This window comes from Cupressus sempervirens, chromosome 2 (assembly GCF_028749045.1).
Source record: "Cupressus sempervirens isolate cs-2001-9-10 chromosome 2, ASM2874904v1, whole genome shotgun sequence".
Taxonomy (NCBI): Eukaryota; Viridiplantae; Streptophyta; class Pinopsida; order Cupressales; family Cupressaceae; genus Cupressus; species Cupressus sempervirens.
The window spans coordinates 716,559,659-716,703,837 of record NC_143119.1 but is presented as its reverse complement, the minus strand read 5'-3'; the positions used below and the strand labels follow the sequence as shown (position 1 = coordinate 716,703,837).

The 144,179-nt window shown below is 35.8% G+C and overlaps 1 protein-coding gene across 3 annotated transcripts; it reads right to left on the bottom strand.

Moving 5' to 3' along the window:
• Positions 1–75,343: 75,343 nt before the first annotated feature.
• Positions 75,344–128,981, bottom strand: LOC149575380 (inactive poly [ADP-ribose] polymerase RCD1-like). Of its 3 annotated transcripts, none has more exons than XR_016360161.1 (9): positions 128,906–128,981; positions 126,512–127,945; positions 126,094–126,335; positions 125,853–125,947; positions 125,347–125,529; positions 125,166–125,261; positions 116,060–116,117; positions 75,809–75,892; positions 75,344–75,667 (listed from the first exon to the last, which is right to left on the bottom strand). XR_016360161.1 is itself a non-coding variant. In XM_089815138.1 (9 exons), exons 2-9 carry the CDS (start codon positions 127,837–127,839, stop codon positions 75,656–75,658), a joined length of 2,145 nt encoding a protein of 714 aa, XP_089671264.1. In that variant the 5' UTR covers positions 127,840–127,945; positions 128,906–128,981; the 3' UTR covers positions 75,344–75,655. The 3 variants fall into 3 exon arrangements, 2 of the variants coding, with proteins under 2 accessions (XP_089671264.1, XP_089671265.1); XM_089815138.1 differs by having other exon boundaries at positions 116,013–116,117; XM_089815139.1 differs by lacking the exons at positions 75,344–75,667; positions 75,809–75,892; positions 116,060–116,117; positions 125,166–125,261 and adding an exon at positions 125,621–125,694 and having other exon boundaries at positions 125,445–125,529.
• Positions 128,982–144,179: the final 15,198 nt, after the last annotated feature.

Here is a 144,179-nt window from a genome sequence, read left to right as displayed (position 1 = left end):
CTCTAATAATTGTGGACAGATAATTTGGAGAAATATGTAATACCAACAACTCATAATGATGATAAGACAAAGCCATGAGAGATGGCCCAGAGCATGTGCTGCCAGCTCCCATGTCATCTTTCGACTTGTCAAACATTTCAGTCCATCAATTCAAGAGAGGTAAAAAGGATATTTGCAGATACCCAATTGATGTCACCCACCATACTGCACACTGGATATGAAAATTGACAGCAATTGTTTTTGTTTTTTTGTGGGGTGTTAATCTGAATCTGTGATCCTTGTACACCCTGCATAAGCTAACTTGTCGGAGGAGCTTCCAAATCCTCTTTCTTGTGTGCCTCAATTATCTCAGTGTGAAAATAAATTTTCGTGCACATTGAGATGTTACATGGAATTGTAATTTTTATTTTTTATTGATTATTTTAAATTTTAGTTTGTGATTTTTTTTTTTTCAAAAATATTTGTGATCTAATCTCAAGTACTATATGTTTGATCTGGAGCATTGTGAATTTGATTTGTTTTACATATTGATTTACATCATATGGGGATAATTTAATAGAATTTGTGCTACTAAGTTTGTCAATACTTACTTTATTTTAAGGTTATCTTTAGGGATACCATTTAAAAATTTGTTAAATTTATATCAGTTTATATTTTTCTTGGTCAAATTCTTTAATGAGTCAAATTAAAAATCATGACAAGCATTAAAGACAACATTCACCAACATGTAACTGGCCTATTTGTAGCTATGATTCTCTTAGGCCTTTATAAATTCAATTGCATTCTAATAATTATCAGTTTTCATTGCATATGAACTAGTTACACATAGAATTTGTTTAAATATCATTAGAGATCAACATGTTGAATAAGCATGTGTTGAGTTGGCTCGTGACAACTAGGAGAAAGTTAGTGAAACACTTAGATTTGCCCTAAGATTTAGCTAGGTCAATCCAACGCCACTTGAAAATTAGCCTTTGCTTACAATAATAATTTAAAGGAATGAGTGCATGAAATTACATGCAAATGTGAGTGCAATTATGATGAGTAAATGGTGGATATATAGAAAAAAGCGGTATGAATAATGATGAAACAATTATAGATTTAGAAATGAAGGCTTGAACTAAACCATATACCACTTGTTGATATATTATGTGGTATTAAGACATTGTGGTAAGGAAAACATACAAATAAATAGGAAATGGCATGCACATAACTAACTCCACATTTAGGATTCACCCCCACAATGAGGTGTATGTTAACCAAATATTGATTGCATTTCAAAGTGTACGAACATTCTCATCCAATATGAAAAAAAAATACACATGTCCTCATAAAAGGATTTTGTCATTAATAAATGATACTTTAATTATTCTTTTGTTCTCCTTGATATAAGAACTCTAGGTAAGTGCACCAAGATGGTGTGCAAAAAAGTGGCCACCCACCCAAAACAATCCAATAAGCCGACCAAGTTTCTTTTAATTCAAATAACCCAATTAGGTTATGGTCTAGTAATTACCAAGCCTAGATTCACATAACCTAATCAGGTTTTTATTTTAACCAAAATACGATCAAGTTTTTCATATAACTGAAAGAGACACACATATTTAATATATAAAAGTATCTTTTATATTGTTAGAAATGCATGCATGTTTTAACATTATAATAGTCGTGTGGTTTATTTGTCCCTAAAACAAGTCCAAGAAAGAAACCAAGGGAAGGGAGGAGAGAGAAAGGAAAGAGGGGAGGGGAAAGAGTTGAGGTAGAGAGAGAAAATCGGTTGAGAAAGAAATACAATAATTAATGGGCGGAGGGTGGGAGAGTGAGAGAATTTTTTAAAATGTGAACTTTATTCAAGTTTTGCAAGATTGATCACATCACATGGGGGTAATTTAATAGAATATGTGCTAGTGAATTTGTTAGCAGTCACCTTATGTAAAGGTGATGTCTAGGGACATCATTTAAGAATTTTCTAACTCGATAGGAATGTTTTTTTCATTGGTCAAACTCTTTTGGTGATCCAAATTAAAAACATGATGGTAAACATCAAAGACAACATTTACCAACATATGTTCTAAGAAGGCAGAGACCAAGAGGTGCACTTGTGCAACATGAAGTGTTACACTCTATTAAGTAGCATATGTTATCATTTTGTGTAGTTAAGCTAGACATGGTGAAAGCATACGATAATGTTGATTGGGAATTCTTATAAAAGGGTTAAAGTAAGGCTATTTTTGCAACGAAGTAGTGTAAGTGGATCCTTGCATGTGTTAAATTTGCTAAGTTCTTTATCATTGTGAATGAATTCCAGGTAGGAAAATTCAAAATATACAAGGTGTACATCAAGGGAACCCTTTATCTCTAGTTTTCCTTATCATAATGGTCATTGTCAATGGAATCTAGGTAGGACAATTGAATAGTACACAAGTTGTACCTCAAGGAACCCTTTATCTCTAGTTTTTCTCATCATAATGGTCAAAGCTCTTGATGCAGGAGCATCCTAGGTGTAATATAAATCTTGCATCACCCAAAAATATTTCCTTTATGTTGTTTGAATAAGAGTTGTCTTAATGCAGAGTTGTTGTTTGTGGAGGCTTTTTACTAAGTAAGTCAGTCATACAAGCTTGCAATGTCCTAATTTCAGTGATAGAGGTTCATCTTAGATATATCAACCTTCCAATTGAGGCTTGGTGTCATATTATGAGTATTTGAGAAGTTGTTACAGATTTTGGTGTGTAATTTTGGTTAAAAAAATTCCAGGCTCAGTTTTGAAGGCATTAGAGGATCCAAATGGGCTTCAAGATGAGGTCAATTGGAGCTTGCACATGTTGGACCTTGCAAGTTAGAAGCTGAGGATTTTAGAATGGGGTTATAAAGGCCAATTAGGTCAACAGTTTGCAAGTTATGGTCTTCCCAAGTTGGGCCAACCGAGATTTCAAAAATAAATGTCATAATATTTTTGTGGACTCTATGGTTGTTCCCTAAGGAAAAGTCGTCTATTAGTGTCAAATACTTAGTCATTCACAAGGCAGGATTGTTCAGTCATCACTGTAACTAATTCATCTTATATAGACCTAGTAATATAATGAAGACTTGTATATATTTCAATTAGTGTCGAGTAGTTGTTACCGCTAAGAAAGTTAGAGGTTGTTGAGTACATTATAATTAGCCCTTCATTGGTTAGGAGATAGTATATTTTTGAGTATATACATATGTCGAGTATAATAGAGATCGAGTATTATAGTGTATGTTGAGTAGAGATGAAGCTGAGTGACATCATGTATAATAGGCATGGTCAACTATCACCAAGCCACTAATGTTGATTAAGACAATTTGACATGTTTTTCTAGAATGGCACACAATCTTAAGTAAACTATTTTTTGTCGAGTTGAAGTTGAATTTATATGATCAAGAATTTTTTTATGGAAACAATTATGCATTTAATTATGGATCATTAATCCCTATTTAAAGAGATTAGCCAATCAAAAAATTGCAAGGACTAAGCAACAAAACAGGTGAATCTAGATCATTGATCATGATCTAGAAGCTTCACCAAATAGCTATTTAAGGAGGGTTTTAGATCAAATTCATGTGTGTGACTGAGAGTTTGGATGCATGTGAAGTTGGAGATGAATTGGGTAGAACAATCGAGCAATGCAATAAACAGTTCACAGAAGAGTTATTATAGATCTATCACAAAGAAGTGATATCATATTGAATACAGGACAACTTATCATTAGCATTGTAGTGCAAACTAAAGATCAAGTACTGATACATTTTAATAGGTATTTAATGGTAAATCTCTTAACAAAGTGGTCCTAAGAGGCCTATGTAAATCTCCTAATAAAGTGGTCAACTTAATTATGTAGTTGAAATCCTTTAATCAAGATAGACTTAATAGTTTTGTAATCTCTTAACAGGGTAGACCCCTCACAGGGTAAATCATTAGAAGTGATCAAACATTGTAGCCCTAACAAGCACACTTTATTACTGTAGTAGTGAAGATCTGTGTGGGTGTCATTCCCATTACAGTTATACCTTCACCTTGTAGGGTTTCTATGTCATCATATCTGATCTCATGCATTGATCAATTGTTTATATGTCTTATTCATGTTATTAGATATTAGAGCTTATGTTATATTGCATTATATGATTATTTTGATATAAAATTAAAGTTTAATGAGGGTTTATGATGAATATGTCAAATTGGTTCATGTTTGAAGTGTTAAAGTTTTATAGATCTTGATTCATCCCCCCCCCTCAGAATCTCACTTTCCCATTAGATTTCCAACAATTGGTATTAGATCGGTGTTCTATTAGCAGAAGTCTAACTACTTGGGAGTTAAAGATCTTAGAGAATAGAAGTCTACAACTGGAAAAGAACATTGAAAATCATAAGCTTGATGTTTAGCTTGAATTTGAAAAAGTAAAGACTACAAAGGAGACTTTGAGGAAATCCTTCAAGAGAAGGAAACATATGGAAATTCAAAAAAATGACACACAATACAAAGAAGAAACTATTGAAGATTTTTTTGATGAAGACATATTTAGTGAATTTGATGTAGCCATAGTAGATCTATTGGAGAAGAACAACATTCTAAATAAAGTAGTAAGAGAATTGAAAAGGAGAACATGAAATACAATCAGTAAGGCTATGTGAAGTGACTGAACAAAAGAAGAAAGCTAAGGATGACCAAGCAATGGCTGAGGAAAATAAAAGGTAGATGGCTAAAAGTCTTGATGAAAGGATCAATGAAGTATAAAGGCTAACTCACAGTCAATTTGACATGGTTAATCAATTACTAAGTCATGCTAATCATGAAATTTCTAGAAAGGTGGAAGAGGTTGAAAATATGAGATCTCAAACAATCAATTGAAGAGAGAATTGAGAGCTAAGAAAGAGATAATGGAAAAGATGAACAAACCTAAAGAGGCTATCAGATTTCTTATTCAATAGATAAATGCATCAAGGAGACCTCATGACAGTTATGGATTAGGCTATGTTGAGTTCCTATCAGGTATCGAGCAAGAAGAGTCATTAAAGCAAGGAGAATAGGGGAATGTGACTACAAAACCAAAGGACAAGAAGCCTGCATGCTATCACTAGGGAAAAACATGCCATACAACTAATGCTTGTAGGAGAAAATTTGGTAAGTCAAATCCTAAACCTAAATTCAATGAAAATTATTTCAATTGCATTAAGTACATGGACACTAAGCACATGAATGTAGATCAAAGACCAGTAAGACACAAGCCACATCTAGAATTAAAGGATATTTTTATACATGTCAGAAGTATGGTCACATGGCACAAGATTGTAAATCTAATGCAAAACCTAAGTACAAACCTAAAGGTCAAGGCAAAAAACCTAGGCAAGGTAATACCATAAATTGGGATTACATTACTTGGTTTAGTTTTCAATTGTGTGGAAAGTATAGATACATTGCAGAAAATTGTGCAAGGATACATCTTAGAGGAAGATTAGGAAACTAGGGGAATTTTTGACCAGTGTATTTTCACTATCAAAAGGTCAGTCACCTAAGCAAGGACTATATGAACTAAGCATCAACACCTAATGTTGAAGACAACAATGGAAAGGAAAAGATCAATACTAAAGAGCTGAGAAGCCAAATGAATCATACATTGAGGAAGAAAACTGAAGAAAGTAATAGTTCAAATGATAAAGTTGTGATCACCCAATCCAATGGATTAGGTAATTCCTCCACCTCCAGCTAAAGCAAAAAGGTATGGGGTATGTGCAGGATCATGGTCAACCAAACTATGGCCTTAAGTGGTAGTGAAAAACAAGCAAATCAGGGTTATATCAACTTGACACATAATTTTAAAGTGGTTCTGGACTTTATATCAAAATGTTGTCAGAAAATAATCTGTAGAAAATTGAATGTAGTTTCTAAACTACTAGGCCTTATCTGGAGAAAAAATAATTGATTGGTCAAAAGTTTGGATTTTAATGCAGTACTATGAAAATTTTAAGGTGAAAATAAAAAGTAAGTGTATGTCTGACCACTTTAATCAAAATCAAATGATAATATTTTTTTAATATAATTATAGATATAAAAAGTAGACTCATGCCCAGATGTGGCGCATATTTTTGGGTATTTTTATTCCAAATAAATAATTAAATATGAATTTTCTACTTAAACTTTTTTGGGAAAAAAACTCCCATGTCTGACCAGCTTAAGTAATAGAAAAATTTACAAAATTTAATTTTTTTTTTAATATTTTTCTTATACTAGGCGAAGCATAGAATTTGACGCAACTTTTGGATTTAAAAAATGTTATACCGTTTGAAAGTTATAGCTATTTTTCAATTAGTATGTCAATCAGCACTTTAGAATCATCTTCATTGAAAATTAACTAATAAATACTTATCGAACTCAGAATTTGATAGTAATTATATCGATGGAATCTCCAGAGTGTTATAATAAAACCCTTTTCATTTCATTCATTTTTGATGAAAATAACATTATCAGATGGCTACCCGAAGTTTAAGTGTCGGTGAAACCCTTCTCAAACACGTTTTTTGGGTTGACCAAATAGGCTTGGTAAATACTGAGCCTAATTGGATACTCGAAATCAAATCGGGTATCCGATTTTAAATTGGATACCTGATTTGAAATCGAGTATCCTATTAGGTTCATAATTTTTCAATTGAAATTTTGGAGGGAAATTTGAGATAAATAAATTTGAGAGGAAAACTTTAGAGTGTTTTAGAGGGAAATTTATTTGGGGGAAGTGTGGACATTGATATTATTATTATTAACTATTATTATTATATTATAGTAATATGTATGATTATTATTATTAGATATAATATAGTCATAAATATAATTATTATTATTATAACTAAATATAATATAGTAATATATATGATAAATATAATTATTATTAAATATATATAGTAATATTATATGAATATTATTATATATAATAATATATATGGTTATTATTATTATTAAATCTATAATCTAGTAACATATATGATTATTATTGTTATATAATCTAATAATATATTATTATGATATTAAAATATACAATATTATATTACTATTAAATATAATATAGTCATAAAATACATCGAAAGGGGTCATAGCCTATGACCCCTTTTGACGCATTTCATGAAAACATATGTCCCTAGGGCCCCTAGTAACCCCTTTCAACACATTCCCAATGGGTCCCTAGGGGTCCTAGGGCTCTTAGGGACATACATTATCATGAAATGTGTTGAGAGGGGTCATAGGTTAACCTATGACCCCACTAGATGCATTGGAACCAACCAAATATGTCCCTAGGGGTCCTACGACCCCTAGGGACATAGGTTGTGATGAAATGCATGGAGAGGGGTCATAAGTCATCCTATGGCCCTTTTCGACCCATATAAATGATTATAATATGTCCATAGGGGTCCCAGGGCCCCTAGAAACATATGTTGTCATGGAATGTGTTGAAAGGGGTCATAGGTCATCCTATGACCCCTTTCAACCCATATAAACAATTATAATATCTCCTTAGGGATCCTAGGACCCCTAAAGACATATGTTGTAAAAAAATGTGTTGAAAGGGGTCATAGGTCATCCTATGGCCCCTTTCGACCCATTTAAATGATTATAATATGTCCCTTTGGATCCTAGGACTCTTAGAGACATATGTTGTCATGAAATGTATCGAAAGGGGTCATAGGTCATCCTATGGCCCCTTTTGACCAATATAAATGATTATAATATGTCCCTAGGGGTCCTAGGACCCCTAGAGACATATCTTGTCATGGAATGTCTCGAAAGGGGTCCTAGGTCATCCTATGGCCCCTTTTGACCCATATAAATGATTATAATATGTCCCTAAGGGTCTTAGGACCCCTAGAGACATATGTTGTCATGGAATGTGTCAAAAGCCATCATAGGTCATTCTATAGCCCCTTTCGACCCATATAAATGATTATAATATGTCTCTAGGGGTCCTAGGACCCCTAGAGATATATGTCATCATAGAATGTGTCAAAAGGGGTCATAGGTCATTCTTTACCCCCTTTTGACCCATATAAATGATTCTGATATGTCCCTAGGGGTCATAGGACCCTTAGAGACATATTTCGTCATGAAATATGTGGAAAGGGGTCATAGGTCATCATATGACCCCTTTTGACCCATATAAATGATTGTAATATGTCCCTAAGGGTACTAGGACCCCTAGCGACATATGTCGTCATGGAATGTGTTGAAAGGGGTCATCGATCATCCTATGGCCCCTTTCGACCCTTATAAACGATTATAATGTGTCTCTAGGGGTACCAGGGCCCCTAGAGACATATGTTGTAATAAAATGTGTTGAAAGGGGCCACAGGTCATCCTATGACCCCTTTCGACCCATATAAACAATTATAATATGTCCCTAGGGGTCCTAAGACCCCTAGAGACATATGTTGTAATAAAATATGTCAAAAGAGGTCATTGGTCATCCTATGGCCCCTTTTGACCCATATAAATGATTCTAATATGTCCCTAGGGATCCTAGGACCCCTAGAGACATGTCATCACGGAATGTGTCAAAAGGGATCATAGGTCATTCTATGGCCCCTTTCGACCCATATAAACTTGGGGTCCTAGGACCCTTAGAGACCTATGACATCATGGAATGTGTCGAAAGGGGTCATAGGTCATCATATGGTCCCTTTCAACCCATATAAATTATTATAATATGTGTAGGGATCCTAGGACCACTAGAGACATATGTCATTATGAAATGTGTTGAAAGGACCTATGACCCCTTTCGACCCATATAAACAATTATAATATGTCCCTAGGGGTGCTCGGACCCCTAGAGACATATGTTGTAATAAAATGTGTCGAAAGGGGTCATAGGTCATCCTATGGCCCCTTTCAACCCACATAAATGATTATAATATGTCCCTAAGGGTCCTAGGACCCCTAGCAACATATGTCGTCATGGAATATGTTCAAAGGGGTCCTACGTCATCCTATGGTCCCTTTCGGCCCATATAAATGATTATAATATGTCCCTAGGGGTCCTAGGACCCCTAGAGACATACGTCGTCATGGAATGTGTTGAAAAGGATCATAGGTCATCCTATGACCCTTTTCGATCCATATAAATGATTATAATATGTCCCCCCTAGAGACATATGTTGTAATAAAATGTGTTTAAAGGGGTCATAGGTCATCTTATGGCCCCTTTCGACCCATATAAATAGTTGTAATATGTCCCTAAGGGTTCTAGGACCTCTAGAAACATATGTCATCATGGAATGTGTCGAAAGGCATCATAGGTCATCCTATGATCCCTTTCAACCCATATAAACGATTATAATATATCTCTAGGGGTCCTAGCTAGGACCCCTAGAGACATATGTTGTAATAAAATGTGTTGAAAGGGGTCATAGGTCATCCTATGGCCACTTTTGACCCATATAAATAATTATAATATGTCCCTAGGGGTCCTACGACCCCTAGAAACATGTCATTATGGAATGTTTCGAAAGGGGTCATAGGTCATCCTATGGTCCCTTTTGACCCATATAAATGATTATAATATGTCCCTAGGGGTCCTAAGACCCCTAGAGATATATGTCATCATGAAATGTGTGGAAATGGGTCATAGGTCATCCTATGGCCCCTTTTGACCCATATAAATGATTCTAATATGTCCCTACGGGTTCTAGGAACCCTAGAGACATGTTGTAATAAAATGTGTTGAAAGAGGTCATAGGTCATCCTATGGCCCAATTCAACCCACATAAATAATTATAATGTCCCTAGGGGTCCTAGGACCCCTAAAGACATATGTCATCATGAAATGTGTCAAAAGGAGTCATAGGTCATCCTATGGCCCCTTTCAACCCATATAATGATTATAATATGTCCAGGACCCCTAGAGGCATATGTCATCATGGAATGTGTTGAAAGGGGTCATAGGTCATCCTATGGCCCCCTTCAACCCATACAAATGATTATAAAATGTCCCTAAGGTCCTAAGACACCTAGAGACATATGTTGTCATGAAATGTGTCGAAAGGGGTCATAAGACATCCTATGGCCCCTTTCAACACATATAAACGATTACAATATGTCCCTAGGGGTACTAGGACTCCTAAAAACATATGTCATCATAGAATGTGTTGAAAAGGGTCATAGGTCATCCTATGGTCCCTTTTGACCCATATAAATGATTATAATATGTCCCTAGGGGTCCTAGGACCCTTAGAGACATATGTCATCATGAAATACATATCGAAAGGGGTCATAGGTCACCCTATGGCCCCTTTTGACTTATGTAAAATATTATAATATGTCACTAGGGGTCCTATGACCCCTAGAGACATATGTCATCATGGAATGTGTCAAAAGGGCCCCTTTCGACCCATATAAATGATTATAATATGTTCCTTGGGGTCCTAGGACCCCTAGAGACATATGTTGTAATAAAATGTGTCGAAAGGGGTCATAGGTCATCCTATGGCCCCTTTTGACCCATGCAAACAATTATAATGTGTCCCTAGGGGTCCTAGGACCACTAGAGACATATGTCATCATGGAATTTGTCAAAAAGGGTCATAGGTCATCCTATGGCCCTTTCGACCCATATAAATGGTTATAATATATCCCTAAGGGTCTTAGAGACATATGTCATCATGGAATGTGTGAAAATGGGTCATAGGTCATCCCATGGCCCCTTTTGACCCATATAAACAATTCTAATATGTCCCTAAGGGTCCAAGGATCCCTAGAGACATATGTTGTAATAAAATGTGTCGAAAGGGGTCATAAGTCATCCTATGGCCCCTTTCGACCCATATAAATGATTATAATATGTCCTTAGGGGTCCTAGGACCTCCAACGACATATGTCATCATGGAATGTGTTGAAAAGAGTCATAGGTTATCCTATTGCCCCTTTCGACCTATATAAATGATTAAATATGTCCTTCGAGGTCCTAGGACCCCTAGAGACATATGTCATCATGGAATGTGTGGAAAGGGGTCATAGGTCATCTTATGGCCCCTTTGAACCCATATAAATGATTATAATATGTCTCTAGGGGTCCTAGGACCCCTAGATACATATGTCATCATGGAATGTGTTTAAAGGGCTCATAGGTCATCCCATGGCCCCTTTCGACCCATATAAATGATTATAATATGTCCCTAGGGGTTCTAGGACTCCTAGAGACATATGTTGTCATGTAATGTGTCCAAAAGGGCCATAGGTCATCTTATGGCCCTTTTCAACACATATAAACAATTATAATATGTCCCTAGGGGTCCTAAGACCCCTAAAGATATATGTTGTCATAGAATATGTCAAAAGGGGTCATAGGTCATCCTATAGCCCCTTTCAACCCATATAAATGATTATAATATGTCCTTAGGTGTCCTAAGACCCCTAGAGGCACATGTCATCATGGAATGTGTCGAAAGGGGTCATAGGTCATCTTATGGCCCCTTTCAACCCATATAAACGAATATAATATGTCCCTAGGGGTCCTAGGACCCCAAGAGGCATATGTAATGGGGACACAACAGAAAGGGAAAATTATATTAACTGAGAAAATAAGCTAGTACAACAGTACAGGAAAATAAACTTCAAAACATGCCCTAAGGGCTTACAATAGCATAAATCTGGAAATAATTTTTCCTTTCAGTACCTCCTCTTAAACTCCACTCCGAACTGCCTTTTACAATGCCAGAAATCTCCTTAAATAGACCCCGAAGGGTTAAGGACTAGGAGTACATTCTAGAAAGTGCTAGTAGGCATCCACCAACCAAATAGAAGGTTTCAAAAGCTGCAGTAGAAGTTGGCGCAAATCTAGAAGAATCTAGAAACGGTAACCGAACTTTCGGGAGGCATAACTTTTGAACCGTAGCTCCGATTGACAAACTGTTTACATTTCTGGAAAGCTCTCAAAGCGCTCTATAGCCTTATGGACCAGCATCGCTCATCTCCCATTTTTCAGCCCTTTTTAAGGTCATTTAATGCCCCTAACCTGACTTTGAAGCATTCTTAGGAGGTCTCCAAAACTTGAAAAACTGCAATAACTTTCAAACCATGGGGCCTTTTGACCTGATTCTTTTTTTGGAATGCTCTAAATCACAATTACATTCATCTGGCCAATTCACACCTTCTAGGTCACCAAAATGATGGCCAAATTGCATGCTCCTATTTTTTCAAAATTTTCTAGCACACTGATAGTTGAACTGTGAGAGTTGGAACCTTTATTTGACCCAAATGGGTATCCAAAAATGTAAAGAAATGAAACAGAAACTAAGTCTAAGTACATTTTTTTGGGTGACACAAGATTGCCCTTATACCTCTCGATGCTCCTGCATCAATATGTCATCATGGAATGTGTCGAAAGGGGTCATAGGTCATCCTATGGCCCCTTTTGACTCATATAAATGATTATAACATGTCCCTAGGGGTCCTAGGACCCCTAGAGACATATGTCATCATGGAATGTACTCAAAGGGGTCATAGGTCATCTTTTGGCCCCTTTCGACCCATATAAACAATTATAATATGTTCCTTGTAGTCTTAGGACCCCTAAAGACATACGTTGTAATAAAACATGTCAAAAGGGGTCATAGGTCATCTTATGGCCCCTTTCAACCCATATAAATAATTATAATATGTCCCTAGGGGTCTTAGGACCTGTAGAGACATATATTGTAATAAAATATTTCAAAAAGACCTATGATCCCTTTCGACGCATATAAATGATTATAATATGTATTTAGGGGCCCTAAGACCCCTAGAGCCATATATCATCATGGAATACATGTCGAAAGGGGTCATAGGTTGTCCTATGTCCCCTTTCGACCCATATAAATTATTATAATATGTTCCTAGGGGTCCTAGGACCCCTAGAGACATATGTCATCATGGAATATGTCAAAAAGGGTCATAGGTCATCCTATGACCCTTTTCAACCCATATAAAGAATTATAATATGTTCCTTGGGGTCCTAGGACCCCTAGAGACATATGTTGTAATAAAATGTGTTGAAAGGGGTCATAGGTCATCCTATGGCCCCTTTTGACCCATATAAACAATTATAATATGTCCCTAGGGGTCTTAGGACCACTAGAGACATATGTCATCATGGAATGTGTCAAAAAGGGTCATAGGTCATGCTATGGTCCCTTTCGACCCATATAAATGATTATAATATGTCCCTAGGGGTCCTAGAACCCCTAAAGATATATGTCATCATTGAATGTGTGTTAAGGGGTCATAGGTCATCCTATGGCCCCTTTCAACCCATATAAACAATTCTAATATTTTCCTAGTGGTATTAGGACCCCTAGAGACATATGTTGTAATAATATGGGTCGAAAGGGGCCATAGGACCCCTAGAGACATATGTTGTAATAAAATGTGTCGAAAGGGGTCATAGGTCATCCTATGGCCCCTTTCGACCCATATAAATGATTATAATATGTCCCTAGGGGTCCTAGGACCCCTAGAGACATATATCATCATGGAATGTCTCGAAAGGAGTCATAGGTCATCCTATTGCCCCTTTCGACCTATATAATCGATTATAATATGTCCCTTGGGGTCCTAGGACCCTTAGAGACATATGTTGTCATTGAATGTGTGGAAAGGGTTCATAGGTCATCTTATGGCCCCTTTCAACCCATATAAATGATTATAATATGTCTCTAAGGGTCCTAGGACCCCTAGAGACATATGCAGTAATAGAATGTGTCTAAATGGGTCATAGGTCATCCTATGGCCTCTTTCGACCTGTATAAACAATTATAATATGTCCCTAGGGGTCCTAGGACCCCTAGAGACATATGTCATCATGGAATGTGTCAAAAGGGGTCATAGGTCATCTTATGGCTCCTTTCGACCCATATAAATGATTATAAGATGTCCCTAAGGATCTTAGGACACCTAGAGACATATGTCATCATGGAATGTGTCGAAATGGGTCATAGGTCATCCTATGGCCTCTTTCAACCCATATAAATGATTCTAATATGTCCCTAGGGGTCTTAGGACCCCTAGAGACATTTGTCATCATGGAATGTGTCAAAAGGGGTCATAGGTCATCTTATGGCACCTTTTGACCCATATAAACGATTCTAATGTCCCTAGGGGTCCTAGGGCCCCTAGAGACATAAGTCCTCATGGAATGTGTCGAAAGGGGTCATAGGTCATCCTATTGCCCCTTTCGAACCATATAAATGATTATAATATGTCCCTAGGGGTCTTTGGACCCCTAGCGACATATGTCATCATGGAATGTGTCGAAAGGGTTTGTAGGTCGTCATATGGCCCCTTTCAACCCATATAAATGATTATAATATGACCCCTAGAGACATATGTCGTCATGGAATGTATCATCAACCCATATAAACAATAATAATATGTCCCTTGGGGTCCTATGACCCCTAGAGAATATGTTGTCATGGAATGTGTCGAAAGGGGTCATAGGTCATCCTGTGGCCCTTTTCAACCCATATAAATGATTCTAATATGTCCCTGGGTCATTAGTCATAATAATAATAATAATAACAACAATAGTATATGTTGTTATAGTATCAAATAAAAATAATATAGTAAAAATATAGTAATATAGTAATATATATATATTATAATATTAATAACATATAAATTGCATTATTATATTTAATAATAATAGTAAAAATAATATAATATACTAATTTCATATATATATATATATATATATTATAATAATAATAACATACATTATTATATTTAATAATAATATTATATAATAATAAATTATAATCTAATACATAACTCATAACTCATTATACATAATATATAATTTAATAATAATATAATATAATATACTCCTAACTCACTATAGATAACTCATTATACATTATAATATCGGATACCTGATATTATTGGATATCCAATATAATATTGGATATCTGATATCAAATCGAATACCCAATAAGGGTTGGGCCTTACTTTTTAGGTTTGGTATTTGGATGGGTGAAAGAAGGTCAAAGCCGATTTTGGAATGCTTTTAAACATTTTCAAACACTACTTTTTTCACATAGCCACTTTTTGGTACACCATGATCTTGCATATACGCTATGTATGGAACTATGTTTCAAATTGATAAATCTTCCATCAATTCCTAAGATTAGATGCATTCAAGTCCATATCAACATGTTAATGGATGCAGAAGGACAAGTTTGAAGTTTGAATTGAGTAATGTATGTTGGTGTTGAGTTGAGTTGTTAGCTTTGACCGAGTGTCAGTAATGAAGTTTTGAAAGTATTAAGCGACTGAGTTGAAATGATAGTTATGACTGAGTTGAGGTTTTGACTATGTTGATGGAATGAGGGAATATGATAACCGAGTTATCTCGTATTGGCCAGGATAGTTGCATCTCACCCACTATTTGTACGAAGCATTGATGACACCCTAAAATTGAATTTTTGAGGTATACATAAAGTTTATAAAGTTATTTTGAGCACATAGTGTTCAAGTTTTCAGAAAGCAGAGTGATTTCAAGCATTTGTAGATCTTTTAGCAGAGATTGCAAGAGATTCAAAGTGTGTCAATGGTTGTTGTGAAGAATTTGTGTGGTTGCCGAGTTCCGTATAAATTGTGTTCAACCCCCAAATTTAAAGAAGTGGCATGAATCTAATCTGCAACCAAGAAGAAGATGAATTTAAAGGTTAGTAGTGCTCAATTAGTGAAGAATGGTGTTAAATCTCCTGCAAAGCACAAAGCATATCTTGAGATAGCAATGAAGGGTGATTCCTTTGATGCCCTATCATCAATCCAAACTAGAGTTATAATGATTCATGATGTTAGGTCATGTTACATGTGCAAAGTAGGCTATTACAAATTAAGGCTTGCACACAAAAATTTGTGTGAAGAGGGATTGTTGAAGTGTTAGGATTAAACCATAGACAAAAATAATAATTACGTGCAAATATAACCAATAACAAAAAATAATAGATCACACAGAAAAGAACACAAGGCACCAAGATTTAATGTGGTTCACCCAATCCCTAGGCTACATCCACCAAATGGCAAGTCCAATATTTTTATGATCCAGTGATTACAACCTAATTACAATCAATAATCCCTTACAGCTCAAGACTGCCGCAAGAACCAATTTTGCATCACACCTTATGAAACAATCCCTAAGCCTAAGCCCTTTTATACAAGTATTTTAAGTGCTTTAGGGTTATAATTAATAATTACATGTTAGCCCAAAATCTTGATAAAATAGGGGCCAAAAAAAAAAATTCCAAAGAATTTATGAAGTATGTACAGTACTTTCTTGATCAGTCACCACAATCTAACAATCTCCCACTTGGGGACTGATCAGGCTCCACACTAAACAACAATCTCCCACTTGGAGGCTGATCATGTAGCAATATTGCTACCACATGGGGCTCCCACTAGATCAAACCAACTTGGACTCTACTGTTCTTTTATTCATATTCAGTCTAGAAGACCAATCGAAGCTGAAGAGGAGTTCAGCTTCTCCCTTGTTACTACCTTTGTCAACATATATGCTAAATTTTCATTGGTATGTATCTTCTCCAACTTTAACTGTCCATCCTCCAAAATTGATTGAATAAAATGGTACTGCAACTGTATGTGTTTGGTCTTTGAATGTAGAGTTGAATTCTTTGCAAGATGAATGGCACTCTGACTATCTGTGAACAAATAATTATCCTTCTGAGGATGTCCCACTTCTTACAAGAAAAACTGAAGCCATATCATCTCCTTAGTTGCCTTTGTAGTAGCTACATACTCTGCCTCTGTAGTGGATAAAGCATTAACCTTTTGTAACCTAGAAATCCAGCTCACAATTGCCCCACCAACAGTAAAGATGTAACCTATAGTACTCTGCCTGGTATCAATATCTCCTGCCAAATTTGAGTCAAAATTTGAGTCAACATAGCCTTGTAAATCAATAGTAGAGCACCCAAAGTGTAAACACTTATTGGATGTTCCTCTCAAATATCTAAGAATCCATTTGATTTCATTCCAATGCTCAATGCCTGGATGACTCATATACCTGCCAACAACTCCCACTACATGTGCAATATCTAGCCTAGTACATACCATAGCATACATCAAGCTTCCTACAGCTAAAGCATAGGGTACCTTAGACATCTTATCCTCCTCTTCTTGGGTCTTGGGACACATCTCCTTAGTCAATTTCAAATGACCAGGTAAAGGTGTGCTGACATCTTCAACATTCTCCATAGAGAAACGTTGCAACACCTTCTCAATCAACATAATCAGCCTGAGATAGCATCAATGTTCTATTTTTCCTATCTCTACAAATTTTCATACCGAAGATTTGTTTTGTTTCCCCCAAATCTTTCATAGAAAATGCATGTGCTAATTGGCTTTTTAGCCCCTTAATATGATCCATGTTAGACCCAACTACAAGCATATCATCAACATATAAATATAAAATAATGTAGCTATCATCATCCAACCTCATAAAGTAGACACAATGATCTAAATGACACCTACTGTAACCATGCTCATGCATAAAATTTTCAAATTTCAGATACCATTGCCGATGTGCTTGCTTCAAGCCATATAGACTTTTCTTCAATTTGCACACTAAGTTCTCCTTACCTTTGACCAAAAATCCCTGTGGCTAAGCCATATATATATCTCTTCATCCAAATCACCACGAAAGAAGGTTTTTTTAATATCTAGCTACTCTAAATGCAAATCTTTAGTAACCACTAGACTTAAAATAGTATGGATAGAAGTCATTTTAACAACAGGAAAAAATATCTCATCAAAATCAATTCCCTTTTTCTATGCAAATCTTTTTACAACTAACCTGGCTTTAAATCTTTTCTTACCTCCTTCCTCTTCTTTTAACCTGTAAACCCACTTATTCTGTAATGCCTTTTTACCTACAGGAAACTTGCACAAATCCCATGTCTTATTCTTCAGCAAAGAGTCCATTTCATCTTTCATTGCAGACTCCCATTGAATCTTAGTATCCACCTACATAGCTTCATCATAACTTTCAAGTTCACCAGCATCAGTAAGTAAAATAGAATACAAAGAGGGAGAAAATCTTTGTGGACATCTAATTTGCCTGTTGATCATCTAACATTCACTAGTGTGTGTGGTATTTGTTGTTGTGGTTGTTGCACATCATGAGGAATGGTTGGAATAGCAGCTTTTGCAGTATCATCTAGCACTACATAATCATCTTCTTTCTTCTCATGTTTTTGCAATAGATCTTTGTACAACACTTTATCATTGAATATGACATCCTTGCTTCTTACAATTTTATGAATTTCAAAATCTCAAAACCTATAACCAAAATCATTAATTCCATATCCAACAAATACACATATCTTTGACTTAGCTTCTATCTTGGTTCTATTTTCAAAATCTGTGTGAGCAAATGCTTCACAACCGAAGGTTTTGAGAAAAGAATAACTCACCCTCTTACCAGTCCATGCCTCTTCTAGAATACCACAGTCCAAAGGAGTAGAAGGATCTCTATTAATCAAATATATAGCAATATTGATAGCCTCCGCCCACATGTGTAAGGGAAACCTAGCATGCAATCTCATGCTCCTTGCACGTTCCATTATAGTCCTGTTCATGCGTTCAGCCACTCCATTTTCCTGTGGAGTCCTTGGAACAATTTTTTGTCTATGAATACCATTAGTGGAGCAATAATCTTCAAATTCATGATTGCAATATCACCACCATTATCAGATCTAAGACATTTTTATTTTTTTACCAGCCTCATTTTCAACCAAGCATTTCCATTTCTTAAAAGTTTGAAATACATCATATTTTTGTCTAAGGAAATAAACCCATACTTTTCTAGTTGCATCATCAATAAATGTAAAATAGTAATGAGAGCCACCAAGGGAAGATACCTAAGCTGATCCCCATACATCGGTATGCACAAGCTCTAATTTCTCCCTTTTATTTTCCTTCCTAGTCTTTACAAAACTCACTCTCTTTTGTTTTCCATACACACAACTTTCACAAAAATCCATATTAACACATTTTAGACCTAGTAAAACTTTCTTTGAATGAATTACTTTCATACTTTTCTCACTCATGTGCCCAAGTCTATTCTGCCACAGAACTGTATCAAAATCTATAGTAGTTATTTGTTCTCCTTGCTCAACTACAGTAATTGTTCCTGAACATTCATTTTTCTCTGAAACAATTAAAGTAGAAGGAACAATATGACCTGTACAAAGATGTAAGGTGCCTACTTTCACACCTTTTTCTACTACAAGGGAACCTTTTGAAACCTTCCAATTTCTATCATTAAAAGTAACTACACAACCCTCATCACCGAGTTGCCCTGCTGAAATTAAATTCCTACTTAGCCTTGGAACATGTCTTACCTTATGTAGTAGCCAATGATTTCCATTCTGCAACTTAATCTTAATTTTTCCCTTTCCAACAATCTGACAGGGTTCATTATCCCCCAAATAAACAAGCCCAAAATCCCCTTGGGCATAATCAATAAAATAACCTCTGTGAGGTGTAGCATGAAATGAAGCACTAGAATCTCAAACCCATGAATCATCAACACTTTCTAAAGATAGAAGCAAAGAATCCTCTTCAGATTCGTTACTTACCACATTTGCCTCCTTGTCTCCATCTGATTTATCTCCTTCATTTTTCTTTCGATTCCAGCAATCTTTCTTTTTGTGCCCTAGTTTCCCACAATACCAGCAGTCATTCGGTCCTCTTGATTGAGACCTCCTCCCCTTTGACTTTCCTCTTGATTTCCCATGATTTCCAAAATTACTTCCACTCTCAGTCGTTCTACCCCTGCTTTTTGCATTCAAAGCACTTCCTGATGTAGATCCACTAAGGTTTTCCTACGAGTTTCTTCACTCAAAATAACATCGATCACATCATCATATTTTAGAAAACTAGATTCAGGAATAGAATTACTCACAGCCATTACCAAGCCATTCCAACTTTCAGGCAAAGAACACAAAATCAAGAGAGCCCTAATTTCTTCTTAAAAATTGATACCCACAGAAGATAATTGACTAGTAATAATATTAAACTCATTTAAATGATCTTTAATAGATACACCTTCTACCATTTTCATATTAAATAAATGCTTCATGAGAAATAACTTGTTTGAAGCGGAGGGCCCAATGTCACTAGGGTTTTCATCAATTCTTTTGTCATCTTTTCTTTTGTAATATTAAATGCCACTGATGGTGCCAGGCATAATTGAATGCTTCCAAGTGTCTTTCTATCCAAAAGATCCCATTCATCATTTGACATAGATCCCTGATTTTTGGCTTTGCCTTCCAACAGCTTCCATAAATCCTTCTGATACAGATAGTCTTTCATTTGCATCTTCCATAACTGGAAGTTATGCCCATTAAACCTATCAACCCTCAACTTACCCTCATCTACGATTGCTCCCACTCAACCATGAAGCTTTCTTGCAGAGGATAACTGAAAAAAAACTAGGCTCTGATACCACTTGTTAGGATTAAACCATGGACAGAAATAACAATTATATGCAAATATAACCAATAACAGAAAATAATAGATCACATAGAAAAGAACACAAGGCACCAAGATTTAACATGGTTCACCCAATCCTTGGACTACATCCACCAAATAGCAAGTCCAATTTTTTTATGATCTAGTGATTACAACCTGATTACAATCTGTAATTCCTTACAGCTCAATACCACTGCAAGAACCAATTTTACATCACACCTTATGAAACAATCCCTAGCCCTAAGCCCTTTTATACAAGTATTTTAACCACTTTAGGGTTATAATTAATAATTACATGTCAGCCCAAAATCTTGATAAAATAGGGCATGTACAGTATGTACAATCACCACAATCTAACATGAAGGAACATCATAATCACATTATCGAGAAAGGGTTGAGTTGTGCCCTCAATTTCCCAAGAAAATTTAAAGTGGAATAGATTAAGATCGTGATGAGAAGGATTCATGATATGCAACTATGTTTGGAGAGTGGACCGGTGAAGATCATGAAGCAAACTATCCACCATGTAATTGGCTACCCTATTACAAATAGGAAGAAAATAATGTGATGTCAAAGACAAGACATCATTGAAGCAAATACCCTAGCAATATGGAATGAGAAGGATGATGACCTCTACCATCATTGATGTTGAGATTGAGTTTGGAGTAAAGGTTATAGTGCACAAGTTTTATTAGTCAAGCTGACTTGATAGTGTTCCATGTGTAGCAGTGGACTGGGCATGGAAGATAGTAAAGAAAGATCATGCTTATGATTTTTCTAAGCTACAATGGACTCAATTAGCCAAGAGTCAGACGACCAAATTATACACCATGTAATTGGTTACCCTATTACAAATAGGAAGAAAATAATGTGATGTCAAAGAAAAGACGCCATTGAAGAAAATACCCTAGCAATATGGAATGAGAGGCATGATGATCTCTACCATAATTGATGTTGAGATTGAGTTTTGAGTAAGGGTTATAGTGCATGAGTTTTATCGGTCAAGCTGACTTGATAGTATCCCATGTGTAGCAGTGGACCAGGCATGGAAGATAGTAAAGAAAGATCATGCTTATGATTTTTCCAAGCTGCAATGAACTCTATTAGCCAAGAGTCTGACAACCAAATTATTCACCATGTAATTGGTTACCCTATTACAAATAGGAAGAAATAATGTGATTTCAAAGAAAATACGTCATTGAAGCAAATACCCTAGCAATATGGAATGAGAGGCATGATGATCTCTACCATCATTGATGTTGAGATTGAGTTTGGAGTAAGGGTTATAGTGCACAAGTTTTATTAGTCAAGCTAACTTGATAGTGTTCCATGTGTAGTAGTGGACTGGGCATGGAAGATAGTAAAGAAAGATCATGCTTATGATTTTTCCAAGCTACAATGGACTCAATTAGCCAAGAGTCTGAAAACCATCTGAAAAGCCAAGAACATAATGTGTAAGTTTGGGTCATTGATTGTTTGTATATTTTTCTATGTTAAAAATTATTTTCCTACATTTGAAATTTTATTTGGGATCAAAGGAGACATATCACTCTACAAATTAATGAGTATATTCATCAATTAAATGACGATTTTGACAATATTATTGATGAATATTTTAAGGAATTCCAGCAGAAAATGAAAAAGAGGATGTAAGGATACCAAAATCCTTGGTAGATAAGTATTACAATGAAGTATGTTTTCTAGTTGAAATAGATTATACCTATGTATAGGTAGTGATTCCCAAGGTTGTATGGTTAAGACCGTTTTCAAATGAAATCAATATTGATGAAGTTTCTACAACATTTTCTTCATTGTTGGCTAAAGAAGTTGACAAAAATGCATAACCTTTTGGTAGGTATGAGGCTGCTAAGTTCAAGATTACAATAGACTTGAAGATTGACAAAATAAAAAAGAAAAGAAAAAGTATGATCAAGGATTTGGAGAAGACATTTAGGTGAAGGTGTAGAGAAGGAGATGCCTTTGCAAATCACAAAAGGAAAAGGTGAAGATAATACTAGTAGTGATAGTAGTAAAGAGGATAATGAAGAAGAGAAAGAAGAAAATATTGAAGGAAAGGGCAAAGAAATAGTGGCTTTTAAGCCACAAGATAAAAGGAAGAAGAAATTTATAATTGTCGAGTCCTCAGTCAAGAAAATTTTGAAACAGATAGTAACAAAGCATACTCTTATACCATCAGGGGTTACTTGGAAAAGAACTAGGATGACTACCATTGTAGCTAAGGTTGAGTCCAAGAAAGGAGGGGCTAGGATCATCAAGCCTACTCAAGGAAAAAATATTATAAAGAGGAAGATTACTACTAAAGAAGAGGTTGAGCCAAGAAAGCCTACAAAGAATCCCAAAAGAAAATTAGTAATAGATGATGATGAAGAAGAAGAGGATACAAACATGATAGAATCTAATGACATTAGTTAGTTTAGAGTTATTGTACACAAGCCACCAAAGATTATTGATGAGGTATGTGAAAATATCAAAGGTACTATTGGTTTATCAGGTTTTATATTTGTCAAGTATGAAAAGTTAAGTAAGATAGATTTGGCCAAGATTGAAAAAGCATTAGTTGACATGATGGAAAATTTTAAGAATACACCATTAGAGATTGGGAATAATGCTCCAACTGAGTTGTATAATATCATTGATGAGAAATGGAAATATGCACTAATGATCTCTTGAGATAGATTAGAGAGGCCACATTAGCTCAAACAATGCCTGAATTGACTAAGAAGCAAATTACTAAAGCAATGAAGAATGATAGGGATATATTTTTGCCTAAGGAAAGAGCATTCTTGATGCTGAAGAATAAAATAGAAGATATCATGCGGCAAAGGAAAATGATGTGGAAGAAGATCTATGGCTTAATACCTAAGGATGATAAGAAGTGTGATGTTGAATAGAAGGAGCCAGAACAAGTTGAGTTGGATAACCAAGAAGATTGTTATGATGACATTGAAAATTTGGAGGAAGTAATATGGAGAAAGGTTTAGGAAAGTGAAAAACAAGAAATAATCACTATTGAAGATGAACCTGTGGTTAATCTAAAAGATGTGAGTGAATTGGTCAAGCAATAATTGAAGGAGGAAATTCCTATTCAAGTACTTGCTCATGTTGAGATGAAAGACCCCAATCCAGTAATTGTACAAGTCAAAACATATCTGAAGACTGGAGAGGAAGATACTACACAATAGGTAAAAAATATTGTATCAAATACATCTACTATTTCTATTATTACACATGTGCAACAACAAGAAGAAATAATGGAGGATGTTAGTGTTTCTAAGAAACAAGATTTGTCGGCCACTGAAGGTCAAACTACATGAGAACCAGAATGACAAATAAATGACAGTTAGGGAAATGACAATGCTACAACTAGAGAAGTCAAGACATACAAGAGCCAAAATGTATAGGTAGATAAACCTTCCATTGGTGAAGTAAGACTAAGTGCCTCTAGACCTCACATTGATAGAGAAAAAGAGGTTGGATAATTGAGTTCAACCAGTGAACTCGCCCCTACTGTTGCACAAGATAGCGATAATACACCTAGACAAAAGGTGATTGTTATTTCAAAACTAGAAAACTAATGAAAAGAAAAGGACACAAGATGTGGAGCTTAAAGGATTCAAAGAGCTATAGAGACCAAGTGTAGAGATTCCTACACAAGGTCTACAATTATCTATGTTGAGCTCTAGTACCCCAAATTCAAAAGGGAAAAGAATGAAGAAAAGAGAGACTAAATCTCTTGGAGGTATACAAGGTAAACCTGTTATGCTTAATGAAGTGATTGTGATTCCAAAATGGGACACAAAAAATTTAACATATGTTTTTTATTAAGAAAAGTATAAATTAATGGGTAATATCATGAGAATTTCTGGAGTTTGATTGTGTCGTAATTTTGATGCTTAAAAATTACGACACAATCAAACTCCAGAAATTCTCATGATATTACTAATGGATTGTGGAAATCAAATGACATTAAATTAATGGGTGCTGACCTGGAGTACAAATAGAACACTAGACACCAAGAGCAGAACATTACTAGAGCCTAGTAAAGAAAGATCCAGATAATCCATATCTCCCTCTATCAAAGATAGAGATCCACAAGTGACTGACCCACCAATCATGGTCAATGTTGAAAATGAAAGACTTGGGATGAGCCCCCATAATAACTATAGAATTAAACCAAAAAAAACAACAAAGGACTAGAGTGTGCCCTTTAAAACTTTCGACTATCACTTAATTACAAGGAAAAGAAAAACTAACCATAAGATCAAGTGAACACGCTTAGGCCATCTACACCTATCAAAATAATAAGTAAAGAAATAGGATAAAATAAGACTATACCTCTAGGCTTGGAAAACACAATGTGTATCATCCAACCATAGGTCCAAGCAAGGCTCCAACCTTGGAAAATGTAGTCAAAAGACTTCCTTCCCCCCACAAACTCCCAAAGCACCATACTGCGAGGAGCAAGGAGGAGGAAGCCCAAGTCCCAAAAGTAAGAGAAACTCCCCCTTCTTCTACTAACAAAACTACTAAAAGTAGCCCAAGTATTTAATATATGTTCATATGGTTACACTTCAAAGATTTATTGGATAGAAAGACAAAGTAGGAAGTCATAAGAAGGGAGCATCAGCAGAAGCAAGTTCTACATTAAATCAGGGATATATTTCTTAAGACTATTGATGTTGAGAACTTGAATGATCAAGCCCCTATAATTGACCAATTAGTTCAGATAGTTGAGAAACTTAATGACCTAGATATTGATGCTAAAGAAAAGTTACTGCAATGGTCAGAATAGAAATTTGAAAATAAATTCATGGAGAAAGTGGCAGTAGAGATTCTTGTGAGGCAGATAGAACTTTCTCATCTTGTAAATAATTTGGAAGTTGTAGTCAAGAATGTACATACATTGTTCAAGAAATTGTGTGGTGTTTTATATTTCACAAAGGGAGTATAGGAAAATCTAGATAAACTTGAAGCAGATTTGAAGTAGAGTGCACATCCATTGAGCACAAACACAAGTTCAAGTTCTTTTCATTTTCCCAAATTGGGATTGATGTAAGGAAGGCAAGCAAAATTGATGGCTAGAGATAGAAGAATAATAGCTAATATCATTTCTATTTAGGTCATGTTAACACCTCATTTGGAGGTTATCTACATGCGTTTAAAAAATTCTAAGGAGTTAGTGTAGAGAGATCCAAATCTTTCTATTGCAGATAATTTGGCAGATCTTTTAGCTAAGTTAGAAATTAAAATTCAAACACTTGAATCCTTAAGTACAAGTTGGCATAATGCATTAGTGTTGATTTTGAAAATTCACAAACTATTTTTGGACAAGTATGGTTTGACCCCTACTCCCCAGTAGAAATAATGACAAAAACTAGGAGGAAATTATGTTGATCAAGAAAAGGGGAATAAAATAAAGATGATGCTCATGTATATACTACGGAATAGGTGAGAAGATGTTGATTGAAGGCATGGAGCACGTCCATGGGGAGATTTTTTGAATTTTGGTGTTTTTGAATTTCAAAGTTTTGAAGTTTTGAAGTTTTGAATTTTTGTTATGACGAAAATGTTGATCATGCTAAGTATTTTTGTCACTAATGTCAAAGGGGGATATTGTTGTTCCCTAAGGAAATTTTTCTATTAGTATCAAACATTTAGTCATTCACAAGGCAAGATTTTTTGGTCATCATTGTGATCGAGTCAACCTATATAGGTTACGTAATGTAATGAAGACTTGTACATATTTTTAGTTAGTGTCGAGCAGTAGTTACTATCAAGAAAGTCAAAGGTCATCGAGTACTCCAATATTAGCTAAGTTGGTCAAGAGATAGTATATCTATCAAGTGTATACATATGCCGAGTATAATAGAGACTAAGTATCATAGTGTATGTCAAGTAGAGTGAAGCTGAGTGACAACATGCAGAATAGGCATGGTCAAGTATCAGCAAGCTACTATTGTCGAGTAAGACAGTTAAAAGACATATTTGTTAGAGTAATTAGATATTTCCTAATTAACTTTAGTTTTCTTAAGCTAAACTTTAGGCATCTAATAAATAATTATTTTATTAATTATTATGATGCAACCTAAGTTAGACCTATTTAGGGTTTTGATTTCCTTTGTAAGGATAATCTATCTTTGCAATTAAAAAATCACTTTGATATAGCAATTTCTTCTTTTTCTCATCAAGAATGTCTCATCTATGGATTTGGAAATTCCAGCCTCCATAGCTTTTGCTTCCCTCTTTCTATGACAGGTGTTTGCATGCAGGTGATTCTTGGGAGCTATGGGGTTGATCTTTCATCAACTTCAACATGGTATTAGAGCTCCGGACCTTCATGCCCCTATTTTTTTTGTGAGGGATTCGGCATCAATTTTTAGATCTGAGCTTTTAGCATTTTTTATTGGATCTGGGGGGTCACTAATTTTGAAGGCACTTTGAGCAAAAATAGACATCATCATTGAGCTCAGAGCACTCAAAAACCCCCATTTCCATATATATACATCTAGTTTGGATGTTGTTGAAATTTGAGGCAATTTTTTTTGCATCCAGACCATATTGACCTAGGCACACAAAATGAGGTAGTATTTTTTTTGTTTATTTTTAGAACCAAAAAATATTGTCCTCTAGAAACTATGGCCCACCTTTGGAGTGTCATTGTTCCATCACCATTGGGCTTTGGCAACCCCTCTTTCAGTGTCTTTTTTGGTGAAGGTGTTATTTTTCAAAGGATGTGCTACCCCTCGATCTACATTTTTTATGAAGGTTTATGATCGCATTGTTTTGGCAATTTGTCAGAGGACTTGGACAATTTTAATGGTGGTCATATTTCCACCATACTCAATTTGTGCTTGGAGATAGCACAATTATTTTGGTGTCGTACCCGATGATCCTCTTTTTTGGGTCAGTTGCCTGCAATTTTAAGGAAAATAGGAGAAGTGGTTTTAATGGGGCTGAAAATCTTCATGTCAGTGCTACCTCTAACAAGTCTACACCACCCATATTTTTTATGACTCTCAACCTCTTTTAGGGCCTTAGTGTATGGGCGACCCTATATAATACCCTCTCTCAGTGGTGGTTTGGTCTCCTCGGTTGGTGCTCTACCTTCCTCCATGCACCCCATGTGCCCTTCTTTCTTTGGCATGAAATTTTTATGTGCACCAAATCTACTCTTTAAATCCCTAATTGGATTCCTTTGATCCCTTCTCTTGAATTATTGGTCATTTCTAAGACGTTTTATGGGCAGATTTTGCCTCCATCAGCAGTTTGAGGTCTTTTCCAACTTCATTGGATATTTGTGGGCATTTTTAGGGGAGAAAAATTTTTAGTCCACACTAGTTCATGCATTTTTTGGAAAAGTACACCAACCTTGTGTTCAAGCTCTTCCTTGTACTAGTGACACCAATAGTGGGAAGTCGTGCATGGTCATGGGAAGTCATGTAGGGGAATCTGAGTGTACCTCCTCCCAAGACTTTGTGCCTTAATTTAGGACCATGCCTTTGATTTGCACCAGATTTCACTTGATTTCATGTCATGATTTTCAGCTTGGATCATCATTTTTTTTCATAGTTATTAATGGTGACTCCTGCTCACTTTCATTTGCCCACTTTTGTCTGTGTATGCATCTTGGGAGTTGTGGGGAGGAAGCACCCTTTTTTATTAGGTGTACTTTCTATTGGCCCCACTCCAAGCCTTCCTACCATCATGGACTACCCCACTACCTTTTTTGCCCTCCATCGGTGGTAGTGGGCATTGGTAGATGAATTGTAATAGTGGGCATGATTCAAGGGCGTCATTGGTGGGAGGACTCAACTCCAACCTTCTCCTTCTATGCTCACCATCAGCTCACCACATCAACAGAGGACCTCCTAGCCATTGTCAATTTTGATGATTGTTGTTGGAGTTTGGATGGCATTTTTTTGGCCTACGTGGACTTGGACTCTTCCTTGGCCTTGGATTTTGCATGCCTTTAAATTGGCACTTAATTTTTGGCCTTTATTTTTGGCTCTGTAATTAATGTTGCTAAAACCTTTTGGTCTTAGAGCTTGTGTCAACCTTTCAATGGTGGTCTTTTTTTCTAGCGAATGTACATGGTTTCTTGATTTTTTCATACTAATGCACAAAGGAGTATTGATGTGCATTGGCAATTTTTGGAGCGGTCATTTGGAGCTAGAAATTTGTGGAGTTCCACTATGGAAGTTGTGCAGACTGTTAGTTTGTTTGTTGATTGTATGAGCATCGAGGACCATGTGTCTACACACTCAAGCCCATTGGACTATGTGTTGTGTACTCTAGTCATACAAGTAGATTCAAAGGATGTGCATGGAATTCAAAGCCGGTGAATTTTTGGGCAAACCTTTGCTACTATTTTTTGGTTGGAGTTTTTTTCCCACATGATGTGATTTTTTGGCCACCAATTTTTTAATCCACCATCAGCCCTTGGTTTTTTAGTTTGTTTCTAGAAGTTGGAAATTTTTCTAGTAGGGGTGATTTTTCAAGCATTTTTTTTCTCAATAGCCATTTGACCATCAAATTTGGGCTTATCACTTGCTAACATCAGTGCCATGTCAACACTGTGTCATCAACTTGTTTGCCCTTCAAGCTTTTTTTAGACCTACCTTCATATTTTTGCTCATATCTCGAGCATATGGACTCAATTTTTGCCAAACAAGATATTGCTAAAAAAAAAATTTTGAGCCCATTACAATGGTACAAGTGATTTTCAATTTTGATGGTTTTTTCTTCTATCAAATTCATGAGTTCCTTTTTGCACTCTAGGGGACATATCTTGAGCATCCAATCTTTGATTTGGAAATTCTTTATATCATTAGAAAGGTATTTCCAAGCTCTTTCTAGTGATGACAGCTATTTTTCCAAATTCTACTTCAGGCACATTCTATTTAATCTTTTTTCATTTTTTCATTTTGGTGGATATCTTGGTTGTTTCAGGTTTGGGGATCAATTTTTTTGCTTCAAATGATTCAACATGACTTGTACTATCTATTGTATTAGTCTTATATCTCTTTTGGTCTATTTAGACATCATTATATGCATTCTTGCAAATGCCCTGAGATAATGTGCCTTATTGCATCTATATTTTCATTTCAATAGTTTTTCCTTGTTTTACCTTCTGATTCGAGTAGTGTCATCTGAGAACACTCATGTAGATTATTGTATTCTTGGGATTCCCCATATCTTATGCCTTATTGTACATGCACTACTCATAATAAAAGTGTCATGGTGGGTTGATGTTTTTCCTTTGTTTGTCATCTTCCTTTATCAAGTGAGCTTCCCTTCTATGATATTAGCCTCATGACATGTCTAAGATTGATCACCTCAGTACACACATTCATATTCTTTTATGCATCTTGATTGTGGTTCCTTGACATGCAGTTCTTTTGGCCCACTTTTCTAGTTGCATGTCACCTCACCCTTGTCTGTATTAGGGTGGGTTTTTGTTTCTCATGCTTTCTTGGTTCGATGGAGTGAGCTATGTATTTAATTTTTGTTCCTATGCACTAGGTGGATGCAGTCACTAAGTACCTATGCATTTCAGTGAGATGGATCATTTACCATATAGCCACTCTTCTTTTTCACTTCTGCCTTGGTTGCAACCTTCCATGTTCAATTTATCATCTCTTCAAGCTTTGGTGTTTCATGTCATCTATATCTTTGACTTTAGTTTTTTTCCTTTGTGTGCCTCCTAATTCAATGTAGATTATAGTCTTCTCTACCTGGTCAGGTTCTATTTCAGTGTAGGTTCTTCAGATTAGTGGTTACTTTTGACATAACTTTATATCTTCTACATGCTTTAGTGGTGTTCTACATGATCATCTTTTGTTCCTATCTTCTGAGACATTCCCTAGTTTGGAAGCATCTTCAATCTTTCACTAGTTCTTTCAGCATTATTTTCATTTCTTTTTGGAGTAGGTCTTTTCCCATGTGGTTTTCTCTATTTCTCCTCTTTTTAAAGATTTGGTTGTGCTTGGGTACCTCATTAGGCTTAATTTGTCGGGACCCAAATCTACTTTTTTTAGTAGTTTCTAGGTTTTTAGCTACTCCCTAAGTTTATCTTAAGGGGGTTGTTAGAGTAATTATATATTTCTTAATTAAATCTATTTTTCTTAAGCTAAACTTTAGGCATCTAAAAATTAATTATCTTATTAATTATTATGAAGCAACCTAGGTTAGACTTTTTTAGAGTTTTGATCTCCTTTATAAGGATGATCTCTCTTTGCAATTAAAAATTCACTTTAGATATAGCAATTTCTCTTTTTTCTTATCAAGAATGTCTCATCTATGGATCTAGGAATTCCAACCTCCATAGCTTTTGCTTCTCTCTTTCTTTGACAGGTGTTTGCATTTAGTTGATTCTTGGGAGTTGTGGGGTTGACCTTTCATCAACTTCAACAATATTTGTTTGGAATGGCACATAATATTAAGTAAATTATTTGTTGTTGAGATGGAGTTGTATTCATATGATCAATAATTTTTCTATGGGGATAATTATGTATTTAATTGTGGATCATTAATCCCTATGCAAAGAGATTATCCAATCAAAAAAATTCAAGGACTAAGAAGAAAAAGGGATGAATCTAGATCATTGATCATGATCTAGAAGCTTCAACAAATAACTATTTAAGGAGGGTTTTAAACCTAATTTATGTGTGTGATTAAGAGTTTGGATGCATGCAAAGTTGAAGGGGAATCAGGCAAAGTGACCGAGTAGTGAAATAAATGATTCAGAGCAAAGTAATTATAGATCTATAACAAAGAGATAATATCATATTGGGTAGAGGAGATATGTCATCAACATTTTAATGTAAACCAAAGAATCAAATACTGATACATTTTAATATGTGTTTCAAGGTAAATCTCTTAACAAAGTGATCCTAACAAGCCTATGTAAATATTCTAACAGAGTTCTCACCTAATTGTGTATTTGAAACCCTTTAATCAAGGTAGACTTAATAGTATTGTAAGCTTTTAATCGGGAAAACCCCTCATATGTTAGATCATCAGAAGTGATCTAACATTGTAGCCCCAACAGGCACACTTTATAACTATAGTAGTGAAGATCTTTGTGGGTCTCATTCCCACCACATTTTTACCTTCACCTTGGACGGTTTTGATGCTACCATATATGGTGTTACGTGTTGATAAAATTTATATATGTGTTACTCATGTTATTAGATGTTATATTTGATATTGTGTTGTAATATATGATTGTTTTGATATAAGGTTAAGGTTTAATGAGGGTTTATGATGAAGATGTCAAATATGTTTCATGTTTGAAGTGTTAAACTTTTATAGATTTTGATTCCCTACCCCCTCCCCTGTCTCAAAATCTTGCTTTCCCATTAGATTTCAAACATCATAATTTTAGGGTTGGTCGGCCTCAAGGGTTAGGGTTTGATCTCTAGAAAATTCTTAAGTAGTGGAAACTTGCCTATATATGGAATGTTTGTAAATCATCTAGGATAGCTCTACATGATAATTCACAGCTCTGTCCTACAAATCCTTATAAGGAAGGTGCCCATGTGGGTTTGCATACTATATTTAAAAATTATGTGGTTCCACATTTGTGGAAATAATAAGAAGCCCATATTTTGATTCTCACAAATTTTTTGTTTTCTTTTTTTCTATGTTATTTGTTTATGGTATTAAGGGGAGAACTCTTGATCAAGTAATATCAGAGAAGAAGTTCTTGAGTGTTTAAACAGATCACCGATTGCAAGACAGTTTGCACCAAGACCATTGTTTGGGTTGAGCATGTAGACAAATGGTCGCTTGTGAGGAAATTTACACTAGGGATTTTGTGAAAGCGTGTAGACATATGGTTGATTGTGAGATAATTTACACCATGTATTATGTGAAAGCATGAAAATGTCTCCACAAAGAGAGAGTGGTGGAAGAGCCACAGGTGTTATACCTTAGGGTTTTAGAGCCCACTAGAGACAAATGAAAGTAGTATAAGAAAAAGTGTGTAGAGGAATGAATCTTGGTGTAATACATCAAAGTGAGGATGAAGGAGAAGAAAAAAAATGTTGAAGAAGAGGCAATTATGAACCTAGAAGAAGAGACAATTTTTAGGGCCATTTCCAAGATTGGGAAAAGACCTAAGTTTGAGGTTCCTGCATTTTCAAGAAATATTAACCTGGAGGAATTGATTGATTTGATCAAAAAATTAAAAGAATCATTCTAGTATGAAGATATATAGGATCTTGATAGGGCCAAGTTTTTGAAGGCAAAACTGAAGGGTCATGCAAAGATGTGGTGATAGGAGATTCAATTGGGGAAAAATAGAAAAGGATAAAATTACAAGATGAGATCATATGATAGCTAAGTTGAAGTTATAGTTCATTCTTGTTGATTATGAGCTTCATTCGGTGAATAAAAAGTAAGGGTTGAAGAAAGTGAGAAGATATGCTTAAGAGTATATCGAAGAGTTCTACGAAGTTCTCATCAAAACAAGCCATGCAGAAGCTGGCAAGGAGAAAGTTGACTATTGTCTTAATGGATTAAGTCTAGGCATTCAGGAGGAATTGGACCTGGTTTGAATGAACAATATTGAAGAAGAATACTAGTTTTCCCTATGAGTTGAGGAAAAGATGAACAAGAAGCTTGATAACAAGAATAGTGGAAGATATCACAGTGGAAGATTTGGTGGATAGTCTTATGGAGGCCAAAATAAATATTATAAGACGAAGGATGAGGCAAAAAGTAATAGTTAGAATTGGATGGGAAATAAATCCAATCATTTTCATTATTAGAATAACAAAGATCATAGAGGAAGAGGAAGAGGGAAAGGATGTGGTAGAGGAGGTTTCATAGAATGTGTTTTTACTGTGGAGAAGAAGGGCATAGAGAATTTGAGTGTTCTCAACACCACGGGAGGATAGATAGGAGAACCAAAGTTCAAGCTAGAGTTGAAAATGTTGATGAAGATACCAAATCATCACATTCTAAAGATGTGAAAGAGGAGAAGTACTAGTTAATAGAAAAGTCCTCTAGAGTTGTGAGAATGAACCTAATCAAAGGACGAGCTTGTTTTGTACAAGGTAAAAATGTGAAGATAAATATTGTGATGTGTTTATTGATGGTGGAAGAACTAATAATCTGGTGTCAAAAAAGATGGTCACAAAGCTAAATCACAAGAGATAGAAACACATGTATCCATACCATATTTCTTGGGTGCAAGATGACCACAAGGTCATGGTCAATGACAAGTTCCTATGAAGTTCAAGATTTGAAGCTACTAGGATGAGGTACTTTTTGATATCATACCAATGGACATATGTCACAAGTTTCTAGGTAGACCATGGTAATTTGACATACATATTATACATGATGGTTGTGTAAATACCTACACTCTAACAAATGATGGAGTGAAACATAAGCTAAAGCCATTAAAGGAGAAAGAAGAAAAGGTATGTAGTGTTGCTAGAGCATATTTTGTCGATGAAAAGTAGTTCTTAGAGGACATGAAGCATGAAGCATGAGGAAGTAGAAGAGGTACCTATACAAGTTGAAGATTTGTTGGAAGAGTTTTCAAATATTGTATATGATAATGTGCCTGATAGATTTCCACCAGTGAGGAAAATTAGTCACCTGATCGAATTGATTCCAAGAGCTAGTTTTCCAAACAAGGAAGCACATAGAATGACACCAGCAAAAAGTGAATAGTTGAATAGACAAGTGCATGAGTTATTGTAGAAGGGGTTGATTCGTGATAGTCTAACTCCATGTGTTGACCAGAAATATTAGCACCAAAGGAGAATGGAGAATTGAAGATGTGTACATATTCTCAAGATATCAACAAGATCATAATCAAGTACATATTTCCATTGCCAAGGACGGATGACATAATTGAATATTTGAGTGGCATTGTGTATTTCACAAAGATATCTATTTGAAAAGTGGGTACCATCAAATTCATATTAGAGAAGGAGATGAATGGAAGACTTACTTCAAGACAAGGGAAGGATCATTTGAGTGGTTAGTCATTCCTTTTGGTCTAACCAATGCATCGAACACTTTTATGCAACTCATGGATGAGGTAGTGAAGGAATTTTTGGGTAATTTTGTCATTGTTTACCTATATGATATTTTGGTCTTTGGTAAGACATTGGAGGAGAATATAATGCATATTCATAAGGTGTTTGATAAGTTAATGAAAGAAAGGTTCCTAATTAATATGAAGAAGTGTATTTTGTGAAGGAGTAGGTGTACCTCAATTTTTTAGTTTCAGAAAAAGGTCTAAAAATGGACCCTAATAAATTGAAGGCTACCCTTCAATGGCCTACTCCAAGGAGTGCTATAAAGGTAAGATATTTTTATGGAATGCATATTTTTAATAGAAATTTTATGAAGAGTTTTAGTATTATTTGTGGACCCTTGACTGAAACAATGAAAGGGGATAGGAAAGAATTTATATGGATTTCAAGACATATAAGCTTTTCAAATTGCTAAAATAGAAAGCTATTAAACAACCTATTTTAGCACTTCCAAATTTTAATAAAGGTGTTTCAAGTAGACTGTGATGCTAAGGGTACTACAATAGGGTGTGTTTTGAGCCAAGAAGGTAGACATGTTGCTTATTTCGATGAAAAATTGGACAATGCCAAAAGAAAGTATTCTATTTATGATCAAAAAATTTATACTTTAGTTCAAACATTGAAGAAGTGGAAACACTATCTTCTTTCTAAGGATCTTTTTTTGTATATTGATCATCAAGCTTTGCAATATTTGAATAGTTAAGGAAAGTTGAACCAAGGGCATTTTAAATGGGTTGAGCTTTTGTAGAGTTATACATTTGTTTTGAAACACATGAGTAGGAATTCTAAAAAAGTTGTACATGCTCTTATCAGAAGACAACTTTTTCTAATATAGATGCAGATTGAGGTGGTTGGATTCAAGGAATTCAAGAATATGTATTCAAAGGATCTTGATTTTGGTAAAGCCTGGAAAACTTGTACAAAACCTATTATGCTTAACATGATGAAGTGGTTGGATTTCAATAATCCAGGATGGTATGTTGTTCAAAGGAAGCCAATTGTGCATTCCAATAAGTTGTATGAGAGAGAATATCATCAAGGAGAACCATAGTGAAGAATTGGCTAGATATTTTGGTAGAGATAAAACCATTTCTTTGGTTGTTGAGAATTATTATTGGCCATAGTTGCAGCAAGATGACAAGAAATTTTTACAAATTTTCACAAAATGTTAAACAAAAAAGGAGTGAAGTAGTATACAGGGTTGTATCAACCATTGCATGTACCAGAGAAGTCATGGGAGCATGTTAGCATGGATTTTTTTCTTGGTTTACCAAGGACTTAACAAGGGAATGGTTTAATATTTTGGTGGTTGATAGGTTTTCAAAGATGGAAAATTTCCTTCCCTACAAGAAAACTAGTGATGTTGTTCATGTGGTGGAGTTTATTTTTCAAAGAAGTGATGAAACTACATAGTTTGTCGAAGAGCATAGTTTCAGATCGAGATATCAAGTTTTTTGGGTATTTTTAGCGTAAATTGTGGAAGAATTTGAAGATATATTTGAACTTCATCTTATCACATCATCCACAAACTGATGGAAAAATAGAGGTTGTTAATCAAATTTTAGAGAACCTACTAAGATGTTTGGTTGGAGATAAGCCAAAAGGATGGGATCTAATTTTACTAAAGGTAGAATTTACATATAATAATTTTGTCAATAGGAATGTTGGTAAATCAACATTCCAAATTGTATAGCAGAGTAGTCCTAGAAATGCTTTTGAATTGAGGTCATTGGATAAAGGAGAGGTATGTAGTATTCAAGTAGAAGATTTTGTTAAACATTTGAGGAACATCCATGAGGAGGTGGGGAAGCACATTACAAAGGTGAATACACAATACAAGGCTTAGGTAGATGAGAAAAGTAAGTATAAGGGATTTTAGGTTTGGGATGAATTCATGGTTCATTTGAGGAAGGAGCATTTTCCAATGGTTACATATAATAAGATGAAAATAAAATAAAAAGTTTGGATTGTGCAAGATACAAAAAAGCATGATTCTAGAAATACCTATGAAGTAGAGTTTCATGTTGAATTGAATATTCCACTAGTATTTAACATTTTAGATCTAACAGAGTATCATGAAAGAGGTGATGGAGATGGATTTATAGAAGCACAGTAGAGTATGCAGCCACTTCAGCTATGAAGGAGATTGAGGAGATACTGGAAATTTGTATTGGAAGGAGCACAAGGATCAAAACATCTAAAGAGTATCTAGTCAAATGAAAAGTGAGATAAGTAGAAGATAAATCATGGATAGCAAGGGAAGAGTTTGACCATCTTGGTTTTCCTCTTACTGCCAGAGATGTGACAAGGTCACTTCTCAAATTGCCCTGGGTGTCTAATCCAGGAGAATCCTAAGTGTAAGAATAATCTTGCATCACCCAAATATATTTCCCTTATGTTTGTTAAATAAGGGTTGTCTTGGTGAAAAGTTGTTGTTTGTGGAAGATTTTTGCTTAGTAAGTCAGTCATACAAGCTTGGAATGTCCTAATTTTATATGTGGAGGTTCATCTTGGATATATCAAACTCCCAATTGAGGCTCAGTGTCATATCATGAGTATTCGAGAAGTTATTGCAGATTTTGCATGTAATTTTGGTAGAAAAACTCTAGGCTGATTTGTAAAGGCTTTAGAGGCTTCATATGGGCTTTTAAATGAGGCCACGCCCTATAGATCAAAAGTTGAGGATTCCAAAATTGAGTTATAATAGCCAATCAGGTCAACTATTTGCAAGCTATGGTCTTCCAAATTTGGGAAAATCAAAATTTTCAAGATAAATATCAGAGTTTTTTTGAGCTGACTCTATATGTCATTTTAGGGTTGGTTGGCCTCAAGGTTTAGGGTTTGATGTCTAGAAACTTCTTGGGTGGTGGAAATTTTCCTAAATAAGAAATGGCTATAAATTGTTTATGATAGCTTTAGGTGATAGTTCACAGCTCTTTCTTGCAAATTATTATAAGGAAGGTGTCCATATGAGTTTGCATATTGTATTTCAAAATTCTATAATTCCACATTTACAAAAATAAGAAGAAGAACATATTTTGGTTCTCGCAAATTGTTGTTATTTCTTTTTTTATGTTATGTGTTTATGGTGTTAAGTGGAGCACATTTCATCATCTCTTATCCAAAAAATCTCATCCAAACATTGCCTTGGCTTATGGAAGTGCATTCAAATCCCATATACAAATATTTCATTTGTACATTCCTTGTTTTGAGATAACACACTGCTATTTCGAATAATTACTATTTCTAAAGTTAAATAAATCAATAAGTTCTTGATCTATATGAATTGACTTCTAGGGAGGAAATTAATCCCCAAAAGTCCTCAATTTAAGTTTTTTATACCAAACCTAGAATTAAAATACTTGTATTATTTAATACCTTAGATTCAATAAAGTATACATTTCTAGCATCTATTTGGGTATCTCCTTTTGTATGGATGCTAATTGAGAAAAGTAATAGACCAGTACTATACATAGGTTAAAATTAAGGATAAACTCCTAGAAATAAAGATGGTTTTCCTTGTCTAGCTAGATACTTCTTGTCAAAATATTCTTAGTGTCTATCATGAACTATTACATTTTAGTATTGAAAGAACCTTTAAGGGTCATAAATAAAATTTAAAAAATCATAAGAAACTTCATATGGAAAGAGAATATGATAGACATAAATAAAATTCCTCTGGTCTCTCTAAAAGGTATATCTTCTAAGAAGATGGTTGATGGTGTTGGCTTGCTTGATATTTAAAATATAAATATAGCTTTTAGAGCCAAATTGGTATGGAAAATATACTCCCACTCGAGCTCTAATTGGGTTGGGCTAATGCAAGCCAAATACCTTGATTCTCTAAATAAATTGAGGATATTTGATGTGGCTAATCCTCTTGATAAATCTACAATGTGGAATTTCATTGTGCAATCAAGAGATATTGTCACCTCTTAGATTATATGGGAAGTAAATAGTGGGGATGAAGTAAATTTCTAGTTAGATTCATACAATGTGTTCCCTCCTTTTATTTCCAATGATAATCTTAGGATAGTTTCACCAATTGTAATTCAACTTTGGGGGACCATACTATTGAGCTATGTTGATACAATTAAAATATCCTCAAAAAGAGTAATTTGGAGAGATTTCTCTCTTCTCCCCATTCCTTTACTACAACAACAAAATCTCAAAAAAAAAAGATGGTAGAATGGATTTTCTTAATGGTACCAAAGATAGTTATATGGGTTCTTTCAAACTCTAGATATTAAGAGAATGGATAAATAATTTACTCATAGGTGACCTTATCTATTCTATTGGGGTTTTATGGTTCCTCTTAAAGCTAGATATTTTACTTGGTTGGTTTGAAAAATATATGTTTTCACAAGTGACATAGTGGCCAAATTACATATTGTAATTAGTTCAATGGCATGTATTACGATATAACATGTTGGAAGATGTTGATTGCTTATTACTTCAATGTCATTTTTCTAAAGAATATTGGCAACTTATTTTAGGAAAACTCAATCTGCACAATCAACTTCCTTTTAAGGTTTAGGATCTACTATAATCTTGGCCTTTGTTGTAGACTGGTTCATTTTTTTCTTCACTTTGGGTGATTGTTCCAACTATGGCCATTTGGTCCATATGGTGGGAAAGGAACAAATGGAATTTTAAATAGGGAACTTCTTCACTCTTAGATGTCATCAAAAAAATTAAGCACTCATTAGAGAAAGTAGTATTAGCACATGTGAAATTGTGTATAAAACATTTGCATTAACTTTTCCTCATGGGATAGTGGTGTCCTCAAAGTTTGGCTAAGGATCAAATTACCTTCCCTAGGTCCTCTTATAGAATGCCCAAATTTAAGTTGGATAGAAAATAAATTAGGTGGCAAGCTCTCAACCAATTATATGCAAAAATTAATATAATGGATCCTAGATAGGAAATTTGGGTACTTTGTGAATTGGAGTTTTTCTTATAAATCACTATGGGAGCCTATTGATGACCAAATCAAGAATAATTCCTTATGTTACTAATAATAAAGTAGAGAAATCAATGTTATTATTTAGATTCCAACTTGCTTAATGAATGGATATCTCTAAACTTCATATCGACAGTGACTCTCTTCTAATCATTGAAGCTATAAAAACTTGCATGTACCAAAACTACAGAATTCAATACATTAGTAAAAAGTGTGGTTTTTCGTGGGCACATTTCAAGATTTTCTCCTATCACATACATATCATAAAGGAAATAAGCTTGCAGATCTATTAGAAAACATGGCATATGATGGATTTCAATTTGTGTGTAATGAACACTTTGATAACCTCCATGATTTTCATCTATCATTGATATTTTGTGAAAATGTTGAATGTGATACTTTTTTATTGGGACATCAATGGAGCATTTAATTTATCTTCTCTAAGGGTGGATTTTTTGAAATCGCTTCATACACAAAATCAACTCATATGCCAACTCAATGCCACATGATTTATTAATTTGAATATGCCACCTCAATGCCAACATATTTCCTTATTAGGAATGTTGAGGTGATAGGACTAAGACTTGTAATTATTTGTTCTACCTCTACTACACTCACATTTATTTCCTTATCACTCCAATTTTTATGTAAGGTCTTTTCAAATTTGATCTTACTTTCTTTGCATCTATGTTAACCTAATCTTTTATATGTGTTGAGATCCTCACCCATTCCTAAACTCTATCACTTTGTACTTTATTTAATGTACCCTAGCCACATTGTTGAGTTTGATTTGTGTACTTATTTTAATACAAATATTTCCCCCTCCAAATATTTATTGTATATCTTATACATGAAAGTCCATTGTTTCAGTTCACATATGTCTTCAAATTCACACAATTTTAGGGTGTTTCCATTTATCTTGAAGTGTGAATTATGTGGAATTAGTGCATGATAACAATAAGAAGTTCCATGTATGTGTGTTTTTTCTTCATCACCAAATGGGTTTTTCTCCACTCAACTTTTGTGTTCTTGTCTGACCTCCTCATAAGAAAAGGGATCTTACTAGGTTTAATTCTTATATAGATTTGAACCTTCTCTTTTACATGGACTACTCATAATATCATATAAATGTACATGTGGTGAGTGGTGAAGCTATTCTATACCCAGTGGCTCGTCACCTTATTTATCCAAATCAACTTATCTTTATTTTCTTGTCCAATGTCATTGATTTGTCATAGTCAAAAGATGAAATAGTTACTTTGGCTCGCAAGGTTGTTAGGAATGGTATCATCTCAATAACTCCTTTGTACATCTCTATACAAAATTATGAACTTTAGAGTGGGAATGCATTAGTGGAAATTTATTGTTTAAATATCTAATTTCTTAAAGTGTTCCTTATGATATAATTTATGGTTCTATTAATAGATTGTTGGAGTCATTGGACAATTTTTTATAATGCTCTTTGAAGGCATAAAGTTCTCTTGGGTTCTTCCTTGCTTGAACAAATTTGTGCTAAATGCAGTTCTTAGTTCCTTTAATACCAACTGCTTTAATCTCACATGTGAATAAGAATGACATATGGATATTTGATAGTGGTTGCTCACATCATATGACTAATGATACAAGTAAGTTTAAAAAGCTAGAACATTATAATGGGAGTAGTGTTAAGTTTGGAAATGATGCACCATGCTATGTGAAAGGTAAAGGATCAATTATATTGAATGATAAGATTAGATGTGGCAATGCATATTGGACTTATGGATTAAAATATAACTTGTTGGGTGTGGCACAATTGAACAGTCTAGGCTATCAAGTTGAATTCCAAAATAAGAAGGAAGATATCGATGATATTATTGGTGAACTAATTAGAAGTAGAGATCAAACAAGAGGTAACTTGGTCTATCTAGACTTATCTGAAGATACTTGTCTATTTCCATTATTTGAAGATATTAAATTATGACATAAGAGGCTATGTCGTGTGAACTTTGATAATTTGGTAAACATTAGTAATATGAAAATAGTAAGAGGATTGTCAAGACTAAGAAAACCTAATAAGGTGATGTGCAAACAATGTCAAATAAGAAAAATGAAAAAGTCTAGTTTCAAGAGCAAGACCTATTGCTCTGGTGATATTTTGGATTTGGTTCATACTAATTTATGTGGTCCTATTGGAGTGAAAAGTTATTATCATGAAAAGTACTTCATTCTATTTGTTGATGATTTCTCTAGAATGGTCATTATAATGTTTCTTAAAGAGAAATTTGATGTTTTTGAAATGTTTAAGTGGAATTTGGCTAGAGTTGAAAAGGAATAGGTAAGAGTTTGAAGTGCTTGAGATCAAATAGAGGAGATGAATTCATATCAAATGAGTTCAATAGCTTTTGTGATAACAAAGGAATCAAGAGACAAATGAGTGCACCAAGGAATCCATCCTAGGATGGGATAGTTGAAAGAAGAAATAGATCAATCATGGATTGTGTAAGAACATTGATGATGGAAAATAATGTTTCACAAAATTATTGGAGAGAAGTTGTAAGTACTACAGTTTATACACTGAACTGAGTTCAAGTCAAGAAAGTTACAAATAAAACCCCTTTTGAACTTTGGTATGGCTATGTACATAATGTCAATTTTTTCAAAGTATTTGGAAGCAAGTGTTACATATTGATGCTGGAAACTACAATTGGAGGAATTATTTTTTATTAAGTAAAATAGGTCTTTTATGGGGGTTCCTAAAACCCATCACTAATCAACATAAATAAAATGAAAGTTCAGGTCTAGCAACCAAGCAACATAAAAAATAATATGCCTAAACTAGACAATAGACAAAAGAAAAAACCAAAAGGCTAAAAGCCAGGGAATAAGAAAAAACTAGGAGAAATGATCAGGGAACAAGTTCTTTAGCCAGCTCCAATTTCTTGATCTCCATCTCTTCCTTGGCCTTAACCTTGTCAGTCTTTGATTGACTATCATCTTTAGAAGCCTCCTCTTCCCTCTTCTTCTTTTCCACTCTCCTTTTTCTACTCAGGTTCTCCCCCTGCAAAGATGCATCCTCATCAGTCACCCTAGTTTCCTCTTTGTCATTATCCTCCTCCCCCTTTTTTATTTTCCTCCATCATCCCGTGCAACTGAATGATGTTATCATTTAGACCTTTAATTATGTTAAGGCTCTGATTAGCCAAGCTATGGAGCATGGTCTCTATCCTCTCCACCCTTTTTTCAATCTCTGAAACCCTAGCCTCCAATTTTCCAATTTTTTCATTCTCATCCACCCCATCTGGGCTTTCCTGTCCCTACAACCTAAACTTAATTTCTTCAATTTCATGGAAGATCCATATTATGGACTAAAAATTGTCCACCAAGCTATTGCAAGCATACTTAAGGAGGTTCATACACATTTCCTAAGCATTTTTGCTAAGAATCACCAGAGTTGGGTCAATAAGCTCTTCAACTAAATTTTTCCATCCCTTCCCTTGAGCACCTCCAGGTTGATATGTTCTTTGATAAGCCCCATTTTCATTGTATTGGTGTGAAAGTTCCTCCATGCAGATTTCCTTCCCTTTGTGTCTAGAGAAATCGTAGTTTTTATCGTAGTATGGAGGAATTATTATGTTTCTATACTATTCTATGTCAGTGCCTCTCCTACTGGATGGGTTGGGTGTAGGACTCTATATAGTTTCCAAAGTTGGTTTCTTGATTCCCTATAGAATGTGGGTTCCCCATACCCATAAAATTATAGGGTAGGGGCCCATAAAATTATAAGGTAGGGCTCACCCCAAACAAGAATAGACCTCTACATTAGGGGGGGCTAGAGGAACGAGAGATAAAAGATGAATAGTTGATGCTCGAGTATGATTCTTTCTTTTTGATATAGTAGGCATTGAACCAACTGAACCACCCAATGCTGATTTAGTTAGAATCTACCTAGCTAGTAGAATTAGAATATATACACCCCTATGAATGTTCTAGTGCACTTTCTATCTATCTATACGTAACATGCCCAGTTGCACCATACATATAGTTATGATATCTCCTCCCGCACCAACTACCATAGCATGCTTTCATTCCCATACAACTATAAAAGATCCAAATCCAGTCATCTATAGATAAGTAGGGGCCAAAACTAGTGGTGAATGTGTGGGGTTCTTCTTTTTACCTTGTTCAAGTAGTAGTTGAACCAGCAGAGTGTGTAACATGCCCCCAATATTCCCTACTATTCTAATGAGGAACAATGAATGAAGAATAATTATTATCGGCCCTACTAATCTAAGGGGGATGAGTGGACCCTATTATTCTCAAGGGATTAATATGGCCCTTTCCTATAGTTGGGGATCAGTGGCCCCCCTCAAATTATGTTCAAAGCCCTCAAATTCTATGGGTGACTAATTGAATTATGCGAAGCCCCTACAATTCTATGGGCCTACCTATAGAAAGTAATGAAGTTTTCCATACTATTATAAAGTAGGGGTTCCACTATAATGACTATTTTCTAGGGACCTACTATTCTAAAGGGTGCATATTATATATATATATATGGCTAATGAACAATAATAGGCCAATAATCAACTAAACTATAGTCTGAGGCCCCTTGCCTTACCTTACCTTACCTTAACTTATAATAGTAGGGCTAGGAGGAGGGGTATGGGTAGGGGTAGGGATAGGGGGTCCCTTTCATATTATTGTAGGGGCCCCTAAAATACATTATTGTAGGAGTCCCCTTTCATATTATTGTAGGGGTCATTAATGTCAAACCTATTGGTAAGATGGGGTGTCAAATCTACTATAAAGACATTTACTAACAATTTAGAGTGTCATATCATTTGATTGATGAAGAGGATGTGAAAAGAAGAGATATTTTGGAAACTACAATTGGAACAATTGTTATGTTGTCATTGATGTCTACCTGAGTAGAGTTTCATATCAAGATTATTTATGAAGAGGATTTCAGAAGATGAGATAACAAGAGGACCTAGTGGAAAGGTTGAGCTATGTGAACTACAATGGGCACTTGATCAGTTGAACTTTGACAAGATAATGCATTGTTTAATCATAAGACTAAGTGGAGAAGATAGTTGTATTGAATCCTAGAGGATATGATCAATGAAGGACTAAATACATAGCCTAAACTAAGCTTCAAAGCAGAAGACTAAAGAACTTATAGTTAAAGTTGAGTTGTGCTAGTGTTGATCAAGTGAACAATAGAAGCTGAGAAAATATATTGTCAATCGAGCACCAGTAGAGACTAAAGCTAAGAAAATATAGTGTCAACCGAGCACTAGTAGAGACTAAGTATCAAAAAATTTGGACCAAGAATATTTAGTGTAAGACAAGTAAGATAGTTATTGAAGACTGAGTTATCTAGTGATGACTGAGGCTGATGAACAAAATTTTTGTCGAGTGTCAGTATTTTTTATTTTGTGAAGGAATTGAGATTCACAACTAACATAGTTGAATTTTTGGATTGGTCAAAGTATGTGAAGGATAAGTATTGATGACTTGGAGCATTTAATATTTGAGAAACTATGTTTAAGCATTTATAGACATGGATTTAAAGAGAAGTTTCTAGAAAGGAAGAAGATGAACAAGAAGGTAAACAAATTCATTGTATGTGTTCAATTTGATTGTAACCCTAAGATCAACAATGGTGTTTAAGTTGAAAAGATCAATCTTACCTATCTAAGGAGGTATAAGGATTAACCTAGACGGGTTAGCAGTTGCTAATTTTGTTGACTAATGAATTGGAGAAGAAGGCTAAGATGAAGGATCAGAGTAGAGGTGAAGAGTGATCTCTTGAAGGATTTTCCAAGTAGATCAGAGATATTGATGGAGACATGAATGGAGTTCAGTCAATGACTTAGCTACATTGTGATCTATATTTTCAAGGTGAGTTGTATTTATCAGATCAACCTGATGTTACTTTCTAGCCATTCTATGAGTTAAAATCCTTTAATCAAGGTTGACCTAACTGTCATTTATAAATCCTCTAATCAAGATGACATTCTAATGGAATGTTCTAAAGTCCTCTGACAAGGACACTCCTAATAGGGTGACTAAATCCTTTAACATGGTCACACCTAACAGTGTTTATTTGTAACCTTTAACCCGATTGGCTCCTAAAAAAGCTCAATTTAGAAGAGTGAAAAATTGGTGACATGTTACTAGTGGTTTTTCCCAAATTAGGTTTTCACATTAAATCTTGGTGTCTTACTTGTATACATGTTATTTGAGATGTTTTATTGTTTAATGTTTTACATTCTACAAGTTAAGTGATTATTGGGATAGTGGACTACAATTTTATGCTACTGATAAGTTACTATAGAGACCGAGCTACTTAATGATTAGATCTAAGTTGTTTAAAGAGCACAAAAATTTAATTGGTACATCTAGACCTGAGGATAATTGATTCACAATCTCAATTATTCTAAATCATTCTAACAATTGGTATCAGAGCTTTTGGTGCTTGTGAAGAAAATTTTTAAGGAACTTAATGCTAAAGATCAAGATGTACAAACATGAGGTACCCAAGTTAAACAAGGAAAAATTCCCTACATGAAAAATTTTGATGAAGCTTCACATTTTTGGAATTTGAGATTCTACACTATACCAATTGGACAATGAATACATAATAGTACCTACACCTATGACATCTCATCAGATAAGGAGAAACAAGAGCACAATCGTGCAATGTTACAAATTGCATCTATCCTAAGCTATTCAAAATTCGATGGCATAAAGGATTGCAACATTGCAAAGAAGATGTGGGAAAAGTTGGCAAAGATCCATGGTAGAGCTAAGAATGTACTAAGAGCCAAATCAGAAGCCTTGAGAGGAAATTTGGATGATATGAAGATGGTAGAAGGTGAGAACATTATTGAATATGTTGGAAGAGTCAAAGAAGTTGTAATGTTGTTAGAGGAGCTGAAAGAAAGATTAGTGATGAGATTGTGATAAGAAAGGTAGTGATAACTTTACTTCCTATTTATGCTATTAAATTTTTTGCAATACAAGAACTAAGATGCACTCTCGATAATGATATAACCTTGGATATTCTACTTGGTAGACTTACTACTTTTGAATTGTCAAATTTGATAATTTTACTACCCCTGCTATTGAATTTTCTTTCAAGTCATGATTGGTTTTACATAAGTCTAAGAACAAGAAAGGAAGTGAGAGTGAATCTTTTGATGATGATCTTGATGATCTTGAAACATTAATGGCTAGGAGACTACAAAGAGGCAAAGGAAAATTCAAAGGTAAACTTCCTATAATATATTTTTCATACAATAAAGTTGGTCATATTATTGCAAGATATCCTAATAGGGATGATAAGGATGAAAGGAGAGACAACAAGTTCAAAGGAAAAAGAGATGGAAAAGACAAAAAAGTGTTGGAAATGAAGAGAGTAATTGAGAGGAGAGGGGTGAATCAGTTACCACAAAAACAATTTCCTATCCCTAGATGACAAATCAAACTTTTCACTAATAATGCAATATTTTCCATCTCAGTTAAAGATAATTTGTTACTATCACTTGGTTAAAAAAGCATTCTTATGAATATTAATTTATTTTAACCTTTAGTAACTTAGTTACATAAATATAAAGCATAAAGAAAATAACATGAACACAGATGACACAAAGACTTAACATGGAAACCCAATTTGGGAAAACCACCATGCAACTAGTTACAATATTTTTCACTCTTTTGAAGTGATAATTCCTATTGGGTTGAAGGACTTAACTACAATTTTTTGAGTGTGGCACAATTGAATATTTTAGGCTACAAAGTTGAATTTTAGTACAAGAAGGCTAAGATCTACAAGGTTCTAGTAAATTGGTTGGTAGTGCAGACCAAACTAGCAATAACTTGTTCTATCTAAACCTATTTGATGATACATACTTGTTCACACAATGTGATCATATATGGTTATGGCATAAGAGGCTATGTCATGTAAATTTTGATAATTTGGTAAGCATTAGTAAGATGAAGAAAGTAAGAGGGTTACCAGGATTGAACAAACCTCATAATGTGATGTGTAAACAATGTCAATTTAGAAAAAAGAAAAAAATCTAGTTTCATGAGCAAGACCTATACTTTTAACATTATTTTAGAGTAGGTTCATACTGATTGTTGTGAGCCTATTGGAGTGAAAAGAAATTGTGGTGGCAAATACTTTATTCTATTTGTTGATGACTACTCTAGAATGATGAGTATAATGTTTCTTAAAGAAAATTTTGATGCATTTCAAATATTTAAGTTGTATTTTGCTAGAGTTGAAAAAGAAATAGGTAAAATTTTGAAGTGTCAGAGATCTGATAGAGGAGGTGAATTCATATCTAAGGAATTCAACACATTTTGTAATGATAGATGAATCAAGAGATAGATGTCTGCACTGAGGACCCCTCCACATAATGGTATAGCTGAAAGGAGGAATAGATTAGTCATAGACTAAGATAGGACATTGATGATGGAGAAAAATTTTGCACCTAAGTATTGGAGAGAAGTTTTAAGTAATGCAGTGTATACCTTGAATAGTGTACAAGTCAAGAAAGGTAAAAATATCACACCTTTTGAGCTATGGTATGGCTATGAACCTAATGTGAAATATTTTAATTTTTTTAGAAGTAATTTCTATATACTAAAAGATAATAGACATGAAAATTTGATGCCAAGAGTAATGAAGGTATATTATTAGGTTATTCCACTAAGAGAAATGCATATAAGTGTTTAAGTTCTAACACTAACAAAGTTGTAGAAATTGCAAATGTGAAAGTTGATGAATATGCAAAAAAAATGAAGTTGAATGTAAGAAGGACATTGAAGATTATAGAATTTTCATATACATTTATGAAGGCTTTCCCAACACTTTACCTAAACCTAAGAAGAAAGTTGCCGAGAACTCCTGATATTAGGAAGGTGAGGATTGCAGTCACTAAATGAAAGGTTATACCTCACTATGGTGGGAGAATTTGTAAACTGATAAATAGGAAGAGGAAAAGAAAATATTAGGACCTAATTTAAAATGGTAAACAAGTTGAAGAAGAAGTTCCTTCTCACTACCAAGTTAGTTTGTTGAGGAAAATGCAAAATTTGAGAAAAAGGGACATGACTGTGAAGGAGTATGCTAAGGAATTCTATAGATCGGACATCATATCTAGACATGTGGATGATGCGGTTCAAAAAATTTCAAGGTACTTAAATGGACTGAGATATGGAATTCAAGATTAAATAAGTTTTGTGAAATTGGATAGTATGGAAGAAGCATATCAATATGTCATAAAAGTTGAGGAGATCTTGATAAAGAAACATGAACAAAGAAAGAGAGGTAGAGGTGGTAAATTCAAGAGAGGTAGAGATAGATCTTATGGTGAAGGTGGCATATTTGACAATTCTACACAAGATAAAGGAAAATTTGAGTGAAAAGATGATGAGAAAGGAAAGATCGGGTGGAAAGGTGGTAATTATTATCGAGGAGGTACTAGCTCTTATTAAGAAAGGGGTAATTCTTACCCTAGAGGTGGTTTTTCGTGGTGATTGTTTCAGATGCAGTCAAGAAGTGCATAGATCCTTTGATTATAAATACTCTGGTGTGAGTGGAAATAGTAATAGAAATGTTGTAATTCAAAGAGATCTTGAGGGTTCACCAAGTGGACTTGAGGTTGGAGAAAACCTGATGGTAAGAAGAACTTTATATAGTGAAGAATTTGATGAAGAACTTGTCCTCAGAAGAAGTCTTTTTAAAACTTGATCTAGATGGCTGGAAATTATTGCAAAGTGGTCATTGATAGTGGTAGTTCAGCAAATTTGTGTTGATATGAGATTGTTTTTGAAGTGAAGAACATGTAATAGAAAAATCTTTATTTTGTCAATCATGTCAAAACTGCTACCTGTTGGTGATACAATTGCTTTTTGGTATGAAACCTATCATTTAGTTGATTGATGAAGAGGATTTGAAAGAGAGGATAACAATAGCACCTAGAGAAAGGTTGAGTTATTTGGTATATAAAAGAAGCACTAGGACCAAGTAAGACATTGATACTATAGTGTATTATTTATCTACTTAAAGTCTAAAATGAAAGATTACTCAAGTTAAGACTTGAAGAAAATCAAGTATGAAAAGTGTATGTCGATCCTTACTGAGCAATCAGTGCAAGCCAAACAAAAATTAGTGGATGTTGAGTGAAAACAAGTGGTGTTGAGAAAAGATGAAAATTAGTGCAAGCTGAGTGATTTTTAGTATATGTCGAGTAAAGTTTAGTTCATGTTGAGCATCAGTAAAGTTTAGTGTTCTCTAAGTAAACTAGTGTTGGCTGAGTGGAAGAATAGTATAGAAGCCGAGTGATATCATATTGAAGTTGACTGCCAATATTTATGTTAAATCAAAGATTTGATGAATCTAAGCTAACTATTTTATTTCCTTGAAATTTTTGAAGCATGTGGAAGATAACTATGATAAGTTGCTGGCACAAAATTCAAGGTAAATCATTTTGAGGTGTTTTCAAGGAAGATCAAGGAAGAAGTTTATAGAGGAACCAAATCGAAAAGTGGGTAGATTTATTGTATCCTACCTAATCCTAAAATGGATGACTATGGTTAAGCGGAAAAATATCTTAATTCTCTATTTTTAGAGAGAGTTGGTCAAAAGCAAAGGTTGTCATGTGTGAGAACCTAAGGAAGACAAGGAGTCCAGAGTATTGCTTCATTTAGTGGTTGAACATAAGAGACTACAATTAGCATGCAAAGTAAGAAGGATTAAGAGTATGAATGCTTGAAGGGTGAACAAGCTATCAGAGCTGAAGTGTGCAAAAGCCAAGCAAAATGGGGGGCTGAAATAGAGATCTATAATATGTAAGTGAGTTGTAATTTGTTATCAGATCAAGCCTTACTATTACTTTATAATCATTGTATCAGTCTAAGGTAAATCCTTTGGATTAAGGTTGACCTAACAATCATTTGTAAATCTTTTAGCTGGGTGACATTCTAATAGAATGTTCTGAAGTCCTCCAACAAGGCTCACTCCTAACAAGGTGATTGAAATCCTTTAACTGGGTCACATTTAATAGTGTGTATGATAACCTTTAATAGGGTTTGCCTTTCATGGGGCATCACTTCAAAAGAGTGAGAATTTGTAGCATGTTACTGGTGGTTTTTTCCAAATTGGGTTTGCACATAAAATCCTTGAGTCAAATGTATTATTGAATCTATTATGTTTCGTGTTTACATTTTTGCAAAGTTATTTTGACCTAGGACAATAACCTACAAAGTTTAAGTATTGTATAATCTAATGGATGCATACATAGTAAGGTTTTATGGATATGGGTCTACTAAGAATTGAAAAGTTTTATTTATACATCTAGACCTTGGATAAATGATTCATCCCCCTCTCAGTTATTCTAAAGAATTCCAACAATTGGTATCAGAGTGTCATAGTGCTTAAGAAGACTAGTTTGAAGGTACTAGAAGAAAAAGATCAAGATGTCTAAAAGAGAGGTACCCAAGCTTAATAAGGAGAAATTCCCTACATTGAAAAGTTTGATGAAGCTACACTTAGGAAATCTTGGAGACCATGCATAATCTACCATCACCACTGAGCATGTCAACCCTTTTGGAGCCCTAACTACTAATGATTTGAAAAAGAAGAAAGAACATAATTAGGCAATGTTGGAGATTGCCTCTACCCTAAGTTATTCTAATTTTGATGACATTTTTCATACTACAAAGAAGATGTGGGATGCTCTTCACACCATTTATACAGGAGACACAAATGTTTTGAGCCAAATTTGAAAGTCTTAGAGGTAAGTTCAATGACATGAGGATGCAAGAAGGTGAGAATGTTGCTCAATATTACCCTACAATAAAAGATGTTGTCAATGTTATAAGAGGAGCTATTGGTAAAATTGATGATGAGATTATATTAAGCAAAGTATTGAGAACATTGTTGCACATCTATGTTATTAGAGTTCCTGCCATACAAGAATTAAGATGTATATCAGGTTCTAATATGACTCTTGAATCTGCTTTCAAAGATAAACTTTCATTAAAGGAACCTAAAGAGAAGAAAAAAAAAGGTAAAATATGTTTCTAGTGATAGTGATACATATGAAGAGGATGTAGAATAGCTTCAAGCACTTCTAGCATGGAGATTTCATAGAGGAAAAGGAAAATTCAAAGGCAAGTTACCTATCATGTGTTTTAATTGCAATGAGGTTGGTCATATTGCTGGTAGATGTCCAAAGAAGAAGAACAATAGAAGTGGAGACAAATACTAAAGTAAAAGAGATGAGGACAAAAAAGATTACAAAGACAAAGGAAAGAAGTCTTGCTACATTGTAAAAGAGGAAATCAGGGATGGATCTAATGACCATGATGATGAAGTGGTGTACATTGCAATGAAGGATGATCCTGATGAGGATGAGTCAACTACACTAGTGTCTTATGTGAACAAGAGTGATAGATGGATCAATGATAGTGGGTGTTCGCATTACATGACTGGAGATAAAAGTAAGTTCATTACCCTAAATTATTATGATGAAAATAGTGTAAGGTTTGGTAATGATGCACCCTATTTGATAAAAGGTAAAGGATCTATCAAACTCATAGAAAAGATCATGTGTGACAATGCTTATTATATTGAAGGACTTAACTATAATTTATTGATTATGTCACAACTGAATAGTTCAAGTAGAAAAGTTGAGTTAATCTGTGACACTAATGGGAATCTAATTGGGAAAGGTGTCAAACTAGAGGTAATCTATTTTATCTTGATATGAATGATGCTACTTGTCTTGTTATAGAATTTGATGATGTGTGGTTATGGCATTAGAGGTTATGTCATGTTAACTTTGATAACTTAATGAGTTTCAGTAACATGAAAAGAGTCAGAGGTTTTCCTAAATTGAAGAAACCTAACAATATAATTTGCAAACAATGTAAATTAGGCAAGATGACCAAATCTAGTTTTAAAAGTAAGACTCATACCTCTAAATAAATTCTTGAGATTGTTCATACTGACTTGTGTGGACCAATTAATGTGCAAAGCTAGAAGGGTGACAAGTACCTTATTCTATTTGTTGATGATTATTATAGGGCAATAACAATTATGTTTCTAAAACAAAAATATGATGCTTTCCAAATGTTTAAGTGGTACTTAGCTAAATTTGAAAAGGAGACAAGAAAAATCTTAAAATGTATGAGATCTTATAGAGGTGGAGAATCTTCATCAAATGAGTTTAAGATGATTTGTAATGACATAGGAATCAAAAGATAGACATATGCACCTAGGACTCCTCCACAAAATGGGATTGTTCAAAGGAGGAATAGATTTGTAATGGATTGGGCTAGGACACTCATGATGGAGAAGAATGTTGCTTTGAAATACTAGAGAGAGGTTGTAAGTACAGCTTTCTATACCTTGAACCATGTGTAAGTCAAAAAAAGGTACTCATTCAACACCTTTTGAATTATGATATAGATACTCACCTAATGTAAAATATTTTAAGGTATTTGGAAGAAAGTGCTACATTCTTAAGGATTTCAAGAATGGTAAATTAGATGCTAAAAGTGAAGAAGGTATATTCCTTGGCTATTACACAAGAAGTAAAGCTTATAAGTGTTTAAATACTAACACTAACAAAGTTGTGGAAAATGCAAATGTGAAGTTTGACGAATATACAGAGGTACATGAAGATGAACCTATGAAGGAACCAGAGGAGTACAAATATTTTGTATACTTTATGAAGGTATGTTTGTTGATGAAGATGATGTAAATCAAGCTACAAATCAACAACAAGTTTTAGTGATTATTGAGTCACATGCAATGAATTTCGAGTTGTATTCAAGAACTAAATTACAATCAAGAGCCAAGTTTCAGACAAAAATTGAGGCACATTTTGATTCTGAGATAAGTGTACATAAAAGAGATGTTAAATTACCTAATAGAGAAGTACATAGTGATTCTGAAGTTGACAAACCTAATGAGGAAAGTAGAGCAGAACCAAGATTGTCAAAGTATGTCAAAAGACATCACCTTGTTGAACAAATCATTGGAGATAAAGATGCTAGACCAATGACAAGAAACAGGTTGAGAAGTGATACATGTTTGCTAAGCGTACATGAGACTAAGATAGTGAAATATGCCTTAGAAAATAAGGACCGGAGTAAAGCCATGAAAGAAGAGTTTGAGGAAATCGAGAAGAACAAGACATGGACTCTAATTCCCAGACCAGAGGACAAGAATGTGATTGGAACCAAGTGGGCTTATAGAAACAGGCTAGATGAAAATGGTGAAGTCATAAGGAATAAGGAAAGATTAATTTGCTTACTTTGTATACAAAGGTTTTAAATTTTATCAAATGGATGTGAAGTCAGCATTTTTGAATAGCATATTGGAAGAAGAGGTTTATATAGAATAGCCAGAAGGATTTTTTGATGCTAACAACAAGAACATGGTATGTAGACTACAAAAAGTTTTACCAAAGGATTCTCATGAGTATCTAAGAGGTAAACTAGGGGTGATACCCTATTCAAAGCTACTTAAGAAGCATATGTAGTGCCCTGCATCAAAGGAGTTGAATATTGTAGCTTACAACTTGATGCAATGGATATTACTTTAGGAAAGTAATGAAGGAGATGAATTAGAAGATTTATAGTCACAATGAAAGGTGATAGAGGGAGAATCTAAAATTGATTATATCTACATACAAAGATGACAATTTTTTGGCATTTTTGTCAAAAAGGGAGACATAAAATTGAAGAAATACATCTATCTAGTAAGAAGGAGAAAGTACTAAGGGAGATCTAAGTTTAGAGTAGACAAAGATAGATACCTGAAAATTATAAAGAGGGAGATATAAGTCAAAGGGAGAAGATACAATAAAAAGTAAAGGAACTTGACAAAGCTCACATTACCCTACATAGAGGAAGGACATATACTACACTGATAGAGGGAGAAATTTCAAAGATTTATTTTATTTTTGGTATTGTTGTTGGTATTGCTTTGTCATCAATGCCAAAGAGGGAGATTGTTGATATGAGATTGATTTTGAAGTGAAGAACCTATTATGGAACAATCATTATTTTTTCAATAATGTCAAACCTACTACCTATTGGCTTTTTGGTCTGAAAGCTATCATTTAGTTGATTGATGAAGAGGATTTGAAAAGAGGAGATAACAATAGCACCTAGAGAAATTTTGAGTTGGTATGTAAAAGAAGCACTAAGACCAAGTAAGATATTGATACTATAGTGTATTGTTTATCTACTTAAAGTCTAAAATGAAAGATTACTCAAATTAAGACTAGAAGAAGATCAAGTATGAAAAGTGTTTGTTGAGCCTTATCAAGCAATCAATGCAAGACGAGCAAAAATCAGTGGATGTCGAGCAAAAAACAAGTGGTGTCGAGCAAAGATGAAAATTAGTGCAAGTCAAGTCATTATTAGTATATACCAAGTAAAGTTTAGTTGATGTCAAGCATCAGTAAACTTTAGTGTTCATAGATTAAACTAGTGTTGGTCAAGTGGAAGAACAATATAGAATCCGAGTGATAGCATATTGATGTCGAGTGCCAGTGTTTATGTTAAATTGAGGATTTGATGGATCTGAGCTAACTATTTTGTTTTCTTGAATTTTGTGAAGCATGTGGAAGATAACTATGATGAGCCAATGGCACAGAATTCAAGGTAACCCATTTTGAGGCATATTCAAGGAAGATTGAGGAAGAAGTTTCTAGAGGAACCAAATGGAAAAGTGGGTAGATTCATCGTATCCTACCTAACCTTAAAATGGATGATTGTGGTTAAGTGACAAAAGATATTAATTATATATTTATAGAGAGAGAGTTGGTCAGAAATAAAGGTTTTCATGTGTGAGAACCTAAGGAAGACAATGAGTCTATGGCATTGCTTCATTCAATGGTTGAACAGAAGAGACTACAATTGGCATGCAAAGCAAGAAGGATTAAGAGTATGAATGATTGAAGGGTGAACAAGCTATCAAAGTTGAAGTGTGTAAAAGCCAAGCATAATGGAGGGTTGAAACAGTTATCCATAATCTGTAAGTGAGTTGTAATTTGTTATCAAATCAAGCCTTACTATTACTTTCTAATAATTGTATTGGTCTAGGGTAAATCCTTTGGATTAAGGTTGACCTAACAATCATTTGTAAATCCTTTAACTAAGTGACATTTTAATGGAATGGTCTAAATTCCTCTAACAAGGCTCACTCCTAACAAGGTGATTGAAATCCTTTAACTGGGTCACATTTAACACTGTGTATTGTAACCTTTAAAAGGGTTGGCTTTTCACAAGGCATCACTTCAGAAGAGTGGGAATTCGTAGCATATTACTGATGGTTTTTCCCAAATTGGGTTTCCACATAAAATCCTTGTGTTAAATGTTTTATTGAATCTATTAGGTTTCATGTTTACATTTCTGCAAAGTTATTTTGACCTAGGACAATAACCTACAAATTTTAAGTATTATATGATCTAATGGATGCATGTATAATAAGGTTTTATGGATATGGGTCTGCTAAGCATTGAAAATTTTTGTTTTTACATCTGGACCTTAGATAACTGACTCATTCTCCCCCCCCCCCCCAACCCCCTCTTAGTTATTCTAAAGAATTCCAACAATTTAGCATTAGAGGAGTTGGTTACAAAGTTACAGTTGCAAAGTTTGAGTCATCTTAGACCCTATCATGTTTCATGGATCAAGGATGAGCATAAGTTGTTGGTAAGTGAGAAATGTGTTGTGAAATTCAAGATTGGAAACTATTTTGATGAAGCTTTGTGTAATATTATTCCTATGTATTGTTGTCATGTTTTTTTGGATAGACCTTGGTAGTATGATAGACATATTGTGAATGTAATAGATTGAATTAATATACTCTTTGGGTGGATGGAGTGAATAAAACATCATTACCTTTGATTAAAATTTTAAATGAAGTATATTGTAATATTGTTAGAGTTTGTATGGTCAATGGTAAACAATTTGAGAAGGAGATGAAGAAGAACCAAGTTTATTTTATTGTAATACCTAGAAGGCCAAGTTGTAATAGTAATGGTTGAGTGACAGAAAATAGTAATGGTCAAGTGATAGAAGATAGTAGAGGCCAAGTAACAATAGAAGTTGATGGTGTTGGTTTAGTGCTAGCAAAAATTGAAAACTTGTTGAATGAGTAAAAGGAGATTGTTGCATAAGATATCTCTAATGGTTTACCGTGAGTAATAAGTATAATTCATTGTATGGATTTGATTCTTGGAGCTATTTCTTTGAAGAAAGAACCATATAGATTGACACCTATCGAGAATCAAGAACTTAACAAAGAAGTGTAGGATTTGTTGCCAGAAAGGTGTGATCATGAAAGTTTGAGTCCATGTGTTGTACCTATTGTATTAGCACCAAAGAACAATGGAGAATGGAGAATGTGTGCTGATTTCAAGGCTATTAATAAGAGAAAATTGAAATAAAGGTTTCCTATGTTGATGATGGATGACATAATGGATTGTTTGAGTGGAGAAAAATACTTTACCAAGATTGATTTAAAGAGTGTTTATCATCACAATAGAATCAGAGAAGATAATGAGTGCAAGACTACTTTCAAGACAAAAGATGATTTGTATGAATGGTTGGTAATACCTTTTGGTATGACTAATGCACCAAGTACTTTCATGAGGTTGATGAATGAGGTTCTAAAAATATTTTTGGGTAAGTTTGTGATTATTTATTTGGATGATATTATGATATTCAGTAAGATTAAGGCAGAACACCTTGAGCATGTTAGGCAAGTGTTTTAGAGATTGAAAGAGGAGAAGTTGGTAATTAATTTGAAGAAGTGTTCATTTATGCAAGAGGAATTGTGTATTTGGGATTTTTGATTTCAGATGATGGTTTGAGAATGAATCATGAGAAGGTTAAAGTATTTTTGGAGTAGGCTACACCTAAGAATGTGGGTGAGGTAAGATCATTGCATGGTTTGGCTAGTTTCTACAAAATGTTTATAAGGAATTTTTAGTTTTATTTGTAATGTTATGACTGAGACTATGAGAGGAGATAAAAATGATTTCAAATGGACACATGGAAATAATAAGAGTTTTGTGACTTTGAAACAAAATTTTTTTGAGTTTCTTATATTGGTTTTACCTGATTTCAATAAGGTATTTCAAGTCAAGTGTGATGCGAGTGGTACTACAATAGGAGTTCTGTTGATTCAAGAAGGTAAACCTGTTGCTTTCTTTAGTGAGAAATCGAATGATGCTAAAAATAGATATTTTGTGCATGATCAAGATTTATATGCTATTACTCAAGCCTTGAAGAAGTGGAGACATTATTTGATTCCTAAAGAGTTTGTGTTGTATACTGATCACAAAGCTTTACAGTATTTGAGAAGTCAACATAAGTGAATCAGAGATGTATAAAGTGATTTGAGTACTTGCAGAGTTTCATATTTGTGATAAAACATAAAAATGGAGTTACTAACTAATTTGTAGATGCCTTGAGCAGAAGACATTCTCTATTGATCGAGATGGAGGTTGTAGTTATTGGCTCTGATGAGATGGAGTTATTTGATACTGACCCTAATTTATTTTAGGCATAGAGAGAGTGCATAATGTTGAATCTATTAGATCAACCAAGTAAGTATGATGATTATTTCATTAAAGAAGGTATCTTGTTCAAAGGAATTTAGTTGTGTATACAAAGAATTTTTATGAGGGTTAATTTGATGAAGGAAAAGCATTGTGGTGGATTGGCTAGACATTTTGGTATTGATAAGATATAAAGTTTTCTTAAGGATAAGTATTATTGGCTACATATGTATAATGATGTTCAAAATTTTTTAAGGAGTTGTGGAATTTTTCAAGTAACAAAAGTAGTAAGTCAAAATACTGGATCGTATACACCTATTTTGGTTCCTGAGAAACCCTGGAGTGGCATCACTACGGATTTTGTTCTTGAACTACCTAAGATTGCAAGAGGCTATGATTCCATATTTTTTGTTGTGGATAGATTTTCTAAGATGACACATTTCATACCATCTAAGAAGACATATGATGCAGTGCATGTTGCAGAGATTTTCTTCAAAGAGATTGTTAGATTGCATGGATTACCAAGACGTATTATCTCTAACAGAGATAGCAAGTTTGTTGGTTATTTCTAGAGGAATTTGTGGAATAAGATGGATAATAAGTTAAATTTTAGCTCTACATTCCATCCTTAGACAAATGGACAGACAGAGGTTGTGAATAGAATCTTGAGTAATTTGTTGAGATGTTTAGTTGGTGATATACTAGGTAATTAGGATATGGTATTGGCACAAGATAAGTTTGCATGTAATAATTTTGTGAGTAGGATTACAAGGACAAAAAAAAAATTGAGATTATTAATGGAATGTAACCTAGAGTTATATCAGATTTGAGGGTTGTTGCTAGTGAAGAGAAGAGAAGTGTTCAAGGGGAAGTATTTTCTAGTTTTATGAATTCTTTGCATGAGGAAGTAAAGTTGAGGTTGGAACAAAGTAGTCATAAGTATAAGGAGAATGCAGACCAGTCCAGAAGACATCATGTTTTTTAAGTTGGTGATGAGGTGATGGTTTATTTGAAGAAAGGTAGATTTCCTATTGGGACATATGAAGTTGAGTTACCTAATGACATGGATATATCTCCTATATTTAATGTTGCTGATTTGTATAAGTATTATGAATTAGATGATGAATTTTTTGTACCAGAGATTATCCTAAGATTCATATTGAGGAGGTTGAGCACATAGTGGATCATAGAGTTGGTAAGAGCACAAGAGGAAAAGATTATTAATAGAATGCAGCCTAGGGTTATATCAGATTTGAGAGTTGTTGCTGGTGAAGAGAAGAGAAGTGTTCAAGGGGAAGTATTTTCTGATTTTATGAAGCCTTTGCATGAGGAAGTAAAGTTGAGGTTGGAAGAAAGTAATCACAAGTATAAGGAGAATGCAGACAAGTCCAGAAGCCATCATGTTTCTGAAGTTGGTGAAGAGGTGATGGTTTATTTGAAGAAAGGTATATTTCCTATTGGAACATATGAAGTTGAGTTACCTGATGACATGGATATATCTCCTATATTCAATAGTTTCTATTTGTGTAATTATTATGAATTAGATGATGAATTTTTTGTACCAAAGATTATCCTAAGATTCATATTGAGGAGGTTGAACACATATTGGATCAGAGAGTTGGTAAGAGCACAAGAGGAAAAGATTACTATGAATATTTGGAAAAGTGGAAGAAGAAACTAATAGAAGATGTTGCATAGATTTATCAATCTGAGTTGGATTTAGCTTGGGTTGTGACATCTCAATGATTCAGGAGAGTCATTTCTTTCAACCCTGGTTGTTTGATGCAGGATCATCTTGAGTTGCCTCACTATCCTGCCCCTCTTTGTGCATTATATCATTTATTGTCGAGTTCCTATTTTGGTTGAGTTCCTACAGTATTGGTTGAGTTTCTGTTTTGGCCAGATCCATACAGCATTGGCTGAGTTTCTTCTTTGGCCGAGTCCTATGGTTATCGAGTCCCTTCATGTGTTGAGTGAGCTCACTAGTTTTTTGATGCTTAGTCCCTTGTTTGGTTAAGTTTATCTTTGATTGGTTCCTATTATGAAATGACTTGTTTATTTAATTTTAATCATGAATTTAATTTAAGGATCAAAAATTTGGATACATGCAGACCATTATAAGGTTTGCCTTCTCTTATGTAAAGAACTAGAATATTATGTAAGTCATTTTGGAAAGTATAAGTAGAGGTTGTTGGGCTTAGGTTTAGTAGTTCTTAGAGAGATTTGGAGGAAGAAATGTGAATGATCATAGAGGAGAAAGTATAGAGTTAGAATTTGCAAAGATCATGGATCTTGAAGTTGTCATCATCTTGTATTGGACGCAACTCAGAAGGCCTCACAATTGGGCATATTTGCAGATAATTTTGATGAATCAATAAAGATATTGCTGTTTCTTCTCTCCTTGGTATTGTTCTCTATTATTTTCTTCCATTGTTTTAACTATGCAGGGTGTTTAGATAGTTAAGCGTACATTTGGCCCTAATTTTCTACCTATCTCTATGTCAATTATAAATTAGTCAAAGAGTGGAAGATAATGATTGATGAGTTGGCATGTTTAATGCACAAAGAGAGTTTCTTATGTGATCAAAGGCAAGAATTTGATTAAAAGTTTCTAGAAATAGAAGAGGAAAAAAGGTAAAGGATTCAATGAATCTAACCTAACCCTAAGATCGACAATGATGTTTAAGCGACAAAAGATCAAAACTACCTATTTAAGGAGGCATAAAGAATTAATTTTAACGTTGATTCATTGGTGATTGGTGATTTTAAGGAGAAGAGGAGAATAAGAGAACAATAGAGGTGAAGTGTGAAGAGGTTGTGAAGATTGATTGCTTGACGAGATGACAAGTATATCAATAATGGAGATGTCAGTGAAGGCTAGTCAATGAACTAGCAAATGAGGGAATGGAGATCTAAATTTACAAAGTGAGTTGTACTTTATAGATCAAACCTACTATTACATTTTAACCATTGTATCAGTCCAAAATCTTTACATCAAGGTTGACGTAATAGTCATTTTGTAAATCCTTTAATCAAGGTGACATTCTAATGGAATATTCTAAATTCATCTAACAAGGCCACTCCTAACATGGTGATTAAATCTTTTAATAGTCACATTTAACAGTGTGTTGTATAACCTTTAATAGGGTTAGCTCTTAACCGAGCTCACTTCAGAAGAGTTTTTTTTCCCCAAATTGGATTTCCACATTAAATCCTAGTGTCAAAGTGTTATTTTCATGTGTGGATGTTATTGTTTTGCATGCTATATTTTACTTTTATTGGCATTCAACACTTATAGAGACAGAGAGTTAGGATATTATATGAAATGTTAAATTGTTGATGATATGTTTTAGAGATCGAGTGGGTATATGAGATTGATTAATTTGTTTGAAGTGTTTAAAATTTAAATTGGTACATCTAAACCTGAGGATAATTGATTCACACCCCCCCCCCCCCCCAGTTATTCTAAATCATTATAACAATTGAAAGATGCAAGGAAAGGAAAACTTGATGCAAAGAGTGATGAAGGTATATTCCTTGGATATTCCACTAAAAAGCAAGGCATATAAGTCTTTGAATTCTAATACTAACAAACTTGTGGAAAGTGCAAATGTTAGAGTTGATGAATTTGCAAAAAACAATGAGGAATGCAAGAAAGAACCTAAACACTTCAGAAAATTTGTTTACATCTATGAAGGAGAACCCAGTACATTAGTTGAACTAGAGAAAGAGGTTTTTGAGTATCAACATCTAGGCATTGTCAAGGTTCAGCAAAAAAACCTATGTCGAGCATCAACATGCTACCAAGCATCACACTATAGGAGTCGAGTCACAGAGAGAGGAATTTGAATGTCAAAGAATGGTACATGTTTTTTATGTGAATTTGAACCTAAATCAGCTAAAGATACTTTGGAGAATGAAGATTGGATAAAGGCAATGAATGAGTAAATTGATCAAATAAAGAAGAATAAGGCATGGACATTGGTACCAAGGCCAAAGGACAAAAATGTGATTGGAACAAAGTGGGTATTCAAAAACAAGTTGAATGAGAAAGGTGAAGTCACGAGGAACGAAGCAAGACTAGTTTGTAAGGGATATGCTCAAGAGCAAGAAATTGACTATGGATAGACATTTGCCCCAGTTGCAAGGTTGGAAGGAGTAAGAAAGTTTCTTACAAAGGTTTCAAGGTATATCAAGTGGATGTGAAATTTACATTTTTGAATATAATCTTGGAAGAAGGAATCTATGTTGAACAACCTGAAGGATTTTTTTGATCCTAGCAAGAAGAGCATGGTATGTAAGTTGCACAAAGCATTATATGGTTTAAAACAAGTCCCTATAGCATGGTATGAAAGGTTACATACTTATTTGATGAAAATTGGTTTTGCAAGAACTAATGACAATAGCATATGTACTTGAAAAGTGAGTCTGAAAGTAAGATATTTCTAGCTTGAAATATTTTTTGACGATATAATATTTGGAGGACATGATGTGTTGTGAAAATAATTTGATAATGGGATGATGAAAGAATTTGAGATGTCAATGTTTGGAGACATTAAGTTCTTTTTTGGTTACAAGTTTATTAGATGAAGAAAGGTATATACATTACACAATCAAAGTATGTCAAGGAGACATTGAAGACTTTTGGAATGGAAGATTCAAGATGAGTTGGAACACCTATGGTCATTGGTCACAAACTTTCAAAGAATGATAATTTTTCTAAAGTAAATCAAACATTTTAGAGGTCAATGATTGGAAAATTACAATATGTTGTTCATAGAAGACCTGACATTGCATTAGTTGTTCGTATTGTTGCAAAAAAAATTGTTGATCCCAAGGAGAATCACATGATGGCTATGAAAAGGATATTGAGATATCCTAAAGCAACAAAAGAATATGGTGTATGGTACAAGAAGAATGACAAGTTTGAGCTAAAGTTTACACAAATGTTGATTGGACTGGAAACATTGATGACAAAAAGAGTAAAAGTGGAGGCGCTTTTTTCTAAGTAAGAGATTGATTTAATGGACAAGCAAGAAGCAAAATTGTATTTCTCAATCCACAAAAGAGGTTAAGTATGTCATTGCAATATTTAATTGTTCAAATATTATGTGGATCAAAAAATTTTGAAAGGTATGAAGAAAGATATTATTGACCTTGATGTGATATATTGTGATAACACAAGTGCTATAAACATATCTAAGAATCTTGTGATGCACACTAAGATAAAACACATTGAAATCAAGTATCATTACTTGAGAGAATTAGCACAAGACAAAGAAGTGAAACTCAAGTATAAGAACAAAAAGGAGAAAATAGATGTTATATTCACTAGGAATTACCTAAGGATGCATTTGAGCATCTAAGAGGTAATTTAGGGTTCACTCCCCTATCTAAAGAAAACTAAGAAGAGATGCAGCATTGTATCAATTCTTATGATTAGAATATCTTACAAATTGATGTAGGAGGTCACACTTTAGGAGCTGCCTAAAGCTATGAAAAGGTAGGCAAAAGCATGAGTAGATGAGGTTACAAGAAATCATGGACAAAGATGATAGAGGGAGTGATGTGTCAAGATCAGTCAGAATAGTGACAAGAAGATGATGTGTATAGAGTTGATGATGTATTTGGAATTATTGTCAAAGAAGGAGAATGTGTTCAAGTTACCATTTTATATCTAAAGAGGGAGATGTATGTAGTTACAAAACAAGTTACAAACAAAGAGGGAGATAATGAGTTACAAGAAGAGATGTCAAAGAGGGAGTCATTACAAGTGTTAATACAGTTGGTATTACAATTAGTATCAGACTGAAGAATATATATATATATATATATATATATATATATGTGGAGGTTGCATGGATGAGAATTAGAATGAAGAAAAGGATATTAATGAAGATCTATATCAAATCATAGAGGGAGCTGATAGTGAAGAGCCTAAGCAATTATTTTGCATTTGCATGGTAACTAAAGGCATTGTCATGAATGCCAAGGAGGGAGATTTTTGGAAACTATGATTGGAATAATTTTTATGTTATCATTGATATCAAACCTTATTGGTAAGAGATTTTCTAAAAGTGTAGAGTTCCATATCAATTTATTGATAAAGAGGATTTGAAAAGACAGATAACTAGATGAACTAGTGAAGTTGTTGAGTAAAGAGGAATAAGTATGATGGAATTACAATGGGAACTTGATCAATTAGTCTTTGATAAGATATTGTGGTGTTTAATCATTATATGAAGTGAAGCAGACAATTGAGTTGAAGTGAAGAGATGTTGAGTAAAATACTAAGCTTGACCGAGTACCAGTTTAACAAGGTCAATGAAGCAAAAGATTAAGGAACTTAAGAGATAGTCGAAAAATAATATTAGCCAAGTGATAGTTATGGTCGAGCAAGATAAAGGAGAAAATGTAGTAGCAACGGAGCATAGTAAAGATCGAGCGAGCCAATGAAAGCCAAGTGAGGAAGTATAGTAGAGATCGAGCTTACCGGTGTTGACCAAGTTGAAGAACACAATGATGATTGAGTGTCAAAAAATAATTGTTTGTGAAAGAATCAAGTTTTGATGCCAACTTAATTGAATTTTTAGATTGGTCAAAATGTGTGGATGATAAGGATTATTGAGCTGGCATATTAAATGCATGAATTTATTTTATTAAGCAATCAAAGGCAAGGATTTAAAGAGAAGCTTATAGAAGTTTTAAGAAAGGAGTAGAAGGAAAAAATGGATAGATTCAATGAATATGATCAAACCCTGAGATCTATGGTGATGTTTAAGAGAAAAAAATCAAACCTACCTATTTAAGGAGGCACAAAAGATATTTTAAGTTGGTTGTTTCATTGTTGATTTACAAACTTGTGAAGGACGGTAAAGAACAAAGTAGCAGAGGAAAAGTGAGAAGTTTGGTGAAGTGCGATTGCTTGAAAGGTTGCAAAGTGTATCAGATTTGGAGAATATAACACAGCCAACTCAATGAACCAAAAAATGAGATGAATGAATATATAAATTTTGCAAAGTGATTTATATCTTAATAGATCAACCTAGTTGTTACTTTCTAACCATTGTGGTAGTAAAATCCTTTAATCATGGTTGACATAATAGTCATTCGTAAAATCATTTAATCAATGTGACATTCTAATGGAATTATCTAAATACCTCTAACCAAGCCACTCCTAACAGGGTGATTAAAACATTTAACAGGGTCTTTTTTAACCTTTAACAACATTGGCTCTTACCCAAGCTCACTTCAGAAGAGTGAAAGAGGTAGCATGTTACTTGTTGGTTTTTTTCTAGATTGGGTTTCCACATTAAATCCTAGTGTCATATATGTGTGAATTTTATTTTCATGATGCATACTATTTACTATTATTTATTTCTATTAGTCAGCACATACTAAATAGAAAACTAAGCGATGAATGAATGTGTTAAGTTGTTGATGAGTTTCTATATTGACTGAGTGGATTTAAGAGTTCGAATAAGTTCTTTGAAGTTGTTAAAAGATGAATTGGTACATCTAGACTTGAGGGTAATTGGTTCACACCCCCCCCTCTCATATATTTGACCCATTCTAATAGTTTAGATATAGCGCAACAAGTATTAAAAAGAACTTTTAAGGTCATGCAACACATGAACAAGATGGATGAGGCCATGGGGTTGATTTCTTTATAATTTTTAGATAGTTTGTAGTTTTATCATGATGGGTGCAATACCCCTTGAGAGATGTGGTCTAAATTTTAGAACTTATTTGGTACCATCAATGAGTTCATAGCACTTCAGATTGAGGCAGAGCTTATCTCTCTTTTACTTGATTATTTTTCATCTATTGAGGACGTCCTGGTGAATTTTAAATAATAGAGATCTTTGTTACAAGGTTGTGGGAAGAATGAGACTAAAACAGAGTGCATTTACCTTATTCTTTCTAAGTTCATGAGAACATTCAAATTTTTTCTTCTACCTTTTATTCCACCAAAGATACTTTGGGTCCTCAATTTACCATGCCATCCTTTGAGGTTTTTTTTTATCATTTGACTCAATAGCAACCTATGCTCTCTCAATAGAATTCTCTCACAGGATCAAAGAATCAAGCATTGGTAGCTCACACATCTTTAGGAAAGAAGGAGAAGAAATAAAAGTCACAACCTACAGAGTCTTAGAAATATTTTAGTACTCAGGACTCCTCAGGCCCTCCTCATAATGGAGAAAAATCAAAGATAGAAAGACTGAAATGTGCTCATTGTCAAAATCCCAATCATGATGTGCCATGTTGCTATGAGAAGAAGATAGATGGATTTTCAAAGTAGGTTTGAGATTTGACTGCTCTTATTTAGAATAGAAACATTGATATTCCTTCTTCTACTTCTCACATTGATTCATCATCATCATTTCAAACAGATGGACAAGCTACAAGGAAGGGTTATGAGTTATGTGTAACGACTACTCCGCATTCTTCTAGATGGCTATTAGATTTAGGTGCTTTAAACCATATGGTGTCTTCTTAAGATTTGTTCTCTTCTTTTGAGGCTTTTCCTACTCCACATATTTTGATCGAAAACAACATGTTATGAATATATGTGGGAAAGGTTATGTTAACATTTATGATGGTACATTTCATGATTTACTATGTGTTCCACATTTTTTGTCTAACGTGCTCTCTATTTATTAGAATACTCATAGTAGAATAGTTGATTTCACACACAATTCAGTGCACATCATGGTCTATTAACATCAAACTGGTAGAATGACTAGAAACCCACATCAAGAGTGGGGGTACACAACTTACCCACAATACATAGAGGAGAATAATAGATTGAAGCACCAATTTTCATGCATTGGTAGACAACTATCTATAATATAATATTGTTAGGGTCCTCATCACAAGTGGAAGTAAATGGTGGAACCCTCTTTGTGAGATTGCCAACATAAGAGGTAGAGCGATGGCAAGGTTGCACATTGTCATCCAAAGGTTGGAGTAGACAAGCAATGGTCAAAGAGGGTCCATGTGGCCAAAGGGGATTATACTAGTAACAAGAGTTGAAATTGGAACTACCGAGGTTGAGGAGACAAAATCAATAGTAGGAGCATCATCCTAAGTCATATATAGAGTTATCTAAAAATCAAAGATAGTTAAATGATCACAATTAGTGTCCTTCCACCAAGTTTCAATACTTTACAATATGAAAGAGAAAACAATCTATTGCTAGATAACCAGTAGACAAGAACCACAAACATCAAAAGGGGAGACCCTCGTATTCCACAATATTATATTTGTCGATTCTCATGAAGTCTCGCTACTTTTAAAAATTACATCAAAAGGGGAGACCCTCGTATTCCACAATATTATTTTTGTTAATTCTCATGAAGTCTTGCTACTTTTAAAAATTGTATAGCTATCCTACTATCTTAAAATCATATTGGTTCTATCTTTGCACATGCATTCAATTGAGTCTTATGTCCAAAGCCTTATTCATATTATATCATGACTTTTTTTCCAAATATATTGACAAATAATGTTTTGCAAATGGTCCTTGTTTCAATCCACCTCCTTAATACAACATGCGATTGACATATGCATCCTTTCTTTATCTCCATTCTCTCAACAAATGTACTTAAATAATGATGAATTTCATCGTCTTGTTGAATATTGTGACCTAAAATTGTCCCTTTCATCTGAGTTTCTTGTACAACATACTCATGTCATGATATCCCTTATTTTCACTTTTTTGTGTTATTGAAAATAATTATCTTGCCATTATCCATTGTTTTCACAAGAAAATGGAATGTGGAAAAGACTTCATATTTCTCTACTTGGTACAAAACAATCTGTTGCCTAATCATTTTATGTTCTTCCATGCATTGAGTTATACACTTAATAAATATTTAAAATTGAGGTCCATTGAGTTGAATCTCATAATTTATGGGCCACGTAGTTTCAAATTAAACCGAAATGGGTAGCAAATCAACATCTAGCTAGATGAGAAAATAGTGGCTAGCTACTTATGCCTAGCACTAACTAATAGAATCAAAGACACTAAATGAGTATGTTAGCTACTCATCTCAATGAACAAGTTTCATTGTATTCATGCATTATCAATGCATAAAATAACACTTATTAGATGTGAACATCCTAAAGAGATGAGAATTTGATTTTATAGTTTCCTACCCTACTTATACATTATTTATTTTGCCTCTTTGTTAGATACCAATTTTGATCCTTCTTAGTCTTATTATTGAAGGCCAATCCTTTATCATGTATCTCATCACCTCTATAAACCAACTTCATCATAATTGTTATGAAGCTTTGTACTTTCACATGCATTTCTATTATTTACATTTCCTTCACCTCCATTAGCATCTAAAGAGTACTTTAATGGATAATTTGTATGATTTGGACCTTCTCATAGCATAAAGCTATTGTGGCCTTTACTAGAGGATCTATAATATCTATGCACTCTAGGTTAATGGCTCAAGATCCCATCCCACTATATGTAATTAGGTGCACAATATTTAATCTTCTCAAAGTAGTTTTTTTCTTTTAATGTTATATATCTCTAGATAAAAAAAATCATTATTCACAAAATATACAAATTTTCTTATAAGTCTAACAATCATTCATGGCATCATTTAGAATATTGATTTTGACAATTCCTCACTTGATTCGAACAATCATTATTTTGTTCACTTCATCTTATAACATGCAATCATTAGAATATTCGCTCCAATCATGTACACCTTTGAAATCATCAATTTAAGTGTATACACCATGATCATTAAAGAACCTACATGCAATAATTTAACTCTCCATTACAATCATCTATAGAGTACTCTCAAACACTCTTCAATTACCAAACAATTTTATTCTCATAAGTCTTCTTTATTGATCTTCTCACCAAAATCATAAGAGTAATTTTATGGAAATTTAATCCTCTATAATTTTTTTACTATCAATATATCCAATGCACATCTTCCAAACTTCTTAACAAATCTATCCTACTTAAAGCACTTCAATCTTCATTATTAATTTCTTGATCCGTTTAGTGTTTTCTTCTCCCTACATTAGTAGCAAGACATTATAGCTCTCCATTTTGTGTTGAAAGAATATTAACTTTCTTCAATCAAATTAGATCTCATCTTACTCATAGGAACTAACTCTAATTCACAACTCTTTTAGGAGATGAGTTCACATTGTCATGTGTAAGAACATGATAGCATGTCAAATTGTAATCTCCGCCTCTTTAGTAGGCTCTCCATAACCCTTTCTTAGTTCCAAGTAACAAAAAAAACAATGAATGTTCTCAAAGTGTCAAACCCACAATCATGTTAGTTTCAAATTTTACTTAATAACCATATTAAGTTACCAAGTCTAAAATTTATTAATAAAGACCATAATGCCTAAATTACACTCTTATCTTATGCCATTTTTCTCACAGATGCTCTATATGCCATAGATATTCTCTGCTTTCTTCACACAATCGCTTGTGGATAGACCTCTTATGTTATAAGTCAAACACATAAAATATAATTTTATATTCATTTAACATTAAAGGATTAAGTCAATGAAAAAATAATGTTTCTCACTCAACAGTAACGTAGAACATATCCTTTAAGGCACATAAACACTTATCTGACTCACTCGTTTGTCTTTTGCTCATCACTCCTTTCATCTAGCGCTTTTTGTTGTGGTTTGGGTGGTGTCTTGGTTGATATTGGGAATTATAGAAATTTTGTTTCAAGGTAGGGATGTTGGATAACCACTTTAGGGTGCTACAAGGGTTCTAGATATTGCAAAACCACCTCAACTTGGGTTGGCAATAAACATTATTGTTCCTAGCATTAGTGGTGGGGTTTTCTACCTCTAGTAAGGATGGGAGTTATGCATGTGTTGCCAAATCTTTTGCTATTATTCCATCAATTGGGAAAGCTCAAGCTATTGTTTGTGTCAAGGCCTCCCTTGTGGTGGTGTGGCTTAAATGTGGTGGATAATGTATATTTCTAGCAACATCATGGGCTAGTCTATAAGCTTGTTTTTCTTTGGCCCTCTCTTCCAAATTTGCATTTTTGTGTAACCATTTCTTGGCTATCCATTGTAACTAGCAATGTTGAGCTTTTCCCTTGTGCTAAGGTATTTTATTGCTACATTTCCTTCTTTCGAAGATTGTCATTTGGTGTTGAGAAAGTTGAGTCTGGGGCAATTACTCTTTGCAAAACCCTAGAAAGTCTCCTTCAACCCACTTACTAAACCACTCAATATGCACTCAATGTGTGTTCTTACCAATTCTCCTCTCCATTTTTTAGAGATGTCTTGCTTTGAGGCCAATGGAAACTCTATTGATTATTTCGTGAAGGTGGATAAAGCTACAATTACGATGGGATGCTCTAATTTCACTTGCATATTGCCTAAAACAGATATCTCTACACACCTTCCAAGGAATGTGGTGTTCACAGTTGGAGAAAAGGCTTTGGACTCGAGCACTAGATTATGGAAGCCTTTTCCTTTCGTTGTCAACAGTGTTTCTCTATTAGGCATATGGCTACAAACGATTCACTTTTGCATCATACAGGTACTTCTACTTGGTGCAATGGTACAATAGGTTCATTTAACTATCCAAGCTTTTGATTCTCTCTCTGAGTCAACTTGCAATGACTCCTCACAGGATCATGTTGAGAAGAAAGCTTTTGCTACAAATCTAGGTAATGTTATTGTTATAGATTTAGGTCAATCTTATGTTGTTGATTTGGGTACTCCTACAAATCTAGTTTATCCCCCTACTACCATTGGTGCGACCCCCTTTGGCTCAACTCCAAGCTTCTAATACCAATGTATAGTTTTCTCAATACTCTAATCATTTTGCCAACAACTACCCAAACAAAGTTTCTTTCACGAGGGAGGAACCTAAGGACAACATCCCATAGGCAATTGTGTGATAACATAGGAAGAATTACTTTTCAAAATCGTGCTCTTTTCTTCTTTCGGTGTGTGTGATCTTCTCACCCTTGTGGAAGGCTTTTAGCCTTTATTCTTACTATATTGGTCAATTTGTCTTTGACAACATTTTTTGTTGTTCAATAATTGATGGTTTTTTCCCTATACGCCTTTCTATGTGTTGGTTTTTTTTTTTTTTTATGCCTCTGGTCCATGGTTGCATAAGGGTCATCCCTTAATTAGATTGCTTCAATTTTCAAAACCATAATGCTCAAAGCTAATTTACTCACATAAATCAATATCATTTATTATCACTATACAAATAAAATTGTCTTTAATTTGAAGGGGAGAGAGCTATTGTTACCCATAACAAATTTTCATAACCATAAAAATAACCATTACGCAATACATCTTCAAAGTGAATGCTCTTCACGTTTAGCTTGTTTGTCTCGCAACATAAAATTGAAATAGTATATTCTAAGCACAATGGTTTATTACACGAGCCTTCTACTAAATAAAAATAATAATAATAGAATAGCCAACCTCCTAAATAGTCTAATTCTAACCTTCCATATATAATTGATGAGGTCAAATAGATTTTGTGCATCACTATGCACCTGCTTCCACACACAAAAATTGAAGATACGGCCATTTTTAAATAATATATTAAATAAAGCCTCGTCAAAGAAAAGGTTTAGTAGACATTCCAAGGTACTAAGCTTTCCATAACCAAAACTATAGCGTTAGTGCTATACAACTACATAAAAACCTTCAAAATCCATAGAATTTCGTACGTTATATCTTTAGAAAAATTATCATTATCAAATGAGATTCAACGATAATTTTACTAATTTTACCATAGGCTCGACTTCGTTAAATATATTGTAAGTGTATTGCATCTAAAAAGACACCTACACTTATGGGTAGTTTCCAAGTGTCCAAAAAATAATATTTGTCTCAAGGTCAAGGGACCTTCACCTTCACTTCACACAGTCTTGCTCCCTCTAAGCTATTCAGCTTCACTGATGCATTATTAATAATCATAAACATCCTATAAACTATGAACAAATGGATTGCAAATTTTAAATTCCATATAAATGCATATTCTAATTGATCACAATATAAATGAAAAAGTATATACAATCATCACTCCAAAGAAAATCTTATATTGTAAGGAGCGTGACACGTGTGCACAATGCTTAATCATAACACATCCTTTATTTTAAGGTGCAAAAGCCCCACGTAACAAATTAAATTCTACCAAAACAAAAAACCATTGTATTCTAAATTGTACTTCAACCACAATACTAGTAAATTGTATTTTGAGATACGTAATACACAATTAGACTAGTATTTGAGATATATAATACCAGATTGAAAATATAGCTTCAACAAAACAAATCAGAACAGAAAATTTCCATTTAAAGTGATGCTTCTTTTCATCATGACCACTAGAAAATTTCCCACGTAATAGTTCGATACAAGAATACCTAAACTAAGAATATAAGTGAAGACGCTGCATACTGTAGACTATGCAATCGACAAAAAAAATTAAGTGGATTATGAAAGAAACCGACCCTCAACTGATTTTACAGTTTCATAATCCAAACATTCATATCTTTAACTTTTTGTTAACATATCTCAAGAGTACTTCTTAGAATCCGTGCCATGTGAACATTAATAGTCGCATACATACACAGAATGCCTGGTAAACATGATATTTTGTTCTACAACCAGTAACATACGTTACACTGTGAATGCTAAGTAACACTCGTGACTAGCATTTTGTAAACAATTATTACAACTATCTACTTATATTACAGATAAAATAATAATTCCTAACGTAGACAAAACACATGGAAAACAATAATAATCCAAATACATGCCATCCATTATTGCCAGGCGAATACAAAGTTACGAATTAACCATCTTTCAGAGGCCCTCCACAAAAATAATGGCATTTTATCAAAAAATCGAATACATAATAGTGAAACCTTTATCAATACATTTTATGTGTTGTAGTTCACACTAAACTATTTGTAGATCATCCTACAGCAGGTACATCTCATATTTATTGCACAGTTAGGTACCTCTTGCCTACTGCGAGCCATCTGTAGATCCGAAAAAAAGGCGCCTAATATCATGAATTATAAAACATAACTCGTTAATTTTTGTCTCATGAATGTAGAGAGTTGATTGGATTCTAGGTGATGCTAACAAATACACCTCAAGTATCCCTCACCATATATTTTCTCCATAAATTAAGTCCACTTAATTTGGCACTCCATTTGCCACTAAAATCAAATGATAAACTATAAGCCCGTATAACTTGTTAACCCAGCCCATCTAACTGCCCCATTTGACATTGAAATCGAAAAAAAAACAAAAATTGTTCGTAACCACAAAAAGCAAAAGCAGCCTAAGTGTCTTAACTCTTGATATACCATTAATATCTTCTTAGTAAGGAAAGCAAACTATATTCCCAATTATTTGCCCTTCAAACACCAAATTTCAAAGAATTATTTGACAGTGGTGAGCAGATATTTTTTATCTAAAATTTGTAATTCAAGATGGTTGTCAACATCCATCAAAGAGTTGTCTGGAGAACAGTAATAAACAAGTGCACGACCAAAAACTTAAAAAACTTCGAACACATTCAGATAAAGCTGAAAAATTTTAGAGGCTCAGTATTAGTTCCATGCCTGACAACCCTCCTCTCAAAAGCTTCCTTCTAGAACACCTTATTTGTGTTCAAAACTTACACCTAGATTTCAATTAAAACAAATTATGCCTATTACTGGGTCCAATTACTAGTATTTCAGTTCCTTGTATGTAGCTCTGGTTTTCATTCCACTGGTCATAGTTGATCTTTGTTCAGCTTTACATTGCTTTTGGATGTTATATGTTGTAATTAATCCAAGATTTATTAAATGTAATTAACCCAAAAAACTGACGAACCATGTCATACCTTACTCGGTTGTTTGCACTCCCATCATGTTGGAGAGTCTACCTCAAAATTCTTTGCATTAAGTTTGCCCCATAAAATATTAAGTCCTAGACTCTTTCACAGTCACTTGCCTTGCTCAGGATTAACTTGAAATGCCGATTTTATCAGCTTATTCACCTTATACTGTTGTGAATTGTAGGTAAACAGCAAAAATTGTGTAGCCTAGGTTTGCTACATATATTTTGCCAAAAACAACTAACAGTAACCAAATAAAAGAATACAAATGACATTCCACCTTCACAATCCTCATAGAGCCGTCCACTTAATGTGAATTCTTACAATAGACAAAAAAGCATAACTCTGCACCTAAGACAACTGCAACTATTCATTTAGACAATAAGTTTTGAACTCGTCCACTTACCAAATTTATCCTACAATTATGGTACAAAATGCCTACCCTTTTTAGGTACTTCCACACCAACTATTGTGTTACTAATAATGGCAAATGTAATAAAAGATTCACAGTTCCACATTTGTTTGATATTTTAATTTTCCATGTGCCATCATAATTAGAAATAACCAAGCTCTTGGCACACAAATACTCAGCTGTCAAAATAAAATTAAAAATTACCCACACAACAAAAACACTTGCAACCAATTGAGTTTCAAATTATGACCTGTCCAGTTAATGTTCCACAATATGGCAACACCAAATAGATATGACCATTGCCAATTCACCACTAATGCCTCAAAAAACTGCATATGCACATTTTCTCCAACTAATTTATATCAGAATGTTAAAAATTCTTGTTTGGCACGGCTGTCTTCTCAAAAGAAAACTGCCATCGATTCTAATCTCTAACTACACACATAGTTGGAACAGTGATATGAACAATAAGCACCCATAGTAAAATATCAGCTCTCCTAGCCTGCAACTCAAAAGTTGCTTGTGATCAAATAGAACATTGAAAATACCATTGTCATATAGACTATATGTTGTGTATGTACAGCCACAACATATTCTTATATGAACCACACTCAAATTCATCTCTTAGACATGCAGTTGACAACAATTCAATCTTAAACAAATTGAAAGGGAGAAGAGACATTAAGTATCATCTAATAGATTAATGTTCAGCGCCAAAGTATTGGCAAATTAAAAAGGATGAAAGTACGGCATGCAAAGCTTCAAGGCTTAAAAGTAACCATTCACAAAAATGCCTGTGAATTCTTCTACTTTCATATTACCCCATGGACCTTAAAAAGCTAACTTTTGCTAGCACCTGGTGTATTGGAAAGAAAAAAGTACGCACACAATATACAAAAATGGAGATTGTATTCTTAACCCACCAAAAGGAAATACACAGGTTTGTTTCAAGTCGACAAATTTGCTTCTCAGATGTTTCGTGTGAAGTTTGCACAAAGGCTACAAGCTGCAAACCTACTTGCTTTGCATGAGGCAACCAAAATGTAACAATCATACATTACGATTCAAAAACAGCATGCCTACATATAAACCAAATTAATCTACTGTGCAGAGTGGCTCAATGTCAACTCAAAAGCTTGCTATCCAATGGAGTTTCAAATCCACAGGAACCAAAAAAATCCTCGTGCAAACTTGATTACGATGCCTATTTTTCTGCCTGCACATATAGTCAATTTATCAGAAGTGACACCACTATCACCAATTATGATAATGAAATTGTTTGAATAGAGCTACAAAAAACAAAGATATAAGCCTGCAACATGCAAATTAAAAATTCTTGCTTATACCTATTGCTTACCTGAACATTGTCAGAAGCAAACTCATCTTTACAAGAAAACTGCTGAGCATCAATTGATGTCTTGAGCTTAATTGGGCCTGGACTCTGCATTTCACATTGCATTTCTGATTGTCCAATTACAAAAGTCTAAAAAACTATGGGAAAAAATTGAGTCATATATTTGGCCATGAAGTGTCCAACTGGAAACTATATGTTGCATTCAAATTTCTAATACTAAAAAATGATATCTCTTGGTGTTACATTAATGCAATCAAACTGTCTAAATATTTGCAATGTTTTTATAAGAACTTAAAAATATTCTATCTTGGCACAAAGAAAAACGTTTGCATAGATAAATTCTACAAAAAAAACACCTGGTAGAGAAACCCCATTGTCCATGATGTAACTCATGACCCAAATACAAATAGTTATATAAAACATTATAGGAACCCTGATAAATTAGGTCCTCAAGATCCAAAACGCCTGAAATAGAATGGAAAGCCCTGCTCCTGACTGGTCCAACATATCCAAAATATTATAGAATGTCTGATAACATCCAACCCAGTAAATCATAAGGTAAGAATCAAATGACCTACCAAGGAATATGCTTGAGGCTCAATGAGACAATACGATTTATATTTAAAAAGAAATCAAGTTATTAATTGCTTTTCTACGATTGGCACCTGTCCCAAATGTTATAGATTTGCGGTTTTTGTATTTAACCTAATACTGAAAAATGATCTGAAATTTTTATTTTGGCCAGGCTCATCAAAATTCTGTGCGCATAATCTTGGTCTTGATTCCACATCAAACCATGTGGGTGTTTATATCCTTGACGTGTGCCTCATTGGGCTTCAAAAGTTAACAGTCATGCATGTTTCCTGTATTTGGCCTAAGTTCCTTCATTGTCCCCATCTGTGATTTATGTCTAATTTGTCCATGAATTGTGGAGCCAACCATAGGGAAGTGAAGCAGCATTATCTATATGACTGATGTCTGGTTACCAGTCAGTGAGTGTTTGCTGACAGCTTATGCAGTTATCTTGTTACAGTCATCATTGCAGAGGTGTCCACGTCAGCTGGGCAATTCTGCATGGATATGAAGTAGCAGTCCCATGGCAGACAAATGATGTGGTGCAAGGTTCTCATTTGGTCAAAGGTGCATCATGTCATACTTTGCACTGCATGCACATTGCAACTGTCACTTTACTAGAAAGCTTGTGTGCTGTGGCTGTGTGGCCATGTGCAATTGGACAACAGGTAACCTTGCCCCAGCAGATGATTATCTTTGAACAGTTCTATTTTCAAGTGCACTACTTATATGCTAGTGGTGTGTGCAAGCTGGTCATTTCCATTATGCTGCAATGCCCATTCCGTATTCCAGTTGTCTTACTGATAGTGATATGGCCTGTATATGAGACTGTTTGTGGGCCAAATAGTGATGCACCATGTGGCGTCTAGGTGTTGTGAGGCCATCATGGCATCAGTTAGTTTGAGTGACTTCTTTAAGGCACCAAACATAATGATTGTGCAGGCAAGCAACTATGGCATGAGGAGTTGAGATGGCCTGCTGATATTGTTTCAAAATATGGCAAGCCTCTCCCACCCACAGCAAAGGGAATACAAGACAAACAATCATGGACAAATAATATAAACCTGATGATTTCCTGTTGTGGACCAATGAGCCACTGAGTTAATGCAATCTCCCATGTAAATCAAATATATAAGTGCCAATAATGATTGTGCAGGCAAGCAACTATGGCATGAGAAGTTGAGATGGCCTGCTGATATTGTTTCAAAATATGGCAAGCCTCTCCCACACACAGCAAAGGGAATACAAGACAAGCAAACATGGACAAATAATATACACATGATAATTTCCTGTTGTGGACCAATGAGCCACTGAGTTAATGCAATTTCCCATGTACATCAAAAATATAAGTGCCACAGGTTTTCATTGTTCAACCAATGGCCAATAGAAGAGACAAGATCTTTCCATATTCTATCAAGAGCATCCCCTCTAGATTGCTACTGCCTTCAAGCCATATGGAACCACAATTTTATAAACTGGATTTGAGTAAGACACTGGACTTTTCAACACAGTCAAGGTTGCAGGAAGCACACTGCACATACTGCATGATACATTCCTAATGCATTGGAGCAGGGAGCCATATTAGCCAATTCCTATATGCAGGAAAGCAACTGCATCATCAGTTCAGATGGCCAGCTGATACTGTTTCAAAATATGGCAGGCGTCTCCCACACACAGCAAAGGGAATACAAGACAGACAATCGTGGACAAATAATATACACATGGTCATTTCCTATCGTGGACCAATGAGTCGCTGAGTCAATGTGGTCACCCATGTACATCAACTAAATAACTGCCACATGTTTCCAACAGGTGATCAATAGAAGAGAAGATCTTTCCATATTCTATCAAGAGATTCCCCTCTAGATTGTTGCTGCCTTCATGCCCAATGAAACCACAATTTTATACACTGGAGTTGAGTGAGACACTGGACTTCTCAATGCACTCAAGGTTGATGAAAGCACACTGCACGTACCACATCAAACATTCCTATTGCATTGGAGCAGGGAGACCTATTAGCCAATTTCTATACACGTTCTTTTTTGCCAACATTTGATATGTATCAATCTTGGGGTTCAGCCATTGATAGTCATTGATCTGTGGCATTTTTAAAAATTAAAATGTTAACTAGAATTCTGCTCTAAAGGATTCTTCATATGGCAAGGCACTACATGCTAGGATATTTAGTGCTGCAAGAAAGCAATGACAAAGGAAAAGGTAGAAGTGCACAACTGGAGACATCCAACACATTAATAGCCAAATGGACAACCATACACCACTGACAATACTCTCTATGACTTAACATGCTCTTGTAAGAGCTTTTCAACTATTATACAGCTGTGCAGAAAATATTGCACAGAGATTCTGACAATTGCAGGAGGATTCAAAGTACAGGTGGCATAAGGTGGTGCAATTGTTGGGCTCTTCAACTAGCCCTTTCAGCTAAGTCAGAGAGTCAAAGTTTGCAAGAAGTATATTCATATCCATACATGGAGCTTTTGATTTGAGGGGAATAAATAGTTTACAGCAATTTGATTGGCCCATCACTGCTTACTACAACTGTTCAACAGAGAGTTGAGCAACATCCTATGACCAATAATACTCTATATGCTAATTATGTGATAATTTGCTCATCCAGAATGAATTCCAATAACAAAAGCAACAGTCCGTTCCAAAAAGTGCCTTGTGACCATTTCATAAAAAACCTGCAAAGTCGGTTTCTTTCCCGTCCAAATTATAGTTTTTACTTCACTTGCAATGCAGAAATTGATATACAATAATGATTGTTACAGAGAATTTGTCGACTGCAGTTTCTTTCCCATACAAATTATAGTTTTTACTTCACTTGCAATGCAGAAATCAATATACAAAAATGATTGTTACAGAGAATTTGTGGACTGCAGTTATATGATATATGAGAACCAACATTCTGGAGTCAGTAAGGACTTATATGAATTAGTGAAATGAACAGCTAACTTACAAAGATAATGAAATTTCATCCCATTATTTCTAGTGCAAATCACTATTCCAAAGAAAATCTTTCTTGCTTGTGGGAGTACAATTCTAACAATGAATTGCAACATGCTGAATTGACTCTTGCCTAAAAAGGAAGCTTTTCTCAATGCCAGGGTGCTACTAGTGTCATGAACAAACGGTTTATTGCGTCTACATGATTGTTATAAATATATGCTCTTATCTGAGTTGGTGACCCTTTTTGTTGTTCCTCGTACAAGGGTAACACAGAAAACTCATATGTTATATGTCTGTTTTTAAGTTTTTGTATTCATTTGTTTGTAAACCTGGACAAGATGAAGTATTACAGTTCCCTCCTGATCCTTTTTTATTGTACCTTGTCCAAGGGTAACAGAAATTCATATGTTATATGTCTGGATTTAGCTTTTGTGTTCACTTGTTTGTAAACCTGGACAATATGAAGTATTACAGTTTCCTATCCAGGAATCATGTGAGAGTGCCATATAATTTCTCAAGTCAAATTTTTTAGCCTGCTTTACTTGAAATTAGTTGGTGTCACAGCACTGTAAAATCATTGCAAGACTTTTGTTGTTGACTTTTCCTCAGAGTTGCTGGAAACTCCTCTGTCCCTCCTTGGGCACTCGTATCCCCGTATCCAATTTGGAAATGAATCCAATACTGCCCGGATACACGTCAAATATTGTACCATGTCTGCCTAAAAAAACTTAATTTTCCAACCATGCCAAATACTATGGGATTTGATTTTTAAAAAGATTTGGCATAAATCTTCCCAAACTTGATTTCATAAAAACTATACTAAAGCAATGTTTAAAAAAAATGGTTTAAACAAAACCTGCACCAAATGAGAACGACAAATAAAACGTTTATTTCTATTTCAGCAACCCATTTTTTGGGTTATCTTCTAATGCAACTCTACTATGTTTACATATTGCGAAGTGTTAAATTAACTTATAAATATTTATGTATCAATATTGCTTTTGAAGTAATGAAATTCTCCTATAATAACTTTAAAACTATGTTAAATATATGTGTGTGTTATTTATTAATTTTGTGTCTAGCCATATCCATATTGGTGGTCTTAAAAAATGGCCATATCCGTACCCAATACCGTATCTGTATTTGCATCTGTATCCATATCCATGCAACTTTGCTTTTCCTTGATGTGCATGGGGTATCTTACAGCACTTGTGAATCTTCAAGAAGCCCTAAATACTCCTTGTGTGATGATTCCTGAATTCATACGTTACAATGAGATTGAACAATGTAATGTGATTCTCAGCTATGTTTGCATTCTCTCGTGCCTTACCTTTTTTACAGTGAATAGGCACCAAACTAGAATGGCAAATTGATTGTTCTTTATACATAAAGATATCCATTTGGTAGTATAGAATTAGTATAGTAGTTGCCTTCATGCATAACTTCTGTTGAACTCCTTGTAAATCCACTTATAGTATACATTTAGAGAGTTGCACATTTATGGATTTCTATAATGTTGTATAATCCAACGCAACAAATTTTGCAATCTTATGACTAAAATTTGAAGTCCAAAATTTTGATCCTTATCAATCCAAAGGTCATACCTACCTTTTCAACATCTATCAATCCTTGTCGAGGAGCCCACGCAGCTCCAACACAACTGGAAAGGTACACGACCTAAGTGCCTTCCAAGCCAAATATGCATCCTGGAAGTTTAACTTCTCTATTAATCCCTTGTAGCCCATCCTTGGAAGTATTAGAAATTAAACTGCAAGGAGCAATCATTATCTTAAAAACAACTCCAAAGATATATTAGTTTAATATATAACACCACTCAACCCAAAGGGTGGATTGTCAAACATGTCACATGTCACATTTAGGTCCTTTCTCCAAAACTACATGAGTAACATGCTTGTAACCTCCTTTACTAGTTGCTAGGAGAATTCCAGCAAGCTCAAAAACATACATTGCAAACTTCTAAAAATCTGAAATGTTAAAAGAGTCTCCATGAATCAATACATCCGTTCAGGAAATTACATCAACAGCTATAATTGCAGGGCATGAAATACTATTCGTCAACATAAATAATGTACGAAATTTCCCACTTACTAGCCACCTATAAAATTTAATATCAATTCTCATGCAAGGATGATGAAACTCAAAGTAAGTACCAACAAAGAAATAACACTCAGCTGAATTCAACAAACTGAATGCCCAAGTCTCCTTTCCAAACCACATATTGTTAGGAATGGTGGTGCATCCTACTGTCATATCACTCCAAATGCAATCTATATTGATCTTTGTAGACCAAGCTGGAAATCAAAACTCCAATACAAGTCCAATATTTCATACCTTACTAATTCCACCAAGTACAATGCTACAACCAACAGTACTTCTCTCATCCATCTCAATTTCCAAACATTGGATTGTCATATGTCTTCTCATCACACATCTCAAACATAGAGTTATCAGTGAACATTCAATTAAAAGGAACTGCTCCTACAATGAATGGCAAAATCTGTAATGTCCCTAATTTTAATAAAGTAATTTAGTAAATTATTTTTTTTTTTTTTTTTATCTGTAAACGGCCGAAGCCTAGATTAATTATTGTTATTTATTGTAATTTATTATTTTTATGTGTTAAGCGAATTCGAACCCAAGACCTCCCACCTGAGAGGCTCACCAGTTACCATTGTGTTGTAGGCTCTTGCCTATAATTTAGTAAATTAATTGATTAAGTGGTCACAAATTTTATAATATTCTTAGCCCTTTAATTAATTAATTTTATTATAAAATAAAAAGTTAAAAGTTAAAATGTCGACTTGCTCATAAACCTTTGGGAGACTACTTGGAGCCCTTTATAAAGCTGTGTTTGGCATTGTAGATTGCCATCATGAAGATATCTTTTCTTGTGTGTTTGTGATTCCAGTTGAAATTGGGTCTTTGTTTACAGTTTCAGAAGTGAAAGACCCACCCTACTTTGTATTTGCAGTTTCAGTGGTTAGTAACTATCCTAGACTGCCGTTGGAGATATCACTTCAGATAATTCACTATGTACTTTATCACCAAATTTGTGAAGTATTCTTGCGAAAACAATTTTGCGTATTTGGATATAATCAGAGAATATAAATCTCCAATTGATAGCAATTCATTTATATGGTTTGCATATGTTCTACAATCTACTGTGTTACCTTGGATTATTATAATAGTCATTCATACTTTTGAGTAGATTGAATATAATATTCAAGTACTAAAGGGTGTTGGAGGTTGAGTGTTGAAGGGAACCAAGTACCAAATGTAAAAGGGTGCTGAAGGATACAAAGTGTTGTAGGGTAGCAAGTGTCTGAAGGCAGACCATGTGGTGTGTAGAGTGTGATGTGCAGTATGTGGTGTGCAAAGTGCAGCCGTGTTGTGCATGGAATACAGTTGTGCAGAGTGAAGTTGCGCAAAGTGCAAAGTAGAGCATGTAGAGAGAGGTGTGTGGCCATGTGAAGTGTGGAGTGTGGTGTGCAGGTGCACAACATGCAGAGTGTGCCATATATGGAGTGTAGTGTAGAATACAGTCGTGTGGAGTGTCAAGTGCAGTGTGCAAAGTGTAGTGTACAGTGTGAAAGCGACCAACGTGCAGAGTGTGGCATGCAGTGTGCAAACGTGCAACTTGTGGAGTGGTGTGCAATGTGTGGGTGTACGAAGTACAAATTATAGTCCTGTGGTGGGTGTGTAGAGTGTGGCTGCAGCATGCAGTGTACAAGTGTACACAGTACAGTGGAAGTGTGCACGGTACGGGGTAAGTGCTGACTGGTACAGTGGAAGTAGGTCATCACGTATGGTGTTTTGTTCAGTACATTACAAAATCAGAACTACCATTCCTGTCATAACTCATCAATGACTACATAGCTGTTCCCAATCTCTTGTGCATCCTCATCATAGTTTTCAGCCGTAAACTGTAGATCTAAATCATCAAACTCACTAAACATTTTCTCGAGTTCAGCTCCATGCAAATATAAATCAGATTCTGTTTCAAGATCATCATCAAATGGAAAGTCATCCCATCCAGTACCTCCTCATACTTATATGCAAACTCACCCAAATCCCAAGTATCAGAGTGCCGATAATTCTGCTCGCAAAGAATGCACTCACTGACCTCCTCATGAGTTTGAGACTCAGCAGATAAGTCACTCATCAACTCACTAGTAAAAACATCCAACATGCATCCATCTTAACCAATTTCGCTGAAAATGCCTTAACTCAAACCCAAATCTGTTGTGTTGATATTTCCTCCATGCACAAATTTACTGATGACAATTGCGTGTATGTTCAATGACTCATACTGAGTTCTTGAATGTGGAATCTTTTACTCATCTTCACTCATACCTGACTTCACATGATTGTTCCTTGTCATTGACTTGCGATAATGTAGGGTCTTTTACTCATCTTCAATCATACTTAACTTCACATGATTGTGTCCTGTCATTGACTTGCAATACCCTTTAATGTTTGGGTCCTTCATTAGATTGGAGAGTTCTTACATCAACTCAAATATAGATTTATCAGTTGTAAATATCTTGTCAACTCTGTTATGCCACTCACAACTCCACAGGCTGATAGATTCGCAAGCTCTGATACCACTGAAATTTTCACCCCTGATTTCTTTTGAAAGCATTTACAACAATGAAATGCCAATTAGTCTGTTTGCAGATTGGCCAATAATGTATCTTTGCAGATTGTTTTGTTTCGCAACTTCATTTATTATTGAAGGACATTCAAAGGAAACATTGCAATTCAAGTCAATACAAACCAAATGGCATAGCAGAGCAAATTCACTTTACTTTCATTAGTATGCATAAGCATACAATCTAAAAATCAGAACACAATTTTTATTGCCGAACTATTAGTTAAGCCATTGAAGTAGTATTTCAGACCCACTTGATTCTCCTTACCCTTCCTTAAAGAGCTAGTGCTGGTTACTATTAGAATTCTAAACACTGATAAATTTTCATCACACCAAAATTTTGATTTTAAATTGTCTTTAAAAAAAATTTGCACCTCCAATCCTTACAAGCTCTCAAACCCATCTATGTTACCACTATGTACCACCAACCAATGAACTCTTTTTTTTTTTTGCAGCTTGAGACGCAATATATGAACATCTTACTTTCCCATGTACACATTATCATTAAATGCATTGTACGACCCTATAGGGGTAGTTTCAAAAATAAAATAACAAAGAATGCACCTCATATTATATATCAATCTCCATCCAACAACAGAGGGATCACTGCAAGGATACCCAGAATAGTAGACACATCATCAAATGAGAAAGCCAAAATATGACTCAAATCTCTGAATATAAAGATTAACTCACTGAAAATTCATCCAATCACCACAAAACTCGAACAGAAAATCCCTAGGGTAGATCACACCACACCAAACTTTCAATAACCACATCACAATACTTATTAAGTCTTCCCCAACTACAAAACCTTGATTCCAAATTTCAAACCAAAATCATCAAAAAACCTAAACTATAGAAAAAATCCAGTTAAGGTGAGTATTTCACAACCAAAACCAGGCTAATTGATGAGGGATTTTGTCCTTATCAATCTTCAAAAGAACTCCAAGCTCACTCCAAAAGCATATTTGTATCTTCACAACATTCAACGTAAAAAGAATGAGAGCCAAAGCTTTATCATATAGAGTTTCAATAAAAAGATGAGGCAACACCAGATACGGGTGACTCGAATAATAAAATAATAACCTTTAGTCCTATTTAATATTTCATTTCTCCTCCTCAAACTTGGTGTCCCCATTTTTATGATTCAAATAAGTCTTTTATTTTTTACTTAATCCTCCTTCGTGCTTAATCTCCTTCTGATAATAACTTTTATTTAATTAAAAGATATTATAATATTCTTCACCAACCTTAGCCTTGTCGTCCACTTTTAGGACAAAAACAACTTCAAGTTGTTCACTTCCTTAGGCATGGCCCAAGGGAATCATTTTGAAAACTTATATTCACTTAAGTTCCCAAGTAAAGTTGCATTGTAAAATATCCAAGTGAAAAGTAAAGCCCTTGAGGTCTGTACGATCAAAATCTCTTCTTTTCTTATACTATAAAATTTTAACTCAACTACTCATACAATATAGATTGAAGAAAAGAAACATACACTTAAACTGAACTCCACATTTGTTATAGATCATTAAAATTTAAAACATTCAATAGTGCTTATACAGTTTCACCAGAAGCTACAAATTCTGGGACTAATTTATTCATAGAAAACTGAGATAAATCTCTTAACAGCAGTAGTTAGGCTTAAAGAACATAGTCTCTACCAGCAGCAGCTTGAGCCTGCAGATTTTTTCACAAAACTCAATATAGAGTTCAAACAACAACAGCAGAGGTGATTTGTGGGGGCTCCATCCCCTCAACCAAACATGTTCAACGGAAACAATAATATTCAGCAAAACAAAAGAAACATAGCCTATTTTTCTATACATATCTACTTGAGGTGGTTACTTGAGGTGGTTAATTGATTTGCCGTGCAAGGCAAATAAACAATCTGATTTGGCCCCTTTCTAAAAGTCCTTAGAAGATGCAAAACAAAATTTGAAAAAACAAAAAACTATAATCTGCAAGAAGACAAAATTGCACTTTTGACAACAATCTGATTTTTGTCTAATCTTTCTACAAGAAGACAAAATTGCATAGTTGGCAGCAATTAAATTTCTCTGGTCTTTCTGCAAGAAAACAAAACTTTGCACAATTGACAGCCAGCACTGTCATTCAAGTGGCCTCAAATTCATGGGTTCTTCACAGTCCTCCTGTTCCCTGATTGCTGGACCTCAAGCAATTTTAGGTTCAGGTCTTCAAAGATCTCAATTCCTTCCCAACTTACATCTTCTGTCAGTAGTTTCTTCAACTCAATAACATAATCTTTTCTCCTTTACATCCAGGGCAGATTCATGTTCAAGGATCAATTTTCCTTCATAGTTCCACGGAGGAAACTTATGGACAGGCTGATCTTCCGTCTGATGGCTTTCTTAAAGCATGAAACATGTAATTTATTGTGAATCTTGTTGTTGGGTGGTATTTCCAACTACTAAGTAACCTGTCCCAGCTTCTTAATTACCTGGTAATGACCATAAAAGCATAATTTTGGATTCTCTTTTCTGCTTCCCTTCACAGACCAAATCTCCTACACCAAAGCACCCTATTCAAATGCTATTTTTGTTCAATGTCTATCTACATACAGCTTCACCTGACTTTGGGTTTGTTGCAAGTTGTCTTTGACAGCTCTCAGAATATTCATGCTCTGCTGAATCAAATCCGTAGTACTGTCTATTATTAGTGAGACTAAGATCCACAAAGGAAGTTGCATCATAGTCGTACAATGCTTTAAAGAGAGGCATCCCAATCGACTTATGATAAGTTGTATTCTAGCAGTATTCCCCAAGATGTAGCTATCTAACCCATGATGTTTGTTGACCTGTTGTGTAGTTCCATAAATAACCTTCAATCCACTTGTTCACTATCTATGTTCATCCATTCATTTGCTAATGATAACTGGTACTAGATGTCAACTCAATTCAAGAAAAATAGCTCTTGAAAAAGAAGGCTGAGAAATATATTGTCCCTGACACTCTCAATTGTTCTTGGCAACCCATGTAACCTAAAGAGCTCCCTAAACAAAAGATCAAGCACTTGAGGCACCTTTAAGTCTGATGATATAGCATAGAAGCGTGCACACTTGGTAAGCCTATCCACCAACGCATACAAACACTCTTCTCTTGGGCCTTGGCAAATCAATAAGAAAATCCATAGATATTTCATATACTTTCCCATTTTTGGTTGGGATAGGTAGAGGCTGCAGTAACCCAGCTGGAAAACCATGCTTTGCTTTGTTCTGTTGACATTCATTGCATTCCCTTGCATGCTGCATCATATCTTCCTTTAATCCTTTCCATGAAAAATGCTCTCGTATCTATTTATATAATTTGTAGAATCCTGGGTGTACAGCTAATGGAGTGTCATGGCTTGCTTTCCAGAATTTTTCCAGAATTTTTCATTCAAGCATTAAGACATTTGTTAAACCAAAGAGCATTACCAAGAATTCATATTACATGTAGTGACACCGGAATGTTGTCTTGTGTATGTCTTCATCCCAAAAACCTCGATCTGATTGTATCCTGCATGCAAATCAATTTTGGAGAAGAAGCTAACTCTCTGTAATTCATCAATTCATGTCAATGAGCAATGATTATTTATAGTCTTCTTATTGAGAGCTGAATAGTGAATTCAGCTTCTCAAAGTTCCATCTTTCTTCTAGACCAGCATGGAAGTTGAAAAGGTGCTGGAACTAGACCTTATACACCCCATGTCAAGTAACTCTTTGAAAGCCTTTTACATTTCTTCCTCGTAAACCTTCAGATGGCAATACGAAGTCATCATCATTGGTTTTCCCCCTCTTCAAGGTCAATGATGTGTTGGAACCCCTACTTGGTGGTAACCCAGGGGTATGTCTCTGGAGACTATTACATTAATCCAAAATAATTTGAATTTACATGTTATTAACACCTTTGCATCATTAGTAATAACTAATTTTGCAGACCATCTTACCTGTTTCTTATGGAATACCCACTCCATCTTTTTGGCTGATGTTTCCACTGTTTTGTTGGAAATTCGCTACAGAACTATTTTATATAGGATAATCATTTCCAACTTCTGATGGCTAATCTCATATTTATCAATTAAATACAGACATTGACAGCTTAGAACCACTTCCATATCCATGCCATTTAGGGCCCATTTGGTTGATGAAATAGGAATAGAAAAATTGGAATACGACTTTTATTTTCTGTTTGGTTCATCACTTGGAATAGGGAATAAGAATAAGTATTCCCATTTTGCCTCTAAAATGAGCTTATACCCATTCCAAAAAATAGCTGTTATTGGAATAGTCATTCCTATTCCCAATATTACATGCCTATTCTTCATTCCTATGCCCGCGGCAAAACGGGCCCTTAGATAAAATCATTTATATTTCCCCATAGACAATTCCACTTGAGGAATGTTCTGAGGACAAGAATGAGTAGTTGCAGTGGCTACCTTTACTCCAAAGCCTTCAATCGAAGTTGTGTTCACATAAGCCTCGTCACTACATCCTCCTTTACATAATTATAAATGGTTCTACTGTCAATAGGATGATAACCCCTTGTTCTTTCAAAATGACTATTACGCAGAATGCATTATAACAAGGTTCTCCCGTAAGAGCTGCAAATGCACTGCCTTCAGGCTACTTGATTGTACTTACCCTTTACCTAAGCATCCATGCCCTGGTTGTTCTTTGCATATAAAGAACAACTTCTTCTGTCTCAGCTCATTAATACCGACTTTTGTTTGGTTGCACCTTATTAGAGACATCCTAAGAGATATTGGATTTTTCTAAAAAGTTTACTAGAACTGTATAGGTGGGAATATTTTGTACTGATGAAAGCATCTTTGAGCACTGAAACCTCTAGGTTGAAGGCTATTTTGATAGCATTTGGAAATGTTGTCAGATTTAAGGCTTTAAGTTAACCCTTTTAGTAGCTCAGCTAATCCTTCTGCAAAGGGTACTATTACCCTCCTGTCCAGCACATTGGGCACCATTACTAAATGTTTCTCAAATTCTGATACATAATCTTCTGCTCACCATTTTGCTTTAATAGGGCTAAGTTACGGAAATAAACTTCAGGGTCAATTCTAGCAAATCTTCTATGGTGGAGATTAGGTACCACCACTAGTGGCTACTCCTTCCAAGCATAAGGTGACAGACTTGAGGCCTTCTTCTTCCATCATTGGGTTAATGAGTATCCAACTTTTGTAACCATGATAACATTGTGGTGCTAGTTGTTTCAACAAAATTAGGTAAAGCATTCTTTACCCAGGTAATGATGTACGTCTTTTCTTTCATTATCCTCCTTCCCCCTCTGTCTACTTTTGGATTTCAGGTGATAGTACTCAGGGTAATACATGTTATTCTTTACTGCCTTGCTCAACAAATTATATTCCACTAAAAGGCAGTCCATTTCTTCACTCTGGTTCGGTTGTTCCATCTTGGGTAGAAGGCTATTAGACATCTAGAACGAGCTAATGTTCAGCAATGGGGGTAATTCATAATCAACATAGAGTTAGACGTAGGAAAATTAGAAGTAGTCATCACAACTCTTAAAAATGGAATGAGCTTTAATTGGAGAATGAGTTGCAAGTTCCTGGCAGCCACTGTTGGTCATTCTTTTATGTGGTCTGATATTGGTGTGTCCATGGCCTTCTTGCTTCCAGTGACCCACTTAGGCATGTGTGTCTCTAACTTTAGGCTGCAGAATATTTTTTATTTACTAAAGCTCTTTAGGCCAGACAATTGATTTAGCGAAAACCATTTTAGGACCCGATGGTGATGATGACACTAGTCTTTGGCGGTTATGAGCTAATTAATATTTTTGTTTGTTTTTATTTCGACTTTTTGTATATTTTGGTTTGTTTGTTTTTCAAGTTTGTTTTTATATAATAAAATTTAAATTTTATATCTTCCTATTTTATGTATTGAGCCATATCCATTAGTTATTTAATTTTGTCTTTTACTGCTAAAATACAAACTAATATTTTAAAAATCTATATTAGATTTTTTATCATAGTGTGTTTATAATTTAACATACCAAAGTTGAATTATATTTAACATAAAAACATATATTTATATAAAATTATGATGTATTTGAAGATTTATTATAACATATTAACATTAATATTATATTTTTATTTTATAAAAAGATAAAAATCAGCCTATGAATGGGCTCAATATGGTTAAACTTACTTCTTCTGCTGGTTCAAATGAGGACATAGTTTGGTAAAACCACTTAGAGGATGGTGGAAATGTAACTTTGATGGGGCCTTGAAAGGTAACCCAGGACCCTCAGGAGCAGATTTTATCATCAAATATGCAATGGGAGACTTAATTTATCTAGGAGGTAAAAGATTATGGGATGGAACAAATAATGTGGCTGAAGCAGAAGCAGCCCTATTAGCCATTAGAGCTTCCAAGAAACTGGGGGTGTCCAAGCTTCATGTGGAAGGGGATTCCCTCATTATCATCAATGCAGCATTTAAAGGTTCAGCGGATGTTTGGCATCTCCAAAACTACATTGTAAACATCACACAGGAACTTTCCACTCTGAAGGATTTCAAAATTCACACATTAGAAGACTGGGAAACCAAGAAGCTAACCGGATGTCCAACTTGGCTTTGACTCTAAACATTAATGAAGTGGTGGTGGAAGAATTTACAGGGCTAGTTTTACCTGCAAGGGATGGTTTAATATTTTGATTCTAAGAGATTATTTGCTGCATTACAAAAGCCTTTAAGCATGAGGCTGGTTGTCAGAGAAGCTTTTGAAGGCTGAAGTTCATACATACCACAAACATTAAAAAATCAAAGTTAGTTAGAATGAGAGCTAAAAAGTTTCTTGTGGAGGACAATCAGTATGTTTGGTAATGTGTGCCTCATTAAATGAGGAGAGAAGGGTACATCATTACACCACTAAAGAGTGTCTTCTAGCTTTCAACTGCAGTTCATAATCACTTAAGCAGTTCGTTTCTCAAGGAAGAGGTTGGCGTCACACTGGAGGCTTCCTTCTCTTTGACTGGCATAAATCAGCAAAATCCCTTCTATGGCAGAGCTAAAAAGCAGCGCCTAGACGACGTGTTTGCCTTCAAATATGAATCCCTCACAGAGGTAGTGTTTTGGCTGGTTGGTAAGATGCTTTTTGAATTAAATAATATAGACATCAAACAAACACAGACATTTCTCCATGATCATGGTGTAGGCTCTCCAGTTGGGCGAGCAAATACTAAGGATCAGATACATCATGACAAAACTGGTGCCAGCCCATTACAGATTTGGGATGGAAGAAACTCTTCATTTCTCAACTCCAAAGGTGGCATGTGGATAGATGATCAAAAATTAGGGCTTGAGAACAGATTGAAGGAACAAACTTTGTTCTATTTGTGTGGATATTCACTGAAGGTCAAAGACATGCGAGGTTCAAACTTCAGAGGATTGAAGGAACAAACTTTGTTCTATTTGTGTGGATATTCACTGAAGGTCAAAGACATGCAAGCTTCAAACAAGTGTGGGAAGGCAGGTACATGCTGAAATTATTAATCATGATTCATGTGTTGGATGAGGATGTTAAAGCCATGCAACTCAGGGCTCATTGGACCCAAGCCAATGAAGCGGACATGATCGATGCCTACAAATCCGGGCGCAAAACCCTCACATGGAAAGGGATGAGGAAGAGTGGCCTGAATGGAAGATAAATGCTTTGATAGATGAGAGGATTCAGGGCTTCACTAAAGGTGAGAGACCATGAGAAACCTCCACCACAAAGTCTGTGAATGACATGGGTAATGCAGGATGCTTTCACTATTCCTCTAATGTTTTTTCTGGGAAAGTTTAAAAACAAAATGAAAATGAGATTTTGTTTATAGGTGGTGAGGGAGGACTTACTCAAGCCTGCCGAAGTAGCCTCAAGTTTTTTTGTGGGTGTTCATGGGAGGTATGTTTTGTAATCGTGAAATTGCTGGTTTAGAGCAAAATCTCCTAGTTGTTGTACTGTTCTGGGGTTCATGTGGCTGGTTGTTGTTTGCGGGCTGCATGGTGAAGAAGATTAGTATGCCACAGGCCCGGCAATGCTGGAAGAATTTTTTGTTGATCTGGGGCAAGGAGAATTTTTGGACTGATAAGTTTTGGGTCCCTGTCTTACATTACGTCCGCTGACCTGTTGGTTTAGATGTGGCTTTGATTTCTTGCATTGGCAGCTGCAGGTTGTGCTGACTAGTTTTTTCATTGTGCTTCCTCTTACAAACATTCCTAACATGTTGTAATTCTTCCACATCATACTTTGGAAGTTTTGGTTTGTTTGTACTTTTCTGGATGGAGAGTCCTCGATGTCTTATCCAAGGCTATTTTATCTTAATAAAACAAAACCTTATTTCCAAGAAAAAAATAATTAAAAATCAAATTTATAGAGGGAAATTCAATCAAGAATTTGTTTTTGAAAATTTTTAACCCTTACCAACCTTCATCTAAATTTTATTGTTTCTGGATGCAAACTCAAACTCGAACCTTGTCACATTGATTGCAGGTGAGGGTGCCACAAATAGGGCTAGTTAGCAATAGAGTCAGTGGCTTGTGGTGCTTCAATATCCCTTTACGCTATATGTGAATTCTGCTATGTCTCTATAAGTCTTTTATATTATTCTGATCTGTGTTATTGGTGTTTTAGTTTATCTAGTTGTTACTGATTATCGTAGATATGTCAGCCATTTTAGGTCACACGAGATTTTGACCTCTTATAGTTATATATTTTTGAATGTGGAGAGGACCCTCATAGGTCATCACTCACACTGAAAATTAACAAGATGACTCTGATGGCTTCTTCAAATTGCAGCATATTTGTACATTTGTACCCCTATCTCTGAGATCACAATATTTACCTAAAAGAATTTGTAAGGATGCCCTTAACTGTTTTACATATATCAATGCTAACTAGTTTATCTAGTTGTTCCTGCCTATCGTAGATAGGTCAGCCATTTTAGGTCACACAAGATTTTAATCTCTTATATATTTTTGAATGTGGAAAGGAACCTCATAGATCATCACTCGCACTGAAAAATGACAAGATGACTCTGATGGCTTCTTCAAATTGCAGCATATTTGTACATTTGTACCCCTACCTCTGAGATCACAATATTTACCTAAAAGAATTTGTTAAGGATGCCCTTAACTGTTTTACATATATCAATGCTAACTAACATAGTGTCCGAACATTAGACATTTTAGCTGTCTATACATTAGTTATTTTGCTCCAAACTTCCTTATCTAATAACCAGAAAACATTATTTTTCTCATTCACTAAAAAGATTTGGAATAAAAACTATTTTTCACACAACCCATCTTCAAAAATGTGATACTAAAACAAAAGCCAAGAAATCTGTATTTTCCACGCTGCTTTAGGTATTGATATTCTAATTGTAAAGTAGATCGACAAAGTGAAGTACTGGATTAATGCGCTTGAAAAATTGCTCAACCCAACTCTCATTGCACACTCATGGCACTTTAAACCAGCATAAATAATTATTTGCATTAGATGCATAAATGTCAAACAATTGCACCATATAGACAGCAAATATGCCACTACTAATTAAATAAAACTTTTGTTAGTTTAACTTATAAAAATAATAAAACCTTGTTCCAGAATCCAGAAGGGTGTCAATTGTTGACAGTTGGAAGACTTACCAGCCATTGAGCCTATTTGCATTCCAGCCAAATCAAGTCAGACTAGTGTTAATGGTACAAAGATACTTTGCTATGAAGAGATCTATCTTGCTGCCATATATGTTGCACTGTGTTATTTCTGTGTTCTTTATGGTGTGGTACTTGTGAGTTTAATTTATTCGTGTCCATTTGAACGATCCTGTTTGCACTGCACAAAACAACAAACTCATAGGCAGTGAACATTTTGGCATCGTTGCCTGTTTGAACCTAGAGATCAAAGAATTTAAAGGCTTGATTGATGGCAGAGTAATGGATCACCATTCAAACAGCAAGTACTTATAACTGACAGTGACCATGAAGAGGAGGAAGTAACAAGGGAAGACCAATTGACGCAAGACCTAGTGCGTGCGTGGGAAGTATCAGTTGACCAGTAAGAGGAGAGGGAAGCCCATACGGGAGCGGTCCCTAAAGGCACAGTACATGACGAACTCTCTGTCTGACCAGTGGTCTACGATCTCCATGGTAGCATCACAAGGTTGTTGGCTCAGGAATTGGTTGAAATAGAAAAACAACATGCGACAAGGCAAATGGAACGTCGTCGCCAATAGATACTACAAATGTACGAAGAGAGAAACATAAGGGATGAGGAACTGCACAAAATAATTAGACATTGTACCTCCAGCAACTCCAATAATTATTACCCAACCTGCCAGACAAGGACAGAAGGCAGCATACAAGTGTAGAGACAAAAGCCAAAAAGCAAGTAGAAAGTATCGTAAAGGAAGTCTCAGCAAAGTCAAGAACAAAGTGAGAGTCAACAAATGTTGCAAAGACTGGTGGAAAAATATAATAGTCCCCCATGACGCAACAAAGGTGGCACTCAGTGGAGTACTAGCATTGAAGGCATAGTGGAATCCAGGAGACAAGTGGGAGGAGATTGTAAGAAAACCACCACTCCGTGACAAAGCAGAGGAGGACCTTGCTGACCAGAAAAGCATCTCCCCAGTACAAAAGGAAACAACAAGGACAGTTTGAAAGGTGCCTCCAGACCAACTGAACCATCTATGCACTCTGAGGACAACAAAAACAAAGAACAAAACCTTAAAGGGGAGGTAGCAGAATTGTTTGCAAGTACCCTGTGAGGCATTGGTAATTATATCAGACAAATCCAGATTAAGGTGACCAAAACCAAAAACCTCAGGGAGAAGGAAATACCAGTATTACTCAGAAGGCAACCAAGGCATGAACAACAGAGGTGGAATGGAAGAGGACTCACACATAGCCGAAGGGGCAAGTTAAGCACAGAGATGGAGAGGGCGAACTGACCCATTTGAGTTTAATAACACACACAGTGTTGGCCACAGAAAAAAAAAATGTACACTGCAGAGAAGCAGAACTCCATAAATTTAGTGGATATAGATCAGAGGATCCAACCCAACATTGTAAAACATGTATAACAATATGGGAAGTCAATGGCCAAGGAAACCATTTATTGGTTGAAGGCCTTCCCTATCACCTTGTGAGGAATCGTCATTGACTAGTACACCAACCTCTCAGGACTACACAAAACAAATCAGGATGGTATGATAAGGGATTTTGAAACAGAGTTCAGGTTGCTTCATGACAACGATGAAGTGGTAGCTGAGATCTACGATACAAGAAAAGGGAAGAACAAGATGGTACGGGCCTACCATTGTAAGCTGAAAAAACTTATTGGTAGATTGGAGAACCATCCAGCAGATGGACTGAAGAAAAGGTGGTTCGTCAAGGGATTAAATCCATCATCATGGAAAAAGATGAAAGTGGTTGTCGTTGTCATACTCAAATGCCTATAACCGTGCCATGGATATTGATACTAAAAATAAGATAGTGTGGAGAAAAGACAAAAATTGAGTGATAAACATGACACGTATGGTGAAAGTGATGGGAAATTCAAGACTATACAAGCTCTCTGGAAGGATATGATGAGGATGATGAGAGCGGAGAAAGAAGTTACAAAGGACAGAAGAGAAGTATGGTGTACGGACTGTAAAACGGAGGGGCATACAAAGGCCAACTACCTAAAGACAGAATTTTGTGATATTTGCCAAGTACTGAACCACTCCATTAAAGAGTACCCATACAACATAAAGGCAAGGAGCAAGCAAGGACTCTTTACCTAGGAAGAATGGGCAACTTCGTCAAACAGAACAGAAAAACCTACAAACTCTAATGCATCGTCCAGAGGGTACAATAACAACAACCGACAAAGAAGCAACAATAATAGCAATAATAACAGACCAAGAAGTCACATCTAGTATGACGTTGTTGCCAAGTTTTAGTCTTCTCCCTTTAAAGCTTGAGGGCATTGGTAGTTGTAATTGAGTGAGGTTAGAGAGAGTGGTGTCTAAGTCTGTTTTAGGTCACTTACTTCTAATCTTTCCCGAGTGCTACCTTTTCTACATTTCTCGGGTCTCCCTTTGCAATACATTTACGTAATCTTTATATGCAGGTTTCCTGTTTTTCCAGTGAGCATGGGGATTAGATAATTTAGGTATGGCTGGGGTGTGATTTTGGGTTCCCCCGATGAGAAGTGTTCTGAATTTCATTCTCTGCTATCTTGCCCTAACATTTCATATCTCACGGATTCCAAGCTGTCAAGTTGATTTCCCCATCAAGCAAACTACTCCATGTGCGAATCTGAGGGTTGAAGCCATGGAAAGTGATTAAAAGGGTTGTGAATGTGCCTTTGCCAATGACCGGGTACTTACAAAGCTGTGGATTGAGGCCAGGGTGATTCTCATACTGATCTGTGGAGATAAGCTCAAATATTGGTTAGAAATACAGGTTTATGGTTTGCTGCTGCATATTCATGGAAATTCAGCAATTTTGTTCTGTTTCCTAAGCCTCATGAACCTGAGCCAGATCTCAGTTCAAATAATCAATTAGTGTGAGCATAATGATTTAATGGCTCATAACTAGTAAGGTGTGCTCAAGATCTTCCTTCAAGCCCATTAGATCGAAATTAAAAGTTGTATACTTATTGTTGTGCCTTAGTCCGGAAAATGTTGATGAGAAAGGAGTTTTCTGCCCAAAGGTAACAGAATGGGCTACTTTTCCGAAGGCTTCAAGAATACAAAAACAAGTTACCCAAAAATTCAAATATCCTTCAGAGATGCCCAAAAGATACTTCCAGAGAAGTAAGTATTGACTAGGCGAACCCGTTATGAAGGAAAAGTCGTGTTAAAGCCTTTGGCAAAAAGTGGAAGAACGGAAAGTCCAAGCTAACAAAAGGATTACTCCCTGTGCTACGATTCCGAATAAAAGGAAAATGGGTTTGCGGAGAAGCTAAGTGTGTCTTTCTCTCCTGTATATGTTAATATTGCTAAAGTATATCTGCAGTTCGGATTTTGAAGCAAAGTAAGGCACTTCCTGCAAAGTTAAGTATTTATGTTGATTCAATGACTTTAGTCATATCACTTTAAGTAAGAGTGGTTTTGGGAACTTAATATTTTAAGTGCAGATAAACAGAAAGTTTAAATAGTCGCTGCTTAAGGAATTAAATGAAAATCCAGCCGTTATAATCGTTGGCTGAACTTAATTTCGTTCGTGTGGCACCAACGTTTTAATTCCTTAGAGCTATTTCATCAAATTTGCAAGCAATTGATTTCTACAAGTTTATTTAACGGCTATTTATCAAGAACTGCATCATTTGCAATCATAGTGAATGGCAATCAGAGCTGCTTGTTAGGAAAGATTAATTGACTTGGAATGTGAGTTAAAAGATTATACAGATACATCCTTCAAGTTCTACGACTTGAGTGATCTACATGGGAGGCTAAATTCCCAACCCATTCACCCAATCACCCTGAAACTCAAAGAGAGTGGATTGGTGGAGGCAGCCTGCTTTCCAATGGCAGTTCATGCACCTAAGTTAGTAAAGGAATGCATTGAGAGATACAATCCAGAAACTAAGCAGATTTTGCAAATCAGTCCATTCTCTTGTCAATTAACAAGGCGTTGATACAGTAAGCATTTAGCATCCCTGCACAAGAGCAGTATTGTGACATTGATTTTGGGTCCTCTGCGTCCATGTTTAATAAGAAAAAGACCCTCAGACAAGAAGCCATGCAGAGGACCTAGTTCTAGACTGCCCGCTCGAAGAAGAGCAAAATGTCGAAAACTCTGTTTGGCACCAATCTAAGGCAAGAGATCATGGATATCCTCGCACTCCTCGAACTGAAGGGAAAAGAGGTGATTATGGAGTTCATCGAGCACCATTTCTTCCTAGTACAAGCAATCTGTGCTGAAAATGTGAAGATCGATTGGGCACAGATCATTTGTCATGAGCTCGCTTCCTGGTTGAATTCTGCCAGAGGATTCAAGCAGTTCTATATGTCCTCCTATTTGATTTATGCTTTGGCAATGCACCATTTGTGGCCTAGGCTCCCTAGCATCCCAAATTATGATGAGCGCACCAAGGTATATGAATTCTACCCGCATCTGCAATTGCAAAGGAGCTATGAGGAGTATGTAGCTGTCAATGATGCTTTTATGATGAGATTGTGTCAAAAATTGCAAGGTTGCCCTAAAAGGAGACTTTCAACAGAGACAATTTCAGCCATAGCCCAGTTTAGTTGCTCACTCATTCAGTTCCCGAGCTTCTCCTATTGCGAATAGGAGCCTATGATGGATTTCCCAAGAGATTGCCCAAATATCCAAAGGACAAGGTAGTTCTAGTCGAGCTGTGTCGACAAATTTTGGAGATGAACATTTTGCGTTCAAATGTTAAGAAGATTATCAAGATTCCATTCCCTATAGTGGCAGGCCCATATACATGTGCCTCCAGATCAGATGCTAGGAACTTAGTGACAAGCTTTTAAAACAAGATCGAGTTGTTAGACTATGATGTGCTCAGGCCTCAATATGATCCAATTAATTTTGTTAAGGATCATCTGAAGTTGGGATATGCTTACAGGCATGTCCCGGATATTGAAGATTTTTGGTTTGGGTGTCTTGATGAGTACCAAACTTGGGAGAGATTTTGGTCACAGCTAACTGTTCAGGAAATAAAGCTATATAATGATTCTGTGGATGTTTCGGATCTTGCAGTTAATGGAGCCCACATGCACCCCACATCTTATGAGAAGATCAAGGGCACACTGACTCTGTCTACCCCACTTGTTGAGTCAGTCAGTGATACAATGGAGGTTTTCGTGCGAGGGACAATTAAAAGAACAGACAAATAGGTGGAGTAGACCCGAGCGAGGAAGAAAAGGACTAGGGCTACCAATGCAACAAATGGAGTATCAATCGAAGTTGCCCAGTCAGTTGCAGCTACAACCACAAAGGCCACTACAACAACATCTGCTGGGCCATCACAATCCATTGGCCAAGGAGGAGACCAGCCTCTAGAAAAGAAAGTGCCACTTACTCCCACCAGGAGAGTTGGCCCTCTTTTGAACTTTGGGAAGACGGGAGAGAAGGAAGATGACAAGGATAAGGGGAAGGAACAAGAGAAATCAATGGTTAAGCCATCCTCCCCTGCTCAAGTCATCAATTTGGATGGCCACACGAATCCTATGGATGGTCAGGAACAGAAAGCATCTCAACAAGGGGATACATTATCCCTTTCGGTAACCAAGGTAGTTGCCTTCCCTGTTGCTTCCCAAAGCAAGCCAACTCCGTTGATTCGAAGGAAGTTGTTTGATCCATCTGCACTACAATCTGCTATCAATGTGCTCTCTACAGAGTCTTGGCTCAAAGAGACCATTGATAGGAAGAAGAGGAGATACGAGGAAGCAGCCCCATCAAAGGACTTGATCACACAAGTCACCTCCTCTCAGCAATCAAAGAAGACTAAGAAGCAAAAGACAATTTCTGCCCTATCTATGGATTCAGCAATTGGCCATATGCTAGTTGAAATTGCAGAGCCTCAAAAGGAAGGAAGATTTCGCGAGCTCTCAAAAGATGACTTCCAAATCAGAACACTGGATCTTGGCATTCCAGTTCATGACTCCATGGTGAATATGTGGAAGTCAACCAATGAGAAGATTGACGACAAGTTGGAGTAGTTAATAGCAAAGAAGGATATATCGAGGACCTCCAACAAAGAACTGGTAGAGTAAATAAAGTCAGAACTTGGGAGTACTTCTTCCAGCCAATTCGACCCAAACGCAGAAGAGAATAAGAACTTACTACTCAAGCTGCAGCAAGAAAGACAATTCGAGCAAGTAGGCCGAACATGGGTAAGTCAAATAAAGGCCCAAGGTCCCCCACTGGTTGAGAATGTGAGAAGCTTGGTACTAGATGCTCATAAGCTCAGAGAGGCTGCCTCAGATCATCAAGTAACCATACAGAAGGCAGCAGACAAGCTGACAAAGCAATTGGCCCTTCTACAAGAAGTGATAGATATGAAGACCAATGTGGCCATTGCTTATGGGATTCTAAAGACTGGCCAAGAGTCACTGTTTCACTAGAAGCGATCCTTGGAGTTTGTCATAGAAAACACTGTGAGATCTGCAAATGAACTCAAGGATGTGCACGACCTAGTGCAAAAGATCATTAACAAGTTGTTTCAATACTTGAAGATCTTGCACTCAGAGTCCTTTGTGTCTACTAATGGCAAGTTGGTGGACATCGAAAGAATTAAGTCCAAGTTCTTGGCATTTGTGGACGAAGTCGTTGACCTGCTCAACTTCCAAGTGGCCAAGATCCAAGCACTGTCAACAACAAATGCGGTCATCAAAAGAGAAATGGAGATTCTGATGAACTTACAAAGATGCATGATTATTGAATGATCCTAGCCGACAATATCCTTATTCCAGGTGTTGAAGAGTTGGATAAAGTAACCGAAGCTATGAAAGCATATAGGGCTAAATCAGTTACTTCCAAGAAGGCATGATGATTTTGATGCTTTTTCAAGCATTTGTCGTTCTTTCCTTCTCTTTCTTTTTGTGGTCATTCTTGGCATTTTGCTAAATCTCTGTAATGGACAATGATTCGAGCTTGTCCTATTTTTTGGTTATTTTGTTCAGAGATGCTCTCCTGAGCAATCATCCAATGTAACCGGGCATTTTTTAGAAGGCCTATAAATGTAACCTTTTATGATGTAAATAAGATCGACAAAATTTACTTTGGGCAAACCCCTGTACCTGCGACTATTGTGTGAGACTCTGAGTTCATTTTAAGTTTTGTTGTTCATTTAGTTTAAGTAAAGTTTTTGACAGGAGTGTGAATGCTAGAAGTTGGATGAATATGAATGAACTTGGCTTTATTTCCTTCGTTCAATAGATTGTATGCTTTACTCTCTTCAACATAAGCATGTCTTTTGTTCGCCATAGTCTGTGTGTTTAGTTTAGTTCTTTGTATAAGGAAGCTGGAAATTGGTGTGGAAGCAGCTAAGTAATAGACAATCTAGGTATTGTTTGTTTACCGTACAAGTAAAGTAAATGAACGCATACAGAAAGTAACAGCAGAACAGTAGCATAATATTCGCAATAGTAAGTGAATGATGATTTACAATGATCCCAGACGGGATATAAATACTACTGCCGAACCTTCCCGAAGGGGTCTGTCGGCCACAATTGTTCTATCCGTTACAAACTATTTACTGCCGGACCATCAGCTACAGAAACACCGCCGGACCGTCGGCTACAGGAACATCGCCGGACCATCGGCTACAGAAACACCGCCGGACCGTCGGCTACAGAAACACCGCCGGACCGTCGGCTACAGGAACACCGCCGGACCGTCGACTACAGAATGCAAAATACTGTTGGAACCATACAGTCGGCTAACACCATCCCCCCCAAAAAGAAAAGTCGTCTCCTGACGACTGACAAAATATCTGAGACAAATTAACAAACAAAATACATTAACAGAGTGACTACAACAAGAGAAATCTGCTTTTGTCACATCACTTCCACATTCATCCCGTTACATCTGTAGCCTTTGCTAACACAATACTGTCTCCTCAAGCTGACCTTGATAGCCACCTGTGCTGCTTTCTCTGTTTTCAATTCCTCGGTACCCTGAGCTAAGTGTCGCTACACTACCTCCAACTGGATGATCAGCTCCTCCCGAGCTCTCTACGCATCCACCAAGATAGCCTCACAACCAACACCTACTCCTACTACCTTCGGTACACAGAAAGTCCATGCCTGCAGCAACTTCAACTCTTCTTGACTGGTCAGACTCCCACGACTGATATCCGCCACAACTGGGGGTCCAGGGGGCAACGCCCCCGGCGGGGTTGAGGGGCAGCGCCCCTCGCCACCAAGACCAAATTAGCACTTCGAAACCTACACAAAAATGCACGGAACACACCATTTCTGTCATTATCTGCCGATTCTGCACTCTTTCTAGTAACCACTGCTGCTTCCCCTTTCCTTTGGCATCATCTGTAACTCATTCTGAACAACTTGAATCTGTTGTCGTTTTTTTTTTTTTTTTTTTTTTTAAGTAACTGCTTCCTCGACAATCCACCAGAAATCCCTCTGCACACAGAAATTTTTCTCCATGCTAGCTGCCAACAGATTCTTCCACGGCTTCCGCTTGCCCGCTGACTCCATGCAAAAAAAAAATGGTTTATTCAGCAATTCTACCACACACAGCTTCCTCATGTGTCTCCAGTAAGTCCCGTAGGCTGCAAATATCAGATACTTGTTGTTATATCCAACGTATTTTCCAACAGCAAAACAGGCCTGCTTGCAAGAACCAAATCGTGCGTTTTCAAGAACTTCGCCATGGCAGAATCGGGAACAAAAACGGAGCCCAATATCATGAAGATCACCCGCAGCTAATCTCTTTTCCGCCCGCGGCCTTTCTTTCTTTACCCGCGGCTAATCTCCTTCCCGCCCGCGGCCTTTCCTTCCTTACCTGCGGCCAGTGTCGGAGACAAAATTGTTTTAGAGCCCGTGGGGCGTTACCTTCTTCTCCCGCGGGGCTTATCTTCTTCTCCCGCGGACCGTTAATTGCCCGCGGGGTTTTTGGCAAAGGCTTCTGTTTTCTATAGAACCCGCGGACAGGCTGCCCGCGGGGCTTTATTAACCCGCGGACAGACTGTCCGCGGGCATTTTTCGCTGGCCGCGGACAGCTGATGCCTGCGGGGCCTTTCTGTCGACGGTTTTTTTTTTTTTTTTTTTTTTTTTTTAATTCAATTTTTCTTTTTTTTTTTTAACAGCAGGGGTACCTGGGGCACCTTTGGACGACGCCGCCGCCAAAGAGTGTTGCTCTGACGACAAGGGAGGATGCAATGATGGCGAGAACTTCCTTGCACGATATGGTTTTAACTTGGATTCGTTAACTGACTGAGCCATCTCCTATCCGTCCAAGGTCGCCAGTTTGATTGCTCCATTGTCGCCGACCTTCCAAATCTGATATGGTCCACCCCATCTGCCCTTAAACTTTTCCACTTTGATTTCATTCTGACCGTCGTACGGCTTACATTTGTTCTGTGTCACCCCCGTCGCCCACGGTGCCTGCGGTCGTCGCGCAACTAGATTATTTCTTTGCTGTCGGTGCCCTTCCACTAATTTTATGCTGCGGTGTAACCTTTTCTTTCCGCGCGGTCCCTTCACCATGTACCGGACAGTGGGATCTTTCGTTTTTCTGTGTTCAGACTGTATGTTCTTCCCCTCAGCTTCAGCCATGGCAACTTTTCCTTCTTCCACTTCCCTGCATTCCTCCGGACATTCATTTTCCTCCTTTTTCTCATCTTCGTCGACCCTTAGCATATTGCAACTCGGAAAGAGTTCGTAGTCTTCTATCTGCCAGTGGTAAAGGCCATTAAGTCTCAATACTCCTTCATCCGGTTCCATTCTCCTCTGTCCTTCGTCATCACTTTCGCCTTCACTGTCAGAATCTGACAATGCTGCCTCCTCGCCAACCATTTGCGTATGCAGGTCAATTATGAATCTTTTGCCTCCGCGCTCCATTGATAGGGTATTGCGTTTCCAATCATGTTGTACTTTTGCTTGCACCAACCAATCCCGTCCCAAAATAGCATCATAGCCTTTTCTTTTTAATGGAATGACCACAAAATCCAATAAAAATGGTTGCGTACCAATTGTTACCGGTTGCGCTTTCAGAATTCCCAACGGTTTGATTCCATGTTGGTCTGTTGTGAGCAACTGAAATGCAGGTGGCCACAGCATCGGCTTTCCCAACTTCTTCCAAGTATCCTCCGGCAAGACATTCACGCCGGACCCTCCGTCAACAATTGTCTCTGTCAAAACATTTCCCAAAATCCCCATCTCGACGACCGCTGGATGCCGTCCGGAGGTGAGTGCCAACAGCATTGGGTCTGTTGTCATTACTTCCCTACTATTCCTTCCTGTGTCCTCCGGTGCTTTCGAAAACGGTGTATGATTCAGAATAGCCGTCCGTAACTAGGGCATTGTGAGAAGGAGGTCACTTATCTTGACCGGTATCTCCGTTTGTAAGATCTGTCGTACAATGCTTTGTTCTGCGAAGTTCTTTGCCAAGGTGCCGGTGATGTCCTTCAACTAAGATGTTCCCGCCGACGATGCCTTTGCAATGTCCGCCTGCACTTCCCCCACTTTTCTCTTTTCCTCCGCTTGCCTCCGTGTAATTGCCAGAACCTCCTCTACATCCGTGCCAACAGTGATCAAGTTTACTCCAGCCTTTGGACACTTGGAATCTTCGTGATCGCCAGGTCCGCACCATCTGCATAATAATTTCGATGTGTTTGCCGCTGTACAATCTCGCGCAAAATGACCCCACAAATTACATGCTCGGCATTGAACGATCGGCTGTCCGTTTGCATCATACTGAGTTCGACTTTGGCTCCCATTATTATTGTTATTATTGTTATTATTTTGCCCTCTGTTATTATTCCTGTATCCTCCAGATGTAGCACCGGCAGTATTCGTGTTTCCGCTACTACCCAACGGGGAAGCCTCCTGTGTGAGAAACACCTGTGGAGATCCTCTTGTCTTCATGTTAAAGGGGCAGTCCTTTGTCGAGTGTCCCATGATCTGACAGATGTCGCAGAATTGGTTCTTCGGACACGATCCTTTAGTATGACCGTCGGTCTTACATTCCGTGCACCATAATTCACTACCTTTTGGCTCTTTCTGCATATTTTTAAACTCCTTCATCATTCGAACCATATCTTTCTGTAAGGCACGAACCTTTTTGTTACTACCTTCGTCGTTGCTGCTATCATCCTGAGCGGATTCATCATCATCAGAGTCAGAGGAGCTGGTTTTCTTCTTCTTTGTCTTCTGCGCACTTTCAAGGTCGAGTGCTCTGTTGTAAGCATCGACATATGATGACGGTGGCACAATTTTCATTTTCCTCCGCAATTTCGAGCGTAGGCTGTCCACAAACCACCTTTTCTGCAATCCGTCCGCTGGCTTGCTTTCCATTTTGTTTATTAAGTCTTTCAATCTCCTGGCGTAGACACAAACAGTTTCGTGCTTCCCTTGCTTGGTATTGAAAATTTCCGCTACGATTTCATTATCATCCCGTAAGAGTTTAAATTCCGCCAAGAACTCCTTTTTAATGTTATCCCATGTATCTAGCTTCTGCAGATCCATATCCGAAAACCAATCAATCGCGACACCCCGTAGGGTTGCCGGGAATTGACTGGCCCATTCGTCGGCATCTGTGATTCCATTTGCCCGCCAGATCGTCTCACATGTCTTACAATGTCGGAGGGGGTCGACAGTACCATCGCCTTCAAATTTCGGTAATTTTTCTTTGGGTCCCACCATAACTCTGGAGGTCTGCACTCCTACAGTGGTCAGCACTCCCACACCGACAGTCGGTACTCCCACACCGGAGGTGTCGACAGCTGCGAACCTTGGTGAAGACGGAGGATCCTCCGAAATTGTTTCCCACGGAAATCTATCCTGGATGAAGAGGTCACTCCACGCTCGTGCTCCGTCGGCACCGCGAGCCGTGCGAGTTGATGCTCTCTCGTCTGAATTTTCTTCCCTCGGTGAACACAAATTCAAGAACTCCTCCCGTGCTTCTTCCACCAATTCCACCCGCTGCCGAGTCTCCTCCAACAATCCCTCCGCACTTCGGTTTCCGTCGGCAATCCTTTGAAATCTTCGTCGGCGTTCGGCTTGTTGTGCTAGAATTAAAGTCTCTTGCGCAATACGGATTCCATCTTTTCCCTTCACCTTATTCCGATCCTTGTTAAGCTGATTTGGCATTAATCTTCATTCCTCCCACCTTCCAAATTCATAAGGCAACGGCGCCAAATGTTTACCGTACAGGTAAAGTAAATGAACGCATACAGAAAGTAACAGCAGAACAGTAGCATAATATTTGCAATAGTAAGTGAATGATGATTTACAATGATCCCAGACGGGATATAAATACTACTGCCGAACCTTCCCGAAGGGGTCTGTCGGCCACAATTGTTCTATCCGTTACAAACTATTTACCGCCAGACCGTCGGCTACAGAAACACCACCAAACCGTCGGCTACAGAAACATCGTAGTCAGTCTTGCATGTTTCCATTTCTCTGCATTGTTAGTTTGAATAGATTGCATTTTGTGAGATAGTCCCCCTTCTTTGCCTAGGTTGTTTAAAGTGTTAAGCAAATTGGTTTTTACCTCTTCTGCTCTCAAGTTAAGAGCATAGCCCCAAAACCCGAGAGACAAATTCATTGCATATCTTGCACTTATAGGAGAGTTGTACCTTTTCAATTCAAGGGTCTTTGATAGATTACTACACTGACCCATTCTATTGTTAACTTTGTGTTTTCCATAAGCCTTTGGGCAAGTAAAGAGTCAAGGTATTAACCAATATATCAAGGAAGACGAACTATTAACCAACTGACGCAAAAGGGTGGCCCACAATATAATGTCACAGATGCAATGCAAGACTGTCAGAGTGAGCAAGGTGATAGAAGCATGTTGTACAAGTGGTGTGGTCCACACAACCATTAGGAGGTTAATTGTCCTAAACAAAAGGGAGTAAATATGATAGACATCACAAGCCCTAAGGAGGACGTCTTGCCAATTACAAGGTTGCAAGCAAAGAAAGCCACGTACTGGGATCCTTATATGGAGAAAGAGAGGTTGTAGGAAGCGAGAAGCGATATTTAACAGGGGATGGAAGAGAAACAAAAAACTATCACACGGCACTATCAGTGCTCCCTTGTAGTCAACATCTGAAGCAAACATCATCAAGCAGTCAACATCTGAATCAAACATCATCAATCAAATGTTGCAAGTGACTATCTATACCAATGCAAGTAGCAAACCTACAGGAGACATTACTACAAGTAAAGGTGGCAATCACCAATGTGAGTGATAACAACGAAGGCAATCAAAATAAGGGAAAGACTATCAATAATCCTCGAATGGTTGAGGCACAAAAAGACAAATTCCACCAATACCACCACGAATCCAACAATGTTGGCAGCTGACATCAGAAGGACCCCAGTGGTGATTGAGATGGAAATTATGGGGCACAAACTAACCAACACTGTAGTCGATGGATGTAGCGTAAATGTATTGTCAGAGAAAAAATAGAAGGCCCTGGGTAAGCCAACACTATGACCGCCAACCTTCCATTTGATAGATGTCGACCAGAATGACATTAAATCAATTGGAACACTTATGGCCCAGAAGGTAGTCATTGGGACCCAACAGTTCTCCCTCGACTTTGTAGTCATCTTACTAGAAAACAAGGGGTACGGTGCCCTCCTTGGTAGGGGTTGGCTCATTATAGGAAGGGCCAATCAAAATTGGAAAAAGAACATGCACTCGATTGAGAGTGACGGGAAAAAAATGTCATTGATCTACAAAACTAGGGGGTAAGCCAAGAGTTATCATCAGACTTCGAGTTTGAAGGAGGATTTGACATGAAAGGAGGGATGGAATGCGATGACTAAGGGGTACTAAGGCTGGGGAACTATTCAAAGGACACCAGTTCCCTCAATGGATTGTTCCATTAGGAGATGGAGGATTATGAAATTTTACACCCACACTAGAACCAGTTGGAGGATCTAGAGATTGAAGCGAAAAAAGGACACCTACCCTTAAGAGTACGGTGAATACATGGAAGGCATGGCAAGGGTGGACGATATCTCGGTCCACTTATTTGAGAGGGGCAAGGCAATAAAATACAAGCAACCGAGCATAGAGGAAGTGAACTTAGGGAAGGAGGATGACCTGATGGTAATCCTAGTTGAGAACGAATAGGATGTTGTACTATAAACAACAACATTCACAATATTCCTAGAATATAAGGACATGTTTGCTTGGACAAACAAGGACATTAAAGGGTGTGTCGCCAGAGTTGTGCATACAAAGAATTCCCTTGGTACCAAGTGCATGCCCTATACAAAAGAGATTGTACCGCATTAACAAAAACTATGCAACTAATACCGAAAGAAATTGAGAAGTTGTTGGACGCCAAAAACATTTTCAAGGTATAAACAAGTGAATAAGTGTCGTCTGTATGTCATCTACCTAAAGAAAGAAGCCAACCAGATACAAATGTGGGTAGATTTCAGATGCCTTAAAGTCATCACCATTATGGATCCCTTGCCCATTCCATTGACTAACAACATACTAGATGAGGTGGTGTGGAGCGAGATATACTCGTTCATGGACAAGTTCTCGAGCTACAACTAGACAAGTATCACCAAGGAGGATAAATTGAAGACCACATTCGTTGGGGAAGATGGAGGTGTATGCATACAACAGGATACCCTTTGTCTTTGCAAGACCCCTACCACTTTCCACAAAATCATACTTCGTATCTTTGAAAAGATGTGGATGGGCAATTTTAAGCCTTTCCTTTATGATTTACCCATATAAAGTGGGATGGAAAACCACCTCAAGGCATTGTAGGGATGCATGGAATAATGTTGGCGATGGCTAGCACTCAGCCCAAAGAAGTGTTGATTCATGGTACCAAAGGGTAAGCAACTTGGTGATATAGATTGCAAGGAAAAATTGAAGACACATCCTGACAAGATAAGTGTCATCATTTAGATGGAAAGCCTAAAGGATAAGACAGGACTGAAGTCTTAGGGCATTAAGGCTATTATTGACAGTTTATCAAAATATTCCTAGAGATTGCATTTCTACTAGACAAGCTAACGAGGAAAGATGAACGATTGGTCTAGGGAACCGAACTAGAAGAGGCATTCAAAGAACTCAAGTCCAAACTGGGAAGTGCAATAATGCTTGTATATACAAATTGGGGCAAGGAATTCCATGTACACATTGATGTATTCAATTATGCCATTGATGTCACATTAGCACAAGAGGATTGAACCAACCAATAGTTTTTGTGAGCCAATTGTTATCATAGACCAAAGGAAATACAATGAAAAGGGATGCATTAGGTATCGTGTACGCTGTACGGAAAATCTGAAACTACCTCCTTGCCATACCCTTCCCATTCTACATGTTTGCCAAGCATTGAAGTACTTGGTAAACAAGCAATTCATACATGGAAGAGTAAGTCAATGGCTGCTCGAACTTTAAGAATTTACAATCACAATTATAGTATGGCCCAAAAAATCCATGTCATTGCAGACCAACTATCACGAATAATATCAAGAGAGCATGTCGTAGGAGTGAAAAAGAACTTTCTTGATGCTCACCTATTTGAGATAATAGTTCTACCCTTCAGGTACGAGCATATGGGTCAATATCTTTCCACTTCCACATTCCCCCAGATGATGCCACCAAGTGAGAAGAAAATTGGGATTGAAAAGTAAACATTCAAACTCATCAAAGGGTGATTGTACAAGATGGGACCCGACCACGATTATGCAGGTGTGTCTTGAAGTTAGAAAATCCAAGTGTATTGAAATAGTACCACGAAGGGCTTGCAAGATGGAGCAAGGGCCACACTACCACCACATGGAAGTTGTTGCTCGAAGGGCTATGGTGGCCAGCCATGCATACTGATGCCCCCGAGTGGGTGCTTGAATGTAACACTTGCCAGAGGGCGAGCCAGTACTTGAAGAGAGACTTCATGTTGTCGTTTCCCCACAGCCCATGGAGTTGTTTGAAAGATGGGGTTTAGACTTTGTAGGACCTCAGAAGGTGTTTTATACATCAATTCAAGTATAGAATAGTAGCCACCGAGTACTCGACAACATGGACAAAGGCCAAAGCACTCCTAGATAACACCACACTTTATTAGCATGAATGTTGATGGTATTCCTTTGGGGGTGTATCCTAAGCGTTGGAGAGAATGTGGCTGTATTGACATGTTGCATTCATGACTATGTTTGTCATTAATGTCAACATAGCAGTAATTTTGTAAAGACTAGCAAAGTAGCAGACAAAGATTGTGATCGTACGGACAGAGCTTTGATCATCAAGTGACGTGTGGTTAAGGACCTGCTCCACACTATGTCTCGGCAACGAGGTTAAGTGCGCATAACATAAGTCAAAGAAATATGGAAGATATACGTGATTTACATAGAGTAGTGTAGAGACAAAGTACCTAGAAGGCAGTTTTTGATGTTTGTATTATATCTCCTAACAAAGATATAATCAAGCTATGCGAAGTTATCCAGTGACAAAGGACAGTCCGATGATGACGTCAGCAAGTGCGCAAGTCCTGGAGTCGCATGTGTGAGAAGTTGTATAGACTGTGAGCCGACAGCATTATGTAATTGCAAAATAATTAATTATCTTATTGTGGTCCTATTATAATTAATTGGGAAAGCCTCAAGACCAACTCAAGGAATTGTTTTGAGGATTTGGCATAAAGGAAAGATGTTTTCCTTGTTTGAATATATGAAAGAGATGTGAATGTGATCAAGGAAGTGCGAACAAGGAGCAAAGTATTTGGTAAATGCGAGAAAGCGATCCAAGGGATTATTGGATGCAAAGTTGGTGATCTAGTATCGAGATCATAAGCAATAGAAGTTCGGTTGACAAGATAGAGGAAGAGGAAGGAGAAGTACAGTTCAATTCTATTATTTTGCAAGGAATTATATAGAGATCATTTGGACAGTGGGTTCATTGGTCTTCCCCCTGAAGTTGTTTGGATAGTGGGTCCATATGCCTTCTACAACTCCTAACAAGGTTGGAATCTCCTAACAAGGATTCAAAGTCTCCTAAGAGGGACTAATATGTACTAATGCTTTCACAGACTCCTAGCAAGGTTCGTCCTCTAACAAGGAATATTTATATTAGTACATCATCTTGTGGGTACCATCCCCACCGAGGTTTTCCTTCTGATCAAGTGTTTCCCTAGTTAACATATCTGGTGTTATTGTGTTTGAGTATCTTGTTATGGTTGCTGATTTTATTGCTCATATGGTTAAGGTTTAATAAGGTTGACAATTGTTTTAATAATTGTATAATTGATTCACCACCCCCCCCCCCTCTCAATTATATTGGTGGACTATGTATTCTAACACACTTAGTTTAACTTGATTCCTCTAGTAGCATATCATAACAAGATTTGGGATATATATGTGCATCACAAGCGACCAAAGGATGCATTATGTGAATCAAGCAATCCAAAGCATGACAACAAAACTTCAAATATTACATAATTTGTCAAGCTCATACTACTGAGTAGGTGAGATCTACTAATAAAGTGTTGGTATCAACCTTGTACAAGATATATGGAATAGAAAAAACGGATTGGGAAGAAAGACTTCTTGTACTACAATGAGCATACCGCACCACTTACAAAGGAACAACAGGGCACACCCTATTTTAGCTCATGTACAAACAAGAGATCGCGGTGCCAACAAAATACATCGAATCAAGCTTGAGAGTGGAAATAAAGAACCGGCTAGAAGATACAGAAAGCCTAAAGGAACAATTGTTTAACCTGGTAAAACTGGATGAATGGCGACATGCAACATAATGGACAATGGAGGTAGCCAAACAACAGAGAAAATTCTGGCCCGACAACATCAGACAATTAGTTTTGAAATAGAACGGTCATAAACGATGCTAAGTCAGGAAAGTTCAAAGTTCATTCACTTGGGCCTTATAAAGTAGGAGAGGAAGGAAAATATGAAGTTGTAAAACTTACCACCCTAGACGACAAACCTATAAAGGACCCAGTAAATGGGTCCAAGTTGAAAGTTTAGCAAAAGAGGAAAACGCACACTATAGCAATCAACATGTTGGAATAGGCCACCAAGGGAGATTAGACAATCGATCGTGTTAAAGAGAATGAGGAAGAACCAATAATCATGGAAGAATCATTCATGCCAAACCCTGACTAGGCCAAGCCTACAATGGGCCCTAAGAAACAATTTGCGAAGTAATGTTTGGAGACAATTGCAGTTCCCCAAGTGCAATAGCACCTCACTATGCACTATTCACGCCACCAACTTAGGTGAGGATAAACAAATACTGGAGATGGAAGGCACCCTACAAAGGGAAAAGAGAACGCTTTGCAGCCTACAACGTTGACGAAGAGGTTAACGAACAACACAAGGAGCAGGCAACCAAGGGAGGGCTCTATGAGCAAGACATGAAGGAGATTGACCTAGAGTATGGCACTACCCTTGAACCATGCTTAAAGATGATAATAAAGACAGATGAACTATTTAACTTGGAAGGAGATGGGTATGCGGATTAACTCATCCAAAAGTGTGTGACAGAAAAGCAAGAAAACTTATACTGAGTGGGTGAGGATAAACGAATACTGGAAAGATGGAAAGCGCCCTACAAAGGGAGAAGAGAAGACTTTGCAGTCTACAATGGTGACGAAGAGGCTCTGAAACAACACAAGAAGCAAGCAGCAAAGGGAGAGGTCTACAAGGAAGACCAAAGGAGATTGACCTAGAGGAGTATAGCACCACCCTCGTATTGTTCTTAAAGATGGATGACCTATTTATCTAAGAAGGATATGGGTATGTAGATTAACTCATCCAGAAGTGTGTGGCAAAAGGGCAAGAAGCATTGTACTAACCCAAGCCAAACGCATTATCAACACTAATACCAAGCCCAACAAGACCCTCAACTATGAATGGCAAAGAAGCATCATAGTACGAAAAGTACGGAAGCAAGTATGTCAATGGAAGCTATAAAGGGATGGGACTTGAACCTCTATGTAGACAAAAAAATTGATTTGGAATACCCGTGGACTTGTTGTGAAAATGAATGTTACAAGATGCCACCTTGGACATGCATATGGCTATATGCATCAGAAGTAAAATTTAGACCGAGTATGGAACAAAGGGGAACCAAATGAAAGAAACAAGAGCAGGAAGATGACAAAAGGGGTAAAAGGGCAAAAAGTGAACAAAAAAGCAGTTGAAAGGTGACTATACAAACTTAAAAATCAAAGTTCAATTTTTTTTTAAAGCATAAAGGCTCAAAATGTGTGTTTAAAATACCAAAATTGGAAATAAATAAATGACAGAGTATTTTTTTAAAAAGAGTTAAAAGTAAATGAAAAGGGAAAATAACACATAGGTGGAATTAAAAATAAAAAGCCCGTGCAAATAAGATACAAAAGGGAATTAGATATAAGTGAGAGCACAAGTGCATTGAGGTTGGAAGAAATTCACAAAGACTTGATATTTAAAGACACTCCAACCACCATATGGCAGTCTAAGTCAGCTACCACCGTACGGAATTCAACAGGCATTGAAAAATGAGAAACACAAGTGCATAGAGGCTGAAGAAAATTCACAGACTCAATATTGAAACAGACTCCTTCCATCGTATGCTAGTCTTGGACAGCTACCACCATACGAAATTCAAAGGGCATCCCCAAGGAATCGACACCATACAGGAATCAAAGTTCCAATATCATTGTATGGTATACGTTCCCGCACTTTCTTCTAACACTATACAGAATATTGTTGTGTGGCCAATCATATTTAAGATTCAAAATCAATTATAAGAGGGTAACCAAAAACCAATAATGGTGATTATTGACTTTGGAGATCCAAGAAACATGGTGAACTATTACACCTCCAAACATGGGAAAAAGAAAACAAGTATGGCGATAGTTAGTAGTTTTTAAGTGAAAATATTGAGGCAAAGAAACTAGAATGAAGAAATTACAGTGGATAATTTAGCATGGGAAGGACTGAGTGGCATAGATTGTCACACCTAGTGGCAGGAAACAGACACAAGAAATGAACTAACTATTGAGGCACACAAAAGTTGACAAAGTCATACAAATGTAGATATTTAACATCAGAGAATTTGGGCAAATAGTGAGAACAATGGTAACATGTTATGACCATGACACTCCCTGGACTAGTATACCTTATCAAGGACAACAATCGATTACAATATTTTTCCAAGCGGCAAAATACAGCAAAGTATTTGGGATACCAAAGACAGAAGCAACAGTACCAAAGAAACCACGAAAAAGATACCAGGCAAACAAAAGAATCACCTAATCGGTCTAGCATGCAAAATAATTTCTCAGAAAAAGATTGGAACAGCCTGTGGAAAAACAGTAGCAGTCATGGAGTGAAGAAGACATTCCTTTACATGACCATGTGGAAGTTTGTTCTTGATGTTATTAGAAGTTGTCTCATAGGTGCCAATTGTAGTGTCCCATCTGGCAAAGTTGTAGTCAAGGACATAACTACCTAGGTGGTGCTCCAGGCTGAGGCATAGTTACACTGCCGTGGGGGACGGGGGGACAAGTTTCCAGGACAAAGGGACAGAGGGGCCTTAATTTGGGAATGGCAGGGGGACAGTGGAGGGGGACACGGGGGTTGTATATACTATATATGGCACTTAAAATGCTAGTTATGAAAATATGTATTGCAATAATAGATATAAAGATGTAAAAGAGTAAATAATTAACATTGCATTGAATTGGAACATTGAACATTGAATATAAATAGTCGAATCAAAAAATCGGCAACACCGAGACGTCCCCCCATCCTTTGTGCAGCTGGCATAATCTAGTGGCTTCCTCGACGCATCTCCAAGACATGGGGCAAAAAGGGAGAAGTGACAGGGGGGGAGGGAATGTGTCTTCGTGTTACTATGGGTTGAGCCTATTGAGGGAGGAAACCACACCTTACATTACGAGTTGAGGGTTTAGTAGTAGGGAATCATGCAACAAAGGAGATATACAAACTTCTATACATAACTAATTGCAATTATTTGGACTAAAAGCAGAGGCACCTATAGAGTCCTTGAAGCCTATGCAAGGGGTTGTAGGTATGGTGACAAAGACCACCGAGAGGAGACTAGAGCAAGTAGATGAGTACCAAGCAGAGGTGATGGAAACTCCAGCACCAACGATGAGGGAAAAGGTGGGAGAACAAGACATTGTGCTATGTTTGGACAAGTCAAACCCTCAAGATCCCACAAGTACCCCTTGGAAATATGGCCGCAAGATGTAGGAAATGGCTTGTTTTATGGCTTCAATGGGATTAATTACCGAGGAAATTGACATTGGCCAAGACATTGTGGTAGTACACACAAAGGAGAGGCTTTTGAGATATATTGAGGAATTGACCTCCTCAGCCACAAACAAGGATTCAACACAATGGAGCTCTCTGGGCACTTCATGGCATAGAGTTGCTTCCAAGAGTTAGTGCTCTACCATAATCAAGTCACGGTAGTACTAGAGAAGCAAACATGGCTAAAGGGAAGGCTACAAAACAAATTGAACAACAGTGGAAGGCCTAATCATACCACAACTGGCAAGAGAACAATTTAGAGTAACTGTCTTAGAGAAAGTGGTAGCCCAACTCAGCGAGCAACTAGGACAGAAGGTCACAACCAGCAAGAAATGCAACAGAGATGAAAACTCTAAGAAAGGAATGGCAAAGAAACACACAGGGCTGGAAAGGTCAAAAGGTAACTGACAGAAGCTGCTAACATAGTTCGTGCAACAAGGCAGTTGGAGATGGGAGTCAATCAGCACCTTCACGTCTGCAACAAAAGTCAACCCTGACAGCCTCTCCAGTTCAAGGGATGCCTCCTCATCCCTCTTAGTAATTTCTTATGCAGACAGCAAGTATGCCAATAGTAATTGAAAAATAGTTTTCTTAGTTTAACTTGGAAGTATAATAAAACCTGGTTCTAAAGGAGTGTCAGTTGCTGATGGTTGGCAACCTTAACCAACTGTCAGGCCTATTTCTATTCAGGCCGGAACAAGTAATGTTGTTTTTCATGCTACGAAGATACTATGCTATGAAGATACCTATCTTTCTGCCATATATGTTGCACTGTATTGTTTCTGAGTTATTCATACTGTGTTACTTGTGAGTTATAATTTATTCATGTCCATTTGAGTGTTCTTGTTTACTCTGCACAAAACAACAAACTCATAGGTAGCAAACACACCACTTGTGTAAATGGTTTATAGTAAGAGCAAATAGAATGGAATGTCATATATTCATCTTTAAATAAGCTGTAGACCACCATTCATCACATACAATTTCAGAACGGACACACTACCTCATTCTGCAATATAGGAAAACCACTTTTTGAGTGCACTTTCTCACATTTAATACCAGAACAAGGACCATGCTCCAGCCCATCACTACCTTGCATTCCAATTTTCTGCATAAATACCAGAACTAACATACAATTAGCAAATATGAGTTACAATCATATAGTTCACATAATAAACATTAAAAAACTCAAATTCTCATGTAATAAAAAGTTAAAACATATAGAAAATCAAAATTTACAACAATCACACAATCTTGTTTTCAGCCAGCAGAAAGAAAACCTTGGTAAGAATGGTTTCATTGTCAGCAAACCTCCGTGTAAACTCTTCTGAGTCATAACAGGGCCAAATATCTTAAAGCAAGTCAAAATTTCAAATGATAAGTTGGAAAGCTAACAACAAACTGAACATTAAATGAAACAAGTTAGTGACTTGCAGTTTATTTGTGATTTCTGCAAAAACATACCATCCAACTTAAATGGTTTATAACATAAATGGATTAATAAATCAACCTTTTTAATTTTCTATAAAAAACTCCTCTGTTATCTTGCAATTTACACAGATTTCAAAAACTCTTTCTACTCTAAATCCTGATATCCGTGCCAAAATATTTTTTTTAATATTATTTGTGATTCACAACACTTTATTCCATTCAACAAATGAATCATGATGGATTCCACCAAATCTTATTAGCCTAATTTTTTTATTCTTGCTATCTCGCTAATACCAGAAATAACAAAATATCAGATGCTAAACCAAACCCACGAGAAAAATCTCAAAGAACCTCAAGCATAGCCTTCTCCTCACATATGGCAGCTTGAATATTGGTTCCCAAAAAAATGGTCTGCACATTCTCCACAAACACCATCTCCAGCTATATTTATAATATATATTCATCTTTTCCATTAACATCACAATTATCCAAACCAAATCTTACATAAAAATAACCAAACTAATTTGTTTAATTGTTCTGCAATTCTGAAATCTTGATGTAAAACAAAAAAAACCATGAATTACGATAAGAATATTCTAAATTTCTTATCCCTCCATGTCTGAAGAACAGCTATTGACCAGATTTATAACAAATCATTCCTCCATGGAACACAGATAGTAGGTGGATAAGCCCTCCCATAATAAAAATATACACCAAAATCAGGAGCTACTTTATTCCTAATGCGCTTTGCCCCAGATTATTTAAGTTAAGCAAGGTCTGCTAAATTGGCACAAAGCCACCCAGTTAGAGCTTACACTATTCACATTATCCACAGGAATAACAATGCTTACATTATTAGGTCAAGTATTCCACTATCTATTTGTTCTCTAAAAATTAAAATTCCTACCGTTATTTACATCTTGATTATGTTGAAACTCCTGTTTGCAAAATAACATAAGATTGTTCAATTTCAGATATTTTTCAATTCTGGACTTGGGATGGATGGTTGACTAGGTCCCAACTAATAAGTTGCATTACCTGTAGACATGTGAGGATTCAAAATGCAAGTACAACTAGCTGATTAGTTGTTGGTGTTGCATGGTTAAGAACATTATTTTTAGCCATGGGATTGCTTAAGAAAATGGTGATGAATTGCTCAATATTCACACAAATCATCGCTTGATTAATAGCTTGGACTTAAAACTTGCCACTCAATTGGATGCAGCACACTTGCTATTGAAATTGGCATTGATATTTGTTGTAAGAATGCTTGATTCTGCGATTGTGATTTAATTATATGTCCCAAGTTGTCTCGCTGAAGGCAATGAACCTAAACCAAAACCTTGAGCATAAGTTATTGTTCCAATATCATCTCACTGTATGATAGTGATAAAGTTGTAACCACAAGAGATCTTCCCATAGACATTACAGTGAAGGGATCTTGAGCTTTTCAATACACTTGCACATCATCTTTTTGTAGAAGTATAAGGTGCTGCTAACCTACTGAATGGTATATCGAACCAAGCATTGAATACTCTAATAGGGTCATTGAATTCGCTAAGGGTTTTAGCAAACTGGCAATACAAAACAACTAAAACCTAGATTCAACTGGCAAGCTAATGTTCCAATTGAAAGAAGATTCAACTAATGTATAAAGAAACATTTGGCAAGCTACATCTTCATACTCAGCTTGCGCAAATAATAAAGCATGTCTCACATGGGCATGTCTTGGAAAAAACTCTACATTTTCTAATAGCTCACAGGTTAGACATGCTACATTCAAAGGCCTATTTCCTAAGGTTTGATGAGTTGGAGCATCCATTTGTTGATGCTAAACATAGATCTATAGAGTTCCCTGACAATGGGAAAAAGGTATGTTATGACAGGTTTAAAGGGCGGAGGGACCAGGAGCCTACATTTAGGGATGGCAGGGTCGCAACAAGTGCTAGCACAAAATTACATATTGTACTTTAAAAAAAGTTATAACAAGATGTTTGACTTCTTGCTCCTCCACCCTCTTGCTCTTCATTCACACTCTTTCATCATACACCTACAGCACTCACTCACACATTCACATTGTCAACTTCTTCTTGAATTGTTTTTGTGAATTAAATGAGGATACGAGGAAATTTGATAGAGTTTGTGGGGCTTGGGTAGTGCCCATAGACCATTAGTTATAGGCCTTGGTAACAGAGTTCAAAGAAAATTTTGAAATTTAAAAAAAAAAATGCTTGTTGGTCACAGGATACACTAGGTGTCCCCTACATGATTAGGAGACTCCTAAGAGTCTCACGGCCATCTTGTGGATGTCCCAATGTCCACAATGGGGGGAGTTCCTTCAACCACCCAAATCTTACATCTCAGAGATGTCCCTGTCTCAAGATGTTTTTGTCAGTAGAAGTAACCCCGTGGAAGGCTGATTCTAGACTAAAGCAATAGAGATGATCAATTCAGAATCAATCTAGAGACCAACAAATAAATTCCTCTTATCAAAAAGGGATATTGCATATATAGGTGGACTACTGGAAGCTTGAGCAGTATGAGATTTTGATTTTATCAGATCTTGTCTTAAGTGAGATTTGAGCAATTTACATTGAATTTTGATAGATTCTAACCTTCTAGTGATTATTTGTTGTCATTTCACTCCCCCCTGAACCCAATTTTGTTATGTGTGGTTGGACACACCAACATGAATAGAACAGGTTGTTCCCTCTTGAAAGGGAGTTGCTTCCAGCAAAGTTTGAATCACCTAGCCTTGGCACACTTGTGTAGCATAGAGGCTAATGCTAACCATTTCATCAAGGGATTCTAATAGAAACATAAGATAATGACACAAAGTCTTGTTTGCAAATTGCCCTTATTAGCATATGAGATTCAAAAGTTAAAACATGCCTAATCCAAGATCTACTCCATCAAACACCCTTGCACAAACAGATACAAATAAATACTTAAAACAAACTAATTGGGCAATTCCAAAAAAGAGCATAAGCTTGATTCAATTTAAATTACAGTCTAAATGGCAAACTAATTCTAGCTCTAATAGATTTCAAAGAAAATGCAAAAGATAAAGGAGTAATGAGAAAGCTTCATAAGTTGGTTTGTCCTACCACCAAATCCAATTTTGAAACCAGACAAGTTCAATATGAAACCAGCCTTAAAAGTTTCCTTGATTAAAAATCACTCTAAATATGGGGAGTTGAAAAGAATCTATTCACTGAATCATAATTTGATTATTAGAAATAAAGGCCAATGTTCAAAGCACTAGTCTTTTGTCAATATAATAATTTATTCATTTAGTAGTTGTCCCTCTAATTTGGACTGTTATATATATAAGACACCTCTTATAAAGTATTCAAAGTCGGAAGAGCATTAATATTATACTGATGACCATGAAACTCCCTCCATTACATGCAAATCCAACATAGTATGTGTTGACTTGGTGGTCAGCACCTCCTTCGAGATTCGCAACATGGCTTAACCGCCTCTCGTGGATCTGGGTAACTCTAGTGTTTGTGACGTTCGCTGATAGCTCGAGCTTTTGGCGCAACAGCAAACATACCAACAATTGGTATCAAAGCGTTGGGTCACAGGTTTGAATCTCGGGAGGTCTCCTTCATTTCATCAGTGCGGAACCCTCAGTTGGTGTTTAGGGGGAGATTTTGGACTTGGTGGTCAGCACCTCCTTCGGGGTTCGTGACATGGCCTAACCACCTCTCGTGGATCTGGGTAAGTCTGGTGTTTGTGACATTCATTGATAGCTCGAGCTTTTGGTGCAACGGCAAACATACCAATAGTATGTGCATGTGCTTTTATGAAAAAAGATTGTGATCCTCCATGGGTAACAAGGATGTGACAAATTATTTTACGAAATACTATAAATGTGTAATGCATTCTAACATTTCTAGCACATGAAAGAACCATGGATGTATCAAGTTCTCGCCTTAAATGAAGCATGGTTTATTTTTCTTTGGACAATTTGTGCATGTAGCACAAAGCCATATTGCTAATTAGTATAAGATGCAAATGCGAATGCAAAAGGAGAGATATTGTAGGAAAAATAGCGCTGAATTCTAAATTTCCAATTTAAGTGCATGTATGGGTACAAGTATGGCAATTTGAATATACAGTACATAAAATGTTTAAGATTATAAATTTCATTACTAGAAGCAAAACAACATACGCATAATGCCAATAAATTGAACATTTAAATACCTCATATTCAGAATTTGCAAAAATATAAATACTCAAGTCTCAAAATGAATTCAAATTACAATCAATATTTAACAATCATTATATTCTTCTTCAATTAAAGAATCAAACTCAACATTTGTTCACTTTCATTTGAACCACAATTAACTGAATTGCCACTCACAAAAGCTGCTTTATCTATATACAAACTTTGGAAAGGAGTTCAACTGTAGCATCTGAATCAGCACAATTGGAGGGGGAGAGGTGGGGTCATATTCGAATTCTTTGTCAAACACCATATATTATAGAATTATTATATTATAAAATATGATATATAGCATAATAGTACTGTATGAAAAAAGGGGGAAATGAAAGACAAAAAAATACATACTTGGGAGAGTACTTTTATTGCAAGAGGCTGCAAGTCAATGGAGCTCTGCCCATGTAGACGCCACCACTCAATACTTTCCCATACTTGTCTAGAAGAGCGAAAAATATCATATGTTTTTGAAGATACAAAATGGCCAAACACAACACACTCAAGACAATACTTTGGATATCTAAATAGTTTTCTACCTGCAGCCTTAGAGCTAGCAGCAACCTCCCCATCTCTACATTTTAATACCCTCCTCAGCAATGAAAGTACCACTCTGCTATAAGACTTTGGTGACAAAGAAAATATTTTAACAGCTGCAAGTGGGTGGTCATTTTGTTCCAGCAGTCAACTATAACCTTCTGCACAATTATGAAAAATGCTTTGGTTGGGTCATGTTCCTTGTCTTGTATTACTGTTCATATTTTGTCTACCATAAAATCCATGTGACCATAAATTTCATAAGAATATGGACAATCAGTATCAACATACTTAATCATGCTCATGCTGGGCTCAATGAATTTCAGAATGTATCATACTTAATGATGCTCGTGCTGGGCTCAATGAATTTCAGAACGTATTAGACATGAGCCCACTACTAATCATCTATGATCAATGCTATCACTTTTGGGTTCTTTCTACGCTTGACTACCTCCATGCATTCCACGGTTGGTTGATGATCATAGAACTCAAGGCCTCTTGCACCTGCACTAATCATCTGAAGGCAATTGGGTGAGATGCAAACTCAATTTCTGCAAACATTTCAATGACTAGTCAGGTATTAAATTGCATTCAACAACTCTGACTTGGAGGTGGTCCTAAAAATGCCATGAGACATGATGATTAGTCACAGACATTTGGATCTCCTTACCCTCAGTGTAGATTTGTTTAATCCACTCAATTCGTATGCAAATCTTTTGCAATATCAAATTGAGCGAGTGTATTACACATGGTGTCCAAAAAATGTGACTATATGTGCCCTCCACTAAAGACCATTTGTATGCCAATCTTTTGCAATATCAAATTGAGTGAGCATTCTTTGATATGACTAGGACAACATTTTCAAGCCCTTACATTTCAATGGTTTCTATGAGGATATTAGCAATAAAGTTTGCATTTTTTACTAAATCGCTTACAATCCATTTCCTTCTAAACATTGCCCCTTTTGGAACACTAACCTAAAATTGATTAATGTGCTAATTTTTGCAAACCATCAAAAATGATGGATATACCAATTCTGGGCCATGTATCCCTGGAATTATCTTAATAATGTTAATATTGTCTCTGCTGAAAGTTTCTCCATCGCCAAAAAGTGGTTCACATTTATTCATACCCAGAACTAACATAATCAAAGAGATCTATTGCTAAGGGTCTTTCCTATATCCCGCCAATAAAGTGATCTTACAATGTTAAAAGGAAGCCCATAATGAGCATTCTTATAATTTACAGCCTCCTTAACTTCATTTTTAAAGACCTTGTCCAATTGGCTTCTTTTTTCTGCAAAACTCAAACATTCACATCTTCAAGAGATGGTTGCACTAGCTGAAAGGAATTGGACCAGCCAATCGAGAGAAGCCACTCGGAGGTTTCCACAAGCTTCTCTAGGCACAACGATGTGCAAAAGCCTTTGATCTATTACATCGTCATGCTAGCATCCCCTACTTTTTAATATAAACCACTATTTGTTCCTTTGGCAACACTTTTTTTGGCCCAAGATAAACTTTTACTCCTTGGCAAGGCATTAAATGAGCACACTTTACTCTTTCCACATTGACTACAATGCTAAAGAAAACCCTCGCCACCACAAATTTGTTGAATTGTTGATGTATGTCGCCAAAAAAGTAACATCATATCAAATTCAAAGAAATTCTCTACATTTCAAACAATCTTTTTAATGAACCCAAAATGAAAAACATAAGCAATTAACAATGTAATTGAAAAATAAAAAATAAACACTATAAATTAAGTTCAAAGTTTTAAAAAAGTCAAATTTACTGACAAAATTAAAAATCCTTGAAAACAAATTTAAAATCTTGATAAAACTTGAAAATCTTATTGAAAAATTAAAAATTTATAAAGATTTCTTTACTTGAATTGCCTGCATCTTCCTTGCACTCATTCCTAACATTTTGGTTGTCTTACTCCCTCATAACCCTAACCTACAAAATAAAATGAAGTAGCCTTCCAAAACCAACAACAATGACACAGCTTGGAGCATACAAATACTCTCTTTGGTGTTTTGGGTTTGTCAAATTTGTTGCAAACACCAAAATATCCCCACTTCAAGTCAAACAGGTACATTTGAGGGAGTGTAAGAGACAGAAAATGTGTATTTGTTTGGTAAAAAAGGTTTTCAGCATCCCAAACCACGCACACGCCAAGGTCCATTTGGATTTGCCCTGGGTACACCCAAGGTACCATCATGTAGATGCCCATGTTCATTGTGGGACCTTCACAGGATACCACCTGAGCTCCCAAATATATTGTGGATCAATTTGTCGAGGACCCACAACAAACCTCAGTGACTATGCAATTCTTTCGGAAGGGTGGACCTAGACTGAATCGACACTCTGACCATACCAATACGGGTACCCATCTTTGAAGGGCAATATCCAACCTTAAAAGAGGTATATACAACAGCATATGCTGAATTCATTAGCGAAACCTTCAAAATTCATTGTTGTTAAGGTAGTCTATTGTTGTTAAGTCAAACCAAGAAAGCAAGTGTTGGAACAAGACAATTCAACAGAGGTAAAGTTCTTTTAGTTCACCTAAAGAGAAATGCTAGGGCACATATTGCAAGGATGATAAAAAAGTTGTCAGCCCAAATGTCATGAAATCCAGTGAACACGTGATTTTACACAAGGAAGCATGGTAGCTAGTAGCAATGAAGATACAATATTAAAGAAAGAAATATTTCACTCAGCACACACCCCTTGAGAATAAAAAACCAACAAATACGAAATAAGGAAGATCTATAGAGCATACCCCACCATCTGAAAACAGATTCATTAAATATAAGCAACATCATAAGGACCAAAAGACATGCACATTAAAGTCTTAGCAGAAGAAGTGAAACATGATATATAGTCCATTTGAAACTTACTGTGTATTTGTAAATTCCGTATATTAAAAGACATGAAGTAGTCAAATTAACCCATAGTGTTCTTAGAACTTTCCAATGAGAGTCAGCTGCATCTCTGTATCAAACAGATGCATTTACTTACAAAACCATGATCTACTGAAATAGATCAAGTTGAGCAACTACAAACTAGGACAACATTATGTCATCAAATTGGAAAGTGACGAAAAAAAATTATATACACAAACTATAAAATGATTCTTAACAAATAGAAAATTGAACACAAGTATTGTTCGAAGAAAATCAATACAATGTAAAAGAATAATAGAAAATAGTGAAATTAAACACAATGAAATATTCAGGCCAAATATAAGGCTCATGGGTTTTTATACCCATCATATTATATAAATCATAAACAAGGCATAAATATATAAATTTAGTACATAACACATCTTAAATACAAATACTTCTCGTCCTTCCTCAGCTTTCAGAGTTTGATAACCATCTTGTGAAGTTCTTAATAGAATATTCAGTATGTCCAGTGTGTCATTTGATTCTGTATCCCTCTCCCTACAACAATATTTTAACTACAACTTATGTTGGCATTGATTCATTCATACTTTATGACAAAGCATTAAAGACAAATGATTGCAGAGAAAATGTAGATGTGAGAACAGAGATTTACCATTTTAATCTATAAAAAGGGTTTAAGAAGATTTGAAAGAAAGTAGATGCGAGAATAAAAAATTCATGTATTCATAGCTCAAAATAGTATTTAAGACGTATTATTCTGTAGTTTCCAGCTTAAAATATATGTTTTAACAAATATCCATAAACTCATATGCGAGAAAGAAAAGACAGAAAAACCCAAGTAAATAAGAACCTTACTAATCATACGTTTACAAACAGGGTAACTTTAAGGCTTTTACTCAGTAGAACTTCTGAGTTTATAAGAAATCTAACAGTGACAATCATAAGCCACTGCCCTTAAAAAACTTCATAGAGTTTCAAGATTAACACTACAAACAATCTCAAAATAAGCAACTCATTTATGTAACACTTTGGAGGCCAGCATTGGTTACCTGGCTTTGAATGTAATTAATAGCTTTTATAACCAACTTGTCTCCAGCAACCATTCTAATCCTTTTTATAAGATCTCCTCGAGTTAGTCCCTTATTCTGCTACAATAAAAAACAAAAGGCTTGAGCAGCTTCCAAACATACAAATATTGTATTTTTCTGTTGTATAGAGTGGATAAATGACCTTGAAATCAGTATAGTAACGCTCGAGGGAGTCAACGTCTGAAGAGGATAAGTGCTTCCCAATAATAGAAAACAACACTGGAAAAAAAATCCACCCAGAAGTGGTCTTTACAGGTAAGTCTGCAGGTCCATGTAGTTTCCTATCTATTTCATTGGCTGGAGCTGGAGCCTGTTGAAGCCTTGCCTAAATAAAGAATACCAGAAAGTTAAGTTTAAGCTAGGAATATCAGATATTTTAATTGGTTGTTTTACTCATTAACATGCACCTGTATCACCTTTTTTATGAATGCTTTTATTCACCTTTATCCTCGAGATATTTTCCATGCTTATATGGTGCAGAGAAACTTATCTGACCAGATAACATACTAACGTCAACTCTTCCCAAATGACAAACAATAAAATATTACCCGGCATTTTGCTTCCTTTGTGGAGAGATTGCCTAATTCCTATGTCACTAGCGTTTACAAGCAGATAACCATCGTCACTAAACACAACCCAATAGCTTACCGTTTCACAAGTAATGCCCCTTTGCAATCGAGGCCCCAATACTGTGTTATTGACACCATGACTTCCATAACTTGCTCGCAATCCAGCCCAGTATTCTAATTACACAAGAAAATGGTTTCAGCAGGTCACAAAGACATATAGCCTAGAACCTCTAATGCATATTCTTAGAAACTGCCTTTGCGAATCGAATAGAAAGTTGTATAAACTGGTAAGATTGTTAAGAAGAGCCTAGTAAAATTACCACGCACTTCAGCAGAGACTTTGAAGCTCACGACATACTCTGGGTGAATATGAGTATTCATATGTGTACTCCAAATAACATAGCACTTCGGATTTTTTATGTTATCCACACCACTGTCAAAATCTTCATTGCTAGGATGGAACTGCTGGGAGCCATGTTTAACCTCCTCCATGTTCCCCATAATTACTCGGCACAACACCACGTGTTGCTCGCCATTTTCGTCAACATCTGAATAAGCAGCACTGCAGAGAAAGGCAAATGATATAAAATAGTCACATATAATGAACAACTTTCCAGACTACAGCCAAAAAGGTCCAAGAAGTAACTAACTAGCAAAAAAGAACCTACATTCTGTACCTCTCTCCTCCCTTACACGAATGCAATACTTATTCCTATTTAGTCACATAATACTACACACCTGGCATCTAAGCAATCTTCCGGTGTCAGATAAACACCCATGCCGTAAGTTGCCCCGCCCTTACATGTTCTGACCTGACCAGGTCCAAAACCATGCACTATGAGACCAGATATACATTTCTGTGATGTACCATGCCAAGCATGCAAGACATTAGCATCTCCACGGAATTGTCTAGTTAAATCAACATGATTTTTGAATGCCTGCAAGCGGGCTTTCGCTGAAATACTAGATGGGAAAATACGATATATACCAACAATGCTGCTATTAGTTACAAGTGTACAAACGCCTGCAAGAAACCTGTTTTGGATAGTCAAATATTCATGATCACCTTCCTCTACTTTAATAAGTCTGTCAGCCAACATTCCATACCCAAGACTTCCAGATCTGTTGGCACCCATACATGAGCCATATTGCAAATGTTTTGACGAAGGCCCTGCTGCTGTGACATCCCCTGCTCCTTTCTCTAAGCAGATATCTTTCAATTGGCCCGAAGGAAACACTCTGCATTGATTCTGAGTGTCACTTGAATCATGTTCAGAATCACTTGAATCTGTATGCAGAGATTGCACCTGAAACTCCTGTGATTTAGCATCTGAAACAGAAAACTCGCTGCTGTTTTCTGATTTTGGGCTTTCTGTCCCACATATACCAATTTTGTCCTTCATCTTGATTTTTTGCACCTTTTCACTTCCCAAAGAAACATTTTTGTGATTGTTACCCTGCCTAGCCTTGAAACGACTGTTGCCCTCGACAACATAGGTTGGGGAAAAACATTTGTCATTTTCATCTATCCAAGCAATTGAATGTTGCGTTCCATATTTCAAATCTATCATAACCATGCGAAGGAAATCAACAAGACATGAGGAGCTATCAATTGACACATCAGCAACAGACTTTCCAGCTTGAAATGCCTGTTTGAGGGGAGCAAGTATATCTACAGGAAAATCATTCCACTCCCCCTCGCAAAAATACATCACCCGCATCGGTACGGAGCTCTTGCGGAAGTTACCATGGTTAAGTGAAGCTAGTTTTTCAACGCATTTCTTGTGACAGTTGCCACAGTCCTGTAAAACAACTTTTGCAGAACGATGTTCAAATTTATGCAAAGAACATTCGTGTACATCTGTCTTGATGCGCTTCACGGGCTGCCTCGGACTTGCATCAGATTCCCTTCGCGAAGCAGCAAAAGCAGCCATATATGCTGCGTACTGAGTTGCCCGCTTCCTTTTCAAATTCATAGTGTCTTCTACATTTTTATTATCATCAATCGCTTTTACATTTTTGTTAACATCAATAGCTATATTTCCATTCGTCACTTCCATATTCATATTACATTAATCTTTCAGTAAACCAAACAAGAAACAACTCCGGAAAAAAAAGAGCATTTACAACACTAATTTAAAGCTCTCCTTCAGAGAGTGGCCAATTGAAACCCTGTTCACGCAAAAAAGAGATGCCAGCATACAGATTAATAAACACTTAATCAAAATCCTTCTTAGAATTGTACGAGAAATGGAAAGTACAAAAAAAAAGGAGCATGTATGCCCTAATATCAAGAGCTCAATCATCCCAAACAAAATCAGCAGAGAAGCCTTTCGATTTCAACAATCTTCAAGCAACAAGCAAGCTCTAATGACCTAAATCCCTTTTAAAGGACCAGTCTAGCAAACTTTCAAAAATTACATGCCCAGCGGAGAGAAGAAATCGTGCACAGATGACAGCATGCAATATAGAGAGTCGGCAAACGAACATAAGAAAACCTTACACACCTAGCTCTAACAATCTTTCACGATATTTCAGAAGGAAAATCTATACAGTAAAAACCATATCAGAACCTTGGGCAAAAAAGGACCACTGACTCGAAGAAAATAACAACGACAAAAATGAAGTCAAGTCATTCACTGCATGCAACCGAAGTGTCAATAAACCCCCAAGTTTTCAAGTTTACGTGGCCAATTAATCCCCAAAAAAGGGCCGCCGAAAAAGTAAAAAAGATAAATAGATGTTATCTTCAATAGAGATCGACACACTCGTGACCTCAAACTTCTCGTCTTGTCACAGAGAAATCTTCTCTTCGCAGCTTTGAAAGTAATCTCTGGAACCCAAAATCTTCAGTTACGACTAAATATATAAGATGAAGAACTAAATAAATGAAAATTTAGAAAAAAATCCTAAACAACGGAGGAGATCAGAGAAGCTCGGTAGCTTAGAATCCTCCCAGATTTCTAAAAACGAGATAAATTTAAAAAAACCGGAGGAGATCAGGGAAGCTCGGTAGCTTAGAATCCTCCCAGATTTCTAAAAACGAGTTAAATTTTAAAAGAACGTAAAACCTTGCAAAAAAAAAAATTTAGTGCAGAGATTTGAAAAAAATGAAGTTAGTGAGAACAATGCCTGTATCTTGAGGGCCATCTCCACCAATTTTATCGCACGACCCGATCAGGAACCATCCGACGAAACCCTGAGTTGCAGACCTTCCCGAAAATTTAATATTATTTTATTAAAACACGGTGGAAAAAAGTCCTGTTCAAAATCTCTGATCACCGTACAGACGGCTGGCTAACCCTAGTTTAAGGCAATATGCTTTTTCATGTGGGATGCTTCACTTGTGGATAAAGAAATCTGTGTGACTATGGTTGGAAGGTCTGGTTTTATCTAGTGTGGATCTCTAAATATATGAGTTTATGCATCTTCTTGTAGAAGAAGTGAGAATTTACGTGTCGTTTGTAATAGAAATGAGAATTTACGTGTCTTCTTCTCAAAGTAGTGAGAATTTACGTGTCTTCTTCTCAAAGAAGTGAAAATTTACGTGCCTTCTTCTCAAAGAAGTGACAACCAACAATGAATTTTTTAAAATATTCAAACTCTGGTTCTTTACTGTGAAATTTTAATTTATACTCAATAAAAATCTGTGTGACTATGGTTGGAAGGTCTGGTTTTATCTAGTGTGGATCTCTAAATATATGAGTTTAGGCATCTTCTTGTAGAAGAAGTGAGAATTTACGTGTCGTTTGTAATAGAAATGAGAATTTACGTGTCTTCTTCTCAAAAAGTGACAACCAACAATGAATTTTTTAAAATATTCAAACTCTGGTTCTTTACTGTAAAATTTTAATTTATACTCAATAATTAATGATAATGTAAATGGAAATTTTTTTTTTAAGTATGATAGATTTTAAAAGAAGTGAGATAATGAATTTGAACCAAAAAAAATCAACCCTTGATCTTTACCATGAAATTTTGATTTATATTCAACCATTAATAGAATGTAAATGGAATTATTTTATAGGTATGATGTGAGAATTTTTGTGTCCTTTAAAAGAAGTGAGAGTTTTACTATTTTCTTATAAGAAAAGGCACAATTTAAGTGTTTTCTTATAAAAGAAGTAGCAAGTTATTCTTTATTAAGAACTTATGATTTGTCTTCAAGAGTTATTTTCACTGAAAATGTAAATGGAACTATTTTGTAAGTGTGGTAGAATTTAGAGACCTATTAATATTCATTTAGTATATGTACGAAAGGAAATTAAAATTTTAATATTATTTTATAAAAATATGATGATAAAAAAAAATCAATTGTAGATAAGGCTAGCTCTTGTCTAAGATAGTCAACAAAGTATTCTAGCATTATGTTTTTTCATGTGGGTCACTTCACTTGTGGATAAAAAAATCTCCTTCTAAGAAATATGTGGGACTCGGTTGGAAGGTTGAGTTTTATCTACTACGAGCCATTTAGAGTTCAAATATCCTCTTGCTAAATTGATAAGGTTTGAATTTGAATTTTTTTATTAACATTTGTTCTTTACTAGAGAGTTTTGATTTATCATGCATAAGTCTAACCACAATTAAGTCGGTTAGTGAAGTATTCTTGCAATATACTTTTTCATGCAGGTTGCTTCACTTGTGGATAAAGAAATCTTATTTGGACAAATATGCTCTACTTAGGGTTGGATTTAGTCAGGTTTTATCTACTACCAGCCCTTTACGTATCAGATTTTGCATCTCTGCTTGGAAAAGTGATAGGTCAACAATGAAATTAATTTTTTTAACACTTTCTCTGCAATGGAGGGTTTTGATTTATTATCAATGAAAAAAGAAATAGAATTATTCTGTAAGATTTTAGAAATTATTTTGGAAGTGTGGTAGCTTTTAGAAATCCATCCATATTCATTTATTATATACATGTGAGAGAAAATTGTAAATTTAAATATTATTTTATCAAAATACAATGGAAAAAAGTGTTTACAAAATCTTTGATCATCCTACATAAGATAACCCTAGTTTAAGGCAATATACTTTTTCATGTAAGGTACTTCACTTGTGGATAAAGATATCTCCTTCGGGATAGATATGTTGTCACTAGAGTTGGAAGGTCTTGTTTTATCTACTACCAACCATTTAAATATTAGAGTTTATGTGTCTTCTTGTAAAAGAAATAATACTTTATGTTCCCTTTAATAAAAGAAGTGAAAGGTCAACAATGATTTTGAAAAAAATTTAACACTTATTCTTTACTATAAAGTTTTGATTTATCTTCAATGTTTATAATTTTCAATAAAAATATAAATGGAATTATCTTGTAAGTATGGTATATTTTAGAGATCTATTAAATATTCATTTATTATGTTTGAATGAGAAGAAATTGAAGTTTTAATGTTATAAATTATCGAAATATGGTAGAAAAGGGTCTTACTCTAAGTCTTTGATCCAACCATACATAAGGTTAGTCCTAGTTTAAGGCAATAAATGAAGCATTCTTACAATATGCAATTGCATCGCATGTGCATAAAGAAATCTCCTTTGAATATGTATGCCTTGACTAAGGTTGGAAGGTCTCGCTTTACTTACTACCAACCCTTTGAATTAGAGCTTATGTATTATCTTGTAAAAGTGATCGATAAACAATGAATTTGGAATTTTTTTAACTATTGTTATTTACTAAAAGAGTTTTGATTTATCTCTAGTGGTTATTTTTAATGAAGATAGAAAATAAATTATTTTGTGAGTATGGTAGATTTTAAAGACCTATTAATACTCATTTTATATGCATGAGAGGAAATTTATATTTTAATATTATGTTTTAAGACATAGTAAACAAGAATTCTTGTTCAAAATCTTTGGTTCAACCATACATAATGCTAACCCTAGTTATAATAGTCAATGTAGTATACTCACAATATGTTTTCTCATGTGAGTTGCTTCACTTGTGGATAAATAAATCTTCTTCAAGTAGATGTGCCTTGATGAGGTTGAAAGGTCGGGTTTTTATCTACTATGAGCTCTTTCATTTTTAGAGTTTATATATCCTCCTATAAAAGTGATAAGTGAACAGAGATTTTGAATTTATAACCAACACTTGCACTCTTTTATAGATAATTTTCAATGAATATAGAAATGGAATTATTTTCTATGTGTGGCATATTATAAAGATTCATTAATATTGTGTATGTATGAGAGCAAAATGAAAATTTAGTGTTATTTTATAAAAATGGAAAAAAAGTCTTTTTCAAAATCTTTGATCCAGTTATACATAAGGCTAACCCTAGTTTAAGATAGTCAACAAACTATTCTCGTGATATGCTTTTCATGTGGGTTGCTTCACTTATGGATAAAGAAATCTCCTCTAGAAATATACCCTAACTAGGGTTGGAAGGTTGGGTTGTATGTACTACCCACCCTTTAAATATTAGAGTTTACATGTCCTCTTGGAAAATGATTGGTCAATTGTGAATTTGTTTTTTTCCTAAACACTTGCTCAAGTTACTAAAGAGTTTAAATTTGTCTTTAGTGGTCATTTTCAATAAATATATAAATGGAATTATGTACATTCATACCTCTCTCTTATCCTCTTCTTAAATGGGATTTAGGTAGGACCTAATAAGTACTCTTTGGCATTCCTATTCTACAACGCAAAACTTGAGGTGAGACTTATTTACCTAGGTCCTCCTCTTTCCTTTCATTCAATCAAAATAACTCTTTTTATGCACCAAAACAAGATTTCCTTGGAATATGGACTTGATTTCTAAAATTTGATAACTATTATGGAGTCTTGAGACTATCTTGGGGGTTTATACACCTGGTGGTCAGGGGTGCAATGGACCCCTAATGGACTAATCAAGGTTGTAGTGCACCCCTAAATAGGTCCTATTTTAGGTCTTGGTGACTGGTCCCTTATTGGGGTTTGGTTCAAAGTTAGGTTTTTGAACCCGAACGACCTGTGAAATAAAGTTAATCTAAATCCTATATAAACACCCTCATTTACTTTAATTGGCATAGATGGAAAGCAAGAAAGCATGCATATGCACACTCAAGAAAGATCAAGCCATTGTGGACATCCAAAATTTTGATAGCACATTTTCAAGGTGGAAGCAAGGAGGCTTGGAAACATCTTTTGAAGTAGGAGAGTTCTTCACCTTCCTCTTCACATTCTATCATTCAAGCTTCAATCGTGGAGTAACAAATATGGATCATTACTATGACTTAGATTAATTTATCCTTGGGGTTTTTGTATGCTTTCTAGGTTATCCTCAGATTTATGCATTAATATTTCATCTTTGTTCAAGCACAATACTTCATCGTAGAGTTTTGGATATAAGGGCTTGGATCCTTGCATTACACATTGGAAGCTCATACACGAGCATCACACATTACATTTGACATACCATCTATCCTTGGAGGTGAAAATCACCAAGGCATGGGGTTGACTAAGGCAAACCCCTACATAGCCACCCAAGACACATAAATTCATATATCAATAGATATTAGAAGGAAAAACCAGTTATAGATTGGAGTGCCTATTCATCATTTATCAAAACTACAAAATCAGAATCAACATCATACACATTTCATCAAGGTCAACCGGGTTGCCCTTGACATGTCAATGATGACTAGGTTGGCCATGATCGTCAAGTTTGCCCCTGAGAGATTGCTAAACGATTTTTGGGTTTGTCTACCTTGCAGTTTCAACCCTAGATCCATCTATGGTCATCTCCATAAGTAGCACAACACACGTAAATTAAGATGAAAGTTTCTAAGTATCTTTATCTCTCCCAGCCATTTTAGCATTTTATTCAACACTTTCATTACTTTACATTACATACCGTGTATAGATCTAGACCTAACTAATTAAGATCTCAATGGCAAGGTGTATTCTTTTACCTATCCTCACAATCATTATATCTTGGATTGTGACGATGCTCCTTTATCCCTTGGATTGCATTAACCTACTAAGATTTAACACCTTTGAGGGTTGGTTTGAAATAACCACTTTCCTTGGACTCAATCCTTTTCTAGTGTGTGTGGTTATTTGATGAACTTAGACTTAATTTCCTTGATTCACATTTCCCCCACACATTTTTGGTGAACCTAAACAATGACATTTCCACTTTTGATATTGGTATTAGATCTCCTTTTACAAACACATCTTTAAATATTGCATATGCTCTTTCATTTCCTTGTTTAAAAAATATAAGAAAAAGTGTTGCATTGCATGTAGTTTTATTCAAGATGTTTGATTTCTTTTAAGAATACTTTGATAATAGCTTTAGGGATAATACTCTAGATAAGGTGTTGGAAATATAATAGGGAAAGTAAACTCTAATAGGGGGAGGGAGTTGGGTGAATCAGTCCTTCAAAACTTTAACCATAAAATCATTCACTACACATCCATCTCACAATTTGCATGTAAACTAAAATAAGTAGGTAAACATATTCATCCATAGCATGAAAGAAAATAGTATTCAACACATATATGACACAAGATATATGGTTACCTAGAAACCCTCCAATGAGCAGGTAAAAATGGGGTGGGGATGACACCTACAAATCTTCAATACTACAGTAATAAAGTGTATCCAATGAAGGCTACAATGTTTAATCATAAACTATGATCTACCCTGAAAGGTCTACCCTGTTAAAGGCTTACAATATTGTTAGATCTCACCTTGTTAAAGGATTTCAACACCCTGTTAGAAGTGTGCCTGATTAAAGGACTTAAAACTTACAATGAAGTAAGCACCACGTTAAAGGATTTACAACAGCCCTGCTAGGACTACTATGGTAAGAGATTTAATTGATTCACATGTTAGAATATCTCAGCAATGATCTTGTAGTTAGCACTCTACTACTGGATAACAGATCACGTCTTTCTTGATGTTTACTTGATCCTCTCTAATTAGATGTATCACTTATGTCCTTTAACTCCTTTCCTTTGTTCTCCTCTAACTGACTCTGCAATGTATTTCAATTGACAACTCCTTAGCCACTGTGAATGCTCTATTTGTGCATGCAAAATTCTCTCTCTACACATTCCACACTTAATTTCTTTTAGGGTTTGTCCTTCTTATGATGACTTAGATGACCTAGGGTTAGTTATGAATCAACAATTGTGATTCACCCATTTTGTTGCTTAAAACATCCCTTCAACTGATTGGTTGCATTTACTGCATAGGGATCCTCAATATAGATTGGTCCTTATAATCTAGAATCACAAAACAATCCTTAAGTTGGATGAAAAATGGTTTACATAGAAGTTTGTGCCATTATAAACAATTATGTCCAAAACTATTTGCTCGGGACTTGAAGTGTCTGATGCTCGACATCCACTGTATCTTCAATGTTGTAACTCAACTTCTAAATGACTTGGCATCCATTGATCACTCGACATCAACTTTTTGCTTGACATTTGAGTGACTTGGCACTTACTAGTTACTCGGCACATACTATATTTGACAACTTATGCTTGGCATACATTACTTGTTTGGCATGAACTAAGTAAATGGCTTAAGCGTATTGTCAATCATATGTCAAAACCAATCTAAGATTAACATAAGGATCTTCCTTGTAAGGATGATGACTTGAATGTCATATCACATCATCTATTTTCCCACTCTTTTGCATCTTCTTCAATCACTTTTTATGATAAGTTGTGTTCATGGTTGCCTCTTTCTACAATAGTTTGCATTATTGATGCACCTCTTGTACGTTATGAAAAAAACTTTGACAAATATTAAGGGTTGTCCTAGGCTTATTATTAAGGGTGAACCTATAGCCCCATTGAACTATTTTATTGATCAAGATTTAGTCCGTCATGCTTATCGTAATCAAAATAATCCTCAACCTACTGCTCATGCCTCTTTACCACTTTCTCAACCCATGCTTCCTCAAACACCTTGATTTCCAGTTACTTCTTTTAAAGAGTGCAATTTGGTGGATCAATTGTGAGCTACTCCTACTAAGATTTATCTTTGGGAATTGCTTCAAACCTCACCTACCTACCATGAAGGTTTGCAAAAATATTTATCTACTCTTTCAGTACCATCACCTAGTGCGAATGCTATTAATTCTTTTTAGGATTGTATGTACATTGTGTCATTCATTCCTCCTATTGTATTCACCAAAGATGATCTTCCTCCTCTAGAAGTTTAAAATAGGTGTGATTCTCTTATGGTAGTTGTGTCTATTAATAGGAACACCATACATCGTACTTTAATTGATAATGGTTCAGGCTTTAAAATATATAGCATTAACATGTTTAAAGTAATACAAGTCGATCTCTCAACCATTCAACCTAACTATGTGCCTATTTGTGAATTTGAAAATATTTCTAAACATACTTTGGGGATTATAACATTACTCATTAAGGTTGGTCCTATTATCTTAGAGACTTTCTATGCATGTCATGCCTGGCTCGTTGAATTATAACCTGCTCTTGGGAAGACCTTGGTTGTATTCTATGGATGTTGTTCCTTCTACACTTTATAGGAAGGTGTATTTTGTTCACAACAACCTCATATGTTCTCTTCATGTGGATGATGTGCTTAACCCATGTTTAAATGTTGAATATTCTCAAACTTCTTATATACAAGATTCTACAAAAAATAGAAAGTAAGGAAGAATCGACAAAGATTGAAAACCATTCTTCTTCTCTTTCTAAGGATCTTTGGGGGACTTTGGATTTTGATCCTACAATTATTGGAGAATATAAGGTGTTAGATTTATCCTTCTTGAAAAGCAATGTGAACCTGAAAATAAGATATCTGCTAGCTTATAGGTGAGTTGAAAAACACATTTTTGTGTGTTTCTTCTAAAGAAATCATGGAAGCTATTAACCTTGATTGTTACGACATACACACTTATGAAGTGCCTTTAACTCCTGAGAACATGGCTGATTGTTATGGTCATGTGTACACTTTGCTAAATAAATCCGGATTTAATGGCAAAGGTTGTGGGAAATTTGACCAAGGAATACAAGTTCCTTTGGATAGTGGTTTTCTTGAACATGCATTTGGATGAGGATTTAACCCTTACAAGCACCTTCATTATTCCCTCTTAATGTTAATCAAATTTGCAATGGACATCTTAAAATGATTAATCTTGATCTTTTGGACTTTGACAAGAAAAATGAAATGTATATTTTTCCTAACGATGAAGCTCTAATGGATTTCCTAGGAGATTATGATAATATTCCTTCCTTTTATCATAAGAAGTGAAGACCATATTGCTTAAACACTTATGGTTTATTTGGAGAAGATACGTACAATGAGAAGAAAATTAATGAATTTTTCCTTCTTAAAGATCCTATGAAGATTAACTTGCTTATAACAGAAACTATTGATGTTCATATGGATTTTGAATAAAGTGACTAAAATTGAAAAATGCTTGACCCGTGAAGAACATAAATAATTGAGTGATCTATAAAAGTAATGTAAAGATAATTTTGCATTGTCTTATGCTGATATGCCTAGCACTGATCCTAAGATTATAAGACATAACATTGTTTTAGAATCAAATGCTAAACCTGTTAAAGGGAAAATTTGAAAGATGAATCCAAGTATTGCCCTTCTTATTAAAGAAGATATTGAAAAACTATTAGATTTTGGTTCCATTAGTTCTATTGATTGTTCTCCTTGGATATCAAACATCATTGTTGTTTCTAAGGGAGAAAGTAAAATTTGCGTGTGCACTGACTTTTTAGATTTGAACAAATCTTCCTTAAAGGATGATTTCCCTTTACCCAATATTGACACGATAGTGGATTTTACCACTGGACATGCTATGTTATCTTTAATAGATTTTTTTTTTGGTTATAATGAAATATTTATTCCCCTTGAAGATTAATACAAGACCATGTTATATTGCATCGTGAACCTGTTGTTTGGTTATGATGCCTTTTGGATTAAAAATGCAAGTGCAACTTATCAATGTGTTATGACTCTTATATTTCATGATTACATACATAAGATTCTTGAAGATTATGTTCATGACATTCTTGCTAAATCAATTAAGCATTAAGTACATGTGGTTTTCTTGAGAAAAATATTTGAAAGGATAAGAAGTTATAATATGCGATTGAATCCTCATAAGTGTGTCTTTGATGTTGATACTAGAAAACTACTTAGATTTATTATTTGTAGTCATGGTATTGAATTAGATATTGAAAAGATAGAGGTTATTGTTAATATGCCTCCATCAAGGCAAATATCACAGATTTGGAGTTTACAAGGGAAGATACAAGCTATTCGAAGATTTATTTCAAATTTGGTTGATAGAACTATTCCATTCACATCCTTGCTTAAGAAATATTCTACTCTCTTGAAATTATGAATGTCAACAAATATTTCAACAATTTAAGGATTATCTTACTAATCCTCCTATCTTAAAGCATGTGCAACCTAATGAACCCTTTTATTTCTAAACAACACCTTCTTTGAATGCATTAAGTGTGGTTCTTATTCAACTTGATGATCATGGTAAAGAGCATCTTGTGTATTATATCAGTCATACTTTGATCAATTATGTAATACGATATACAAAAGTAGAAAAGAAATGTCTTGCCTTAGCTTTTGCATATCAAAAACTTTGACATTATCTCCTTAATGCAAAAGTCAATGGAATGGTGAAATTTGACCTTCTAAAGCATATTTTTGCTAAAACATATTTGTCTACATGATTGGTAAAATAGGTTATGCTTTTGATGATATTTGATTTAAAATTTATATCTCAAAAATCCATTAAGGGGCAAGCCTTAATTGATCATTTAGTTGAGGTTCATTCTTCAAGTACAGTCGTCAGTCCTATTGACTTTTTCAATGCAAATATATTATCTATGGACAAGGACACAAATTGGAAAATGTATTTTGATGGATCTAGATGTAAAATTGGCAATGGAGAGGGTGTGATACTCATTCCCCCTTCTAAGAAATTGATTCCTCTTTCATATAAATTAACATTCTCATGCACAAATAACATTGCAAAATATGAAGCTCTTATTGCTGGATTGTGACATGCATTATTCCTTCATAGTGTGAAATTGAATATCTTTGATAACTCATAGTTAATTGTGCAACAAACAAAGGGTTTAAATCAAGCTAAGAATGATAACTTGACAAAATATCGTGAACTAGCTCTTGATTTATTATTCTCATCTAATGACATTAAACTAGTTCCTTGCAAGGATAATAGGCATGCAAATGCTATGGCTAGCGCAACAATTTTCAATTCACTATTCACACTCTCTTGGAACCTAATATTTTAGACAATGATCCTATTGTAGATCAGTGTTGCAATCTGAGTTCTGATGAATAGTTATCTACTATCTTCCAATACTTGAAAGATGAAACTTTTCCTGAATCTATTTCTTGAATTTTTCACAATCCTATTAGAAAATTATCCATTTGTTACATTATCTTGGTTGACACTCTATATAAAAGATCTTATGATGGTCATTTACTAAGATGTCTAGGAAATAACAAAATATTGTTTGCTTTACAAGAAGCTCATGTTGGATCTTGTGGTGGAGATTTTAGTGAAAAGTCACTAGTAAACAAGTTATTAAGAATGTGGTATTATTGGCATACAATAAAACAAGATTCTTTTTCATTTGTCAAGAAATGTCAACAATGTTAACAACATGGTAATATTGTTCATGCTCATGCTACTGCACTTCACACTTAGTTGGCTTCTTGGCCTTTTAGTGTTTTGGGTTTAGATATTATTGGCATGATTTATCCTCCTTCTTTACAAGGAAAGACTCATATCTTAACAACTACTAATTATTTCAAACAATGGGTTGAAGTTGTCCCTCTTTGGTCTACTATGATAGAGGTTATTTGTGATTCCATTCTCCAAAATATCATTCCCAATTCAATACTCCCTCTGTTAATATTTCTAATAATGTAAGCTCTTTCAAAAATAAGGAAGTTAAGAAATTCATAGAGAAATATTGTATTCATTTGAAATTTTCTAATCCTTATTATCCTTAATCTAATGATGACGTTGAAGCATCTAACAAATTCACTGAGCAAATTTATAGAAAATAGTGAACAAGCGTGAGAAAGATTGGCATACTCAGCTAACATATGCTTTATGGGCTTATAGGAGTGGATTTTGTTCTTCTACAAGTACTTATCCATATAACTTAGTATATTGTGTAGATGCTATTATGCCTTTAGAATTAGAAATTCCTTCTCTTCGAGTATCTTTTCATAGAATTAGTGATAATGACACTTTTAGAGAACAACATTTACAAGAATTAGAAGTATTAGATGAACAACAAATCAATGCATTGGAACATTTAAGAGCTTATCATAAATCCCTTAAAAAGCATTATAATGATAAATTACTTAAATTATCTTTTTTTATGAGTGTTCTTGTTCTTTATGAAAATCAAAGAAATGTTAACACTATATTGGACAAAAGGGGAAAATTTAGTCCTAATTGGTTAGGTCCTTTTGTGGTAACCAAAGTTTATGGCTCTGGCACATATAAGATTGTTGATATGGATGGTGTTCCTCCCAAGGAACCTATTAATATTGTGCATCTTTGTCATTATTATGTTTATCTTATCTTTCTTCTTATACTTATGTTTCTCCTAATAGAACATTCATTGTGTTTCATTGGTGTGTAACTTTAGGAATATTACTACTTTCTCCATTACTGTTATTTTACACAATTAATTAAACATTAATTATAGGAATAAAAATCTCATATGTGTGTGTGTGTGTGTATCATCAAAAATTTGTATACATGGAGGCATCATACAAAATATGCCTTTAATGTTAGAGTAATTAATTGTTTATACTTATTAATCAAATCACTTTGATTTAATTAAATAAGTTGCCTATTACTCTAGTTTGTTTAAGCTATCTTGTAAGTGCATATAATTAGTATTTTATTAATTATATTGTGCAACCTAGCTTTTTTAGGCTTTAGGGCTTTCGTTCACCTTTAAGGTTGAACTCTTGTAATTCTTTTTTCAAGTATTCATTCAATCAATCTGGGAATACAAATTTTCTCTCATCTTATTGAGTTCTTCCAAGCTCTGCTTTTTCCTTCTTTTTCGGTTTCTCTTCAACAAATTATTTGCATGCAGGTGATCTTGGCAATCTGTGAAGTTGATTTTCACAACTTCTACATGGTATCAGAGCCTCCTTGTCGCTTCTCTGTTGAATGATTTTTGAAGCCACGATTCGGAGTTAGAAACCCCAGCTTTTTTGAGGTTTTTTATTTCAGTCGGGAGGAAGAGCGATTTTTCATAGCACTTTGGGCCCAAACAAACACTGCCATTGGATCTAGAAGGCCGTTTACAGTCAGGATCCATATAAAGTTTGTCCTTTTTTGGCTTTCGGGTGTCTAGGAAATTTTTTTACCCCCCTCGGGAGGCCGTACAGATGCATTTATTATGATTTTTGAAAAAAAATTTAAAAAATATTGAAAAATGAGGCTGCAGGAGCCACCGCTACACCGCCTTCACGCGGCTCGTGCACCACCGCCACCAGCAGCAGCACTGCGGAGCCGCCACGGCGCCACCCACTAGTCTCCACCGCTCTGCCGCCACCTGGGCACTGTCGACCCACCTCCTTCACCGCGGCGACACTGGTGGCAGCCGCCCCTGCGGTCACCACTGGCGGCGGTGATCCCCAGTCTGCCACCTCCTACATAGTTAGCCAGCATGGAAGATTTTGCACAGTCAACACCAACTAGGGTGTGACACGTGGCACATGCACCACATGGCACCTTGCCACATCACCCTGCTGACGTCATCTTGCCATGTGGCACCTTTTTTGTGTTGACAGGCTGCAGACTGTCAAAATTTTTACCATGAAATGCTGATGTTAGCATGATGTGAGCACTGCATCATCAACCCTGCAGGCACTCTCCAGGTCCTTTTTGACCTACTCATGGTTTTTTGGCCATATCTTGAGCATATAGAGGTCTTTTTCATATCTGAAACAAGCACCGAAAAGCTGGTTCCGAGACGGAGACAGTGGTGTAGGAGTTTTTTGGTTTTGATGTAATTTAGCTTCCTATTTTTGTAGTTGAATTCTAAAGTTCTATTTTTGACTCCGACGAGCGTTTCTTGTGCATCCCATCTTCATTTTTTGAAAATGTGATATTTTTGGAAAGCTGATTCTGTCTACTTTTCATAAATGATGTAATTTCTTCTAGATTTTGACCCATGCTCTTTCTATCATGTTTTTGGCGTTTTTGCTCTATGATGGATATCTTGGGTATTTCAAGTCTAGGGATTGTTTTCTTAGCATGGGATCTCTTCTTTTGGACTATACTATCTTTTGTATCAGCTTTTTTCTTATTTTGATCATTGTTGATATTCATTGTAAGCATCTTTATGCAAACGCACTGAGATAAAGTGCCACTCTTGTGTTTCAGGATCCTTTTCATCATTGTGGTTTGTTGTACTCACACTATTTTATAAAGTGCCATGGGGGGGATAGTTGTTTGCCAGTTTTGTGCCCTCTTCCTTTTTTTGCCTCATGTGGTGTCAGTGACATGTGCCTTTATAGGTGTCTATACCTCACTCTTGATGTGTTTGGTTCTTGTGTTGTAGCAGATTTTTGGCCCATCTTTTCAGTTGCTTGTCACCTCACCCCGTCTGCATTAAGGGTGGGTTATATTATTGGTTTTAATGCTTCCTTGATTCGATGGTTTGTTGGAGTGAGCTATGTATTCAATATGTGATCCTATATACTAGGCGATTGCAGTGGCTGGCTACCTATGCATTTTGGTGAGATGGATCACCTACCATATAGACACTCTCAGTTCATGCCTTCTATTTTCGTGGAGGATCTTCAGATCAGTAGTTTCTTTCTGACAGAGTTTGCGACTTCTTCTACTTCAATGGTTTTCTTCATGATCTTCTCTTTGTCCCTATCTTCTAGAACATTCTTTGCTATCTCTTTTTGGAGAGGGGTTTTTCCCACTAGGTTTTCTCCTTTGTCTCTGGTTTACAAAGATTTCCTTGTTGTGATTGGGTACCTGATCAGGCCTTGTTGCCAGGACCCATCTTTTCCTACTTTCTTAGTTGTGCTAAGTTAGCTTACCTCCTGAGCTTTTCTTAAGGGGGGGTATTAGATTAATTAATTATTTATACTTGTTAATTAAATCACTTTAATTTAATTAAATAAGATGCCTATTACTCTAGTTTGCTTAAGCTATCTTGTAGGTGCATATAATTAGTATTTTATTAATTATATTGTGCAACCTAGCTTTTTTAGGCTTTAGGGCTTTCGTTCACCTTTAAGGTTGAACTCTTGTAATTCTTTTTTCAAGCATTCATTCAATCAATCTGGGAATACAATTTTTCTCTCTTCTTGTTGAGTTCTTCCAAGCTCTACTTTTTCCTTGTTTTTTGGTTTCTCTTCAACAAGTTATTTGCATGCAGGTGATCTTGGCAATCTGTGAAGTTGGTTTTCACAACTTTTACATTTAATATATCATATGCCTATCTATCTTAGCACTCCATTAGGTGACGACTGCCCAATTTCTCATGTCTATGGTGGGAAGAGGATGGCCTCTGGGATGCAACAATTGTATAACTCATGGATGATCTATGCTCAATCATGCATTCTCACATTACGCATAACTCGGCCTCCAACTCCACTATGCGACACTTGAGTCTCTTCTCATTCTCCTATCTCAGCCCCACTCTAGAGAGATGATTGCAAATATACTAGCATGCTTGTCTAGATTTCTTTGTCCTCTAACTTCATAGTAATGGGTGGATGGTATTTATTGTGGTTCCACAACACACACTCCATTTTTTCACTCACAAAAGCTTGTTCCTCAGAATAGGGTATCTTCCAAGGTGCCTCCGGGAGTGAAACTTTTGTAGTTCAAGTTTAGAAGTACGGTTAGTTAGCATCATTTTTACCCCTAGCACCAGTCTATTGGTGTTTATCTTTTGTATGTCATCATGTGATCCTCATCATCCATAGCAACAAATATTACCATGGTATTGCATGTGCATATTCAATATTGGCACCTTAGTATTTTAGATAGAAGAAATAGAAGGAGTTCAAGTCCATGACAATGTTGGACTATAAAGAGGGTATGAATCATAAAAAAATTAGGAATAAGTACACAAGAGTGTTCCTATACCTCATTTAAGAAAAACTTATAAATCATTTTCAAATTTGGGAACTTTGATTTTTTGGCGAATTAAGCACCTTGCACAACTCCCTAAAGGTGTGCTAAGTCTGAAGGTGCACTAGTGTACAAATCCAAAACATCAAGAGGTCCCCAATATTACCATGGCTTCCTCATCTTTTTCAACAACTAAGATCACACTCAACCACATGACTTTCAAGTTACAAAGAGTGCCCAAGAAGTAACACTTCATGGATTTGTGCTTGGAAGTGGGAGATACCAA

What these genes read in the sequence shown, in the direction of transcription:
- LOC149575380 (XM_089815138.1), bottom strand. Translation starts at nt 127,839, where the DNA reads ATGAATATGGAAGTGACGAATGGAAATATAGCTATTGATGTTAACAAA. An exon ending in GAAGATTGCTTAGATGCCAG is followed by an intron (nt 126,336 to 126,511) that starts GTGTGTAGTATT and finishes CTTTCTCTGCAG; the next exon opens with TGCTGCTTATTCAGATGTTG. An exon ending in GGGGCATTACTTGTGAAACG is followed by an intron (nt 125,530 to 125,852) that starts GTAAGCTATTGG and finishes TTCTTTATTTAG; the next exon opens with GCAAGGCTTCAACAGGCTCC.